This window comes from Amblyraja radiata, chromosome 20 (genome assembly GCF_010909765.2).
Source record: "Amblyraja radiata isolate CabotCenter1 chromosome 20, sAmbRad1.1.pri, whole genome shotgun sequence".
Lineage (NCBI taxonomy): Eukaryota > Metazoa > Chordata > Chondrichthyes > Rajiformes > Rajidae > Amblyraja > Amblyraja radiata.
The window spans coordinates 34,350,381-34,494,559 of record NC_045975.1 but is presented as its reverse complement, the minus strand read 5'-3'; the positions used below and the strand labels follow the sequence as shown (position 1 = coordinate 34,494,559).

At 46.2% G+C, this 144,179-nt stretch overlaps 1 protein-coding gene across 4 annotated transcripts; it reads left to right on the top strand.

Annotated features, from left to right (window-relative positions):
• Nucleotides 1-26,977: 26,977 nt before the first annotated feature.
• ldlrad3 (low density lipoprotein receptor class A domain containing 3) lies at nt 26,978-140,391 on the top strand. 4 transcript variants are annotated; one of them, XM_033039244.1, is made up of 6 exons: nt 26,978-27,341; nt 90,190-90,336; nt 96,750-96,875; nt 102,599-102,730; nt 132,041-132,407; nt 138,804-140,391. In XM_033039244.1, exons 1-6 carry the CDS (start codon nt 27,308-27,310, stop codon nt 138,985-138,987), a joined length of 990 nt encoding a protein of 329 aa, XP_032895135.1. In that variant the 5' UTR covers nt 26,978-27,307; the 3' UTR covers nt 138,988-140,391. The 4 variants fall into 4 exon arrangements, with proteins under 4 accessions (XP_032895135.1, XP_032895134.1, XP_032895133.1 ...); XM_033039243.1 differs by having other exon boundaries at nt 138,801-140,391; XM_033039242.1 differs by having other exon boundaries at nt 102,596-102,730.
• Nucleotides 140,392-144,179: the final 3,788 nt, after the last annotated feature.

Here is a 144,179-nt window from a genome sequence, read left to right as displayed (position 1 = left end):
AGGGCCTGTTTCGGTGCTGTATCTCTAAACTAATTTTATCTCTCGATAATGAAGACGGCAGGAACTGATACAACATAGTCGCTGTAGTTTTTCCACAGGCCATCTTGAATCACTCTACGTCACTTAAATTCAGACTCAGTACTTTTTTTAGTGCCTTGCTATTGCAAATATTGGCGTTCTCTTATGATGCACATAAAACCTACCTCTTGTGTCACCATGTAACCGACCTCACAAATCTGTCTTCTCTGCTATCATTTTATGAGGTCCCAAATCAATCAATTCTTGTTTGCTAGCACTCCATTGAACTGCCTTTAGATGTTTTGCTCCATGTTATATAAATACAAATGATCATCATTGATCATTTAATGTGTGTAATAGAGAGCAGGCCAAGGGGAAACTTGACTGGGGCTGATATTGAGAAGGCACACTGCATTGAGTTTGTGGGGAAGCGTGGCTGGAAGGAGTAAAGTGGAGGAGGGCTTGGAGTGAATGGAGAGTGCCCTTTAGAGATGACATAACACAGGAATGGGAAGAGGTACATTCATTTATGCACTTAATTGTTGAGATCTGTACAGATATCCTTTTAACTTGTAATTGGGACTCAGATGGTGTTAGCGTGTTTGCTAATGCCCCTGTCCCACTTAGGAAACCTGAACGGAAACCTCTGGTGACTTTGCGCCCCACCCAAGGTTTCCGTGCGGTTCCCGGAGGTTTTTGTCAGTCTCCCTAATGGTCGAAACGTGGTTGCCGGGGGTTGCAGGTAGTGGAACGTCTTACTCCAGTAACCACCTGCAACCTCCGGCAACCGCCTTCAACTAGCATCACAACCGGCTTCGACTAAAAAAAGTACCGATTTTTAATACGGCAACCTATTTTTAGTCGCTGCCGGTTTTGAATTTTTTGAAATAATCGCCAGAACATAGAAGAAGCAGAAACCACTTTCGACCATTAGGGAGACTGACAAAAACCTCCGGGGACCGCACGGAAACCTTGGGTGGGGCGCAAAGTCTCCAGAGGTTTCCGTTCAGGTTTCCTAAGTGGGACAAGGGCATTAGAATCATAGTTATAGAGTCACCCATCGGTCCAACTTGCCCAAAACGACCGACATGTCTCATCTACACTAGTCCCACTTGCTTCTTCAATGTCCCTACCTCAACCACCTCCTCTGGCAGCTCGTTCCATATACCCACCACCCTTTGCGTGAAAACTTTATCCCTCAGATTCCTATAAAAGCTTTCCCTATCATTCCCCAGCTTTCACCTATGTCCTCTGGTGCTTGATTCCCCCACTCTAGACAAGAGATTCTGTGCGTCCATCCAATCGATCCTCTCATGATTTTGTACACCTCTATAAGATCACCCCTCATCCTCCTGTGTTCAGGGGAATAGAGTCCCAGCCTACGCAACTTAGCCCCAGCCTGCTCAACCATGAATGTTCATCAAGGATGGGGTCAAATCTCATGCTCCTTGTACCATCAACATGAAGAGGTTTGTGTTAATCCTGCTATTCAGAATCAACACATCCACTGAGACATAATGTAGTTTGTAGCCAGCTATCTTCTCCCAGATTATCCATTGGTTACCCGATGGATTAATAGTTAGTGTCAACCAGGCGACCAATTTGTCACAAAAACAAACTGCTGGGAGAACTCAGCAGGTAAGGCAGCATCTATGGAGGCAAGAGGGAATGGTGATGTTTTAAGTTTAGATCCTGCATTGGGAACTAATTAATAACATACAGTTAAAGCCTCTCTCAGGATATCTCAATAGTTAAAGCAGCTGAATCCTGACCTCCGGCGCTGTCTGTGTGGAGTTGGCATGTTCTCCTTGTGACCACGTGGGTGTCTCCAGATGCTCTAGTTTCCTCCAACAACCCAAAGACATGTTGGTTCCTAGGTTAATTCGCCTCTGTCAGTTGTCCCAAGTGTGTAGGTGTGCGATGGAATCTGTTGAGGAGATGTGAGAAGAATAGGTAATGGGGATATTTGTGGTTGAATGGGAATAGTCAATGAGCTACCAAATCCTTGATAAGCTGAATGGCATTTGGAAATGTGGAATAAATATTTTCGGGATGGCATAGAGGCACAGCTGGTAGAACACCCTACTCACAACACCAGAGACCAGGGTTATATCCTGTCCTTGGGAGTTATCTAACTGGAGTTTGCACATTCACCCAGTGACAATCCCCCCCCCCCCCCCCCCCCCCCTCCATAACCTCCCCACTCCCAATACGGATCTCCTCCCAGTGCTCCAGTTTCCTCCCATGTTTGTAGGTTAACTGATCTCTGTAAATTTCCCCCAGTATGTAGTGTCTGGATGAGAAAATGGGATGACATAGAACTAGTATGAAAGGACACAAAGTGCTGGAGTAACTCAGCGGGTCAGGCAGCATCTCTGGGGATCATGGATAAATGGCATTTCAGTCTGGATCGGAAACATCACCTATCCACGTTCTCCAGAGATGTTGTCTGACCTGCTGAGTTACACCAGCACTTTGTGTCGTTTTATGTAAATCAGCAACCGCAGTTCCTTGTTTTGTTCTCCCGACGCCGGAGCTCCATCATCCGGCGAGAGGGCCTGAAACATCGGGCCTCAAATAGGCCCCGACTATGGGGTGAACAAGAGGAAAAGGACTGGACTTTGTTGCCTTCCCTCACAGTGGGAACCATTGTGGGGGGGATGTTTTTATGTTTTATGTTAAATTCTTCTTTAATGTGGTGTCTTACTTTTATTGGTGTGCTGCAAATGGCAACTTAAGTTTCACTACACCAGAAATGGTGTATGTGACAATAAATGTCCTTTGTCCTTTGTTTCTGCATAGAAGTAGTGTGAACGTGTGATTGATGGTCGACATTGTCTCTGTGGGTCGAAGGGCCTGTATCCATACTGTATCTCTCAACTAAACTAAACATTATCTAACGGGGAAGATATGAAGTAATGTTGTGAGTCAGTGGTGGGGAGGGAGCAGAACACTGACTTATTTTGCAACACTTGTGGAAAGCCCTGCAGATACTGGATGGTATCACTCCCCATCGGCCCCTGTTTGATGTTGTCAGCAATGCAAATTGTTAAAAGCTGTTCCACATCCCAAAACTGACCTCACCTACTGCAACTAACGCAGCAACTGGCAGGTCACTAATACAACTGAGTAAACGCGGAAATAGGAGGTTGTTGGAAAATCAACATCTGTTTAGTTCCAGGCAGACAAGCCTTAATGTTATTAATCTTCCACTGACGAGGTACAGCCAAGTGGTGGGAGGGGAGGGGAGGGAGGGCTTGCTTTGGGGTTCAAAGGCACTTGATCAATCTTTCCAACACACGAGGATGAAACAACATGAACAGAATCTGAAAAGGCTGGAAGAGTTGATTCTGGGCATTCTGTGTGAGTGATGACTCCAAAGCCAAAGGCTTCCTGTGTTCCACCACCAGACTATTGATCATGAAAGAGATGAGGTTTCAGGTTACTGCAGCTTTGCTATTGATCAGTCAGATCCGTGCGGATGGAATTCCGATGTGTAATTAATTCCATGCATTCCATCACCTGAATCCCCCGCCACCTGGTGCTCCCCCTGTCTGAATCCCAAAGACCGGCCCGGTCAGGAATGAACCTCCTGCATTGCAACCCCCATCAATGCTAAAGCTTGTGTTCGTGACCTTCCTTCAAACACCGTGTGCTCTACGCTGGATCAATCACTGAGTTGTGGGCAAGGCTCCCCTGAGATACCGAAGGTTATTAACTTAATGGCTTCCTGCCACGAGTCTACTGCTGAACTGAAACAGAAAACGCTGGAAACATTCAGCACAGAGAAGCAGAAATCAGATCGATGGCTCTTCCTCCCGAGCTTGTGATCTGTTTCGAACATTAATGCTTCGAAAACCCCAAGGAAAACTCAGTTGGAAGAACTGGGAATGCGACACTAAACCCTGTTGTGTCTCCTTCACCATTCGGTTAGATCTTGGTCAGTCTACATCTTAACTCCTAACTCACTTCACATATACATGGTCGGCTGCAGGAGGTGCCCCCTGGGGCACAGAGGAAAGAGATTACCTGGATCGGGAGTGCTCCATGACTTCCAACAGGTGGACTGGATACTGCACTGTCTGTGTTTTCTAGGTGTTTTTCCCTTTTTTTTTTAAACAGCACCAAATTGTTGCAACTGTGCATGTGTGGCTGTGAAAAAGAATGTCACCGTGAAGGATTGGTGTGCTTGAAGAACCATGTGGCTGGGACCGCACTGTGAAACAAAGGATGGCTTGCACAATTTTGCCTTGGAGTTCAATTGCAAAACTTTATTTTATTTGAGCATCTAGCAGTTCAAAGTCAGTTCTTATGAGAGTGCAACACAATTATAACCTTTCCATTTTGTGTCATTCTGAAAATTCATCCTGGCACTTTCGAACATGAGGTCAATCCTGTGTCTCCGATTTGATTTCCTTTCCTGGGGCTGACGAGATGTCTCGGTTTCAACGCTCCACCCCTTTTGATGAATTGAGAGGAAACCGGAACCATGTTCAGGGAGTCATCCAACATGATAAAATTCCAGCTCAATGCTGGTCATCAAACACCCACCTGCACCTTCGAGGCAGCACAGACACAGACACAGACCCAGACACTGTGCACGCTCTGTGGCTGTAGGTTAGTCAGGTTGGCTGTGAGCCATTGCCACTCCTGGGTTGATTTCCCTGCCACACTATCTCTGTTGCTGCCATTGCTTTAGGGCCAGGCTGACAGAGACAGAACCAATTAAGCGGCGATCAGTCATTGACACCAGGCATGGAGGGGAATGGGGTGGGAGTCCTTGCAGTCTCCTGCTGGAGTGGAGAAAATCATGTTCCCCATAAGGTCATAAGTCATAGGATCAGAAACAGACCATTCGGCCCATTAAGTCTATGCCATTCTATTATGGCTGATCTATCTTTCCCTCTCAACCCTATTCTCCTGCCTTCTCCCCATAACCCTGGACACCCTTATTAATCAAAATCCTGTCAATGTCCGCCTTACAAATACCCAATGACTTGGCCTCCACAGCCTTCTGTGACACAGATTCACCACCCTCTGACCACAGGAATTCCTTCTCATCTCCTATTGTAAAGATACATATTACTTTTATTCTGAGGTTACTTTTATTCTGAGGTTAACTTAATCAACAGGGGAAACAGGAATTGTTCAATCTACATTACATCCGCTCTAAAACCACTCCACTCCAACCAGATGCAGTTGCTGCAAACTACTCGACACCATACAAGACATAGCACCCCACCTACCACCATTCAGGATGCTTGCAGCAACTCCTAGCAGAGACCCCTTCGACAGCACCTTCCAAAACCCGCGACCCTCTACCAGCTAGAAGAACAAGGGCTGCAAAAGCATGGGAAAACCATCACCTTGAAGTTGCCCTCCAAGCCACACACCGTCCTGACTGGGAAATATGTTACTGTTCCTTCACCATCACTGGGACAAAACCCTGGAACTCTCTCCCTGTGAACATTGGAGTTTGAGTTGAGTTGAGTTTATTGTCACGTGTACCAAGGTGCAGTGGAAAGCTTTTGTTGCATGCTAACCAGTCAGCGGAGAGACATTACATTGTTACACTCGAGCCATCTACTGTACATACCCTCACAGCTGAGCCGTCGAACACCTCCAGCCCACCGGTATCAAAGGCTACATGTCCTTCACTGGTCTCATCGTCCATATGAGAGCCAACACGCAGGAATTCACGTTTGACTCGGAGCGACTATCCAAGAAGAAGAAGACATTTGCCAAAGAGAAAAAAACACGGAGCATACATTTCAGGTGATTATTGTATCGGTATGTCGCTGTCAGCTGGGTGTTATTTAATTTTGGAAAGGATTGTTATTTAGAAGTTCTATCCTTGTTAAATGCCTTAATAAACCGCAATGTCTATCCCTGATAACTGCCTTAAACTCCACCCACGAGTGATCCCGAGTTTAAAACGAACCAAACCCGTGGTAATCACGTAGAATTAACGTAGCGGGAACGTCGGAACTCGTAACGCTAACGGCAGGTACTCGGGAAACTTGTTAACTCGTGAAAATCTTTCAACATGATGAAAGATTTCCACGAGTCAAATTTACTCTTGAAGTAAACTTTTTTAACTTTTAAACTCGTTGTAAGAAGGTAGTGGCCCGTGAGTTTACCGTACCATGAGTTTACCGTACCGTGAGTTTACCGTACCGTGAGTTTACCGTACCGTGAGTTTACCGTGTCGTGAGTTTACCGTAGTGACTCTTGAGTCTACCGTGGGCACTCTTTAACTCAGCAGGACAGGCTGCATCTCTGGAGAGAAGGAATGGGTGACGGGATGACGTTTCCAAAATTCAACTACGTCTTTGTGTTACTCCAGCACTGTGCGTTCACTTTTTTGTCAACCAGCATCTGCCCTTCCTTGTGTATGACATTATTTGTATCCGTGGCAGTTGATTGTCGCTCCCTTCAGTTTCCCAGGGGGTCGGGACGGGACGGGACGGGAGTTGGGAGGGAAAGGTGGGGGAGTGGGGGGGAGGGGAGTGGGGGGAGGGGGGTTGGTTGGGGTGACTTAGTACAGGAGACAAGTGTAGGAGAGCTGTACTGACTGTGTGAGCAGACATTTTGGTAGTGATTGCCCATGGGGTTCACTGTCGAGGACCTCATAATGCAGAGAGCATTATAAACAGTTGCCGCAATAAAAGACTTTGTGTGGATCTGGTATATCTGGGTATTGAAGGCGCTTCTGGTCTGCAGTGTGCAATAGTCACCAAAATACACTGCATCTTTAGAAAGGAAAAATACAAAACATGTCAATCCCACTGGATAGTGGGATTGACTTAGTCATGGTGCTGTACAACACGGAAACAGGTCCTTCAGCCCAGCTTGGCCGTGCCGTCCAAGTTAGCGTCTTGGGATAGTCCTATTTGCCTGCATGTGGCCCATAGCCCTCTAAACCCTGCCCATCCATTTATCTGTCGTTAGTAACCTCAAGAAAATATTAAGTCTACATGAGCATGCTTCAGTTTCCTGGGTCCAACTCAGAGAGAAGTCTCCCCCCTTTCCAGGGTTAATCACTCCACTGTTTATAATGCTCTCTGCATTATGAAGTCCTCGACAATCAACCCCATGGGCAATCACTACCAAAGTGTCTGCCCACACAGTCAGTACACCTCTCCTACACTTGTCTCCTGTACCCCCACCCCTCCCTCCCCCCCCCCCCCCCACCCACCTTTCCCTCCCAACTCCCGTCCCGTCCCGACCCCCTGGGAAACTGAAGGGAGCGACGATCAACTGCCACGGATACAAATAATGTCATACACAAGAAAGGGCAGATGCTGGTTGACAAAAAGTGAACACACAGTGCTGGAGTAACACAAAGACGCAGCAGAATTTTGGAAACGTCATCCCTTCACCCATTCCTTCTCTCCAGAGATGCTGCCTGTCCCGCTGAGTTCCCACGGTAGACTCACAAGTCACTACGGTAAACTCACTGGGGCATCTATGGGGCAAGAGTAAATTTGACTCGTGGAAATCTTTCATCATGTTGAACGATTTTCATGAGTTAACAGGTTTCCCGAGTACCTGCCGTTAGCGTTACGAGTTCCGACGTTCCCGCTACCTTAATTCTATGTAATTACCACGAGTTTGATTTATTTTAAACTCGGGATCACTCGTGGGTGGACTCGCACCGTGAGACAGGGGTTTTACTGAACCGTAGCGCAGACAGACCTGCAGAAACTACATATTCAGCTGCTTTAAACCACAAAATGCAAAGGGCAGTGCAGTGACACAGTAGGTAGGGCTACAGCCTCAAAGCTCCAGACACCCAGCATTGAACCTTCTCTTTGGTGCTCGTCTCCCTGATCCTGTGGGTACCCCCCCATGTGCTCCATGTTACAAAGGTGTGTGGGCTGTTAATGTAAATGGCCACTGTACATTGATCCCAGTGCAGGTAAGGGGCTGGAGACTCTGGAGGAATTAATTGTTGGGCGTGAGAGACAGAATGGAGTCTGGGGAAATAAGTGGGCAAATGGATTGATGAGATTTACCTGAAAACCAGCATAGACTCGATGGGCTGAACAGTCTCCCTCTGTGTCGTACGGAAATAAGGAAATAAGAGGAGGAATGACCTCAGTAACTGTTCAAACTCCCTCAGGAACATTTTGCATTTTTACCACTCATTCGCTGCTCCTTCAATAATCATAATGATAAGAAATACATTTTGTAAGAAATATTATCCCAGCACTTGGGCTGAACATTTAATCGTTAAGCTGTAATTTGATCACTTTGCTGTTCCTACTGCAAATCTGTTTTATTGACTATTTCCAAAAGCTGCCACAAGCAGTTAGCTTCAGAGGCGCTTGGTCCTGTTTCACGGTACATGATTCAGGTGGGGCTGGAGGGCCAATGGTGCTGGGGAGTAGAAGCAGCATCATTCTTCATCACAGTGAGCTCTGGCACACTCACAGCAAGAGTTGGGGCACCTGGCAGAGAGTCACAACCAGAAGGCAAGCAAGAGCACAAAGTAGGGCCTAACTGCCAGCCGCTGTACCCCGAATATGTTTGAAAACCCAAATGGAAAATCTGCTGTACAGTACAATGGTTTAATGCACTGAGATGCAGGTTAAGCCACCAGTGATTGTGTTCTGTGTCAGACTCGATGACGGCCCTCTGTCCCAGTGACACAATGGACATGATCCAGTAACTCAGTCACCATGTAATGCACAACCGTTACCGATGCCACAACATTTTGTTGTACAATATACTGAAAAAAAACAGTGCTTAGCATAGGACCATAGGAAACTCAGTGGCCATTCAGCCCCGTGGGCCTGCTCTGTCCCTTAATAAGACCACGGCTGATTTTTTACTGTATCTCTGGCCCTTCTTCCTGCACTCATTTTATATGTCATACAATACAGAAACAGGCCCTATGGCCTAACTTGCCCCTGAAACCAAGTTGCCCCATCGGCCCAAGTCCCACTTGCCCATGTTTGGCCCACATCCTTCTATACATTTCCTATCCATGTACCTGTCCAAATGGTTTTTAAATTTTGTTATAGAACCTGCTTCAACTACCTCCTCGGGCAGCTGGTTTCATACACCCACCACCCTCTGTGTGAGAAGGTTACCCCTCAGGTTCCTATTAAATCTTTCCTCTCTCAGCTTAACCATGTCCCCTGGCTCTTGATTCCCCTATACTGGGTAAAAGGCTCTATGCATCTACCCTAGCTATTCCCCTCATGCAGAGCCAGATTTACCTATAGGCTTCGTCGGCTGAAGCCTAGAGCCTCAAAATCTAGGGGGCCTCCAGCCAAGGTGTTTTTTTCCCAGAGTAAAATAAATCCCAAGAAAAAAAAATTGGAGCGCAATCAGCGTTTCCACTTTGACGGAAATTCTGGTTCCAGCCCGCTGGACGTTTTGGGGGTAAAAATTGCGACCATCCGCGCCTGCGTAGTTGCGGGAAGCCGGTGACGCAGTAGCGATGAAAAATGATGCTGTCTCTCCGCGCAGTGGGCCTGGGCGGGTTCAGATCTCCATTTGCACTCCACACAATCACCTCGATGCCTCGTGTCTACTCTAGGTAAGTAGTGGAATATTGCGTTGCGGGAGTGCCCATTTCTCCAGGCCAGGGGGGGCTGCGGTGTCTGCGGTGCGGAGTCGGAGCCTCGCTGCGTGGGAGGGAGAGAGAGGGGGAGGGAGGGAGAGAGAGGGGGGATGTGAGAGGGGAGGGGGTAGAGACAGACGGGGGAGAGAGAGGGAGGGGAGAGGGAGAGAGAGGGAGGGGGAGAGAGAGAGAGGGGAAGGGGGGGAGTGGGAGAAAGAGATGGGGGGGATGTGAGGGGAGAGAGGGGGAGAGAGAGGGAGGGGGGGAAGGAGAGAGAGGTGGAGGGAGAGAGAGGGGGAATGGGGAGGGGGAGAGGGAAAGGGGGATTATCTTTTGTGAGATTGCAAAATTAAGGTAGGTTTTAGAGCAATTATATTTTCTCCTCCATATTAATAATATCAAACAATTGGAACTGCTTTCTTTTCCTTGATAACAATACTGAAAAATATGAATTCCATAGTTTACGACTTTCTTTTTGCATCATATTTTTAATGTGCACACATTAACACAGTCGGACAGTAAGAGGCAATCAAATCAACACACAAAACATTTTCTAAAAAAAGGTTTTATTTACTGCAAAAACTTACAGTATTTTATTTGCAGTGTTTGCATGTTCCTTTATTACATTTTACAGTACAACTTGATTATTAAAACAAGGACAACTTCAATTCTTGAATTTTAAAAATGTACACAACAAGGACCCCAATCATCCCATTCCAACCACTCATTACGCTTGACTCAACCAAAATTATTTCTGAAATATTGGTCATAAATTTGGTGGAAAAATGCTCCAAAATAAGGCATCAGAGAGCATCCAAAACCCCAGAGCTTCCAGGGCCTGCTTAAGGGCCCTGGAACCCGGCCGTAAGGGACTTTGAGCTTCGCGCTTGTGATATGCTCTGCGTGCACTTATTTCACATAAATTTGATAATCCTGCCATGCCACCCCCTTTTTGAAAAGCTTCGTACAGGCCTTATGTATAATATTTTTGACACTGTGATAGGCCTTTCTTACATATACTGTTACAACGCACTGTAGTCTCTAAACAACACTTTAGTAATTTTCCTTGGCCTCCATTTCAGAATAAAAGTATTTTAAGCTGATAACTCGACACTAGCACTGGCAATAAATAAAGAAATAAATAAATAAGTGCAGCTTTCCAGCCCTTTTCTCATTGGCCAGGCTCGGCTGCACATCGGTGTCAATCTGGTGGACTCTTCCATCTTCCTCTCGTCGTGGGGGTGGGGGATTGGGAGGGGCCTCACAAGTGGAATAGCCTAGGGCCTCACTTCATCTAAATACGGCACTGCCCTCATGAACATACATCCCTTGATTATATCCCTTCATATCTCTTGATTCAACATTCCAAAATGTGTCTATCTCTGGATGAAGTACACTCAGTGACTGAAGAATGTTGAAATGTTTTCCTTTAGTCTTGTACATTACCCTCCACTCCAACAGAAAGCTTTTTTGAGGTGAATGCAGTGAGAAAAATTGAAAGGACAATGCCGGAGCCTTGTTTGATGGTGGTTTGTTCTAAGACCAGCTCCATTGGTTAAGGTCCTAGCTTGCACCATGTCCCTAATAAATCACTTCACAGTCACCTCTCAATGAAAGCAAACACCGATGATGAAGTTCACCATCACTATCTGGGCACAGTCTTTGGCTGATGAGTAAAAGTGCATTTGAAGATCAGGATCTCAAATCCACCACAAACCTCATGGTTTATCAGCCAGCATAGATCCCAGCTCTCCTGAATGCTTCTGAGGTGTGAACTACCTACAACTGGCACCTCAAAGCACTGGGTGGGAAACCCTCACTCTGTAGCATAATTAGAGCTACAAACCATAACATGGGCAGTAACCATTTTGCTGCTGAGTGAAAAGAAACAATTAATAGCCACCGGAAGGAATATAAAGGCAGTCCTTAGCTCCAAGCAGGAGCAGCACCGCTGACAAAGTGCTGTTCCTGGCAGTGATTCAGGTAAGGATGAGTCCTTTAGCAGGATTCACTTGCTGCTTAGCAATGAGACCAAAACATGTGTTAGGGCTTTATTTAGTCTAATTGCTAAACAGCAAGTGCATCCTGCTGAAGGACCCATCCTTATCAGAGTTACTGTCAGGAACTCCGACCCATGAACCCAGCCGTGAAATCCTCACGCACGTCTCTGATGCTGCAGGCCAAGCCTCCCTCTTGCGTTCTAGGGTAGGGAGGGCTGCAGGTGCCCACCCACACCATCTCCACGGTGGTCCGAGCTCTGAGAAGGAGCAGCACTGCTGACAATGTGCAGTTATGGTCATACTACACTGAGCGATGAGCTTATACCCAGTCTCCAGTAGCAGTGGCATTGCCGCATGTAAAAGATCTATCCACTCCCATGAGGGGTGAATAAAAGTCAAACCCCCAAGTCCTGTTTGCTTTCTTCAACACCGCTATACTTTGTTCAGATGATTTAAGTTATTTGTAACAATTCCTTTCCTCCCTCCTCCTCACTTGCATCTCCCTTTTGTTTTATACTTGTATTTTCCCACATCCTGATGTCTGCCTTTTCTCTGCATTAAATAACCTCCTAATCTCTGAACCTTCATAAATCTCTCTGCAACTGATCGCTTTTTTGCTCCTTTGTCTGACCCCATCTAATCGGCTTTCATCAGCAAATCCTGAAATTATTTTTACCGTCCTTTCCCACGCTTGTTAATCTGAATCATAAACTACAGTGGCCTTTCATTACTGATCATCGCATTACAAGTAACGATCACCTTGTTGGAATGATGTAATCTGACCAGTCATCTTCTTCCCCCCTCCACATCACCCTGACTGCCACCTCTGGTTTGTAACGTAAACCTTACTGCAGGACAAATGCCTTCCTCATCAAATTGATACACACAATTTCCCTGTCAAATCCTGGTAGAAATGTCAACCTTCATCTTCCCCTTTACGGCCCTGTCATTACCCTTCTATCATGTCATAGTTTGCCATTTTATATTTTCCCAATCATATTCATCCACGTTCAATCTGATCTTTCTATTCACTCCTTTTTTTAAATCAGGCCACCACATATTTTTCATTCTAATCAGCTGATCCACTCTGTTCCCTCCCCAGTCTATCATGATGTTACTGATTCAATTGACTCTTGCAATGTTTCAATTGAACATTCTGCTGGGCTTTGTACCACACTCACTCTTCATTTATTTGACTGTCCATTTTTTTGTTGTTAGTTTTGAAATACAGCACGGAAACAAGCCCTCAGGCTCACCAAGTCCATGCTGGCCATCGATCATCCGTTCACACAAGCTCTATGTTATCCCATCCACTCTCAAAACATTAGGGACAATTTACACAAGCTGATTAACCTACAAACCTCCACATGTTTGGGACGTGGGAGGAAACCAAAGCACCCGGAGAAAACCCATGCGGTCACAGGGAGAAAGTGAATCTCCTCACAGACAGCACCCGAGGGTAAGATCGAACCTGGGTCTCTGGTACTATGAGTTGCTGAGACACTCTGCAGCCCAAATTGGACCGAAGATTATTTTTTAAATCTTAGGTCCAATATCTCTTGAAGTAAGTATTTTATTGTTCTATCTGGGACATGTGACAATAAAACACTCTTGATTCTTGACTCTTCTCTGCCAAAATACTGCAATTGTTGTCAGTGTTGACTTTCTCCCTTTTGTATCTTTCCATGAGCTCAAACATAATTTACCTTTTATTCCGATAATAACTCCCCCAGTTTCGAGGATGTTCCATCATGCCCATTACACCCTTCTATTATCTAAACAGAATGTGTTCCACCAGTGTCCTCACATTGTCATGGATGTCCCACGAAGCGAGTTCACCCAAGAAAACAATAAAACTCGGGGTAAGTACGTAGAATGTACGTAGCGGGTATGTCGGAGCTCGTGGATGTTTCGTAGCAGCTCGTAACGCTAACGGCAGATACTCGGAAAACGCGGAAACTCGTGAAGTTTTTTCAACAGTGTGAAAAATTTCCAAGAGTACAAAAAATACTCCTGGTGAGGTACCACGAGTTTGATTTTTTTTTTTAACTCGGGAGAGCTCTTGGGTGAACTCGCATCATGGGACAGGGGCTTAACACCACCGCCGACCTTACAGCCTCTCCAGTCGCTCCCTGGCCAAGGGCCATTGGTTCCGCCAATGCTCACCTTCCCCTCCAGCCGCCAGCAGGTTGGGGTCATCGACTCAGGTGTGCTCCAGGCCCACATTCCGGCTGGGGTCACCACACTGCCAGCCCCCAACTCCCAAATGGACTCTCCTGGGTCCTACTGCTCCCTTCTTCCAGCTGGGGACCTCAACACTGACACATTATGTCCTGCTGCCTTTCCCCTTATGCTAACCGTGTTAATTCTCCTCCCACTGAGCAGAGAAGAGAGGGGAGGTGCTTTGTAGGTTAATTTCTTAAAATTGGAGAATTCAGTGTTCATATTGTTAAGTTGATACTGAATGGAATAGGAGGTGCCGTTCCTCCAATTTTCATGAGGCCTCAATCTGGCAAAGGTGGACCAAGCACAGACCTGGAGACCATTTTGCCAAACAGTTACGCTGGGTCCACCAAGGCATCCTGGCTAACTCCCTTTCCCATTCCCATTCCCATACTGACCTTTCTGTCCTGGGCCTCCTCCACTGCCAGAGAGAGGCCACTCATAAACTGGAGGAACAGCACATTATATTCCACTTGGTATGAACATTGAATTCTCCAATTTTGGGGAACTCCTTACAACCCGCCCCTCCCCCTCACCTTTCTTCCCCCCACCCCCCTCCCCCCCCCCCTTTTCTTCCCTCCACAATCACCGTGCCTCCCTAGGACTCGCACCGACCTCTCCGCTCCCCCTCCACCCACATTAATTCCTCTGGCGCCAGTTCAAAATCCGCAACTCTTCAATCCTTTTGTATCACACCTTTGCTTTTAATCTCTGCCCTTTGTTCTAACCATCTTCCCATTCACCCCCCCCCGCCTCACCCCCCCCCCCCCCGCCTGTGTCTGCCTATCACTACCACATTTTGTCCTGCCTCTCCTCTCTCCCAGTTTTCATCCCCACCCCCACAATCAGTCTGAAGAAGGGTCCCAACCTGAAACATTACCTATCCAAGTACTCGACAGATGTTACCTGACCTGTTGCGTTACTCCAGCACTTTGTGTCCTTTTTTTGTACAACAGCATCTGCAGTTCCTTGTTTCTACATGCCTGCCTTTTTCCAAACATACACTGGCACTATCCCTCAACTCCTTCTCCACTACATCAATGACTGGATCGGGGCTGCCTCCTGCACCGATGCAGAACTTGTAAACATAGTATCCTCCCAGCTGGCACGGATGGCTCCCTCACCTAGCTCTCCTCTGTATTCCGTAGTTCAGGTCTTGCACCCCCTCCTCCCAAATGGAACAAAGAGTTCCTCAGGTCCTCTCATTTCACCCCACCACCCTTCACATGCAACACGTTATTCTCTGATATTTATGCCACCTTCAATGTGATCCCACTATCAGTCAAATCTTCCCATTCACACCCCTTTTAGCTTTCCAGAAAGACCACGCCTTCCACAACTCATTGGTTCACCTTCCCACCCAAGGTACTTTCCTCTGCAATCGCAGATGTTAAAAATGTCCTTCTTCTCCCTCCCCAATGCCAGCAGTCCTTCCAGTTGAGTCAGAGTTCACATGCACTTCCTCTAACTTCATCTACTGCATTCGGAGCTCCTGATGTGGCTCCTTTACGTTGGTGAGATGAAGCATAGTCTAGGTGTCTGTTCACTCGTTCCATCAAGACCTGCTGGATTGCCCAGTTGCTAACCAATTTAATTTCCCTTCCAATTCCCACAATGGCCTATCCGTTCTCAGCCTCCGTCATTGCCAGAGTGAGGCCATATGCAAACAGGAGGAACAGCATCTCATATTCACTGAAGAAGGAACATGGCCCGAAACATCACCTATCCATATTCTCCAAAAATGCTGCCTGATCCACTGAGTTACTCCAGCACTTTGTGCATTTTTTTGGTGATGTTTGTGACTTTCAAGAGACACATATTTTTAGCTCATCAAATTTAATTTTATGGGGCAGAAATTAACTAACCTATGACAGAAGAAGTTGGCAACCTCAGACATTTTTATTTGTTTTATTTGTATTTATTTTAATTTGTTTAATTCTGCTCTCCCTCTCTGAGAGAAATGCTATTTTATCTGTCCTGAAACAGAGCTTATTTGATAAATATTATAATTGTAATTAATTTATTAGCCAAGTATGTAAACATACAAGGAATTTGAATTGCTAAGTCATACAAAAAAGCAACAAGATATGTCTATCTAAATATTACTAAAACTCTCATCTTGTTTGTTATTATGTCTGTCTGTCTGTGTGTGTGTGTGTATGTGTGTGTGTCCATGTGATCCTGAAATTAAGCCAAAACGGTACATGATAGCGCTACAAAAGCGTCCACCTTACTCACCATTATCCTGTGTGTGGTGTATCAAGTTTCGTTCAAATTGATGGTAAATTTCACTAGTTATTCACATTTTAAACTTTACAAAATCCAGTTTGACAAAAATCTTTCATTTGCACTGGCCGTTAGCAGCGTATGACGTCACAATGGGATCTCATTTACATAAAGGGTGAGTGGTAGAATATTGCCTTGGGGGAACGGGTTGCGTTGGGGGAACGGGTGAGTGGTGGAATATTGAGTTGGGGGACGGGGCCCAATGGGTCCCACTTGGTCTAGTATATTGCTAAAACTCTCATCTTGTTTATTACTAGAGCCAGGATGTTTAGGCACTAAAAAACTGAAATAGGCTGGCAAAAAGGCATCATAAAATTACAAAAAAGGCACGAAAAAGGCATTTATTGACAAAAAAAAAGGCATAAAAAGGCATGTGATCCCACCACCAAAATATGGTTAAAAATGATAATATAAAGGTGTACTACATTAAATGACCAAAATTGACTGGTTTCACAAAATTACTAGCATTTTTTCAAATTATCTGGTGTTAAACTATGCCTTCTGTCAGACAGAATATGCTTCAGTTGTGAAAAACGTTCTACCTCAGCTGACGTCACTGGTGCATACCCGAAACAAGCTACAAACTCTATATTCATATCGATATCTTGTGCATTACAACTACCTTTGAGAACTTTAGCTATGTTTTGTATTTGTTCAAGATCTTTGTTAGTTAATCACTCTCTCACATTTTCCTTGTATGTCTTTACCTACCGAGCTGTACTGATAACAAATTCCACCAGCCTGGCTGTGTGGTCATTAAAATACAATACAATACAATACAATACATCGCCAGGAACTTTACAAATATCGTCAGTTACTTTGTTGAAAACCTGCAAGTTATTCACTAATGTTTTGCCACATTTCTCAAGGGAAGTGGTAACTTGTGGGAAGTTTGCAAAATTGGAAACAATAAATAGATTTTGGAGAAAACTGAACTAGCGGGCAGCGGCACAAATGAATGAACAACCGACAGTGGCGCCCCTGGTTTCGCCCCGGTGGTGGAAATGTTCTTGTAATTTCTACTATGTTAACACGTTAATAATAACATTAATATTAACGTGTTAACATAGAAAACGTTATTGTAATCACGGTACAACTAGAGAAAATAGCATGACCTTTTAGCAAAAGGCAAAAAAAGGCTGATTTAGGCGATCAATCGGGGAAAAAGGCATTATCTTGGTGAAATCGCAAAAAAGGGCATGAAAAGGCACATGGCATTCATGGCAAAATCCTGGCTCTAGTTATTATGTCTGTGAGTCTGATCCTGAAACTACGCCAAAATGGTACATTACTGATGCTATCTTACTGATAGTGCTACCTTACTTTGGCCCACTTTACTCACCATTGTCCTGTGGTGTGCTGTACCAGGTTTTGCTCAGATTGATGGTATATTTTGCAAGTTATTCACATTTTAAACTTTACAACAGCCACTGACAAAAATGTCTTCCATCTGCACTGGCCGTTGGCAGCGTTTGACGTCACAATGGGATCTCATTTACATAAAATGTCCATCAGCAGTGTTCCACCCCACAATGACATCACAATGGGATCTCATTTACATTAAAAAAACTCTGTTTTAAAAACCACAGCAGCTTCCACCTCAAAATGATGTCAAGGGGGTATGGAGGGGAGAGGGGTTATGGAGGGAGGGAAAGTGAGGGAGGGAGTGGGGGAGAGGAGGAGGAGAGGGGAAAGAAGAGGGAGGGTGGAGAGGAAGGGGAGGAAGTGCTGGGGATGAGGGGGAATGGAGGAGGATAGGGGTAGGAAGAGGGATGGCGAGACGCACTTGGGGAGGGTTGCCGTGACTCGTATCACAACGGGGATCTTTAGCATCACAACGGGAACCTGTCAGCCGCGCCTGCGCAGTTGGAGGCTATGGGTGAGTGGTGGAATATAGCGTTCGGGGACCAGCCCTCCAGTGTGACAGGGACCCAATGGGTCCCACTTGATCTAATAACCACATAAACATTAAACATAAACTTAAACAGCCACCACAGCGGTGTGTGAGAATCCCCAGGGCAAGCAGCATAAGCGGAGACCCACAGCCATCAGTTCAATGTCCGGGCCACACACACGCTCCTTCACCGTGATGTGACCAGAGTTGTACCGACCGCTGTCTCTCTCTCTGCACTCCCTGTCTGCCCGAAAAGTCAGAAAGCCGTCCACACTCGCAATAGACTCTGGGGTGCCCTCATGGAGCGATGTCCCTGCAAAACACCGAGATCACTGCACTCACGGCACTTCCACCGAGTCCTCACCAGTGCAGACAGTACATCCATCTTGATTTTTCGGTGACCTCACAATCCTCATGGCAAATAACTTATACCTTCATTCCTCCTTTTCTCCTGTGGTCGGGGCGATCGAACCATCTGCAGTCAGGGCGATCGAAGCTCCCACAGTCGATGATCGAAGCCCCCGCATTGGGGCGATCGAAGCTCCCGCCATCGGGGTGGTCGAAGCTTCTGCTGTTGGAGCTCCTGCAGTTGATCCCTAACAAAGGGACCACCAGCTCCACGATGTTAAAGCCGCAGTAGAGACAGAGATACAATGAAAAAGTTGCATCTCCATCGAGGAAAGAGATAAAAAAAGGTTCCCCCACCCCACCACATAATACAAAAACTAAAGGTACACTAAAAACATACAAGTAAACACAGTAAACACAAACCAAACCAGCAAAAGAAGAAAAAAGATGATGCGACTGCCATGTACGGCGTCAGCGCTCTTCCTATTAAATATTAAATTCAGTTCAGTACATAATTTCCTCCTGTGTGTATATGTACCACTGTCTGAGACTTAATTCGTGCTTGGATAATTTTTATGTGATTTTTAGAAAATCTATCATGACTGCTTCATGCTTCACGTCCATATTTCTGCAACGAAATCCTAACCCTTCTTATAACAGATTACCAGACCTTTGTTTGCTCTCCTTCTCCTTCCAGAACTTCAATGGTCAATGTTCAAAGGCACTTTTATTGTCGCTTGGGGGAAGTGCAAACGCACAGTGAAATTATTTTCTTACATAGTCCAGTAGAGCATTGCCACACCTAAGCACATCCTTGATTAGAAAATTGTACAGAAATAGTCTAGTTATCCCACATGCTAGAGACGCCATGTTTTGGCACAATTTTCAGACTCCACTCCACACTCCAGTCATCATGAGCAGTGCCCATTGCAGGTACTGGAGAGGCACATATGCATATGATAGGTAGAAACTGCTTTGTCCCATTGACAGCTTTCAGACCCTGGTGTATACCATGTAAAAAACAGCACTATTTTTGATCTTTTCCTGCCATATCTTAAAATTCTATGACTCGTCTATTGGGCTTATCGTGTCTGTGACAGTTATAACCAGCTACCCAACCTAATCCCACTTATAGTTTAGAGATACAGCGCGGATAAAGGCCCTTCAGCCCATCGGGTCCGCACCGACCAGCAATCACCCCGTACACCAGCACTAGCCTACCCACTATGGACAATTTACAATTTTACCAAAGCCAATTAACCTACAAACCTGTACGTCTTTGGAGTGTTGGAGGAATCCGGAGCACCCGGAGAAAACCCACGCAGTCACGTACAAACTCCATGGAGACAGCACCTGTAGTCAGGATCGAACCCGGGTCTCTGCAGCAGTAAGGCAGCAAAACTACTGCTGCACCACCGTGCCACCTACTTTGTCAGTAGCCCTGCAGGTCACAGCTCTTGAAATACAGGTCCTGTTTATATGTAGTGAGGGTTTATCCCTGTACCCACTGTTTCAGGCAGTGACTTCCAGCCCCCCCCAGCATCATGCCTTCTTGGCTTCAGTTACACTTTGCACCAAGTGTAGCAAGCGGCCCAAAATTAAGAAACTCACAGTGGCAGACTGAACCAGGTGACATGGCTGAATTCAATATCCCTGACAGCCATTAGCAGGCTGTTTTACATGCTCCTGGTTTTTATTTCCATTGACTTCAATCGGAGGGAATGTAAAAGGGTTTGCTGGCAGATTATCACCCTTTTCACATGATGGTCCAAAATCACAATCTTCCCCCCCCCCCCCCCTCCCCCTCTCTCTCCTGAATCAGGGATTTATTTTTCTGACAAAAGGATGGCTTTTAATCCAAGATTAGCACTTGCCAGCTAGACCCCTCTTCCACTCCCACAGTGCCCGAGCTCACAAAACAAAATTGATTTAAAGAAAGTGAAAAAGCTGAAAATTGGTTCATGATAACGAAAACTTACTTTTCAATCTTCTAAATCATGAAAAGAGCCAGTGGGCAAAATGAAATCTGTAAAGAGAACAGATGTGTTACATTTGGTGGGGTTATAATCTCTTAAAATGTTCAATTTTACCACACATGAATACAGCACTTCCATAGAAAGGTTAATCCCTTTGATTCAATAATGTGTGGCCAGGAACAAAAGGATATCAATTCACTCATTCGCGAAGGTCATGGTTTGTCCTTGTCTCGAAGCTATTCAAGGCAAGAAATTATTAATAGGATGTGTAGTGTTCTCAACCAAAGGCTTCATAAAACATTGATGATGGGAAGATGAGCAGATCGTATTCCTTTCTATAATATCGCATTCAGCAGGATTGTGAGTTTAACCAATAAAAAAATGCCCCTACCACTACAGTCTGCTTAGACTTGCCGACGATGAGACAATAATTTGGTTTAAAATTCTCCATTGTGCTCGAGAGGCAATAGAATTATCTTCAAAAATAAATCTGAATTTCCTATAAGGTAATTGCTAGTCGGATAGTGGAGGCTCATGCATTTCATTTTACCCAATGTGCAGATGAATGCAAAGTAAACCTACTCATGGAGTCATACATCACAGAAGCAGGCCCTTCGGCCCACCAAATCCAGGCTAACTATCAAGCATTCACTTTAATTTGAGTTTTAGTTTTAGAGATACAGCATGGAACCAGGCACTTTGGCCCACCGAGTCCACTCTGCCCATCTATCACCCGTACACTAGTTCTATCCTATACTCCAAGGGCAAATTTTACAAAAACCAATTAACCTACAAACCGGCACGTCTTTGGGATGTGGGGCACCTGGAGAAAACCCAAACGCTTACAGTGAGAATATGCAAACTCCACATAGATATCACCTGAGATCAGGATCAAACCAGGGTCTCTGGTGCTGTGAGGCAGCAGCTCTACCACTGTGCCACTGTGACCCCATCTCCAATTCCCATTTTATTCTCCCCACATTCCCATCGCCTCCCCCCATATTCCACCCCTCACATACACACTGGGGCCTTTTGGTGGCCAATTAACTAACCTACCTTCACAACTTTTTGACGTGGGAGGAAACTAGAGCATCCAGAAGAATCTCATTCAGCCATGGGGACAACGTGCAAACTCCACACAAACAGATTTGGGCGCCAGGATCCTGCTGGAATTGTACGGCGGCATCTCTACCAGCTGCACCACATGCCATCCTGTCAGGGAAAGCGGGCAGGGCAAGTAGGAGGAAGCTCACAAAGGCAGATAACCAACATTATTCTATGAGAACTTGGAGAACATTCTGGTCACAAAAAATTAATCTTTGTGTAAATATTCACATCCCCTTCATCTTCACTGTTCAAGAGTAAAGAGTCAAGAGTGTTTTATCGTCAAAGAGAGACACAAAATGCTGGAGTAAGTCAGCGGGGCCAGCAGCATCTCTGGAGAGAGGAATGGGTGACGTTTCGGGTCGAGACCCTTCTTCAGACTCTTATTGTCATATGCATCGGGAATGGAACAATGAAATTCTTACTTGGTTCAACCTTTGCAAGACAACACAATAAATATATAATAACACAGTAAACAATAATAAGTTGTACTAGGTAAACCACAGCATAATAGTGCAAGCCAAAATGCATTGTGCAACTTTTGAGGTACTAAGTTCTCGGTCGCTCAATGCTGAATTAGGGTTGTGGTTTAGATTGTGCAGGGTGGTTCAAGAACCTGATGGTTGGTGGGATGAAACTGTTCTTAATCTGGAGATGATATTTCTCAAGCTCCTGTACCTTCTTCCCGATGGTGGCAGTGGAATGAGAGCGTCACCAGAGACAGTGTGGATCTTTGATGATGTTAGCTGCCTTCTTGAGCTGGAGGGGGAAACAAAATGTAAGGTTTCCAAGTTTGCTGATGAAAGGAAAATGGGCTGAAGGACCTGTTGTGATAAGGACATTGTGGTTCTGTAACTGGGTATAGAGAGACTGAGTGAATGAATAAAAATCTGGCAAATGGAGTTCACTATAGGAAAGAGCAAGGTCATGCACTTTGATAGGAGTTAATGAATGTTCCGAGGGATCGCAGTGTTCTAGTGAATGAATCACAAATGGTTAGCATGCTGATCCAACAATGGTTGAATGGTTCAAAGGTGCTTTATTGTCACATGTGTTAAGTGCAAATATACAGCAACATTATTTTCTTACAAACAGTCCCCTAGAGTAGAACCATACCATCACCGATTAGCAATTGTACAGAATAGTCTACTGTGACCCGCATACAAGAGGTGCCATGTTTTGGCACCGTTTTCCAAATCCAGTCCATGCTCCAGTTGTTATGAGCGGTGTCCGATTAAAACAAGCCCCAAGCTGTTGGGCCTCCAATCATCATCTTCCCTTGGTCGACCAGCAAGCGACATCATCTCCTCACCTGTCCACCTTTGTTCCCCAGGGACACCTCCCACAGATGACCTTGAGGGTGCGGTGTGCCAGACCGCGGTTTCCTCTCTGCTCCTACCGGCCTCGCTCCTCTCCCGTCACGTCTGTCATCGTCTGCTCCATCCTCCCGGTCTCTGGTCTTCGGGGGGTCGAGCAGCGGTGGCACGGTGGACTATTCCAGTCCACAGTCCGCCGGGTCATCCGAGCATGGGCCGGCTCGGCGACTATCCCCTGCAGACCATGAACCCCTGGGTCTTGTGTACGGCCGCGATCCAGGCCAGGTCTAACACAGAGTTACGGCAAATTACATATTGGCCGTTATTAAGAACATATTGACATTTATAAAAAGGTTGGTTTAGTTATGGTTTATTGATGGGTGTTGGTAGGGCCATACATGGAATACAATATGTTGTATTGGTCCTCTTACCTAATGAAGAATATGGTAACATTTGAAACATTCCAGAGGAGATTCACCACAATCATTCCTGGGATGAGAAGGTTGTCCTTTTCGAGGCTAGACAGTTTGGATATCAGTATTCATTGTATTTTAAAAGAATCAGGTGCATTTATATTCAAACATAAAACATCCTAAAAGGACTTGACAAGGTTTAAGATAAACCTTTATTTTATAGAGACAGTTGTGTGGGAGTTCCTTCCAGCAAAGCACCAATCAATCTGGTGTCTCAGCAACATCCCTTATAGAATTAGTAAAAGCCTCACAAACCTTGAGCTCACTCTGACATGAAGCCTGAGATCAGAGAATAAACTCTAATCCTGGAAGAAGTGAATGTACCTCAGGGGTCTTCCATTTTAAGCTGGAGAAAACCTTGATCCACATCCCAGAATGAGACACATTGACCAAGTCCAGGGTCCTGGAATGACAGGATTGTCCTATCACGAGAGGCTAGAGGGGCTTATATAGGTTGGGTCTGTATTCTTGGGTGTTTGGAAGAATGAGTGTGATCTTACTGAAACATACAAGATGGGGGCACCACTGTGGTGCAACTGATAGAGCTGTTGCCTCACAGCACCAGAGACCCTGGATCAGACCCAACCCTGTCCAAGTGGAGTTTGCACGTTCTCCCAGTTACCATGTGGGCTTCCCTCTGGATGTTCCAGTTTCCTCCCACATCACATTTAGTTTGTAGGCTAAATGGTGTCTGTAAATTGTCTCTAGTGTGTAGATGTGAAAAGTGGAACATCATAGAACTAGTGTGAATGGTGATCAATGATTGGTGTGGACTCAGTGGGCCAAAGGTCCTGTTTCCATGCTGTATGTATCAATCATTCACGATCTTCTGGTGCATGACAGGGTAGATACCATCATGATACTTTCACTAATGGGGGAATCTCAAGCATAAATCTCAAGATAACGGGTCTGTAGAATTTTTTTGTGCCTTAAAAACAAGGTATGTAGAATTTTCCTCTTGCACTGGGTGGTAAAGCTCTGGAATTCTCTGCCTTAGGGAGTTCTGGAGGTGAAATCATTGGAGGTATTTAAAGTGGAGTAAGATTAATTTTTGAAGGATCGGTGATTGAGAGTTGTGGGGAACCAGCACAGAAGTGGAGTTGATGTCGGCAGAGATCTGTCACGATCAGAATGAATGGGGTCAGGTTTGAGGGGTTGCATGGCAGGTCCTATTTTCTTGTGGTCTTGAGAGTCAGAAACAACATAACTCTCCGGCAAGAGGGGAGGAAGACAAACCCAAACAAGGTCAATTCCCTTTCAAAAACTCGGAGCATGATCTTGTTACTTTGTAACTTTGTCAGCGACTCTTTGTATACTTGCGTATGCAAAACAAAGAATCTCACTGTGACATGTAACATGTGACAATAAAGTATCAGTCATTCATTCATAGAATTGACATCTGAGTTGGTTATAACCACAAGACATTTATAAGGTCATAATGATATTAGTAGAATTAGGCCATTACCCCATCCCGTCCTCACCACTTTCTACAGGGGCACCATAGAGAGCATTTTGACCAGCTGCATCACTGTCTGGTTTGGGGACTGCAAAGCCTCCGACTGGAAATCCATGCAGAGAGTGGTGAGGACGGCTGAAAAATCATCGGGACTTCTCTTCCTTCAATCCGGCAAGTCCAACAGCATTATAAAAGACCCCACACATCTCCATCATGGACTGTTCACTCTGCTGCCCTCGGGCAAAAGGTATCGCAGTATAAAAAGCAGAACGGCCAAGTTTTGCAGCAGCTTCTTACCCCGAGTCATCAGACTCTTGAATTCCATGTAATGTGCCGCCACTATTATCTTTTTTATCTTTTTATCTATTTTATCTTTTTATCTATTTTATCCTTTTGGTATTTTATGTTGCACGGTGAGCCAGATGCAACAAAATTTTGTTCAGATTTGCATTTGTTGGTGTATTTTTGAATGACAATAAAGTCTTTGATTGATTGAGAATTAGGCCTTTCGTTCAATCAAGTCTACACCGCCATTCAATCATGGCTGATCTATCTCTCCCTCCTAACCCTATTCTCCTGTCTTCTCCCCATAACACTTGACACCCGTACTAATCAAGAATCTATCTATCTCTGCCTTAAAAATATCCATTGACTTGACCTCCACAGCCTTGTGTGGCAAAGAATTCCACAGATTCACCACATTCTGACGAAATAAATTCCTCCTCATCTCCTTCCATAAGGAACGTCCTTTAATGCGGACAGTATAACCTTTGGTCCTAGACTCCCACTAGTGGAAACATTCTCACTACATCCACTCTATCCAAGTACACCCATGGCAATACCTCTGACTCAGGCACTGGCACCTGTTTGATTATATCATCAACCAAGCGACAAAGTGCAAGGCTTTCTGCAACAACCATCGTGTGACAGGACCAGTGACTGATGGCCTCATGATAGCCTAACCCATTATGTTACTTTCACGAATCTTGCCAAACATCAACGGAAAAATCTGCACGTTGAATTCAGTGTTGGAGCTTTCAAGGACCCCACACAGGTGGATCTTCTTAGACACGGACTCCGAGAAGGCTTTCTCCCAGCCATTAGAAGCTGCAGCATGTCCACAGTGCATGTGCCTCCCTGATTTCCAATCATAATCTTCTTTAGTACAGGTGTGAGGGGTTATGGGGAGAAGGCAGGAAAATGGGGTTCAGAGGGAGAGATAGACTAGCCATGATTGAATGACAGAGTAGACTTGATGGGCCGAATGGCCTAAATCTTCTCCTATCACTTCTGATCTTATAATCGCCATCCATGAAGATACACTTGGCTTTTTTGCCAAGGAAAACCAGAAATGATTTGATGAGAATGACCAGGTCCAGGAGGCAAGGTTTCGGGCCGAAACCCTTCTTCAGTCTGAAGTAACATTTTTGTCTACCAGGAGGCAATTTCCCTGGATTGGAAACTCTACGGTGATTCAAGGGAAAATAAACTATTCTGCAGAGCACCTGAGGGCTGGGCTGGCAGCAGTAACCCTGTGATGTACAGAGCCTTTCAAGGTTGGGAAATCAAGAACCAGTAGGAATAGGTTTATGGTAAGAGGGGAAATATTTAATAGGAACCAGAGGGCCAACTTTATCATATGGATGGTGGTGGGTATATAGAACAAGAGTATAGAGGAAGTAGTAAGCAGGTATCATAATATTTAAAATACATCCGGATGGGGTACATGGATTAGAAGGGTTTGGAGGAATATGTATCAAACACAGGCAAATGGAAGAAAGACACAAAAAGTTGGAGCAACTCAACAGGACAGGCAGCATCTCTGGAGAGAAGGGATGGGTTTTTCAGGCGAAGCGTCTCGACCCGAAACGTCACCCATTCTTTCTCTCCAGAGATGCTGCCTGTCCCGCTGAGTTACTCCAGTCTTTTGTGTCTGTCTTCGGTTTAAACCAGCATCTGCAGTTCCTTCATACACCGGCAAATGCGACCAGCCTATATGGGGCATCAATGGATGTTGGGACGAAGGGCCTGTTTCCGTGCTGTATAACTCCATAATAGATGGTGAGCCCAGAAAGCCCAGCCTTAACATGAGAAATTCCTCAGCCCACCTACCACCCCTCTCTATCGGTTGAGTGTTGTTATGCAGTGACCTGATTGTAAAATTGTCCCACATGTTTTCAAGTCCCTCCTTGTCAAAGCACCTCCCCATCTCCCTCACCACCTCCAGCGCCGCACCTCTCGGTTGTCCACTCCCCCCGAATGTGCCCCTTTGCCCACCCCCTGCTTTAATCCCCCCACCCACACTGGCATCTAGTTCCTCAGCTTCAAGCCCGCACCCCGCCGGCTGTGCTTGTGTTTGAGCTCCTGGTTGAAGAGTGCAGCGCTGCAGAGGGTATATAAATGCAGTGTGTGTGTAGGAAGCAACGTTGTTGTCTCTCCTCCCGAGGAATGTTCGGACGCTGACTCCTCGCCCCACAGCCCGGCGCTGCCCCGCTCCAGCGCCGCTCTCCCTGCCTCCCCTCCTCTCGCCGCCTGATGCTTCCTGGCAGCTGGATCGGGATCGGGATCGGGATCAGACCGCGGAGAGGGAGCGGCCGGGTGGCCGAGCCGGCGGGCAAGGACCGAGGCGCCGCTGGACCATGTGGCCGCTGTATCTGCTGGTGGCCTCCGTGGGTGAGTGCTCGGGGCCCGGGGCCGAGGACGGGACGGTGGGGCCGGGATCTGGACCGGGGGACTCTCCAACCTCCCGCTCCCTCCCTCCCTGGCACCGGCCCCGCTGCAAAGTTTGCAGAGAGTCCGGGCCTGGGAAGCTCCCGGAGCGGGACGGGCAGTGGATGCCGGGGTTTTGTGCTGGGCCTGGGGTCACTACTGGGTCGGTGTCACATCTGACAGTAGCTCCTCGCCCACCCCTCCTAGCTCAGCACAAGTGTGCATTAGGTGTACAAAGTGTGTGTGTGTATAAAGCCTCCTCTTCCCTCTCCTTCTCTCCCCCGCGTCACCGAGCTACAAGTTGAATAGTTTTTCCTCACCTGTCGGATTTACCACTAGGAGTGTTTAAAGGAGGGGAACAGTCACCCTGGATCTGTGCCTCAGTGCAAACAGGCAGGGAATGAGTGAGTGCAATGCAGGAGTTAGGTGGGATGGAGCAACTAAAAGTCTGGAGTGAGTTGTACAGCAGCTAATAACCCCCCACAGCCGTGAGCTATGTGGAAATCCACATATCGGCAGGAGAGTTTTGTTGAGACAATTGCAACAAGAGCACTGTATATGTATTAAGGCACAAAGTGCTGGAGTAACTCAGCGGGACAGGCAGCATCTCTAGAGAGAAGGAATGGGTGACGTTTCGGGTCTGACCCTTCTTCAGTCTGAAACGTCACCCATTCCTTCTCTCCAGAGATGCTGCCTGTCCCGCTGAGTTACTCCAGCATTTTGTGTCTATCTTCGGTTTAAACCAGCATCTGCAGTTCATTCTAACACACTGTATGTATTGAGAATGATAGTTACAGGAGAATCAAATCTATAATCACAGATTGTAACAGGTTATGCAGGATAACAGGTTTGCTACTTAAAATCGATCCTCCTTAACAGCTTTTTGGTCAATGAGTCTTAATATCTGTTTGTGTTAAATTTAGTGTGGAAATGTGCAGTACCTGCAGGCATATTCTGCGAATAAGGTGCCAAATGAGTCTTGATCTTTATTTTAAATTTCACATGGCTCCTAGCAAGGTCCCATGACTACGTATGCAAACACTTGGTTGTGACCAAAAAGAAAGTGAATGCTGTTGAACAATTTTGGTCAGATTCATCAATTACATTAATGTCTGCTGTTCTGTTTTACTGTTGACTAGTATGGTGGTTGGGATTCAGACTTGCAAAAAGTTATTTAAAAGAAAATACCAAGAAGTGAAAAGTTTACCACTTGGTTTTGAGAATGACAGCTCCTTTACAATTTCTAGCAGTGTTCAATGTTGAATATAATTTGTGGAAGAAAATATTTACATGCTTTATTTAAAGAAATATAATTTTACACACACCAGTTTTTAAGCCGCTCAACAATCAGGTTATTTCTTTCTGAAATATTCGCTGATAGCAGATCACAAGACATACCTCATGATCACTGTACTTCATTGTTCATGAAGGCACGACCATTACGTAGATGGATTATAGACATGCAGTTATTAGTTAAATGGTTGCTACTCTACAGTGAGAAGTTACAAAGAATACCAAGTAATTTGTAAGAGGTTATGTAAAGAATTATGAATATGCTGCAATTAATTGTAATAGAATACATTTATTAGATTGCAATGAACGAAATAATAAATTATCGTAATGAGAAATTACAGGTGGAGAGTCCCATTTTTCAATGTGATTTTTGCATCAAATATCTGAGAGCATTTTGAAATTTAAAAGCTGAGGCAGTAGAGAAGTTGGAGAAATCTAACTATTACATGGAGATTAAATATGCCTTTGGGAATAATGCAAAATGGGTCAAAACGGATGCAAAGTTATTAGCGATCTCAATCCCTAATTTGCAGAATAGTTTAGTTGAAAGTTGAGGATTTCACATTCCCCTCAATGAACTTTGTCTGCTACGATAGACAATAGGTGCAGGAGTAGGCCATTCGGCTCCTCGAGTCAGCACCGCCATTCAATGTGATCATGGCTGATCATCCCCGTTCCTGCCTTCTCCCCATATCTTTAAGAGCCATATCTAGCTCTCTCGAAAGCATCCAGAGAACCTGCCTCCACCTCCCTCTGAGGCAGAGAATTCCACACTCTCCACTCTCTGTGAGAAAAAGTGTATCCTCGTCTCCGTTCTAAATGGCTTACTCCTTATTCTTAAACTGTGGCCCCTGGTTCTGGACTCCCTCAACATTGGGAACATGTTTCCTGCCTCTAGCGTGTCCAAGCCCTTAACAATCTTATATAAGATTGTTTCAATGAGAAATTCCCTCTCATCCTTCTAAACTCCAGAGTGTACAAGCCCAGCTGCTTCATTCTCTCAGCATATGACAGTCCCGCCATCCCGGCAATTAACCTTGTCAACCTACGTTGCACTCCCTCAATAGCAAGAATGTCCTTCCTCAAATTAGGGGACCAAAACTGCACACAATACTCCAGGTGTGGTCTCACTAGGGTTCTGTACAACTGCATCTTTGCTCCTATATTCGATCCCTCTTGTTATAAAGGCCAACATGTCATTCGCTTTCTTCACTGCCTGCTGTACCTGCATGCTTAGTTTCATAGACTGATGAACAAGGACCCCCAGATACCGTTGTACTTCCCCTTTTCCCAATTTGATGCCATTTAGATAGTAATCTGCCTTCCTGTTTTTGCTACCAAAGTGGATAACCTCACATTTATCTGCATTAAACTTTATCTGCCATGCATCTGCCCACTCCCCCAACCTGTCCAAGTCACCCTGCATTCTCATAGCATCCTCCTCACAGTTCACACTGACACCCAGCTTTGTGTCATCTGCAAATTTGCTAATGTTACTTTGAATCCCTTCATCCAAATCATTGATGTATATTGTAAATAGCTGCGGTCCCAGCACCAAGCCTTGCGTACTTACCCTACTAGTCACTGCCTGCCATTCTGAAAGGGACCCATTAATCCCTACTCTTTGTTTCCTGTCTGCCAACCACTTCTCTATCTATGTCAGCACTCTACCCCCAATACCATGTGCCCTAATTTTGCGCACTAATCTCCTATATGGGACCTTATCAAATGCTTTCTGAAAGTCCAGGTACACTACATCCACTGGCTCTCCCTCGTCCATTATCCTAGTTACATCTTCAAAAAATTCCAGAAGATTTGTCAAGCATGATTTCCCCTTCGTAAATCCATGCTGACTTGGACCGATCCTGTTACTGCTATCCAAATGTTCGGCTATTTCATCTTTTATAATTGACTCCAGCATCTTCCCCACCACCGATGTCAGGCTAACTGGTCTATAATTCCCTGTTTTCTCTCTCCCGCCTTTCTTAAAAAGTGGGATAAGATTAGCTACCCTCCAATCCACAAGAACTGATCCTGAGTCTATAGAACATTGGAAAATTATCACCAATGCATCCACGATTTCTAGAGCCACTTACGTACCCTGGGATGCCGACCATCAGGCCCTGGGGATTTATCAGTCTTCAGTCCCATCAGTCTACCCAACACCATTTCCTGCCTAATGTGGATTTCCTTCAGTTCCTCCGTCACCCCAGATCCTCTGGCCACTACTATATCAGGAAGATTGTTTGTGTCCTCCTTAGTGAATACAGATCCAAAGTACCTGTTCAACTCATCTGCCATTTCCTTGTTCCCCATTATAAATTCACCTTATTCGGTCTTCAAGGGTCCAACTTTGGTCTTAACTAATTTTTTCCTCTTCACATACCTAAAGAAGCTTTTACTATCCTGCTTTATATTCTTGGCTAGCTTACCTTCGTACCTCATCTTTTCTCCACGTATTGTCTTTTTGGTTATCTTCTGTTGTTCTTTAAACATTACCCAATCCTCTTGCTTCCCGCTCATCTTTGCTACGTTGTACTTCTTTGCTTTAATTTTGATACTGTCTCTGACGTCCCTTGTCAGCCATGGTCGCCCCTTTCTCCCCTTGGAATCTTTCTTCCTCCTAGGAATGAACTGATCCTGCACCTTCTCTATTATTCCTAGAAATACCTGCCATTTTTGTTCCCCTGTCATCCCTGCTAGTGTATCTTTCCAGTCAACTTTGGCCAGCTCCTCCCTCATGGCCCCATAGTCCCCTTTATTCAACTGTAACACTGACACCTCCGATCTATCAGAGTTACCCACTTGCAAAATCTCTCATTGCCCCTTTAGAATTATGTAATTTAATATGCAATCTAACTTGACATCATCGGAATAACTGGATAACTAAAATGTTATGATCAACAGTCTGTTTTGGCAGAGAGACAATATATTACCTGATGGCAGCAGCAGTCTGATTATAGTGGTGAATGGGGCACCAGTCAAGTGGTTGCCGTGAAGCTTGGCATTGCACATTGTGCAGTATTCCATCACAATCCTGAGTTGACCCTTTTAGCTACCGGGGTTTCATGATGTAAGGCACTGACCAGAGAATAGGTAGTCATCGATTTGCTCTGTTTCAGTTTAGTTTAGTTTGGAGATACAGCACAGAAACAGGTCCTTTGGCCCACTGAGTGATCCCTGTACACTTGCACTATCCTACACACTAGACACAATTTACAATCTTTACCGAAGCCAATTCACCGTTCAAACCTGTACATCTTTGGAGAGTGTGGGAGGAAACCAGAGCTCCCAGGGAAAACCCATGTGGTTGGTCACAGGGAGAATGTACAAACACCATACAGACAGCACCCATAGTCAGGAACTAACCTGGGTCTCTAGAGTTGTAAGGCAACAACTCCCTATGACTATGCCAGTTTCCTCCCAAACTCCAAAGACGTACAGGTTTGTAGATTAATTGGGTTCTATAAATAGTAAATTGTCCCTAGCGTGTAGGATAGTGCTAGTGTACAAGATGATCGCTGGTTAGCTTGGACTCGGTGGGATGAAGGGTTTGTTTCCATGCTAAAGTCTAAAATTAAACCTGGACTCAAGTAGTTCTGGCAAAACCCAAAATGGGCATCGGCTGGGTTATTAGTGAATGTGCCAAGTAATAACTCTGCAGGTGTGATCTTGCTGATTGCAAATTGGGTTGTAATTAACTGGATTGGATTGGTCTTACACTTTGCAAATAGGACGTAACTGGGTGATTTTGACCTACAACATTGGGTAGATGTAATTGTAATTGTGCTGGAGTCAATTGGCTAGAATGTAACTGGTGCTTAAACTAGTCTTCAATACAATAACCCAAATGATATCTAGTCCCATTACATCCTGTGTGCTCAGCTGTTTCCTGACAATGTAAATGGTTGCTTGATGGTTGGTGGGGACTTGTTGGGCTGATGGTCCTGTTTCTGTGCTGGATGGCTCGGATTCTTGTCTGCTGTTGCAGTTTCAGTCGGTTAACACTTCATTTTTGTGACAGCCAGTGTTGCTCCCAGCATCTTCAATGGAGGCATTGATTTTTTCCGGCTCGATGGTGGAATGAAGCCAGGTCTTGAGATGACGATTACCGCTGTTGCTGATGGTGCACAATGCCTCATGGATGCCCAGTTAACTGCTCTGTCTGGAGCCTGTACCACAGCTATGATGCCTTACAGCACAAACAAGCTCATCAAACCGCTTCTTTTGTCTTCCCATTTCGACCAGAGCTATCATGGACAATTGAATCCGTCACAGGTAGATTGGCAAGGAAGAGGTTAATGGACTTGTCTCTTGTGGTGGTTCTCTCGCTACCCACTGCTGACCCAGATTGGCAGCTATTGCCCTTCAGAACTCAGCCAGCTTGTCAGTGGTGGTCGTACCAGGCCACTCTTGACTTGAACATTGGTGCCCACCCAGGTTGCATTCTGTACCTTTGCTCGTCTTAGGGCTTCTATTGCTCAACATGGAGGAAGCAGAGATTCGTCAGCCGAGGGAGGCAAGCACATGGTAATCAGGAGGAGGTTTCCTCAGCCATGTTTGGCCTGATGCTATGAGAGTGCATGAGGTTTAGAATCAGTGATGAGCACTCCCAGGGGTATTCCCTTCCATCTGTGTTGCCCCCTCTGGCACATTGTTAGGAAGTCATGATTCTCTGAGTATAAACATGTCGTGTTGTTGCTTGATCAATCTGTGGGATGGTTTTCCCATTTTAGACATCCGTCCTCAGATAGTTGTAAAGAGGACTTTGCAGTGCTGATTAAGTTGAAAGCGGCTTTGCGCTGTGAAATGTTGGCACAAAGTCTGTCTGGTTATATAGTTTTTCTACTGTCACCCAGCAATTATGTCACATCTAAGTAGCTTGCCAATGTATTTCAGAGGGAAATGAAGAGAATCACATCGTGGTGGATCTGGAGTCGCACATGGACAGTACTGGGCAAGGATGTCAGATTCCTTTCCCTGAAGGACATTAGTGAATCAGATCCAGTAGTTTTATGATCTATACATTACGCAGAAACAAGGCTAACTTCACATCATATAATGAAAATTATATGTTCTGTGATGGCTGGATTATATGTTTTTGCTATAACTTTGTTATTCTTCATAGCATTTTGGAGTAGAGTTTCTTGTTATATATAGAAATATTTTATTTTGTGTAGATCAGGAGGGATATATCAAGCACTGTAACATTATTGAGGTTCCTTGCATGCACTGACTGCACTAATTGACAGTATATAGCTTATGTTATTTATTGCATGGTGCTAGATGGTAAAATGGTGTACGGTGGCTTTGAACCTGGGCTTTTTATACACTGCTGTATACACTAGCTGTATACACACAGTTTTAGATGCTGTCCTGTTTTACGCACAAGAATGGGTCAATTATTTAATGCAGTGTATTAAGTGATTAAGTTATGAATGGTGTAGTAACTAATTTTTGTATATGCAGTATTGTAACCAGGTTATTCTAATCATTGTATAATGATTTGACTGTGTTATATTGCCAATGCTGACTGGGTTGTACAGTTTTATATAATGTACTGTAGCTGGGCTATTATGTACTGCAAAGATCTGGATGAAAAAAGACAGCATAAAGAGGCTGAGTTACGTTACACGCTTTTATCTGTATCACGGTTGATTTAAGTACCATCTGGCTGGTTTATTTTATACACTGGAGACGACAGGTTAGAAAATATAATATAACTGGATTTGCATACTTTATGGAGCTTGGTTTATTTTATATTTTGAAATGTGACAGGGTTTATTAACTCTGCATTATAGCTGGCATTTTATACATTTGTATCATGGCTGGTTTATTTTGTATGCAATATAAAAGTTAGATTTGTTTCCTTCAACAACATTTTGTTTATTTTAGTTTACTTTAGCAGCTTCTTAACACAAGTTCTAAAACTGGTCTTTACACATTTAATTAATAAGTTATATGTGGTTAGTTTATTTTACACTCTGCAAAATATTCTGGTTGTTTTAGTTACTGTATTTATTTGGTCATTGTGTACACCTCATAGTGTATATATACTGGATAGTCTAATTCAGTGGTTCTCAAATGGGGGTACACGTACCCCTGGGGGTACGTGAAGGCACTCCAGGGGGTACGTGAGATTTTAAAATATAGGCCTACATATATGTAGGCCTATATTTTTTGCGCTGGTTAGGGGGTACTTGGCTGAAAAAATATTTCACAGGGGGTACATCACTGAAAAAAGGTTGAGAACCACTGGTCTAATTCACAGACTATTTCAAGGCTAGGTCATTTAATAGAGTACATGGTACTTTAATTTAAGCATGCAATGACTGACTTAATTTAGCATACTATTTAGAGAATGAATTATTACAAATATTAATGGACTGGTTGATTAACAAATTGTACACTACACTGTGCTATTTCATCTATGCTGGTTTACTCTACACCATGGAGGTGAGTTATTTCACACACTTTGTAATAGCTGTCTTATCTTGTTCTTTATGATGACTGAGTTATTCTGTATAACATGCATTGAAATAATAATTCTGTATAGTGTCTGCTTTATTTTATATTTCATATGTAATGTAACGACAGTCTCAAAGTCTATTATATAGGTCAGTCAGTGTAAGTTTAAATTTAATACGGGATATTGTTAATGAACCCAGCCACTAAATAATCTATACATTAAACCAGCATCTAGATATTGAATGCTATAACTCACTGGCTGGGTTTTTTGCATTGTGTACTGGCTGGTTTCTCAAATTTATGCTGATTGAGATATATTTTACTGGACTAAGTGGGACCCGTTGGGTCCCAGCTTCACACAGGAGGGCTGGTCCCCAACGCAATATTACACCTCTGCACCAATTCCACTATTGGTGGCCAGTGGGGGGGGGGGGGGGGGGGTTCTGGAGCGCTAGTATGGATGTTGTGGGCTTCTGGTATCCAGAGGGTTAGTATGGGCATTGTGGGACGAATGGATTCTTGGGCTGGCGGCTCAGTCACTCAAGCCTGGTGTGCTGGCAGCTCACTCACTCACTCACTCACTCAAGGCTGGTGGGCTGGCAGTTGATTCATGGCTATTCCTTGAAATGCCACTTTAAGCAGGATGCAAGGCCACCAAATTAGAGTGCAGTTTCTTACCACTTCAAGCAGGGAGCAAGGCCACCAAATTCGAGTGCAGTTTCCTACCATTTCAAGCAGGGTGCAAGGCCACCAAATTCAAATGCAGTTTCATAGATACATAGAAAATAGGTGCAGGAGTAGGCCATTCGGCCCTTCGAGCCTGCACCGCCATTCAATATGATCATGGCTGATCATCCAACTCAGTATCCCGTACCTGCCTTCGCTCCATACCCCCTGATCCCTTTAGCCCCAAGGGCCACATCTAACTCCCTCTTAAATATAGGCAATGAACTGGCCTCGACTACCTTCTGTGGCAGAGAGTTCCAGAGATTCACCAGTCTCTGTGTGAAAAATGATTTTCTCATCTCGGTCCTAAAGGATTTCCCCTCTATCCTTAAGCTGTGACCCCTTGTCCTGGACTTCCCCAACATCGGGAACAATCTTCCTGCATCTAGCCTGTCCAACCCCTTAAGAATGTTGTAAGTTTCTATAAGATCCCCCCTCAATCTCCTAAATTGAGTACAAGCCGAGTCTATCCAGTCTTTCTTCATATAAAAGTCTTGACATCCCAGGAATCAGTCTGGTGAACCTTCTCTGCACTCCCTCTATGGCAATAATGTCCTTCCTCAGATTTGGAGACCAAAACAGTACGCAACACTCCAGGTATGGTCTCACCAAGACCCTGTACAATTGCAGTAGAACCTCCCTGCTCCTATACTCAAATCCTTTTGCTATGAATGCTAACATACCATTCGCTTTCTTCACTGCCTGCTGCACCTGCATGCCTACTTTCAATGACTAGTGTACCATGACACCTAGGTCTCGTTGCATCTCCCCTTTTCCTGATCGGCCACCATTTAGATAATAGTCTGCATTCCTGTTTTTGCCACCAAAGTGGATAACCTCACATTTATCCACATTATACTGCATCTGCCATGCATTTGCCCACTCACCCAACCTATCCAAGTCACCTTGCAGCCTCCTAGCATCCTCCTCACAGCTAACACTGCCCCCCAGCTTCATGTCATCCGCAAACTCGGAGATGTTGCATTCAATTCCCTCATCCAGATTATTAGGACCCGTTTACTCCTACTCTTTGCTTCCTGTTTGCCAGCCAGTTCTCTATCCACATCAAAACTGAACCTCCAATACTGTGCTTTAAGTTTGTATACTAATCGCTTATGTGGGGCCTTGTCGAAAGCCTTCTAAAAGTCCAGATATAACACATCCACTGGTTCTCCCCTATCCACTCTACTAGTTACATCCTCGAAAAATTCTATAAGATTCGTCAGACATGATTTACCTTTCGTAAATCCATGCTGACTTTGTCCAATGATTTCACCACTTTCCAAATGTGCTGCTATCCCATCTTTAATAACTGACTCCAGCAGTTTCCCCACTACCAATGTTAGACTAACTGGTCTGTAATACCCTGTTTTCTCTCTCCCTCCCTTTTAAAAAAAGTGGGGTTACATTAGCTACCCTCCAATCCTCAGGAACTATTCCTTTCATACCATTTCAAGCAGGATGCAAGGCCACTAAAGACAGAGAGTCGTGACCTCTCCCTCCCCCTTCTTGCAGAGACTGAGCCACGCCCACACTTCCAGGTTTTATAGTCCCTCCACCAGAAGGGGCATGGCCTTCATGGCGTGATTGGGAGAGAGAATCTCAACATTTAAAAAACATTAATAACTGTCATTTTTCATCCATGGGAAAAATCCTCGGGACCAGATGAGCGGGGGGGGGGCACTCTGAGTAAGATGGCCAAAAATCACAGCCGTACGTAGTAGCGTTTTTTCTAAAATCAATATACAGCGCAAACAGGAAGTGGGCAAGATTAGACTTTTAATTATATAAGCGGCAAGGCAACTTTTGCATTTTCAAACGAACTTTTCAATAAGGCAAGGCAACTTTTGCATTCTCAAACCAACTTTTGAATTAGGCAAGGCAACTTTAGCATTCTCAAACCAACTTTTTAATTAGGCAAGGCATTCTGAAACCAACTTTTCAATTAGGCAAGGCATTCTCAAACCAACTTTTCAATTAGGCAACGCATTCTCAAATCAACTTTTCAATTAGGAAAGGCAACTTTAGCATTCCCAAACCAACTTTTCAATTAGGCAAGGCAACTTTAGCATTCTCAAACCAACTTTTCAATTAGGCAAGGCAACTTTAGCATTCTCAAACCAACTTTTCAATTAGGCAAGGCAACTTTAGCATTCTCAAACCAACTTTTCAATTAAACAAGGCAACTTTTGCATTATCAAACAAAAAACACTTTTGCATTTTCAAACCAAAAAACACTTTTGCATATTCATACTACATTTTCAAACCACATTAAGGGCACTGACAGGTCAGTAAAACCACTCACAGTTTATTAGACATGTGTTCAGTGTATTCACAGCTCAGACTGAGAATTGCAACCTCTCACTCCCCTTATCCCCCCCCCCACCCTATTTTTCATCGATGGGAAAAAATTCCCTTGTCCTGACCAGCGGAGGGGGACTAAGATGGCCAAAAATCACAGCCGTAAGTGGCAGTGTTTTTTCTAAAATCAATATACAGTGCAACAGGAAGTGATCAAGATGAGACTTTTAGTAATATAGATTACATTTGTTTTTCGTGACCTGACTATCATTGGCAAGGCCTGTATTTACTGCCCACCCCTCATTGCTCAAAGACTGAGTGGCTTGTTAGAGCACCTAAGTGTTAATCACAATGACAATTTATTTTGGAGAGAAAGCAGAAAATCCTCAGCAGGTCAGGTGGCATCTGTAGTAGGAAAAGCAGAGTTAACGTTGCAATTTGGTCCTTTGTCCGATTTGGGAAAGAGCAAATTTAATTTTCAGTTGCATAGAGAATCGGATGAGAAAAACTGAACCAATGACACATAGGATGAATTGTAGCAAAATGGCCTGATCTAATAGAAACAGACAAGGTGAGTTGGCCAAAGTTGCAGGATTCAGTATTGAGTTTTGGATGCCTGCAGTGTGGTCAGGCAGATGATGAGGTGCTGTCGCACAAGTATCAGTTTCTCAAGATCTTTCACCTTCACATAATCCACCGCTGACTTTATTCTATCTTTTCTGGAGCTCCTTTTTTCCTTCTCAGGCCAGTAACAAATATCAATTACAAGCCCAAAGGCTCCCACAATTATCTCCACTGTACTTCCTACCACCTTGACTCCTGTAAGGACTCCATTCCGTTGCCTCAACTCCTCCTTCACTATCATAGTCCCTGTGATGACAAGACCTTCCACGTAGGTGCCTCTGAGATGTCTTCTTCCTGAACCCTGGCTTCCCCTCTACCCCAGTTGGCTTGCCTCCCTCCAAACCATGAACCCGTCACCAAACATTAGGCCATTGGCTGCCAGACAATCTTATTTCCTTGGGAGATTTTCCCTTCAAATTTTTCAAATGTCTGGTTCCCTCATCCTGCACATCCTCTCCCTACTCCTTGCTCAAGATCTACAAATAGGACTGCACAGGCTGACCTATCGTGTCAGCTCTTACAACACCGAATTTAGTTAAGAGATGCTGCCTGAAAAATTTAGTTAAGAGATGCTACCTGGATGTAGGTCCTTCGGACCATTGAATCTGCGCTGACCAGCGATCCCCGTACGCTTGCACTATCCTACACACACGGGACAATTTACAATTCTTACTGAAGCCAAATAACCTACAAACCTGTGTGGGAGGAAATAGGAGCACACGGGGAAAACCTACACGGCCATGGGTAGAATGTGCAAACTCCGTACAGACAGAGTCAGGATTGAACCTGGGTCTCTGACGCTGTTAAGCAGCAACTCTACAGCTACGCCACCGTGCCACCCCAGGGATCTGTTTCTATTAGATTCCTAACTTGATTCCACCCTTTCTACCCTGGTCAAGTACCTTCCCACTTGCATCTCTAATGCTTTGCCGTAGGGACAATGCTTTCAACACACATAATGCTTGAGATATTCTTGGTACTATGTAGTGGTTTGGTTGATTGATGTGCAGTGTGGAGCTTGTGTTGTTTTATGTATTGCAGCTTGCCCAGGCTGCTTTACACACTACATGGGCTCATGGTTAATTAACATAGAATAAAGACTTCATTATTTTGAACTATCTTGTGGCTCTGCTAATGCATTAACTGGATAAATCTATCCAATGTGCAGTGATTTGGTCACTTTATTTATGCACAATATAATGGCTGATATTTATACACAGTATAATGGCTGGGTTAAGTAATGTAATATAGCGACGAGGTCAGTTTAAATAAGCGAGTTCGGTATTCCGAAAGACGTAAGGAATCATGGGATATGTCAAAGGTCATTTGTAATAAAGAAAAAGCGAACGAAGCGCCGGCTGTATAAACTGTTTATAAATTGTTAACGATTCTACCAATGAATTAATCTAGAATTCTGTCAACTCAGTAGCTTGCTTTCTTGTTCTGCTGGTCACACACTACTTACACAGTCCCAGTTCTAGCTCAATTCATTAATAATCAAAAAATGCTGGAGTAATTCAGTGAGACAGGCAACATATTTAGAGAAAAGGAATGGATGAAGTTTTGGGTCGAGACCCTTCTCCAGAGATGTTGCCTGACCCGCTGAGTTACTCCAGCATTTTGTGTGTATTCCCGTTGATGACTGGTGCTCGGCTTTCGCCGGCACCGAGAGGGTCAACCGACAGCCACTGGATAAGGCGAGAGGTGCAGCTGACGGTCCCCGGCCCGTCGGGGAACGGGTTCATCGGGAGTTGGAGCAGACGTGAGCTGGAGTTAGCGCTTCTTCTCTGTGCTGGCTGTAAGCCTGGGGCTGCCACAGCTCCGGGCCGGTGTCCCGTCTGTCCAGGGTCACCCGGACATCTCCGGCCGCCCCCGGACAGGGATGGGACACTCGGGAGGGGACAGGGACAGTAGTGAGACCCCGCTCACAAATCTGCCTCCTGGGGTCATGCAGGAGTGGGGTGCGTGGTTCGACACTGTATAATAACCCTGTATAACCCGGGAGGGCAGCCCGAGTGAGAATGGAACCCATACAGCCAGGCTGAGGGGGACCGGACCATGATTCATTAGATTGTCACTGCTGAGATTTCTGCATTGACCAGTGGAGAAGGGAGAACTAGTGTCACCAACTCCTGCAGCAATTCAACAGCGCTTGCAGTGCCGAAGACCCGGTTCGATCCTGACTACGTATCAAACGCAGGTCTGTACACACGCAGCAGCTCAGCTGCCGAGAATGATTTTCTCGAGTGACCTATGACCTGGGCATGTGCAATCGGAATACCGAACTCGCTTATACAGTGTGGAGTGTATCTTGAAGTGCATGGGTTATTTTATTTAAAGTCTGATAATACATGTCATTATGGTGTATATCGTACAATATTTATACCTGGCAATTCTAATGTATAATGCCATAGATTAGCAAACATTCAGCAGCCATGAATAACATCATGTTGCTGTGGATATAAGATTGGGCAGGATATATCCGAGTCTGAGTTTTCTTTGTGCCCTGATGTTATTCCTGCAACAGAAGATTGCTTTTGGAATGTGGGGGAGGAATTTTCACCGGGTTGCCTTGGGAGCAGTTGGAATTGGGCACAAGATAATTGTGGATACCTGCCAGGTGAATCTTTGTCTTTATCTATATCCGTTTGGCTACATCCCTTCACTACACTAAATACCCTTTATGTCCCCAAATCCCCCATCCCGGCCCACCGCGCTGACGTTTAATATTTTGCTGCTTGCCAGTTTCACAAGGCATCAAATGCAATTAATCTCTTGGCAAACACGATTGCCGGGACAACACAGGACAGAGCTCATCTAGAGGAACATGCAATGCTTATAAATATTCTCCATAATTAACAGCCAGCCTCGTCCGTACACGGATTGGCAGAGAGTAAATCAGAGGATAATGAAGACATAGTGTTCAAGGTAGCATATCAATCTGTGTTGAACCAGCTGTGCACATGGGTTTGCAGCAGGGCTAACCTATGATCTAAACCAGTAGCGATGCTGCTCCCAACTACCATAGTCCACCTCGCCCATAGGGCCAACGTTGTTCAGCTCATCATATGATGACTGTGGTACTCTTGGGGCTGTGTAAAGACTTTAGTATAGTTCAGAGATACAACACAGAAATAAGCCCTTCGGTCCACTAAGTCCGCGCCGACCAGTGATCCCCGCACACTAACGCTATCTCTACTAGGGACAATTTAAAATGTACAATTTTACGAAGCAAATTAACCTACAGACCTATACGTGTTTGTGAGTGTGGGAGGAGACGAGATCCCGGAGAAAACCCACGCAGGTCACGGCGAACGTACAAACTCCGTACAGACAGCACCCATAGTCGGGATCGAACCCGGTTCTCTGGCGCTGTAAGGCAGCAACTCTATCGCTGCGCCACCAAGCCGCCCACTGCAGTGGGTGCACACTACATTGTAAATCCATTGCTTATTTCATATACTGTAGAGTGATTGTTATATATATATATATATATACTGCAGAGGCTTCATGATTTACACAGTGTGATGGCTGGGATAGACACAAAAAGTTGGAGTAACTCAGTGGGACAGGCAGCATATCTATAGAGAAGAAATGGGTGACGTTTCGGGTCAAGACCCTTCTATTTTACACACTATGACTTTATATTTATAGTGACTAGAATTTATGCACTATTTTCACTGGTTATACACTGTTCGGCTACTAAAACACCGTGTTAGCTAATCTATTGTGTAATTGCTGGGTGATACAAGTCCTTTGGTTGCTTGCCTTTTTAACATATTCTACCGAAATGGGTCTTTTTTTTGAACTGTGTAATGATTGGGTTCTTAAGGTATAGTTTAGTTGAAGTTTAGTTAATTTTACAATTAGTGCATTTTAATACAAAGGTGCCTGGGTTCTTATATACATCATGGTGAATGAATTATTTTAAAGTATTGAATGACTTGATTATTTTTTACACTGTTTGATGGCCAGCTTATTTCAGACATCGACCAGATGACTTTGTATGTTGGATTGTGGCAGGCAATATTAAATAGACTGCTGTGACTGTTATTTTAAACACTACTCTGGATAGGTTATTTCGTAGTGGCAGAATTGTAATATGACTTGATTGGGACGAACTTAATTAATGTATTAGATGGTGACAGAATTATGTTGAATATAGTGGATGGATTATCTAACGCTACAGCAAACGGTCGCAATAACGGACCATGGGGGAGGAGGATGGTGTTTGTTATTGCCGATTGTCTGCTGTAGTTTCACCTCGGGCCGGGTGGGAAGAAACGCAGCTGGGGGGGGGGGGGGGGGGGGGGATTTAGGTTGAAACCGTGAATTCACAGGCCGAGGAGACGGAGAGCAAAAGGCCGCCTCCACGTGCGGTGATCCCGGGACTGGCCCGGTTCTCACGACGCCTTTGTGTTGCTCTCTCTCTCTCCGCTCCCCATCCTTGAAGTACGTCACGTGGCGCCTTCTCAATGGGTGACTGGCGTCAGTGGGGGGGTGGTGCAACGGGAGTCTCGGTCCGCTATAACTGAAATCCACTTTAGAGAGGTCCGTTATTGCGAGGGTTTAACTATGTTTAGATGATGACTCAGTTTAACTGCTTAGGTTTGAGGCTGGTCTTTTGTTAGGCATTATATAGTGACTAAACTAATTAACACACTTTATGGAGACCGCATTATTTCATATACCCTCCAGTTACTGTGTTATTTAACCCCAGTAAGTGGCTGGGTTCATTAACACTCCATGAAGAGAATGAATTACGTTGTACCTTGAATAGTAGTTGATTTATCTTACACATAATGTGTTGGGTAATTCATGTAAATGCTGGGCCGGTATTACTTTGTGTTGTTGGATATACTATGTGTGGCACTGTGGCGCTGTAGACCTTCCTGTACCGATGACCCAGGTTCGATCCTGACTTCCATCGGTATGGAGTTATATGTGATTTCCCTCTAACCGTATGGTTTTCCCATGGATGCCGGTAGGTTACTTGGCCGCTGTAAATTGTCCTTCGTGTGTGGGTGAGTGGTAGAATGGGGATGGCGTTGATGGGAATGTGAGAGAGAATAGATTTTAGTTCAATAAGTGGGGGAAACAGAATTGATTTTAGAACCTGCACAGACTAGATGGGCTGAACGGCCTACCTTATCAATAGGGAATATAAGAACTACAAAAATTAAACTGGAGCCACCATTTTATGTGCGCTACAGTGATGACTTAATCCTTGTTATGACACACAATGGACAGCATGTTAGAACTGTGGAGGGAGGAACTGCACATATTGGTTTAAACCAAAGATAGACAAAAAAAATTGGAGTAACTCACCAGGACAGGCAGCATCTCTGGAGAAAAGGAATAGGTGACGTTTCAGTTCGAGACCCTTCTTCAGACTGGGAGTCGGGAGAAAGGGAAACTAGAGATATTGGACAAATTAATAGAAGATATGCATAAAGCAATGATAATCAAGGAAGGGTGGAGCCCACAATGGTCCATTGTTGGCTGTGGGATAGGTGATAACAAGTTATGCAGACACTGAAATTTAACAGGACGATGGTGAAACTAGTACGACGATTAGGATGGGGGAGGGACATAGAGAGAGGGAATGCAATGGTTACTTGAAGTTAGAGAAGTCAAGATTCATACCGCTGGGTTGTAAGCTGCCCAAGCAAAATATGAGGTGCTGTTCCTCCAATTTGTGCTGGGCCACACTGTGACAATGGAGGAGGCCCAGGACAGAAAGGTCAGTGTGGGAATGGGAGTGGGAGTTAAAGTGTTTGGCAACCGGGAGATCGCGTAGCACGGGGCGGACTGAGCGAATGTGTTCAGCGAAACGATCGCCGAGTCTGCACTTGGTCTCACTGATATATAGCAATCCACACCTGGAACAGCGGATACAACAGATGAGGTTGGAGGGCATGTGATCCAACAATCCTTTAGGTGAGGCAGAGGTTCACACTTCCTTGTTTATCGTTGTTTGTTGCATATCTGTCATTCATTTGTCGTATATCTCTCGTTTCCCTTTCCCCTGACTCTCAGTCTGAAGAAGGGTCGCGGCCCGAAATGTCACCTATTCCATTTTACCGGAGATGCTGCCTGACTCGCTGAGTTACTCCAGCTTTCCGTGTCTGTCTTCAGCGCTTTGAACTGATTGTCTTTGGCCTTTAATTCATTTGCGTGGTGCCTGTGTGCAAACGAGTCACTGGTTACAGGATTAGCAAATTGTCCCTCACTGTGTACACAGTAAGATGAAGCGATGAGGAGTTATGACATGAGGCCCTGTGGCACTCATAACGTATTGGCATACCTTGTAATTATGGAAGAGTTCAATGGGCATGTTTAAATTAAACAGCCCGCCTTCCCTGCCACATTGGTCCGCATCAATGTACCTAACACCCACAGTGTGAGATACACACAGGAAATGAAGGTTGAACACTGAGCACCGTACTCCATGTCTGTTTACAGGCATCCTTAATGACTTGCAGGTTTGCCGGAGAAGATCAAACTAGCTGCAGCTGAGCTGAGCTCTGTGAATGTGCAAAGACTGCAGGGATTTCATTCTCAGGAGCTTGGGAGGGGAGGTTGCTTGTCCACAAATATCTGATGGCTAACAAAGCGTCCGGTGAAACGAATGGGATCCAGAGGTTTTATAAAGCGAGTCACGGAATCTAGGGAGTAGCTTCTGTAAAGAAGTTAAGTCTGACACACTTGTAACTTTACTTATTATTTAATGAGCACTCAGGTTAAACACATTCCAGCACTGACTACTAGTAGTCTATGACCGTGCTGGAACCAAGAGAGAGTGAGAGAGATAGAGAGAGAGTTATTATACTTGATAACTAAGGCGTGGTTAGTGGTACTGAGGTAGCTATATTATTGGTTGCATGCATGGACCATCTACATCCTTCCCCTTAGAAATCAAAACAGAATTGCCGTGGCAATGTAACAGCACAGGGCATGCGAGTTTAAGCAAAGTCGCTGTAGCGAACAGGCGGCTTGACAATGCGACCCGAACGCGTGCGTACAACACCTCCCCCCCCCCCATCGGAAAGAAGAGAGGGCGTAGCGGAGGCAGGCGAGAAAGTTAAAGCAGGATCAAGCGCAGTCGAAGCTGGAAAGGCAGGAGGGGGAGGTGAACGCAGAGGAGGTGAAGGGACCCGGCCAAAACCAGGCGGCTGAGGAGGAGGAAAATGCAAAGGAGGAGGAGACCGCAGCAGCGGAGGGGTAAGCGGCATGCGGGGAACAGCAGGGAGATCGGCAGTGGCAGGCTGGAATGGCAGCGGAAGAGCATAAGGACCCGCAGGTGCAGGCTTCGGCTCGTTCACGGCCAGTAGGTGTTGACGGCTCCGGCGATAGACAGTCTCTTCATAGTCCACCAGGTAAGATCTTGGGGAGTCAGCCATACCAACCACGGTTGCGAGGCGGGAATAGCCGGTGGTAGAGTGCATCCGAACGACTTGGCCTGGCAGTAGAGGGGACAGGGGGCGGCTGGACTTGTCGTGGGAACGCCGTTGGCTTTCATGCTTTTGGTCAATTCGCTGTTGGACAGTGGCAGGCTCGAGCACTTTGGGTAGCAGGGCCTGTTGGGCGATTGGCATGGGTGGTCTTGTCATCCTCGACATCAGACGCTGGGCAGGGGAACCCATGGCTGGGTCCCGGGAGATGTTTCGTAGGTTGAGTAAGCCCAGGTAGAAATCGCAATTGGACAGGCGCGACTGCTCCAGCAGAGCCTTAGCACTCCGCACAGCCCGTTCGGCCAGGCCATTACTCTGAGGATACTCAGGGCTGCTGGTGTAGTGATGAAAGTTCCACCTGGCAGCGAAAGCCTTGAATTCGGCGCTAGTGAATTGCCGGCCGTTGTCGGTCTGCAGGCGTACAGGGGCACCGAAAGTTGCGAAGTGCTTGCGCAGCTTGCTGATGACCATCTCGGAGGTGATGGAGGGAAGTATGTCCACCTCGAACCAGTTGGAGTACGAGTCGACCAGGACGAGGAACTGCTTGCCCCGCCATTCGAATATGTCGGCAGCCAGCGATGTCCAGGGCATGGTAGGCGCCGGCTGCTGCAAAAGAGGCTGGCGCTGCTGGTGTGGGGCAAGGTTGTTGCAGGAGGGACAGGAGGACACTTTATCCCTGATGTATTTGGCCATACCGGGCCAATAAAATTGTCCTTGGGCATGAGAAATGGTAGCATCGACCCCGGGATGACCACTGTGGGCAGCATTGAAGTACAGATCGTAGAGGGAGGCTGGGACCACGACCTTGTGGCCCTTGACGATGACACCGTCTTGGATAACCAGTTCATCACGGACGAGGAAGAATGGGTGGGCACCCGACGGCAGAGTGGTGCGCCTGTCGGGCCACCCGCGCTTGATAACGGCTGCGAGCTGCTGCAACGCAGGGTCAGCGGCGGTGTGCTCGATCAGGCACTGTAGCTGCTTGGTTGGGACAAAGTTGACGTTCAGTACCAGCAGGTCCTCCTGCTCGTAGGGGTGGCGGTCGCAGGAGGCTAGTGGGGCACGAGACAGGGTGTCTGCCACATGCATCTCAGTGCCCTTCTTGTAAACGATGTTGAAATCAAAACGCTGGAGCTGCAGCATCATGCGCTGAAGCCTGGCGGGGGCAATATGTATCGGTTTGTTGAGGATAGTCACCAATGGCTGGTGGTCCGTTTCGACTGTGAATTTGCTGCCGAAGAGGAAGTCTTTGAACTTGGAGCAGGCGAACACCACCGCCAGAAGCTCTTTCTCGAATACCGTTGCTCCGTGTCGGTCATGGTCCGAGAGGCATACGAGACCGGTAACAGTGATCCGTCGTCATAGAGCTGCAGGCAGGCAGCACCTAGTCCAAAACGAGAGGCATCGCAGGTAACAACAATGGGACGGTGCAGGTCGAAGAATTTCAAGGTCGGGGTGCAGGTCAACTTGGACTTCAGCCATTCAAAAGCCTGCTGGTGTTGTGGAAACCAGGACCAGGCAGTGTCCTTTTTTGTTAGCTGTCTCAGGGACGAGCTCAGTTCACTGAGATTTGGGATGAACTTCCCCAGATAGTTGACCATGCCCAGGTATCGCTGCAAGCTGAGGACGTCGGTGGGGGCTGACATCTGGGAGATTGCATTTGTCTTTTGCGGGTCTGGCTTCAGACCGTTAGAAGTGAAGATGTGCCTGACGTAAGGCACTTCGGATATGCGGAATCTGCATTTTTTTTCGTTCAGTTTCAAATTGATCTGTCGGGCCCGGTCCAGGACCCGGCGGAGGTTCTTGTCATGTTCAGCAGTATTCTTCCCGTAGACTAGGATATCATCCACGATGATGGCACACGGCATGCCAGCAAACAGCTGTTCCATGGACCGCTGAAACACCTCGCTGGCGGAGCTAATACCAAATGGCATCCGTAAGAACTTGAATCTGCCATATGGAGTGGCAAACGTTGTCAGGTCGGAGGAGCGTTTGTCGAGAGGTATTTGCCAGAAAGAGCTCTTGGCATCAAGGACAGAGAAGACCATGGCCTGGCCGACTTGAGCTGCAACGTCTTCCACGGTTCTCATAGGGTAGTGTGGTCGCCTTATCGCGAGGTTCAGGTCCTTCGGATTGATGCACACCCGTATCTCGTTCTTGTCCTTTTTTAGGGTGGCGACCATAGTGGAGACCCAGTCGGTGGGTTCGCTGACCGCTTCCAGCACTCCCATCGCAACCATGCTTTTCAGCATAGACTCAACTTTCTCCTTCATAGCGAGGGATATTCTGTGTGGTGCACGGACCACGGGCACCACTTTCGGGTCGGTGGCGATTTTGTAAACGAGCGGTAGCTTGCCCAGCTCGATGTCGAACAGGTCCGGGTATTCAGACACCTGCACTTCGTTGACGGTGCGGTCGAAGGACACCAGTCCTAGGTCCTGGCATGCCTGGTTGCCCAACAGAGTCACACAGTCATAGTCGAGAACATAGAACAGGAGCGGCCGCGATAACTTCTGCAGTACACAATTGAAAGTGGCCCTCCCCACAGGTTTCAGCACCTCACCCCCATAAGCATGTAAAGTCGAACGGTCTGCAGTCAGCAGCTCATTAAGTCTAATCTTCTTGAACAGGCTTGTTGACATAACATTGACTTTTGCCCCAGTATCGAGCTTAGCCGAGAAAGAATGATTGTTGACAGTAACGAGGACCGATGGATCAGGGAGTAAAACAGGTGCGTGTAGGAGTGTGAATACACTGGCATCTCCTTGAGAACTAATTGGCTCAGAGTCGTGGGCAGTGTCGAGAGATGACTGGGAACCAAACTCGTTATCGACTTGTACCAGGTTGTTTAATACTTGTCTAGAAGCTGGGGGAAGTTTCCCACGGGACCGGCAGGCAGCAGAGAAATGGTTAAACTTCTTGCAGAAATTGCAGGATTTACCATAAGCCGGGCACTGCGACTGCATAGAATGCACATAATTGCAATTGGGGCACTTTTTAACAACGTGAGCGCCGGGGGGGTAGCTCGTCCGCGGCACAGGTCTATTGTAGTCTATTTTGGGACGCGGTCTGTTGAGAAACGTTAGATTGATAGCTCGGCTATCGGACTCCCGCTGTCCAAACTGCGGGTCAACAACTTCGGCCAACCTGCATGGCCTCGGTCAGAGTAAGATCTGGCTTTCTCAGTAGCTCCAATCGCAACTTCTGATCCAGCATCCCCATTACTAAAATGTCCCTAGTAAGCTGGTCAGTCATATTTTCAAATCGGCACCTCTGGGCGAGATAGCACAGATCAGCAATAAAACACTCAACTGGTTCATCAGGCTGTTGTTTCCGCGTAAAGAACTTGGCTCGCTCTAAAATGCGGTTAGAGGGCAAGTCACAAATTTCAGCAAACTTCCGTAGCAAACATACCGGATCGTTGGCAGACTCCGCAGGCACTAGGACCTGATTGTTTTCTTCCTGGACCGCAGGATTGTAGGCAAAAGCAAGTGCTCCCCTCATGGCATCAGGACCGGCAAGGTTCAGCAGGAGAGATGCTTTGACAGCGTCGGGATCGTTACGGTGAACGATATTCATGTAGTGTGTGAAATCCAACTCAAAAGTCGCCCAGCGCTCCGCTATGTCGGCATCAAAGACAAGGGGCGAGGGCTTGCGGCACGAGGAGGCCATAGTGGTAGAGGGGTACGAGAAAAAACTCCGATAAAGCAACACTTATAAAGAAATAAAACCCGATGAACAGGAGGCGTGCGTTTTAACTATCTGACACCATGTAAAGAAGTTAAGTCTGACACACTTGTAACTTTACTTATTGTTTAATGATCACTCAGGTTAAACACATCCTGGGCATGCCAGATTATCAGAGTTTTGCTGTACTGCAATGTCTGGATCATTTTACATAGTAAGTTGTGGCTGGATTATTTTCCACTACATTGTCACCCAGTTATTTTACACACTGCAGTGACTTAATTATTTCACGTATAAGGCATAATAACTGCTAACTCATTGTTAGACACAGAGGAGGTGTCAGAAGACTGGATGGTGACTAATGTTGTACTTTAATTTAAGCAGGGCGGCAAAGAAAAACCTGAGAACTGTATAGACCAGCAAGTCTAACATCTATGGTAGGAAAGTTACTGGAGAGGACCTCTGTGGAATATGACATACCTGCATTTGGAAAGACAGGGATTGATTAGGGGTAGTCAGCATGGTTTTGTACATGGGAAATTGTGTCGGGCGAATTTGAGTTTTGTGAAGAAGTAACAAAGGAGGTGGAGGGCAGAGATATAGATGTAGTCTATATAGACTTCAGTCTTTGATAAGGTTTTGCATGATAGGCTGCTCTGGAAGATTACATCCCATGGGAACCAGTGAGAGTTAACTAACTGAATATAGAATTGACTGCATGATAGGAAGCAGCGGGTGGTGGTGGAAGGTTGCTCTTTTGGACTGGAGGCCTGTGACGAGTAATTTGCCTCTGGGATTGTTGCTGGACTCATTGCTGTTTGTTATCCATATCAACGATTTGGATGCGAATGTGCAAGGCTTGGTTAGTAAGTTTACAGCTGACACTCAAGTATAGTAAACTGTGAAATTGGTTATCAAGATTTGCAGTAGGAATTTGATCAGCAGGTCAAATGGGCCGAGGAATGGCTGATGGAGTTTAAATGAGTGGTGTTGGCTTTTGGAATGCCAAACCAAGGCAGGACGCTCACAGAGAAAACCGTAAGGCCTCGGAATGTTGTGGAGCAGAGATCTTGGACTGCAAGTATACAGTTCCCTGAAAGTGGTGATGCAGGTAAATAGGAGGGTGAAGAAAGCTTTTGTCACGCTAGCCTTCATCGGTCAAGGAATTGTGTGTAGAAATTGGTTCAAAACACAACCTACTGGAGGAACTCAGCAGACGTTGGGACGTAATGTTACAGTTGTCCGAGACGTTGATGAGGCTGCATGTGGAGTATTGTGTTCAGTTTTGGTCACCCTGCTTTAGAAAGGATGTCATTAACCTGGAAGTTAGCAGAGAAGATTTACAAGGATGTTGCCTTGTAAATCTGAGGGCTTGAACTATAGGGAGAGGGTGGGCAGGTAAGGACATTATTTCTTGTAGTACAGAAGGCTAAGGGGTAATCTTATAGAGGTGTATAAAATCATGAAGGGGATAGGTTGAACGCAGTCTTTTACCCAGGTTAGGGACTCAAGATCTACATGGTATAGGTTTAAGATGAGAGGGAAAGATATAATGGGATCTCGAGGGGCAATCTTTTCACACAAGAGTTCGGTGGGTGTGTGGAACAAGCTGCCAGATAAAGTTGTTGAGGCAGGTACCATAGCAACATTTCAAAGACGTTTGGATATGTAGAAAGGAAAGATTTAGAGCAATTATGGACCAAATGTGGGTCAATAGGACTAGTTTGGATGGGGCATCTTGGTCGGCATGTACGAGATGGGCCAAAGGGCCTGTTTCCGTGCTGTATGACTATTTGCCATTTTACAATATTTATTTTACTTTTTGTATGGTAATTGGGTTGGTTTATATTATAATGACTGGTGAATTTTATGTATTGCATTGTTAAGGCTTATTTTCCACATTGTTTAGTGGCTTAGTGTCTTTATATATAATAGATTATTGTAGTAAATAATGGCTGAGCTGACTTTATTTAATGCTCTCTCTTGGGTACAAACCTAAGAGTTGTTTGTACACATCACCTCTAGTGCAACTGGTTTAATTGCTGCTCAGGATTTATTAGTTTCTGTAAAGAGCTCTGATGAGTATCTGAGTGGACACTTTCAGAGCCATGTTTGTACCTTGTTCAGCTGTGCGTTCGTCACTTTGCCTCGACTGACCTTGTAGTAATGATTGCGCGTGTGGATTATTTTGAGAAAAATACTGCATTATTGTCTGCAACAGTTTACCTATTGGATGTACCAGGATAGTGGTTAGATTATGAAACTGGAAACCAGAGTTTTGGACCATTAATCCTGGACTTGAATCTAAATCCCACTATGACACTCTGGAATTTAAACAGTAGAGCTAGTCTCAAACTGTAATCCATATTTAGTTTAGTTTATTTAGTTCAGAGATACAGCGCGGAAACAGGCCCTTCAGCCCACCGAGTTCACCAACGATCCCCGCACACTAACACTATCCTACACACACCAGGGCCAATTTACAATGATTCCAAGCCAGTTAACCTACAAACCCGCACGTCTCTGGAATATCAGAGAAAAACAAAGATCTTGGAGAAAACCCGTGCAGGTGATGGGATAGAATGTACAAACTCCATACAGACAACACCCGTAGTCAGGATCGAACCCAGGACTCTGATGATGTAAGGCAATAGCTCTACCGCTACGCCATTACCAGATTGTTATAAAAACCTATCTGGTTTATTAATGTTCCTCAAGGAAAGAGAATTTACTGTCCGTGCCAATGCAAGCCTTATTCTGACTCCAGACCAACCAATGCAGTTGACTCTTGACTGCCTCCTCCATTCAATTAGTTTCTGGCATTACCAGTGACGTCCATATCCCAGAAACAACGATATAACCAAGCAAATGCAAGCAAATGCAAAAATGAGGGGCAGAGGAGCACAGATAGTGGTTGGAGAAGGAATATTCTATCTAATCCTCAAGGGGTGGTCAGTCAATTGGAGTAATACATCTTGGCACGTTTCAAGATGGCGGCAGTAGAAGGTGAAGGGGAAGGTGGGTAGTGGTGGACGGTCCACGAACTCGGCTAAAGTTTTGTGATCAGTTTATGATGTGGTACATGGCGACCTCGGTGCGTGGAAGGGGAAGGGCGGCTGCTGCAGGTGATGGATGGTGGTTCATTTGCGGTGGTTGCAGGCTTCTACTTCCTTACAAGGCTTAGGAAGTTTGGCATGTCCCCTACAACTCTCACCAACTAATACAGATGCACCATTGAACGTATTTTATCAGGATGCATCACAGCTTGGTTTGGGAACAGCTCCATCCAAGACCGCAGGAAATTGCAGCGAATTGTGGACGCATCCCTGACCATCACACAAACCAACCTCCCTTCTATTGACTCCATTTATATCTCACGCTGCCTCGGCAAGGCCAGCAGCATAATCAAGGACGAGTCACACCCCAGCCACTCCCTCTTCTCCCCTCTCCCATCAGGCAAAAGAAAACGCACACCACCAGATTCAGGGACAGTTTCTTCCCAGCTGTTATCAGGCAACTGAATCATCCCTACCACAACCAGAGAGCAGTGCTGAACTATTATCTACCTCTTTGGTGACCTTCGGGCTATCCTGATCAGACTTGCTGGCTTCACCTTGTACTAAATGTTATTCCCTTATCATGTATCTATACACTGTAAATGGATCGATTGTATACATGTATTGCCTTTCTGCTGACTGGTTAGCACTCAACAAAAAAGCTTTTCACTCTACACTTGACAATAAACTAAACTGAACTGAACTGGCGGTGGCTGCTGCAAGAGGCCCTACAGCAGCTGGTTGAGTGAGTGAATCGACTGTAGCCTGTGGCGACTGCATCTAGCGGCATTGGAATGAGCAGGCTGACCCTTATTTCATCGATCCAGAGCCGCCAGGACACCAGGCCTCAAAGTGGGAATAAAAGTTTGAAGAAGGATCTCGACCCGAACCATCACCCATTCCTTCTCTCCAGAGATGCTGCCTATCCCGCTGAGTTACTCCAGATTTCTGTGTCTATCTTCAGTTTAAACATGCAGTTCCTTCCCATACATAAGAAATTGCATCTCTTCTTTGGTCAAGATCAGACTCTGCAGAGACTTAGAAATTGCAAGATGGGCCAGAACCTGGCGACTCTCTATGTGCTTTTCCCGAAGAGGGTCTATTGTATTTGTGTACAGCATGATTTGGCTGGATAGCATGCGGAACAAGCATTTCACTGTGCCTCTGTACATGTGACGATAAATGAACTAACTTACCAACGAAAAGGAAAAAAGGGAGGAAAGGATTGGTTAAGCAGTCCTTGGCTGAGACATTTCTACGGACGAATTGTTTTAGACGGTTTTCTAAGTGAGAGAAACAACATTGAGGCAATAAATGCGAAGAGTGGAGGAGGGGCTTTAACATTCCACATACAGAAATGGACTAGCAAACAGTAGGTTGTAAAAGGTAATGTTATAGAAGTACATTAAGGATTTGATGAAATAGCAATTCGGCTCATCCACAAGCTACAAAAATAAAGACTGAACATTTTCCTCAAGGCAGCAAAAAGCAATAGATAGGCTGAACAATATTTCAAAAAAATGGATCACACAATGAGCATAAAATCTATTTGGGAATTAGCCTCCTGGGTGTAATTGATTAAGTATTTGTCAGACTTTGGTAATAAAATTGCAAATAAAGAGTTCATTACTTCCTTGGTGGAATGGTTGAACTATAACTGAGGCAAAGTCCACCAATCTGTTTACCCTCAGGGAACCGCCTTGCAAATGTGATGAGAAGAACTAATTACTGGCAGAGTCCTTCCTTAAACAAGGATTTATTAATGTCTGAGAAACCAGGTCTTGGAGGATAGTGCAAAATTGTGTTCTGAATTTAAAAGTAATCGTAAGCCTTCACTGCGACGGCATTTTCAAAAATCTGAAACCGTGTTCACTATGTGGTATAAAACGGATTTAAATCAATGAAGACAGGAGAGAAGAATTAGTTGAAATTCATGCTATCACTTGCATGTATTATTGGATAATTAGCTGTAATTTGAAGGATCTGTATAGTTGGCACAAACATAGAGGTTAAATGAAGGAGGCATTCCCGAAGTAAATAGTGTGGTGATTGCCAGTCATACTCCTCAAAATTGTAACGCTACCCAAAGTCTGGCGATATTTCATTAAGCAAAGGATGTGACCTAAATTTGAGCATGACTAGGTGAAAGAAAACATACGTGTGGCCAGTTCATGCCATCCGGACGCAAGGTCCCCAGGCGGAATATGAGATGCTGTTCCTCCAATTTCCGCTGTTGCTCACTCTGGCAATGGAGGAGACCCAGGACAGAGAGGTCGGATTGGGAATGGGAGGGGGAGTTGAAGTGCTGAGCCACCGGGAGGTCAGGTTGGTTATTGCGGACTGAGCGGAGGTGTTCGGCGAAACGATCGCCCAACCTTCGCTTAGTCTCCCCGATGTAAATCAGCTGACATCTAGAGCAGCGGATGCAGTAGATGAGGTTGGAGGAGATACAGGTGAACCTTTGTCGCACCTGGAACGACTGCTTGGGTCCTTGAATGGAGTCGAGGGGGGAGGTGAAGGGACAGGTGTTGCATTTCTTGCGGTTGCAACGGAAAGTGCCAGGGGAGGGGGTGGTGCGGGAGGGAAGGGAAGAATTGACGAGGGAGTTGCGGAGGGAGCGGTCTTTGCGGAAGGCAGACATGGGGGGAGATGGGAAGATGTGGCGAGTGGTGGGGTCACGTTGGAGGTGGCGGAAATGGCGGAGGATTATGTGTTGTATTTGTCGGCTGGTGGGGTGAAAGGTGAGGACCAGAGGGACTCTGCCCTTGTTGCGAGTGCGGGGATGGGGAGAGAGAGCAGTGTTACGGGGTATGGATGAGACCCTGGTGTGAGCTTCATCTATGGTGGCGGAGGGGAATCCCCGTTCCCTGAAGAACGAGGACATTTCCGATGCCCTGGTATGGAATGTCTCATCCTGGGAACAGATGCGGCGTAGGCGGAGGAATTGAGAGTAGAGGATGGAGTCTTTACAGGGGGCAGGGTGGGAAGACGTGTAGTCCAGATAGCCATGTGAGTCAGTGGGTTTGTAATGTATGTCGGTCAGGAATCTGTCCCCTGCTATGGAGATGGTGAGTTCAAGGAATGGTCCAGGTGTATTGGAGTGCCGGATGGAAGTTGGTGGTGAAATGGATGAAGTCAGTCAGTTGTGTGTAGGTGCAGGAGGTGGCCCCAAAGCAGTCGTCAATGTAACGGAGATAGAGGTCGGGGATGGGGCCCTGGTACGTATTGAACAAGGATTGTTCAACGTATCCGACAAAGAGGCAGGCGTAGCTGGGGCCCATGCGTGTGCCCATAGCTACGCCTTGTGTTTGGAGGAAATGGGAGGAGTCAAATGTAAAGTTGTTGAGGGGAGAGTGTCAGTGACTGGGTATAGGTTGCTCCTCTGGTCGAGGAAGAACCGGAGGGCTCCGAGGCCATCCTGGTGGGGGATGGAGGTGTAGTGTGACTGGACATCCATGGTGAAGATGAGGGGGTGAGGGCCTAGAGAGTGGAATGCGCGGAGGCGGCGGAGAGTGTCTGAGGTGTCTAGAACATAGGTGGGAAGGGATTTGACCAAGGGGGATAGTATGGAGTCAAGGTATGTGGAGATGAGTTCGGTGGGGCACGAACACGCAGAGACAATGGGTCTGCTGGGAGAGCCGGGTTTGTGGATTTTGGGGAGAAGGTAAAAACGGGCCGTGCGGGGCTGGGGAACGATGAGGTTGGAAGCTTGGTCAGGCGGGGCGTGGGAATGGATGAAGTCGGTGATGGTGCTAGATATGGTGGCCTGGTGCTCGTCAGTGGGGTCATGGTCCAAGGGTAAGTAGGAGGAGGTGTCCGAGAGTTGGCGAGAGGTGTCCGAGTAGTGGGAGAAATAGTTTCCTTCTGAGGGACAAATGCGCTGAAAGTCCTCTTCCCGAGTTGAATGATTCCAGTCATCGAGCAGACACCTTTGGCCACTGATGAATGATTTTGGAATAAGGGAGCTGCAGTATTCTGAGGGAACTACCCCTGGCTGTTGATCAAAGTTGAAATGTGAGTAGATCTTCTTTGTAAACAAAACTTAACATCGGCACAAAGGACCCGACCTGAAACATCACTTATTCGTGTTCTCCAGAGATACTGCCTGACCCGCTGAATTTGTCTATCTTTGGTATAAACCAGCATCTGCAGTTCCTTCCTACACATCCTGTTTTTAATTGTTTGTCCTGTTGTTTCGCCATAATTGGATGGCAGAATAGACTCGATGGGCAAAATGGCCTAATTCTGCTCCTCTGTTTTATGGTCTTCATGGATTATAGTTTTGCAAGAATTGGTCAGAAAATGTTTGCGTGTGTCATATATCATGGCATTGAACAGCACAGAAATGGGCTCTTGTGGCCCACTTTGTCCATGCCTTCTTTGAATTCTATCTATCTTAATCACATTAGTCTGCATTAAGCATTTATCTCTCTACCAGAAAGTCTCCCGACGGGCCGCGGCTGTGGACTGGGAATGTGGCTGGAGGCCTTTATCGAGGTGCCGCGGTCTCCATGCCTCCCGGATCGCCGCGTAGAAACCTGGATCTACCCCGTGGGTAGAAGCCCGGGTCGGGTGAAGCGGCCGACGGAGCCCGCGGCTGGAGCCCGGTTCGGCACCACGGAGGCGTGAAGTGGGGCATCGACAGCGGTGAAGCCTCGCGACGATGGGGCCTCGACGATAGCGAAGCTTCGCAGCGGCGGCGTTGCCTCGCGGATTGACCCACGGTCGATGAGAGCATGGAGGGCCACCCTGAGGGGGGAGGGGAAGAACAATGGAGGATCCGGCGTGGGGAGACCGCCATGAGGGGGGTGGGGGGAGAACAATGGACAATGTCGGGGTGCTCAACTGCGTGGGGGAACTATTGGGGGGGGGGACAAAACGGGGAGCCGTCGCTTTGTAACATTGTCAACGTCGGAGGGTGATGCCATTTGTATACATTGTGTATGCAAGCAAAGAATCTCACTGTGCCTAGTCACATGTGACAATAAAATATTCTTATTCCTATTCATATTCCTCATGGCAGTTTGTTCCAGATAACCACCTTCTCTGTACGAAACCTAACCAAATCTCTTATGAATGTTCCCTCTCTCACCTCAAAACTGAGCCCTCTAGTTCTGGACTCCCCGGACCTGGGAAAAGGGCTGACTCTCTCTCTGATCTGCCATGGGATACATTTATAAAACTCTGTACAGTCAGTCATGCTTCAATCTCCTACATCCCAGGGAGAATTATCCCAGGCTCCCCAACCTCTCCTTTATCACGACAGCACACTATTCCAGGCAACATCCTGGTGAATCTCTTCTGCACTCTCTCTATTGCCTACCTGTCCTTCCTGTATAGTGGCAACCAGAACTGTTAGCCTTTGTGCAAAAGTAGATAAAATGTTTTGTAAAATTATAAACTTTGCAAAAACAAAAGGTAACATTTGTTTGAGAAATCAATGTTTTCACACAGCTGCCAGGCCACTGTCAGCATTGACTGGTATACTTATTAAACATCATCTACTTTGTGGCAAGATCAGATCAAACCTATTTGAATTTAGATGAGCAAAGTCTAGCTGGGATGGATACAGGACAGGTGGGAGATATATTGTCTGAGGTTGTGCATTAGATCTCATTTCAATTATCTTCAATATTAAAATGGCTCTCTTGCCAATGTGCACAGCTCCCTTTTCCCACCTCACGCTGTGCATCGTGAAATGCTGCACACTTATGCATTCAAGTCACACAACCGTTTCCAAGACTCGCACATCTGGGAGTCTTGCAAAATCGGAACTAGTCTGTGCCACTTCCAGATGTTTGCTAAAGGTAGACACAAAATGCTGGAATAACTCAGCGGGGCAGGCAGCATCTCTGGAGAGAAGGAATGGGTGACATTTCTTCAGACTGATGTCAGGGAAGAGGGAAAATATATAGATAAGGAAGTGTAAGGTGTGAAAACAGGACAAAGGAAGTGCAGATCAAGGAAACTATAGAGTAGATTGTTATTAGGTGGGTGAAGGTAACAACAAAGTAAACAGATAAAATTTAGTTGGAGACATAGGACTGGTTCAAGAACTGTGAAGGGGGAGGATGTAAAGAGGGAAAGCAAGGATTACTATCGGATTTATGTTTGCTAAAGGTCTTGGAATTGAAGCACAATAAATTAAAGGAGACTTGGAGAGGGGAGGAGAGGTGATGTTTAACAATAGAAAAAGGGAGTCAGATGTTCTTGGCATAAATTGGGCTGAATCCATCCTAAAACTAGAATGGAAACACGGGTGGGATGGTCACATTGGGCATTAGCGACAGAAGAAGACAAGCAGAACATAACGTCAGAGTCCTGGGCATAGAATCGTACTGCATAGGAGCAAGCCATTCGGCCCATCTCATCATTGCTGACCAGTGGACACTATTCCATATCAATCCCATCTCCCAGCACTTTGCCCACAGCCTTCTACACCTGGCTGATTCAAGTATTCATCTGCACCGTTCGTAAATGCTGTCAGCAGCCCAGTATTCAACCCAACTGCTGCAGTGCATTCATAATTGTTACCACTCTCTAGGTGTAGAAGGTTTCCCCTCATAGCAGGAGCTGGCTCGAAGGGCCGAATGGCCTACTCCTGCACCTATTTTCTATATCCCCTCTAAATCTCTTCCCTGTTACCCTAACGCAGTGTCCTCTAGTTTTATCTACGTTTGATATATGGGGAACAGTTTCCTACAGGACAGCATCTGTCCCTTGGCTGTCCAGTGCTAAAACTCATGCCAGCAAGCAGTGTGGATGTGAATGCATTTGCGGGTGTGAATTCAAAGAGCCACTTGGATCCTCATTTGCACATGAAACATCAAGCATAGGCATAAATAGACATAGGGGGCGCTGTCCTGTGCATGGCTGCCCAGCCAGCAGCTGTCTGTCTTTTCATCTTTTTATTTTAATTTTAAGTTAGTTAAAGTGTTTTGTTTAGAGGTCTAGACTTTTTTATGTGGGGGGGGGGAAGGGGGGAAGGGGGAAACTACCTTTCAGGGTCCCTACCTGGTCGGAGAGGCAGCTTTTCTCCGGGCTGCAGCTTCGACCCGTCCTCGCGGCCTACCAGCGGGCCTTGAGCGGCGTTACCTGTCTGGGACCGCCCAGAACCTCGGCTTCGGCGGCAGCACAGCACTGGAGCGCTATCGCGGAGCGGGCGTTGCCTTGCCCGGGTCGCCGCGCTGGAGCTCCGGTGAGCTGAAGATCGCTGAGGAAAACATCGCGGAGCTGCGGGACTGTGGAGTGACCAGCTGCGGGCGGCGGCGCTGAACTTTACACCGGGAGCCTGGGATCTCTAGATGAGATCGCCAGTTGTGGAGCTCCAACCGGCGCGGCCTTGTTGGCTTCGGAAGCCGCGGCCTCCAGTACGGAAGCGGCCGTTACAGGGTTCCCAAGCCGCTGAGAGGACTCTCCCGACGCCGGAGCAACATCACCCGGCGAGAACGGCCTGGAACATCGGGCCTCCATAGAGGCAACTGTGGAGGCCTCAATAGGCCCGACTATGGGTGAACTGGGGATGGGGACTGGACTTTGTGTCTTCCCTCATAATGGGAACCATTGTGTGGGGATGTTCTTTATGTTTAAAACTCTTATTAATGTTATTTCTGTATTCCTTCTTTATGTGCTGCAAAATGGCAAGAAGCATTTCACTTCACTACACCTAGGTGTATGTGAATGTGACCAATACAATACCTTTGATACCTTTGAAATGTTTGCGAAAGGAATGTTACCAACGTGACAGGAAGGTGATGCACATCGAATATCGAAACCTCACTTTCATGGTTGTGTTGATAATCCCTCTTCAATGGCTTAGTAAGTTTTCCAGTCAATGATTTGAGCTCTCAGATAACGCAAATCTCAGCTCTAATTCTATCTGATGTCAGAAACTGGTTGGAATGATCATGGATCTGTAGCTGTTGAAATCGCAGCTCATAGTGAAGGTTCCCAAATGAGTGGTTCAGGAACGAATCCTGCATTTCATTTTGTGCCGGAATATCATGAGGGTGAAAAACCAAATGGCATGTGATGCGGCAGTGCTGTGGTGAAGGGTTTTAGATGCTGGTTTGATGTGGCCTCAATCACTCTGTGCTATAATTATAGAAACGAGTCAGTCTGTGGAAATGTGATATTGGAGGAGCCTGCTTTCAGATGCGATAGGGTGAGGGGCGTGGGCGATCTGGCCAGATTGCTCCAGTTACTTGACGTACAATGGCCATGACCTGGTGATGATCTGCAATACTCCACCCTTCCTCAGAGCCAAGTTAAAGAGCGTTTGGAATGATTACTTTGTATTTCTGCTTCCCTGGAGCCCTTGAGTCATTAACACAGCCCGGAACAAAACCGAGATAACAATATTTAACCACCTAGAAAATGGTTGAGAGAACAGATCTTGCATGTTGATGACTTTAAACCTATGTTGCTCGGACCAGAGAAATTATTGTCCCTGATGACTTTGGTGTTTGTTCAAAGACACTGTCTAACCAAGTATCGCTTTTAATTCTCTTTCTATGTGCAGCTTGGTGGTAATGCATCAAGGAAAGACATGGAGAGAAGGGAGGGAGGGAGAAAGCCTGGAGAGAGAATGTCCTTAAGAATTGGTTTCCTTTAAAAGTTTGCAATGTGACCTGGCAGGTATTCACTACATTAAGGGAGGTAAATAAATATGAGTCTTGATTGTTGTTGACCCAGCAACCAAATCTGATGAGGCAACAGTAGTTGCCGTATTTCACCACAATATGGAAGGAGCCCATTCAGAATACCGTGTCTATGCTAGTTCTCACATTAATCTCTCCCCCCCCTCCTCACAACCCACCCATTTTCCCAGCGACATTTACTCCCCATGGGCAGGCCATGGTCTTCAGGAACATTGGATGAATAGGTTTCTCTTGGCCAGCATTGTCTCGGACAATTGGAATGGCACAATGGCACAGTTGGTAGAAGTGCAGCCTCGTAGCACCAGAGGCGCAGGTTCAATCCTGACCTCTGGTGCTGTCGGAGTGGAGTTTGCATGTTCTCCCTGCAACTGCACGGGTGCTTTGGAGGATCCCAAAGATGAGTGGGTTAATAGGTTAATTGGCTCCCAGTGTTAGTATCTGGGGGGCACTGATAGGAATGTGGGGAGAATAAAACAGAGGATTAGTATAAGATTAAAGTAAATGTTGACGCTTGCTGTTCAGCACCAACTCAATGGGCGAAGGGCCTGATTCGGTGCTGCATGACCCTGATTCTTTCTGTGACTCTATATCGGTCTGAGTGGATTTTGCACGTGCACCTCCTGCTTCACAATAACGTTTAAAACATGAGCAGGGTCCAGGGTGCATTGTCCCTGTAGATTTGAAGCAGATCGGACGGAGAAGTTGGTAGAGCTGCTGCCAGAGACCCGGGTACAGTCCTAATCTATGGTGCTGTCTGTGTGGAGATGGCATGATCTCCTTGGAATTCTTCTTCAGCAGGTGAAGAGGGATGTCAGGAAAGCCTGGTTTGGATTGAAGCAAATACCGGATCCATAATTGAGCTGCTCAAACCTTTATGAAAGCCATGAGCACGGTATTCACGTCTAGACGCAAATTGGGAAGTTGTTTAATGACCAGCCTGTTCAAAGTAGAAAAATCCATTGTTTCCAGATTGATGCCCCTCAGATGTAACTCAAAGTATACAGTGTATAATTGTATCATCAGCTTTCCCCAGTTAATGTCATCTTACTTGAAACCATACGTTTTACTGCCAAAACAACCTCTGCCTGTAATGCAGCTTCCTGACAGATGAACAAGTTATTGTCCTTTAAATGGATTCAAATCCTTCACTGCTTCCACATGAGAAATGGGCCTTAAACACAGGTAAAGAATCTGGCTCCATCAACTCCTGATCTGTAAACTCCATCTGTGAAGAATGCTTAGTAATCTCAGGAAGCGATATAGGAATTCTATTGCAGCTCAGGATTTAATCAAACCTGTTTCTTTTTCTCTTTTATTTTATTTTGTTTTTAATGTTATCTCTGAGTACTGTGTTATGCTGACCTGTTATGCTGCTGCGAGTAAGAATTTCATGGTTCCATTTTCGGGACAAATGACAATTGAACACTCTCGACCCTCGACTCAGCTCTCAAATCAGGCAGCAGCATCACATGCAGGTGCTAGACTGTCTTTTTGGTGGAAGAAGCCCTCCGCAAGGTTTCACACCTGCGACAGGTGTGAACGTGGGACACAAGGGCACGCTGAACCTGAAGCTGACTCTCATCCTTCAAATTAAGGGCACACCACCTCCCTGTATTCTCTCCACTGCTTAAGGCACCTCACTTCCTTAAACAAGTTGCTTTGTAGTACAACAGAGTTCCTAAGAGTCGGGGAGTAGAATATAAGAAAGGCAGGAATCGAGGCACCGGGTAAATATTATCATGATAGGCTTTGAATGCAGCTCCATGCAGACAAGATTTGAAGGCAGGTCGAAATATCCACTTGCTGTGGTGGCAAGGGGGATGGAGGGTTGAGGGGCAGATACTTCTTGCAAGAAAACAAGTGTTGGAGGTAACTCAATGTCTCAAGCAGCATCTTTGTGAGAAAATGGTCAGATTAAGTTTAAGGTTGGGCCCCTCTTTCAGCCTTGAAGAAGGGCCCCAACGTCTGAAGAAGGGTCTCGACCCGAAACGTCACCCATTCCGTCTCTCCAGGGATGCTGCCTGCCCCGCTGAGTTACTCCAGCTTTTTGTGTCTATCGCCGACCCGAAATGTCGTCTGCCCAATTTACCACCACGGACACTGCCTGGCCCACTGAGTTCCTCCAGCCGTCTCTGTTCTGCTCAAGATTGCAGCACCTGCAGTCTCTTGTGTCTCTGCTATTTTCACCTTGACTGGCAGGGCCTGGTCAATAATGGTGACCCCTGGCACGGACCGAATGTGAAGATAAAAGAGATTGCTCATGCTGGAATCTGGAACAAAGTACTGATATTAATGTGGGTGAAATCCCTTGCCTTCCCACACCCATCTTATTGGATTGCTGTTACCGTCTGGAGCCCGTGAAACTTGGAAAGGAACGGGGCATCTATCCGACATCCAGAATCCAATCAGGCCACTTATTGAAATTCATCTGTAGTGTCCCCGCTGACCTGACAGTTTAAACTGCTTCCTGCAGAATTTCTGATTTGACCTGTGGCAGGCTTTAAAATCCTGAAGCATAATATAGATCCCCAAAAGGCTAGCTCTCTTCCAGAAGTGTTATTGCTACTGGGAGCACGCAACAGAATAAACGATAGAGAGATGTGGGCTGGGAACTGTGATGGGGTTGCCCCACTTTACATGTCCGTGTGGTGCTCAGCTATATTCCATTCAACTTTTACACTCAGTGGCTGCTTTTGCTCTTTTGGGAGTCATTCCCTGCATTTGCAATTTCTAAGGAAACAATAATGTTATTTGAATGGTCCCCGTGAACTAGTTCCAAGCTGTGTAAATGCTTGATTTGCTTCTTCGATGCTTCAGAAAACACAGGTTTGAAGCACGTTGAATGCATGATATATATTAGACCTTGGTCCATTAATAAATCTGAGTTGAGTTGATGGCATGGATCAGATTTTATTTACTATCTTTATTCTCCTGTAAACCCAACCCGTTCAAAGACGAAGCTGGGGAAATTGAACCATTTCTTCAGAGATGGGGTTAAAACGAAGTATTGACGAGTTAACAGAACATTAGCAGAAGATTGTAGGTAGATAAAAAATGCTGGAGAAACTCGGGGTGAGGCAGCATCTATGGAGAGAAGGAATAGGCGACGTTTCGGGTCAAGACCCTTCTTCAGGAGGAGAACTTCTTCAAAGTAGACATACCTTGAGGAGATTTTGCAGTGGAGTAGACGAAATGTTTAAGTAACTGCTGATGCTGGAAAAATCTAAAAACCATAAACGTTGCCTATTCCTTCTCTCCATAGATGCTGCCTCACCCGCTGAGTTTCTCCAGCATTTTTTGTCTACCTTTGATTTTTCCAGCATCTGCAGTTCTTTCTTAAACATTAGCAGGAGTTTGGGCGTTGTCTGTAACTGATATATTGAGCCAAGAGTAAACTGTACTTTATTTCACCTCGGCCCACATCTCTCTAAGTAAAGGGGAAGACGTGAAGTGGCTACAGACGTTTTAAAGTGCCACTTATACATTCCTCACTCTTTGGAGGCTGTTGGGGAAAGAGACCGATCCCACTAATCAAGACATTGCTGAGCGTGGAGAGCCAGTGCCCAGGCTGTTATGCATTCATTGCATGCAAAATGCCTGATCTTTTAAAATGATCCTAATTTACATCAACACAGCTGCCAAATCCCAGAGCAGCCGAGGATTAAAAAAGAAGAAAAGTCAAATGAACGATGAAAGAAACTTCAATTCTAATTTAATTCTACACGTGGAGTAACCCGTACCCTGATAAGTGACTGAGGGCTTCACACCGCGTGTAAAGATACCCAGTAGCATGAATAGAAGCGAGAGACAGAATATCGCCACCTGAACCACTAGTAATTCAGAAGTGGGTAAAACCTATCGTGCTGCGTTAAGCAAAATTCCACAGTAGGTAGCTGCGGATTCCTGGTTTTAATTGGCTCATAAGACATTGGTACGGCATTTTACTTTACTAACCAAAAGTTCACGCAGTCCAAAGTAGATAATATATTTAGGCACAGTTTGTCATTGAGAACCCACGAGATCTTTTCCGATACAATCACTTGATTGTGTTTAGGGTGTTCAGCTAAGTTTGGATGCTTTCCCTGTTGTTAGACAGATGCTGGGGAAAGTAGGGACTTTTGTTTCTGATGGGATAAGTGTGGTGTTCCAGGATGAAATTTCTGTTTATTCAGTAATGATTGGTGAATAATTTTAGAGGTAGTGGAGGTTGCCATGGTGGATGGACACAAAAAGTTGGAGTATCTCAGCGGGACTGGCAGGGACCTTCAATAGAGAAGGAATGCATGACATTTTGGGTCGAGACCCTTCTTCAGACTGCCCAGTCACGGTGGAGTTAGAGGCTGGCTGTACACATTTGGAAACCTTTGCTTGTGTTTGTGGTTGATAGTGTTGAGGGACAGCACATGGGTTAGAAATATCAGAATTATAAGATTATTCGACATCTGGCATATTGCTCAAGAGTTACTTTCACAAGAATTACAAGACCATGTTTCAATTTGTCACCCTGAGATTATTATGTTTAACTCTGGCTCTTGGAAGACTGAAAAGATCAGTGGGCATGCAGGCACTAACACCTGGGCCTCCGCATCATCAGATATTGTTTTATTGTCTAAAACCCTTCTCTTAGACGGTGACCAGTTCCTACATCGCTGGTCACGACCTTCCTTTCCTGCAGACTCAATGTGTTGAAGGGCTTCTGTGACTCTGAAGCCCCTGTCCCACTTTCACGACCTAATTGGCGACCTCTGCCGAGTTTGCCCTTGACTCATACTCGCAGCATGGTCGCCACGAGGTCGTAGGAGGTCTTTGTAACTCTTCCTCATGCTCGTGAGTGGTCTCCGTGGACTCGTGGCCTCAAGTAGGTTGTGGCGTTTTTTCCAGCCTGATAAAAAATGTCCACGAGTAAATAAAAGGCTGGCATGGAAAAAATGGATACTTTTTACTCGTAGGTAGGTCGTACTAGGTCGTGATGGTAGTCTTAGGTCGGTAACTGGCCTGAGAAAAAAAATGCAAACTTGACGTAATTTTATCATGTGATCATTTTCCACTTGTAGCTAGTCGTAGTTGGTCTTGGGTGTGGAAGACTGAGGTCGAGGGGGGTGTAGGAGGTCGTAGACATAGTCGTAGGAGTCGTAGACATAGTCGTAGGAGGCGTAGACATAGTTGTAGACATAGTCGTAGGAGGTCTTTTACTTCGGCGAGTCAACACGACCTTGACATTTTTTTCAACTCGTCTAGGGTCTTCTAAACTCGTGGATTGGGTCGTCCAAGTGGGACAGGCCCTTAAGGCACTTTAGCCTGACTTAAAGATTTGCTTTCCGTTGAGGTTAATTCATTATTGTCACAAGTGCAGTGAAAATATTTTTGCTGTCTTTTATTCCTGATTGGTGTTTCCTGCATTAGCCAGTTGCCTTGCTTACAGTAAAAAGATACAAAAAGAGAAAATGTATACACCACCTAAAAGCCCTCGGAAGACACAGTACGCCCTGCAGAGGCACACGGGGAAGGGAATTGTAAAGAGGTAGCATGATTCATTTTGGTAGAAGGTTCACTGTTCAGAGAGGAGCTGGGCAGTCATCAACCAAGCGAACAGGAGCAAGTGCTGCTGACAAATGAGGTGGATGGTGCATTTTATTAGCGCGCAAGCCTTTAGTATCATTAATTGGGCACTAACCATCACTCCCATCAGTTAAGTGTGAACAGGTAGTAGCACCCCTGCAGAGGAAGGCAGTTTGCAAACCGGTACCTTGACTCTAATTTATGTTCTGCAATCTGCTGCCTTAATAGTTGGTGATTAATGTGTGATAGATGGCTGAGCAGTAACCTAGATGCCAAATAATTGAGGAAACTGCATTTGGAGCAGATATGATATGCTCATTATCGACCCGGAGAACAGTGACTGTAGCCAGTAATGAGTAGAGGGGGGTCTGGGCCTGCCCATCAATGCCACACACGGGCACAGTCTATCCAATGCACGATTCTACTAATTGGACAATCACAGAGTGGAGCACGGTTTTTGGGATGTTTTCAGCTGTGTGTAGAGGATGTGGCAGATGGGCGAAGAGTTGTGCTTAGCAAGGCTCTTATTCCTCTACATCCTTTAGAGCTAAACTTGTATTTCCCTGGTGGTTTGCTGAGTGTACTCCCAGAGGAGCTGATGGAAGCAGTGCTATAGTAAGTGCAGGCAAGTTAACCCAGGCTACCTGTGCCAGTCTAACGTAGAGAATGGGAGCTGGAGGAGGCCATTTGGCCCCTGGATCCTGGTCTACCATCCGGTCAGGGGTAGGCAGGGGAATGGGGTTGAGAGGGAAAGATAGATCAGCCATGATTGATTGAATGGTGGAGTAGACTTGATGGGCCGATTGGCCTAATTCTGCTCTTATAACATATGACCATCCAGGTGGAGAATCTGTTCCAACTTTCTCCGATGTCCCTGGATCCATCCAGCCCTAAGACAACGTTGAACTTCTTGAATAGATTTAATGATTTGTTGCTTTTTATTCGTATGGCAAATCAAATTCCTCGTATGTTGCAAAATATACTTGGCTAATAAAGTATGATTATGATTATGATGATTTGGCTTCAATTACTTTCTGTGAAGAAATTACTCCTCGTTTCCTTCACCCTTCCATGGATTACTCCACATCCTTGGACTGTGATGCTGTGAGAGTGCATATTCTGAAGACAGCTATTCCGCAGCAGTGTGGAATGGCGGCAGTGAGAATTAGCAGCCGGCTGTTCACTATGTCACATTTAATTTCTCTTTTGGACTAATTTCTCTAGCGATTTACAGATTGTTACATCCAATTCCATTCACTGTAATTGTCCATGGTTGGCAAGGGGGAGCACTGGGGAAGTCTCTTGCTTTGAATCCCTCAGTGGCTGCGCTTAATGAGACTAAGGAAACTTGCCATGTCCCCATTGGCACCAATTTCTACCAGTTGCAACGTGGAAAGCATCCTATCCGAACGCATCACAACCTGGTACGGGGAATGCTCTGCCCAAGACAGCGAGAAGTTGTGGAGGCTGCCCAGTCCATCACATGGACTAAACTCTGACCCCCCCACCCCATCATTCCAGCCCCAGCGACTCCATCTGCACTTCAGGTTCTGAGGATTTGCAGTCCAAGCTTCAAGGCCGAGAATGAGCCGCATAGAGGCAGCGGGCCGTGGAGAGGCGGTCGCTGAGAACAAACCCGTCGGGACCCGACAGCGGGTGGGTTTGGGGGGGCATTGAGAGCAAAGAGGGACCATTGGGACTCTAATGAGTACTTTTGTAACGTTGTCAGTGCCAGATACATGATGACTCTTGGTGTACTGTATGCAAAACAAAGAATTTCACTGTACTTAAGTCATCTCAGGAAGATGCCAACATAATCAAGGTTTAGATTTACTGTATGTACTGGCCAAACTAAATAAGATTTAGTTTAGTTTAGAGATACAGCGCGGAAACAGGCCCTTCGGCCCACCGGGTCCGCGCCGACCAGCAATCCCGCGCATTAACACTATCCTACACACACTAAGGACTTTTTTTTACATTTACCAAGCCAATTTACCTGCAAACCTGTACGTGTTTGAAGTGTGGGAAGTAACTGAAGATCTCGGAGAAAACCCACGCAGGTCACGGGGAGAATGTACAAACTCCGTACAGACAGCACCCTTAGTCAAGATGGAACCCAGGTCTCCGGAGCTGCAAGTGATGTAAGGCAGCAACTCTACCGCTACACCACCGTGCCATCCTCCCCTCTCCCATCAGGCAGCATTTAAAAAAGCTTCCAAGTGCCTACCACCAGATTCAAGAACAGCTTCTTCCCTGTTCTTGACCGGTCCTCTCGTATGCTTAGGATGAAATCCCAATCTCCCAACCCAACTCATTGCAGCCCTTTCACTTTATCTGCTTTTTCTCTGTAGTTTCAACACTATATTCTACACTGTTTTAATTCCCATTTTGCACTTGTTTGACCTGATTTGCCAGGAGAGCATGTCGGACAGTTTTTCATATCTCAGTACACATGGCAATATAAACCAATACCATATTTTTGGTTGATTGTTTATTACCGAGAGAGAGAGAGAGAGGGAGAGAGAGAAGAAAACTTTTATTTGGGTGCTATCCGATCAATTAATCCGATTTATAAGTGCAATATAGCTATGCACAAGTACAACATAATGCAAAGGGGGAAAAAATACCATCGTTTAGAATATAGTGTGATAGCATTACAATTACAGAGAAAATATTCAAGATCCACAATCCGGTTGATTGGAAGATCAGGACTAGACCCTAGCTTAATGGAGGACCATTCAGCAGCCTGATAACAGCGGGGAATAAACAGTTCCTGAAATCTGGCGGTATGTGCTTTCACGCTTTCTTATCTGTTGTCCGATGGGAGAGGGGAGAAGAGGGAATGGACAAGGTGAAAAAGGTCCTTAATTATGTTGGTTGCTTTCCTGAAGCAGTGGGAAATGAAGATAAAATTGTTGGTGGGGTGGCTGGTCTGCGATGAACTGAGCTATATCCACAACTCTCTGCAATTTCTTACCGTCATGGGCTGACCAACCTGTGCTGCATACCAACAGGTAGACAAAAATGCTGGAGAAACTCAGCGGGTGAGGCAGCATCTATGGAGCGAAGGAAATGGGCAACGTTTCGGGTCGAAACCCTTCTTCAGGGTTTCAAATAGTATGCTTTCTGTAGTGCATCAGTAAGAGCCGTTGGACACATGCCGAACTTCTTTAGTGACTTCCTTAAGGGCCTGTCCCACTTTCCTGAGCTGCTCACGAGTTTTCCCCTTGATTCAAACTCGGAGCATGTTCGTAACGGGTCCGTAGGAGTCCGTAGATATATCGTAGCGGTTCGTTATGTCAGCTGAAGGTACTCGGGGCATTAAATGTTGCCATTTTTCTTCTCCCGACTATCTTTTTACTCGTGGACATTTTTTGACATGCTTGAAAAAACGTCCTGACTTACCTGATGCCCCGAGTACCTACGGCTGACATAACGAGCTACTACGATATATCTACGGAATCTTACAAACCCATTACGAACATTCTCCGAGTTTAAATCAAGGGGAAAACTCAGGGGAATTTGTGAACAGCTCGGGAAAGTGGGACAGGCCCTTTAGTCTTCTGGTGAAGTGGAAGCATATTCACTAAAAGACTATGACTCAGTGTACATAGTTCTTTCAGCATTTACCTCACTTGTCCAGAGACTTCAACATTGTCAACATATGTTGATGGAACTACCATCTTGTGTCCTTGCAGAGAATCTGTGGTATCTGGGAACAGATTAAACAGTGGGGAGGCTCTTAAACCAAACTGAGGTATTCATGTTGAGGCATATAGACTGCAAGCTATAAGGTGAAACACAGGGAATATAAATGCCATTTAATTCATTACATAGAAAACAAGATAAATATTGGGGCATTAAGATAGGATCAAAGAAGATATATGAGAGAAAAACAGGATAGTATATATATTTTTTAAATTCTGGAGTACTAATTTTCTGAGGAGATGAGCCTCTATGTCGTAAAATTAATATTTCAGGGCTCAAGACTTTGCTTTGTAATTATATTATTCCCATTAAAATCTCCTGCAGGCACCAGCCCTGACCCTTTCAGAAGCTTTTCATGTAGGATCAGGAGGACAGCAGGCTTTTGCTGACCTTCGAATTAATTGAAATACTCCAGGAAATAATTTTCTCAGCGGGCATTTCTGGGAACTAGTGATTTCTTGTCAGTGAGGTAGATCCACCCCATTCCTTAACTTTATCTTTGAAGTGCGATGTTCTCATCCCTAGCTGCTTTGATACAAAACAGGGACGTAAAGCCTGGTGAACAAGCTAGGCTTAGCCTTGAAAGCAGGAGATTGAGGTGGAGGAGCAAAGCAATTTGTGTTTGTAATTGCAGTGAGAGGTGAGGGTGGCAGGTAAGGCTGCCAGTTACAGGATGGGGAGGACTGGTTGAGTAGGGTGAGGGCTGGAATAGTTGTAGAGAGTTCTCGGAGGAGGGTCTGAGAGCAGTGGATGTTATACAAGGAAGTAGTAGGAGCCATGGCTACTCTGCCTCATGCCTCGCCTCCACTTCTGCGCCAATTCCATCTATCCTTCAATTCTTTCCAAAATTATCTATCTCCTTTTTCAAAACCTCCAGTGATCCAGCCTCCACAACCTCCTTGGGTGGAGAATTCCATAGCTTTGCCATCCAGTGCAAGAGGTTCCCACTCACCTTGGTTTTAAATGGTCATTGCCTAATCCTTTTCGAAACAAGTGGAAACATCACATCTACCTTGCACATATCAGTAAGATAGCAGGTACACAAAAATGCTGGAGAAACTCAGCGGGTGCAGCAGCATCTATGGAGCGAAGGAAATAGGCGACGTTTCGGGCCGAAACCCTTCTTCAGGCTGATGGGGGGTGGGGGGGAGAAGGAAGGAAAAAGGGAGGAGGAGGAGCCCGAGGGCGGGGGGATGGGAGGAGACAGCTCAAGGGTTAAGGAAGGGGAGGAGACAGCAAGGGCTAGCAAAACTGGGAGAATTCAACGTTCATGCCATCCGGACGCAAGCAACCCAGGCGGAATATGAGGTGCTGTTCCTCCAATTTCCGGTGTTGCTCACTCTGGCAATGGAGGAGACCCAGGACAGAGAGGTCGGATTGGGAATGGGAGGGGGAGTTGAAGTGCTGAGCCACCGGGAGTTCAGGTAGGTTATTGCGGACTGAGCGGAGGTGTTCGGCGAAACGATCGCCCAACCTCCGCTTAGTCTCCCCGATGTAAATCAGCTGACATCTAGAGCAGCGGATGCAGTAGATGAGGTTGGAGGAGATACAGGTGAATCTTTGTCGCACCTGGAACGACTGCTTGGGTCCTTGAATGGAGTCGAGGGGAGAGGTGAAGGGACAGGTGTTGCATTTCTTGCGGTTGCAACAGAAAGTGCCCGGGGAGGGGGTGGTACAGGAGGGAAGGGAAGAATTGACAAGGGAGTTGCGGAGGGAGCGGTCTTTGCGGAAGGCAGACATAGGGGGAGATGGGAAGATGTGGCGAGTGGTGGGGTCACGTTGGAGGTGGCGGAAATGGCGGAGGATTATTTGTTGTATTTGCCGGCTGGTGGGGTGAAAGGTGAGGACTAGGGGGACTCTGCCCTTGTTGCGAGTGCGGGGATGGGGAGAGAGAGCAGTGTTGCGGGGTATGGATGAGACCCTGGTGCGAGCCTCATCTATGGTGGCGGAGGGGAATCCCCGTTCCCTGAAGAACGAGGACATTTCCGATGCCCTGGTGTGGAACGTCTCATCCTGGGAGCAAATGCGGCGTAGGCGGAATTGGGAGTAGGGGATGTAGTCTTTACAGGAGGCACGGTGGGAGGACGTGTAGTCCAGATAGCCATGTGAGTCAGTTGGTTTGTAGTGTATGTCGGTCAGAAGTCTGTCCCCTGCGATGGAGATGGTGAGGTCAAGGAATGGTAGGGAAGTGTCGGAAATGGTCCAGGTGTATTGGAGTGCCGGATGGAAGTTGGTGGTGAAGTGGATGAAGTCAGTCAGTTGTGTGTGGGTGCAGGAGGTGGCCCCAAAGCAGTCGTCAATGTAATGGAGGTAGAGGACGGGGATGGGGCCCTGGTACGTATTGAACAAGGATTGTTCAACGTAAGATAGCTCCTCATCCTTCAAGACTCCAAAGAATACAGATCTGAATGTTTTTGCTGCTCATGGTTGGACAATTTTCGTATCCCAGAAATTAGCCTAGTGAATCTCATCTGGACTGCCTTCAATGCTAGTATATCTTTCTTAAATACGTGGACCAAAGGTCAGGATTGACGCCAGGGCCAGTGAGACTGCAAGGCAGCAGCATCAGGGTTACTCTTTTAGCTTGGCGTAGTTTAGTTTAGAGATACAGCATGGAAACCTGCCCTTTGGCCCACCGAGTCCACGCTGACCATCGATCACCCATTCACTTTAGTTCTTGTTATCCTACTTTCGCATCCGCTCCCTACATACTATGGGCAATTTATAGAGGCCAATGAACCTACAAACCAGCATGTCATTGAAACGTGAGAGGAAACTCACGTGGTCACAGGGAGAATGTTTAAACTCTGCATAAACTGCATCTGAGGTCGGGATCAAACCCGGGTCTCTTGAGCTGTAAGGCAGCAGCTCTACCAGCTGCACCACTGTGCTGCCCTTTACTTCAGGAACACCTGCCCTGTTTCATGCAATCCCTTTAAAATATTGTGAAAAATATCTGTCACAGTGCTTCAAAGTCGTTTGTGCTCCACAAATTGTTAGATGATACAGCCACTTCAGCAGACTAATCTTCTATTGAGTTACTTTCATTCTCCCTGGCAAGGGACAAGAGGGTGATGATGTGACTGAGAAAGGAGCAATTTTGCCGGGTACTTTGAAGTTAAGATCTGACACTTGCAAAGGCATTGAAGGAACTGTGTATGGAAAGCAACAGGCTTTCTCTTCCCTTTAGAGAAACCTGATCACAGGAAGGTCAGTTTCTTGAAATGAATGTGGCGGTATTGGTGGGGCTGGAGAGTGTGGTGTACGTGAGTGGGTAGGAATCCAGGAGAAAATCAGGGGTATTTCGATCAAATTACATGGGATTTATTGTAAATGGATGCTTGATGACCAGTGTTTGAGCAGCATAGTGGCGCAGCTGGTAGAGCCACTGCCTCAGAGCGCTCGGGACCCTGGTTCAATCCTGACCTCGGGTGCTGTCGATGTGAAGTTTGCACGTTCTCCTTGTTGTGGTCTGGTTTCCTCCACACGCCAAAGACAGGTTCATTTGGCCTTTATATATTGCCATAGTGTGTAGGGAATGGATGTGAAAGTGGGATATCTAGTAGAACTAGTGTGACCGGGTGATCGATGGCTGGCTGGACTGAGTGGGCCGAAGGGCCTGTTTCAAGCTGTATCGTTCAATCAAGACATTAAATGGGATTAACGTAGGATTAGTCCAATTGGTAGCTGATGATCAATTCGGTCTCGCTACTTCCATGTCTCTCAAATTCCATGACACTTTAACATGTTCCAGACACTGTTCCTTACCACAGTGAATCTTCCCACGATTTAAAACAAAACAAAATAAGATTCTCCTTGTCTGACAATCCACTGAGCTCCTTAGGTATGTTATTTACCCATTCTCTGAAAAATCGTCTTGCTAAGAGTGGAGTTGGGCAACCTCAGCTTGTGCCTTACCCAATCACCAGACTTGAACAAGGTGAGCATGTTTCTTCAGTGTGCAGAGAACAAGAATCAAAGGTGGGAACATGCAACATCCGTTCTGAAATCGCAGGGTCTAACAAAGACAGGGGAAGGTTTTAAATGTGTAGGAAGGAACTGCAGATGCTGGTTTAAACCGAAGATGGACACAAAATGCTGGAGTAACTCAGCGGGACAGGCAGCATCTCTGGAGAGAAGGAATAGGTGACGTTTTGGGTCGAGACCCTTCTTTTCTGAGAATCGGGGGAGAGGGATGAAGAAAGGTCTCGACCTAAATCGTTACCCATTCCTTCTCTTCCGAAACGTCACCCATTGCTTCTTCTCTCCTGTCCCGCTGAGTCACTCCAAATCCCCCTCCCCCGCCCCGCCCCGCCACTTTGCGCAGTGTTTGAACTCTGCACCTTCTAACACAGAAGCATGCAATTTACCACAAAGCCTAAGGCTTGCTCAAATTATACATTCTGTCGTCAGAGAATCATTCTTCACAGAAGGCGGCTAGTTAGCTCAGTGCATGTGCCAGATCTTTGAAACTCTAGCCCCAAAGCCCAATAAATATTTCTTCTTCAAGTACAGATCCAGCTACCTTTTGAAAATTAATCATCAAAATGCATTTGCCACCCTTTCCGGCAGTACATTCCAGATCATAGTCATTTGCTGTGTTAAAAATATTTTCATCTCTTCCCTCGTACTTTTGCCAATTACATTATGTCTGTTGAATATCAGCACTCCTGCTTGTAGAAGCATTTTCACCTAATTTAATCATCCAGATCCTTTATGACTTTTGAATGACTGTTATTATGGCATGATTATATTTTCTGTACTGAATTCTTGGATATGCAGCGTGACAGTTTGGCAAAATAAGCAGGGAGCAAAATACACATTGTACAGGATTACGTTGCGGAGTCAAGGGATATGGGGAGAGGGCAGTAACAGGGTACTGATTGTAGATGATCAGCCATGATCACATTGAATGGTGGTGCTGACTCAAAGGGCCAAATGGCCTACTCCTGCACCTATTGTCTATTGAAACAATAATTTTAGCAGATGCCCTCTAAGCTTTTTCTTATTCATTTTTCAAGATGTGGTTGCCACGAACAAGGTCAACATTTACTCTCCAACCCTAGTTGCCCCAGAGAAGATGGGGGTGAGCCACCTGGTTTCACAGTTTAAGCCTCGTCAACTGAAGAGACAAAAGTGTTTAATTAACATGGGCAGTGAAATTGACATTGGAACAATACCATTCTTATTGGCAGCAGCATCACAGGCCTGTAGCCACAATACCCATAGATAATAATAAGTAATAAACAAAAATTCAATAAATTGATAAGCCAATACAAGTGCAAGAGAAACCCTAAAGTCCTAGTGCACCATGGCGGTTCATAGTTGAAGTTAGCATTGTGTAGCATTCATGAGCCTGATGGTTATTGGGAAGAAACTATTATTGAAGTTCAAGAAGGAACTGCAGATGCTGGAAAATCAAAGGTAGACAAAAATGCTGGATAAACTCAGCGGGTGCGGCAGCATCTATGGAGCGAAGGAAATAGGCAACGTTTTGGGCCGAAACTCTTCCTCAGACTGATGCAGGGTGGAGGGAGGGGGGGGGGGGGGCGGGGAAAAGAAAGGAAAAAGGAGGAGGAGGAGCCCGAGGGCTGAGGGAGAGCTGAGAAGCGGAGGAGACAGCAAGGGCTACCGAAAATTGGAGAAGTCAATGTTCAAGCCACTGGGGTGCAGACTGCCCAAGCGGAATATGAGGTGCTGCTCCTCCAATTTCCGGTGGTGCTCACTCTGGCCATGGAGGAGGCCCAGGACAGGTGGTCACGGTTTTCAGATTCCTATATCTTCCCGATGGTAGGAGTGAGATGAGTGCGTGGCCAGGGTGGTGTGGGTCTTAGGTAGTATTGTCTGCCTCTTTGAGGAGGGAGTGAGGAGGGGAGGGAGGGAGAGGAGGGGAGGGGGGAGGTCCCCTGCGCTTCGGGATCGCGCCTTTCCCCGTGGCAGCATTGACAGGGTTGAGAGATGCAGTTGAAGCCTACTTGTTTTTGTGCTCTTTGAAGTGAAACTCCTCAACTCAGCTGAAAATGTTGGCAAAGCCAGACATCAAAGACTCCTCTCATCACAGCCTTCCATTCAGAGCACGCACACAGGCTCAGTTTCCTGCTGCTCAACGTTTATCCAATCCGCTGCAGTATGTCCGTACCCACTATAATCATTTTATGAGGCACGATATCAAAAGCCTTCAAGCGATCCCTTCAGCGTTCTACGCTCACGACTTATGTTTTATAAATCCATGAAACTGTTACGAATTGGTATATTTTTCTGGCGATTTTTTTCTACCACTGTAACGCCTGACCAGGACAAATCCCCTTTATGCTTTTCAAATGGAGAGCTGGTGGCTCTTTGAAGACGGATAAGGATCGATAATTGATTGCAAAATTCTCCCTGATGCTGACGGTGAGGTTGGTTGGGCAGGTGACTGAATCCACAGAACCCATTATTAATAATGTGGCACAAGTGGGGAAGGACTTTTGTCTGGGAATGTTTTTAGGTATCATTTCCCAAAAAATGAAAGAGTTGGCAAGATCGGCTGCAGATCCACATCCCCCACCATTTCACTGCTGACATGAAGTGTCTCAGCCCCTTTCATGTTAACTCTTTCCCTGAACCTGCCCCTATTTGCTACCTTCACCCTCCTGCAGTTTAACAACTATTTTTTTAGAACCATGATTGCAGTTAACTATCTTCAGCCTATCATTTGTGCTGTATGTAGTTTAGTTTAGAGAAACAGCCTGGAAGGAGGCCCTTCGGCCCACCGGGTCGGCACTGACCAGCGATCCCAGCACATTAACACTATCCTACACGAGGGATATTTTTTACATTTATACCAAGACAATTAACCTACGAACCTGTGCGTCTTTGGAGAGTGGGAGGAAACCGAAGATCTCAGAGAAAACCAACGCAGGTCACGGGGAGAACGTACAAACTCCGTACAGACAGCAACCGTGGTCAGGATCGAACCCGGGTCTCTAGCGCTGTAAGGCAGCAACACTACCGCTGCACCACCATGCCACCCAATCTGTGCACATTGGGGTCTGTTAATATTATAGACTAGACCAAGTGCAGTCCTGTTGAGTCTGCTCCCCCAACACAAGATTCCACCACTCACCCATTCCCCCAACGCAAGCCGCTCCTCCTCTTCACCCTCCCTCATCAATCTCTAGAGAAGGGGTAGAGATGGAGGGGGGGTAGATAGGGAGGGGGCAGAGAGGGAGGGGGGCAGAGAGGGAGGGGAGGGGGTAGGGGTAGAGAGGGAGAGGGGCAGAGAGGGAGGGGGGTAGAGTGGTGGGAGGTAGGTAGAGGGGGGGGTAGAGAGGGAGGGGTAGAGAGGGAGGGTAGAGAGGGAGGGGTTAGAGAGGGAGGGGTTAGAGAGGGAAGGGGTAGAGAGGGTGGGAGTGAGGGAAGATAGGGAGGGGGCATCTCCCTCCTCCACAACCCCCCCATCTCCCTCTTCTACCCCACTCCCCACCCCATCTCTCTCCTCCTCATTTCCCTCATCCTTCTCCCCTCATCCCATTCCCTACCCAGGTCGTAGAGCAGCAGCAGGGCCTGGAACTCGGCCTGGTTCTCATACTCGGCCTGGCCCTGGCTGTAGACTGTATCCGTCAGCTCGGCCACCACCTGGGCTATAGTGCAGGCTACGACTTCATCTCTGGGCTCGTCCCTGACCACGGATCCAGGCTCATCCGCTTTGGTTCCAGCGGCGGCTTCTTTTTCGGCCCCAGTCACAGCCCCATCCCAAGCCCCGGGCTCGGCCCTCACTCCAGCTCCAGCACCACCCTCTCCGTTTGGCGTTGGGTGCTGGCAGCCGCTGCCACCGCGAGCGCTGGAGTGTCCCTCCCTCCCGTGCGAGTGCATGGTGACGTCACTCGAGTTTTTTTTTCTGAAATGGTTTGAGTATTCAGGCTGTTTTTAAAACTTTAAACGATTATTAAGTTTGGAAATATAGGTGGGAATGCGACGGGAAGATGTTTATCGCCTCGATGGGGAAAATATGAGTAGAATGTGTGAAAATGGGAAGGCTGTGGCCTAGCGTTTGGAAGAAGATGGGAAAAGTAGATTGACATATCGTTGGCACAAACACAAACACAAACATTAGGAAGAGTTTTAGTATTATAGAGATGGAGGAGCTGGTGGGGTCTTTAGTTAGTAACAGTGGAAGACCTGGGATCTGTAATCAGCGTCAATGGCAAGGCGAGAGTCTGTAATCACTATCGATGGAGGAGCTTGTGTTTGTGGTTAGCATTGGTGAAGGGAGGGGCTGGGTCTGTGTTTAGGATCGATAGAGAGGGTGGGGTGGGAGATTGCAACCTTCACGTGGTCCGCCCTGTTTCGACGAATGCAAACAACCTGGCGTGCACAATCAAATAAGATCAAATAGAGCCAGTTGTCCTACAACTTTAGGCTGTGCACGCCATACGCAAGAAGAAGAAGATGCTGGGGTCTGTAATTGGTATTAATGGAGCGGCTGGATCTATAATTAGCATTGATGAAACGACTGGGTCTATAATTAGTATTGATGAAGGGGATGGGATCTATAATTAGTATTGATGAAGAGGATGGGATCTGTAATTCGTATTGATGAGCTGCTGGGTCTGTAATTTGTATTGATGGAGGAGCTTGGGTCTGTAATTCGTATTGATGGCAGGGAGGGGGGTCTGTATTAGTATCGATGGAGCGGCTGGGGTCTGGAATTACTAACGGTGGAGGGGGTGGCTCTGTAATTACTAATGGTGGAGGGGCTGGGGTTTGTAATATCAATGGTGGAGGGGCTGGGGTTTGTAATATCAATGGTGGAGGGGCTGGGGTTTGTAATATCAATGGTGGAGGGGCTGGGGTTTGTAATATCAATGGTGGAGGGGCTGGGGTTTGTAATATCAATGGTGGGGAGGGGATCTGTAATAAGTCTGGATGGCGGGGAGGGGGTCTGTAATTAGAATTGATGGAATAGAATAGTCTGTAATGACTAATGATGGAGGAGCTGGGTCTGTAACTAAGTGTAGATGAGGCATTTATAGCTTGTAATTAAACTAATGGAACTAGATTCTGTAATTTGAATAATTAGGGAGGCTGTAACTTGTAATTAGTATAGGAGTTGCGTTTTCAATGTAAATGGTGATTACCGAAGGCTGGAATTTTGGGTTTCCATTGTTAAGAAACATAGGACAGCGATCGGTAATTTGATTGTGGCTGAGGTTAGTAATGTGGTGGGAACAGCCAGTTACTCTTCCAAATGAGACTGTCCTTCCTGTGACAAGTGAGTGAGTGGTCGCTCAATAATTCATACCTGTTGCAGAGAAGCTGAATTATGAATTCAATCTAATTGACGGATTCCGGGTTCTCGGTCCTTGGTCTGCCCAAAACCTGCCGGCTTCCCGGCAATGCAACATGTCCATCAGGGAATGTTGCCGACTGGCCCGTTCCAGACTGCAGGACAAGAGTTTTTCACTGTACTTCGGTACGCGTAACTGAACTAAAGGGCCTGTCCCACCTTTGGGCGTCATTTGCACGTCACGCAGGTGGCGCGCGTAGATTTTGTGAATCCCAAAATCCTGGGGCACCGTGCATCACTGCCTACGCCACCACACCTCACCACGTGCGCATAATGCACGCCATGCGCACATCATAAATGACGCGCAAATGACGCCCAAGTGGGACAGGCCCTTAAGGAGTATGTGCTGAGGGACGTACTGAATGTTGCTGCAGACAACACCAAGCCTCTGTTTTTTTTACCCCAAAAATAATTTTAATCTACCTTTTACAATAATTATATTTACAGTACAAAAATACAAACAAATCCACCACCATAATGCAAAGAAATCAAATATTCTTATATATTGAATATTAAATCTCTATTTCCCCATCCTTATTGTGGATACATTCCGCGCCCTGCGGTGCCCAACGGTCCCGGAAATCCCCCAGGGCACACAATGGACAGCGCGCACCAAGGCTCTGTGGGGGAAGACCACAGTCTAGGGTCCTTCTGCTGCTGGACATTGAAGGGCAGAGTCCAGTGGGAACACCCCTCAAATGAAAGAGATATCACAGCTCGGTTTACAGATAGCTATGAACACTGCTGCATATGACACTAATAAATATGTACAAGCTAAGGATGTCTGAAGAGTGTATGCATTGTAATTGTTTTGTGTGTTTTTTTAATTCTGAATAAAGATTATTTTTGGAAACAAAGGTTATCCAGAATAATTGGCTGGAAACTCTCAGCAGGTCAGACTGCATCTGCGGGAAAAGAAGCTGTCAATATTTAAGTGGGAGATCAACACAAAATGCTGGCACAGGCAGCATCATCCTTTGTTGGAGCTGAAGAGAAGAGAAAATAAACTTGTAAAACTGCAGGGAGGGTGGCGGAGGGGTTTGTCTCTGATATTGTAAAAGCAGTAATCGGGAGGCAGTCTGTTAGTGTTGATATGTTCTCTGCAACACATGCCGACAGCCTGGCTTATGTTTCTGTTGAGACATCTGATCCTGGAATGTAATGTCAGCCAAGGTGTAGATGGCTTACGCTGTGTTTCCACCAACAGAGCTGAAGCCCCTCTAGATGCCATGTCTATCTTTGTATGTTCCGCTGTTATGTTTTTCATGGAGGCTTGGATGATTCTACAGTGTACTCCACAATTTGAGATTTGCAATGTAAAACTCACATGTGGTTAACGTGCACATTGTCTGATCCCCCCCTTCCAATTTCAGGGTACCATAATGTTTGGGACACAGCAATGTCAAGTAAATGAAAGTAGTCATGTTTCGGATTTTGTTGCATATCCTTTGCATGCAATGACTGCTTGAAGTCTGTGATTCATAGACATCACCAGTTGCAGAGTGTCTTATCTGGTAATGCTCTGCCAGGCCTGTATTGTAGCCATCTTTAGCTTATGCTTGTTTTGGGGGCTAGTCCCCTTCAGTTTTCTCTTCAGCATATAAAAAGGCATGCTCAATTGGTTCAGATCGGGTGATTGACTTGGCCACTCAAGAATTTACTATTTTTTAGCTTTGAAAAACTCCTTTATTGCTTTAGCAGTATGTTTGGGATCATAGTCTTGCTGTAGAATGAACAGTCGGCCAATGAGTTTTGAAGCATTTGTTTGAACTTGAGCAGATAGGATGTGTCTATACACTTCAGAATTCATTATGCTACTATCATCAGCAGTTGTATCATCAATGAAGATAAGTGAGCCAGTTCCTTCAGCAGTTATACATGCCCAGGCCATAACACCCCCACCACCGTATTTCATAGATGAGGTGGTATGCTTTGGATCTTGGGCAGTTCCTTCTCTCCTCCATACTTTGCTCTTGCCATCACTCTGGTATATTAATCTTCATCTCATCTGTACACAAGACCTTTTTCCAGAACTGTGGCTGCTCTTTTAAGTAATTCTTGGCAAACTGTAACCTGGCCATCCTATTTATGCTGCTAACCAATAGTTTGTATCTTGCAATGTAGCCACTGTATTTCTGTTCATGAAGTCTTCTGGGGATAGTGGTCATTGACAAATCCACACATGACTCATGAAGAGTGTTTCTGATCTGTCAAACAGGTGTTTGGGTTTTTTTCTTTTTTATAGAGATAATTCTTCTGTCATCAGCTGTGGAGGTCTTCCTTGGCTTGCCAGTCCCTTTGCGATTAGTAAGCTCACCAGTGCTCTCTTTCTTCTTAATGCTGTTTCAAACAGTTGATTTTGGTAAGCCTGGGGATGGGCTGAAGTCTCTCACAGTTTTATTTTTGTTTCTCAGTCTCATAATGACTTATTTGACTTTCATTGGCACAACTTTGGTTCTCATGTTGATAAACAGCAATAAAAGTTTCCAAAGGTGATGGAAAGACTGGAGGAAAGACTCGGTGCTGAGAGCTCTCTTATACCTGCATTAAGGAGGCAATTAAACACACCTGAGCAATAACAAACACTTGTGAAGCCATGTGTCCTAAACATTATGGTGCCCTGAATTGGTGGAACAATGTATAAACACTGCTGTAATTTCTACATGGTGAAACCAAAAGTATAAAAATACCCTCTAATAAAATCTGACAATGTGCACTTTAACCGCATGTGTTTTTTTTCTATTACAAATCTCAAATTGTACAGAGTACAGAGGCAAATAAATAAAGGATGGGTCTTTGTCCCAAACATTATGGAGGGCACTTAGCTCTTTCTGTGTTAGCACATCTGCTTTTGGAGAGAAAATATGTTCACAAAAGACACTATTCCCACCATTGAAAGCATCTGCATGAGGCTCTGCCTCAAGAAGGTGACATCTATCATCAAGGGTTCGGCCCACTGAGTCCACACCGACCAACGATCCCACTCACACTATCCTACACGCACTCGGGACAATTTACAATTTTTACCAAGCCAATTAACCTACAAGCCTGTATGTCTTTGGAGTGTGGGAAGAAACCGGAGCTCCTGGAGAAAACCCACGCAGGTCATGGGGAGAACGAACAAACTCTGTACAGACAGCACCCGTAGTCAGGATCGAACCCGGGTCTCTGGTGCTGGAAGGCAGCAACTCCACCTCTGTTTTTTTGTGTTGCTTGAAGCTAGTTAAAGTTGCTTTGATACCTTTCATGATGTATTTTACTGTGATTTTGTTTTTCATGTTAAATTTCACGAATCCACATTGAAAAACTTGGAATTGGATTGACCATGTTGCTTGAATATGGATAAGGTCAATTGAAGGCATTAGTATTAGATGTACGTAGATCTTTAAAACTCGGGAGAGGTTTAGCTCAGAGTCCAAGCAAAACCATTTTCTATTAAACTGATATCTGATCACAACAATGCAAGTAAAAGTACTTCTTCAATAGTGAAGCTCTTGAGGTTAGTGAAAAAGGATAAATATAGCCACGTTATACAATACAATACAATACCTTTTATTTGTCATTTGAACCTCACATGAGGTTCAAACGAAATTTGGTTTCTGCAGCCATACAAAAAAAGAACCAAGACACACACCAACACAATTCAATTCACATAAACATCCATCACAGTGAGTCCTCCTCACTGTGATGGAAGGCAAAACTTAAACATATCTCTCCCCTGCACTCCCCTCTCCCCCCCATGTCAGAGTCAAAGCTCCCGGCGGGCGATGTTAAATGTCCCGCAGCCATTAAAGCCACGCCGGGTGGTCACGCACCGGGTCTTGGTGTTGGAGCCCCGGCGGGCGCTCACAATGTCCCGCAGCCATTCCAAGCCGCGTGGGGCGGTGATGTAGGCCCCGCTCCAGGTAATCTTCAACCCCGCAACTCGGGCGGGAGAAGTCGCCGTTGCGGAAGCCCCGAAAAGCATCCTCCCACCAGGGACCCGCGGGCTCCCGGTATTACTGTCCACAGACCTGCGATAGGAGCTTCCGAATCTCCGGGTGTCGGGTCACAGCAGCGTCCACCACAGCTACACCCGCTCCGGACTCGGCCAGCTCCGTGATGGTGAGTAAATCCGCAGCTCCGCGACTGGAGCCCCAGGTCATTCCTGTTGGAGGCCGCTCCACGTTGCAGCCCCAACGACAACGGAGACCCGACAAAGAAAAGGTCGGGTCTCCCGTGCAGGGGAAATACCTTAAAGTTCCCCCACCCCATCCCACCCCCACACACATGCCCCGACAAAAAAAACAATAAAAACTACATAGAAACAAGACAGAAAACAATAAAAAGACAGACAGACTGCAGAGGCCGCTGCTGACAAGAGTCGCGCCGCCCACTATTGTGGTATGATTGAAATTTGTGTCGTGTACCAAGAACTCTAAAGATGATAGGTACACAAAAATGCTGGAGAAACTCAGCGGGTGCAGCAGCATCTATGGAGCGAAGGAAATAGGTAACGTCTCGGGCCAAAACCCTTCTTCAGACTGATAGGGGGTGGCGGGGAGAAGGAAGGAAAAAGGAGGAGGAGGAGCCCGAGGGCGGGGGGATGGGAGGAGACAGCTCGAGGGCTAAGGAAGGGGAGGAGACAGCAAGGGCTAACAAAATTGGGAGAATTCAATGTTCATGCCCGCCGGTGCAGGCTCCCCAAGCGGAATATGACGTGCTGTTCCTCCAATTTCCGGTGTTGCTCAAGATGATTCTGTTTTCATGTGGAACTTTGTGGTAACCGCTAGTTTGTTTTGCTTGTTTACTGTTCACTGCAACTGCTTACAGCTAGTAGAGCTACTCCAGCTTCCTGGGTTTAATCCTGAATTCAGGTGCTATTTGTGTGGAGTTTGCAAGCTCTCCCTGTGGCTGTCTTGGTTACCTCTGGGTGTTCTGGTTTACCCCACATTCCAAAGACACGTGAGTTAATAGGATCATAAATGGCTTGATGTGGAGGCGTGCAATAGAATTCGATAGAGTTGAGTTGAATGTGGGGGGAATAAAATGGGGTTAACGTAAATGGGTCAGTACAGACTCAGTGGGATGAAGGGCCTATTTCTTTACTGCACGATTCTACGCTAGGAAGCAGACTCCCCTTCAATAAAAATTTCTATCAGTTGCACACCTTGATTACAGTGACTCATTCAGTTACTGAGTGGCTGTTAGATGAAAAGGTGAAAGACAGGCATAAATATTGTGAGCACACAAATTATTTGTGATTATTTGCAGCATCAGGGGAATCGTGCAAACCGCCTTCGCACGACCTGGCCACATCTAAAAAAACAGTGATCAGCTAGCGTTTTGTCCAAACAGGCTTGGATATAGTGGATGTGGAGCAGATGTCTCCACTAGTGGAGAGTCTAGGACCAGAGGGCACAGATTCAGAATAAAAGGACATTACTTTCGGAAGGAGATGAGGAATCATTTCTCTAGTCAGAGGGTGATGAATCTGTGGAATTAATTGCCAAAGAAGGCTGTGGAGGCCAAGTCAATTAATATTTAAGGCGGAGATAGATAGATTCTTGATTAGTACGGGTGTCAGGGGTTGTGGGGAGAAGGCAGGAGAATGGGGTTGAGAGGGAAAGACAGATCAGCCATGATTGAATGGCGGAGCACACTTGATGGGCCGAATGGCCTAATTCTGCTCCTATCACTTATGATGTTATGACCTTACGCTGATCACGCTGAGGCTCTGTGAGGAAGGACCACATTATAGGGCCCTTCTGCTGCTGCACATTGGGAGGTAGGGTGTGGTGGAGTTGCCGTATATCCGTGGAGAATGTCGGAGGAATTTTGCACAGTTCTTGGCCTGTGCATATTTTTTATTCTGAATAAAGTTTATTTTTAATAGTTAAAGAAAAACGCATGTACTTGTTGAACATATCTTCTTGATTTTCCTCTGATTTCAAAAGCTTGCTTGTCCTGCAATCAAACCATGACAGTACTTCCTGCATTCCCAATGTGAAGGGCATGGAAAATGAAGTCCACCCAACGTCATGAATAAACCTCGTAGCAAACTATTCCAAACTCAACGTAATTACAGGGAATCCAAGAACTTCTGAAGTCTTTTATTGTGAAAGCCTTGCCAAGGTTTGAAATGTGGAATTAAAATATAAAAATGGAGGAAATACACAGTAATCGGATCACCATACATAGAAAAATATATGTGTTGTTGTGACCCTGTGGTACTCTAAACGTAATAGACCTTTTCACAGGAGCCTAAACTAAACCAGCACAATCTGTTCCAAGGAGATGTAGAAACAAGAAGCTACAGATGGTGGTTTAGCAAAATAAGATGCAGTGCTGGATTAACTTAGTGGGTCAGGCAGCATCCCTGAAGAATATGGAGAAGGTAACGTTTCGGGTTGGCAGAAGTCTGCAGAAGGATCCTGGCCCAAAACGTCCCCTCTCTATGTTCTCTCCAGGGATGCTGCCTGACCTGCTGAGTTACCCCAGCATTTTGTGTCTACCTTTGATTTAAACCAGCACCTGCAGTTCTTTCCTACACATGGAGTTACTGTAGTGAGCATATGAATGGGGGGTGGGTGGGTGACAGGTAACATTTATGTGAAAAACATCTATTAATAAATCCACTTTAATGTGTGCTTCCTACCCTTTCTACCGAAGACCACCTACTAGCACATACAGCTGTATTCTGCATTCATCAGCTTTCCCGATCTGTGCAGAATAAGAGTTGTTAGCTGTTTAAGAAGGAACTGCAGATGCTGGAAAATCGAAGGTAGACAAAAGTGCTGGAGAAACTCAGCGGGTGCAGCAGCATCTATGGAGCGAAGGAAATAGGCAACGTTTCGGGCCGAAACCCTTCTTCAGTCTGATGAAGGGTTTTGGCCCAAAACGTTGCCTATTTCCTTCGCTCCATAGATGCTGTTGCACCCGCTGAGTTTCTCCAGCAAGAGTTGCTAGCACAGCTCTGAGTGTAGAAACAAGAAACTGCAGATGCTGGTTTACAAAAGAGCGCAGAGTTCTGGATCAGGGAGCATCTCTGGGTCAGGGAGCCTCTCTGGAGAACATTGATAGGTGACATTTCAGGTCGGGACCCTTCTTCAAACTCTACATATAGTCTTTTTGTACTCAATTCGTCAAGTTTTCTGAAGAAGGGTCCCGACCTGAAACGTCGCCTATCCATATTCTCCTGACACACTGCCTGATCCGCTGAGCTACTCCATTACTCTGTGTCTTGTTTCATCACCGAGTATCTTACTGCAACAGTTCTGTAGCCGGAAAGTGTGTGAGCTCCGGTAATTATGGACTAAAGATTGAAGCCTGGAGGGATAATAATTGAATGGAGCGGTGAGCAGAGCCCCTTGGCTACCTGAAGCTCCCTCTCCTCACAATAAAATGACTGCTTCAAAATGACTTGGGTTCTGAATCCTTGTCACATTTACATTGTGGTAGTATATTCTCTTTATAGCTGTTGTTCCACATGCTTGTGTGCCAGATTCGGCGGATTTGAAATTTTCACATGACCTGTGGCCAGAAGAATGGGTTTGTGTTTGATACCGTGCCTGAGGTCTGCTAAATTCTGTGACACGTCACCTGTAGCCCTGCTGCAATCCCTGCCTGCCTGACACACACCATGACAGCAAGCTTTATTTAACATTTTCATAAGGTCATAAGTGATAGGAGGAGAATTAGGCCATTCGGCCCAGCAAGCCTACTCTGCCATTCAATCATGGCTGATCTATCTCTCCAAACTCCATTCTCCTTCCTTCTCCCCATAACCTCTGACACCTGTACTAATCAAAAATCTATCTATCTCTGCCTTAAAAAAATTCCACTGACTTGGCCTCTACAGCCTTCTGTGGCAAAGTATTCCACAGATTAAAGAATTATTCCTCTGACTAAAGAAATGTCTCCTCATCTCCTTCCTAAAAGAACGTCCTTTAATTCTGAGGCTATGACCTCTGGTCCTGGACTCTCCCACTAGTGGAAACATCCTCTCCACATCCATTCTAACCAAGCCTTTCACTATTCTGTATGTTTCATTCTTCTAAAATGAGGTCCCACCTCATTCTTCTATTTTGCTGATATTTTGATAAAAAGACAACAACAACAAATGTACAGAAAAGCATCTGTATCACTACATAAATGTTGTGATAATGGCCTAGATTAAAGAAGATTAGTAATATCAACACACACACAGATTCACATGCACCTGGAGAATCTCACACAGATGCATGCATAGATTTAACATGTACACAGACATGTACAAACCCACATTGTAACACACATGCACATATTCAGATTCATACATCACCCGGCACGGCTTCATGGCCGTGGGACATTCCAGCGCCCGCCGGGGGCTCCAACTTCGAGACTTCTAGACCGGGAGCGGGGCCGTAAATCGCCCGGCACGGCCTAAAATGGCCGTGGGACTTATCATCGCCCGCCTGGGGCTTCAACATCGGGAGAGTCATGGAGAACAGGGGAGAGAAAAGACTTTGCCTTCCATCACAGTGGGTCCACTGTGATGGATGTTTGTGTGAACTAAATTGTGTGTATGTCTAGGAATTGTCTTTGTTTGTATGGCTGTGGAAACAGAATTTCGTTTGAGCCTCACTGAGGCTCAAATGACAATAAATTGTATCTATCTATCTATTTATAAATAGCAAAGAATAGATATATAAATACAAGCATAGCGTCAGGACAATAAATGAAACTTCATTTCAACCTTGTCATAGCGTCATGCAGCATGAATCAACTTGCCCACGCTGAACAAGATGCCACATCTGCACTAGTTCCACCTGCCTGCAGTTGGCCCATATCCTTCTCAACCTATCTTATCCATGTACCTGTCCAAATGTTGTGATAGTACCCGCCTTGACTACCTCCTCTGGTAACTCGTTACATATACCCCTCAGGTTCCTATTAAATATTTCCCTTCTCACCTTAAACTCACATCTTCTAGTTCTTGATTCCTCTACTCCGGGTAAAAGACTGTGCATTTATCCTATCCCCCTCATGATTTTATACACCTCCATAAGATCACCCCTTATCCTCCTACACTCCAAGGAATAACTTCCAAGCCTATTCAACCTCTCTCTATAGCTCAGGCCCTCGAGTCCTGGCAAAGAAGTTGAATAGGCTAGGTTTTCCACCTTAACGACATCTATAACTATGTGATCAAAACTGAACACAATAGTTGTACCAGCACCTGGTCCATAGCATTCTATGCCTTGGCAATTCAAGATATAGTGACTCCTCTTTCATGCCTCCATCACCTTCTTGGGTATTACGTTCCAGATTCCAGCCACCTTACCCATTCCTCTAACTCTCGTTCTCTAGCTTTAGGCACCTCTATGGCGGTGAAAGGGTTTTTGGTATTTGCAGATTTGCACATGGGCAGGAACATAAATGGATAACATCAAACAGGAAAGCAGATGATGCAAACTAATATTGGCAGAGATAGTTGAAGAGCAAATACAAGTATGAACAAATGTGCTATACTCAGCACCAGGTTGTAAGGTCTCCTACAAACTGAATCCTGCTTGATGTGTACACAAGTGGAGGCACGGTGGCACAGCGGTAGAGTTGCTACCTTACAGCGGCAGAGATCCGGGTTCAATCCTGACTGTGGGTGCTGTCTATATGGAGTTTATATACGTTCTCCCTGTCTCCCTTATCTCCAGCTGCTCCGGTTTCCCCCACACTCCATAGACAGAGAGGTTTGTAGATTAATTGGCTTTGGTAAAGATTGTAAATTGTCCCTAGTGTGTAGGATTGTGTTAGTGTGTTGGGATCGCTGGTCTGTGCGGTCTCGGTGGGCCAAAGGGCCTGCTTCCACTCTGTTTCTCTAGACTAAACTAAACTGAAGTGCATTTATTCTGTCGTGATGTTACTGAATGATCCTGTCTAACGCTGTTGTTGATTGGGCTTCTCTCTTGTGATTTGTCTTTTAAACAGAAAGCCAACTATTGCCTGGGAATAACTTCACCAACGAGTGCAACATTCCCGGGAACTTTATGTGCAGCGATGGCAAGTGTATTCGCGGGGCCTGGCAGTGTGATGGCCAGCCAGACTGCTTTGACAAGAGCGATGAAAAGGAGTGCCGTGAGTGATGGCTTTGTGTTTATCGTAGACAGCTCCTGTTCCAATACTTTCCACGGGTGATTTAATGCCCAGGCTCTCTCTCTCTCTCACTCTCTCCCTCTCTCGGGCACATAGTCATCTGTGTTGGACGATAATCAGTCACACATCAACTGAAAGCTGGAAGCAGATTGACAATAAATTATGAAACATCCAAATATTTTACTGTCAGAAATAAAATGTGATGAATTGCATAAAAAGAATATATGTAGTGTGCATGGCTATTTACCAGCCTATGCTGTCTTTACATATCCATGTGTGACAGATTTGCCTTTCATCTGCTTTTATGGTCCTACATTACAGCAGTAACATCAAAAGTCAAAAGCAGCAGTAAAACGGTTTAATAATAGCCCAAGGCATGAAATGTATTAGATAAATGCAAGTGTTTTTTCCCTTTCTTGGTTAGCTTCACTTCTGTGAAAGACACATCTTCTAGATGTGCTGGGACGCATCCTCAGTGATGTGACCTGGGGTCATCGGGTGTTTCGGGTCTCACAACATCAGACACCCTCGCCCAGGCGACCCAGCCGGAGTTGGTCAGGCCCCGACGCGTCCCAGCAGCAACCGCCCATGGATCAGCCCTCTTAATCCAAAGCCACCTAGTGGCTTTCTCTATGGCTTCGCTTGCGCATTGAATGGCCCGCTTCTTTGCCAGCCCCGTAATGCCCAACTGGTTGAGGACTATGCAGAGTGAGCGTCCTGCAAAGCCTCTACAGCCCACCTCTATGGGTTCATAGTATGTCTTCCAGCCTCTGTCCTGGCACATCTCCACCAGTTCCTGGTACTTTGCGCATTTCCTCTCGGTAGCCTCTTCAATACGCTCTTCCCAGGGCACTGTCAGCTCCAGAATGATCAGCTGTTTTGTCACCGGAGGTGATGATCATGTCTGGCCGGAGTGATGTTGCTGTGATGTGCTGTGGAAATTTCAGCTCTTTGCCCAGATCGAGCTGCAGCTGCCAGCCAGTGCCTGTGTAGAGGAGGCCCGTCCTTGTTTTTGGTTGTGGTCGGGGCTTCTCTCCAGCTTTGACAAAAGTGATTGATTTCTCTGGGGCCTGGTGGTGTTTGCTGTTACCGATGGCAGTGGCCATGCTCTCAGCAACCACTTTGAGCACCTGGTCATGGCGCCACCGATAGCGACCTTCCCCAAGAAACTTTGGGCAGCAGCTGAGGAGATGTTCCAATGATCCTCTTCCAGAGAAAAGTGGGCAGGAAGGTGTCTCGCTCTTGCCCCAGACGTGGAGGTTTGCTGGGCTTGGTAGGGCATCGTAGACAGCTTGGACAAGGAACCAGACACGCTGGAGGTCTGCCTGCATGATGTTTGACCAGGTAATCCTGCGCTGTGGTATGCTCCCCCACCTTGTCCATGCTCCCTGCTGCCTGAGCCCCAGCGTCCTGCTCACACGCACTTCCTCCACACCTGCTCGGACCTCTTCCTGGATTAGATGGTGTCTCTCCTTGCCCCGGGCCTTGCTAACCGGTGTCTTAGGGAAGTATCCCAAACCCGCTCTGCCAGTTGCTATGACTCCCACCAATGCTTTTTGCCTTAGCCGTGACTCTGCCACCTCCACTGCTTTCTCCGCCCTCCATTTCCTCCCTGTTCTCACCTCGATGCCATCCGATGACACCTTCTGGTCCCTGGAGTCCCTGTACTGCAGAGCTTCTCTTCTTCGCACCAACATAAACTCTTCTGTGAGGCCACTGAATGGGAGCTGCAAGATGTTACTGGTCCCATACAGTGCTGCACTGTTGAGGCTGCGGGAAAGGCCAAGCCACCTGCGGAGAAAGCCGCTGATCTTCCTTTCGAGGGACTCAACTGTGGTCAATGGAACAGCGTAAACCAGCAGAGGCCACAGGACACGGGGCAGGATGGAATGCTGATAGATCCAGGCCTTGAATCTGCCAGGCAGACCTGACTTGTCGACTTTGGTAAGCCAGGCTTCAAGGTATTCGATGGACTTTTGAATGGCGGCAGAGTCTTTCTGAATAACATAGAAGATGTTTATAACAACCACCCTTCGCCTTCCTCCACCATGTTTCTCAAACATACAAATATGCCACAACGATTCCAGCTGTATTTCATTATGGATTATACAACGGCAGCCTCATCTCCTCCTGGGTACAGGGGAAACTAATGTAACACTCTAGTTTATAAAAGGGTGTAAGGATATGCCAGGAAGTGAAGTCCATCAGCTTAACCTTGTATGTGGGGAAGCTTTTAAAAGATAATAAACAGGGGAAACATTAACCACTTTGAGAGGTTTGGATTAAGAGCCAGACCAGATTTATTAACCGAAGATAGACACAAAAAGCTGGAGTACCTCAGCAGGACAAGCAGCATCTCTGGAGAAAAGGAATTGGTGATGTTTCAGGTCGAGACCCTTCTTCAGACTGGTTAGGGGTAAGGGAAACGAGAGATATAGACGGTGGTGTTCAGAGACAAGGAACAATGAATGAAAGATATGCCAAAACGTAACGATGATAAAGGAAGCAGGCCATCGTTACCTGTTTGTTGGGTGAAAACAAGAAGCTAGTGCGACTTGGGTGGGGCAGGGATAGAGAGAGAGGGAATGACGGTGCTACCTGAAGTGAGAGAAATTAATATTCATACCACTGGGCTGTAAGCTGCCCAAGCGAAATATGAGCTGCTGTTCCTCTAAATTGCATTTAGCCTCACTCTGACAATGGAGGAGGCCTAGGAGAGAAAGGACTGTGCAGGAATGGGAAGGAGAATTAAAGTGTCCGGCAACCGGGAGATCAGGTAGTGTTCAGGCAAGCTGAGCGAAGGTGTTTCGCGAAATCATTAACCATTTATTACTGACTCTGACTGATTATTTTTTGATGAAGTGAGAGGGCCGTGATCGCAGGAGGTGTAATTAACCTCGGCGGGAGTAGCTAGGATGTATGCAGAAGGAAGCCGATCCCACCATCAGATTGTTTCAGAACCAGATACACAAATGTACAATTTGGGGGGAAAAGGGTAGAATGAGCAACGTGATGGACAGCCCTTTTCACTCGGGGAGTTTGGTAATGATTTGTAACTTGCTATGTGTTGGGATGTTAAAAATAGAATCAGCAGATGCTTTAAATGGAAATTGGATAGGTGCTCAAGAGAGAATAATTTTCAGGGCAATGGAACTTGGAGCTTCACACTACTAGTTCAAGTTCAAGTTTGCATTTATTGTCAGTTAACCAAGTAAGGTACAGTGACATTTGAGTTGTCATACAGCCATGCTAAGTGAAAATAACACACATAAAATAAAGTTTAACATAAACATCCACCACATTGGAATCAACATTCCGCACTGTGATGGAAGGCAATACAGTTCAGTCATCTTCCTCCTTTGTTCACACTGGTCGGGGCTTTTGAACCCTCCGCAATTCGCCGGTACAGATGGTCCGATGTTCAGGCCCTCTCGTCGGGATGATCGAAACTCCGACGTGGGACGGATCGGAACACTACTCGGTATGGAGTTCCCGAGTCGGCCGCTTCTTACTGGAGACCGCGGCTTCACGGTGTTAAAAGTCCACAGGCCCGGCGGTCGGAACACTTGTTCTGGCGATCCTCGGCAAAGGATCGCAGCTCCGTGATGTTAAAGTCCGCGCCTGCGGCTTGAAGCTCCGGGCCGGTTTCCAGGAAAGGCCGCACCACTCCAGTTGTTAGGCCGCGGGGAGGGGGGGGAGGGGGGAGATGAGACACTGAGAAAGTCGCATCTCCGTCGAGGCAAGTGACTGAAAAAAGTTTCTCCCTACTACCCCGTCTCACATAAACTAACCAAGAAACATTGAAACACATATTTAAAACATACTTAAAATAATAAAAACAGAGAAGGGACGTGACAGACTGCTGGCAAGGCAGCCATTGCTGGCACCACCCGGTGTGTATCTAGGAGCCAGAATGGAGTTGATGGACCAAATGGCCTCCTCTGCCAAATTGATTCAGCGATTGCTTAACAGCTAAGGAGATGTGTGAGAGTTACCCGAGAACCAGGAGAATATGACCTTCAATTCATCCTCCCTCTGACTCTTTCAGCCATAAACCTTAGCAGGCAGCTGGGAGATGAAGTCTCAGAGTTCCCCTCTGCGACTGGGCTTTGTCAGATCTCACCAATGGTAGTGGGTGTAGGAATGCTCTTGCATCTTGTTTCGTTGGTAAGATAGTCGTACAACAACTTTGTTGTTGTTGTAAACCAGCATCTGGAGTTCCTTGTGTCTCCATTTACACTAACTCTGTGCTCACCCCATTTTGCAATCTTTCCACATTCTCATCAATTATCCCACCCCCATCCCCACTGATGATACCACTCACCTACACGCATGGGGACATTTACAATGGCCATTCAAGCCTTTGGGATGCGAGAGGAAACCGGAGAATTCAATTTAAACCCACTCGGTCACAGAGGGAGCATGCTGACTCCACACATGCAGCACGGGAAGTCGGTATTGAACCAGGGTTACTGGAGCTGGGAGGCCACATCTCTATTGTTGTTTAATTGATCGTTCACAAGTTATAGGAGTAGAATTGGGTCATTCAGCCCATCAAGTCTTCTCCGCCATTCAATCATGGCTGACCTCTGCCACCTAATCCCATTTTCCCGCCTTCTTCCCATAACCCTCGACATCCGTTCTAATCAAGAAGTTGTCTATCTCTGTCTTAAAAATATCCACTGACTTAGCCTCCACAGCCCACTGTGGCAATGAGTACCACAGATTAACTACCCTCTGACTAAAGAAGTTCCTGCTCACCTCCTTACTAAAAGAGCACCCTCTAATTCTGAGGCTGTGACCTCTGGTCCTAGACTGTCCCACCAGTGGAAACATCCTTTCCACATCCACTCTATCTATGTCTCTCTATCGTTGCGTGTACAGAATATATTTTAATACATCAAGAAATTCCAAAATCTTCAAAATCCAATTCATTTTGTTGTTCACGGAAGATAGACTTGGCCATCGATGCCAGCATTTATTCCCCATCCCTAATCAAGTAGGAAATGTCGCTGCCTATTTATACAAAGCAAGATCCCATTCACAGAAATGTAGCCAGATACTCAGAAATGTAGACCAGATACACTTCTTTAGTTTTTGCTTGTGGTTAGGTGGAGGCCAGCATGCCAGGGATATTTAAAGTAATACCGTGAGATTGCCATGGTGATAAGCAAGATGGCGACCAGGCCAGGCAACTCTCAGCATGTTGGCCCCAGAGGCGGATCTGGAATCATTCCAGTAACAACCTGAGTTACAATCACTCCACTCTTTTAAACCTCTACTCCAACAGCAGATCACCTTTATCCTGTATTGGTGCAGTGTGGATGGCATGAGTGTAATCATGTACATTCCACTGACTGGATAGCTTGCAACAACAAAGCCTTTCACTGTACCTCGGTAACGTGACAATAAACTAAACAATTTAGCACATTGAATTTAGAGTGCAGGAAGCACTTAACGCCTCATCCCATGGACAGCATATCCAACCGTGCAGCCTTTTCTCATAGCAGCGGTCTTGTGATAAGTCAAGTCATATTTATTTATATAGCACATTTAAAAAACAACTCTCGTTGACCAAAGTGTTTTACATTTGTTATAAGAATAGTATAAACAAACAAACTACATACATATATACATATAGTCCTCTCTCAGAGGATGTCAAGAAAGGCTTGGGAGTTCAGATAAGTTTTTAGTTTGGACTTAAAGGAGTCAATGGAGGGGGCAGTCCTGATGGGAAGGGGGATGCTGTACCACAGTCTAGGAGCTGCAACCGCAAAGGCGCGGTCGCCCCTGAGCGTATGCCTAGACCGCGGGATATTCAGCAACCCCAAGTCGGCCGATCTGAGGGACCTGGAGGTGGTGTGGTGGGTGAGAAGACTTTTAATGTAGGTGGGTGCAAGCCCATTGAGGGCTTTGTAGACATAGTGGAGGGTCTTGGAATTTATACGGACTTCTGTGCTGTCTGTCCTGGAACTGACTACAGTTTTGCTCTTACTTCTAAACTTCAATTTACCTAAGCTACTGCAGTTATTTTGCAGAGATGGATTTGCAATGAGTGGGCAGTTGGCAGGTAAAGTGTTAAATCCTGGCTGGCAGAACCGTCCCTTCCCCCGCGGCCATCCGATGAAAAAGACAGAAGGAAGTCTGAGATATCGGCTGACAGGCCAGGACACCTTTTCCACTACAAAGGCAGCTGTTGATTTAAAACTGACTGAATTTCCTCATCGTGGGTCAGTGGGCGGAGCCGGCCCGGATTTCACGGGCCTTCACTGCCTCCGGGCACATTGCCTCCGGACACAAATCATTTGTTTCCCACCTTTAGATACATTGGGGGTTTTTTCTTAACTCTTTGCTTTGGTTTTCTCTCTCATTTCTCTGTTTTGATTTTCCCACAGCAAGAGTCAAATCCAAATGTGCTCCAACCTTTTTCCCCTGCTCCAGCGGTGTGCATTGTATCATCGGGCGTTTCCGATGTAACGGGTTCGAGGATTGCCCGGACGGCAGTGATGAGGAAAACTGCAGTAAGTGTCTTTATTACCCGTGCCGGATTAATCGATAATTCCCGAAAGGAAGAGATTAAACCTGGTAGCCCTCAATTAGGCATAGTTCTTATCGGATTATAATTCAAAAGCCTAACTGTTGGAGAGGTGTCCTCTTGATTTGAATTTATTCCTGGATGGTTCATTGGATAATGTTCTCCCTCCAGAAGTCTGCCTCAGTGATGTTTTCCTTCCCTGTGCATTGTTACCGATGTAAATAAAATAAAAGTCATCTGAAATTATAGTTCAATGTAATAACTGATTTTACCGGAGATTAATTTCAGAGAATAATCCTTGAATTCCTGGAGAACTAGAGATGAATTTAGACATTGGGAAATGCTAAACCTTGCCTCAGTTCTGACTTGAATGAACCTGCTCATTGCCTTTCCATTGCCTTTTGTTATTTATAACCTCGTGCAATCTCAACTGTTCATGCAGTCACACAGCACTCCCTGGTCGCTCATTTGACCTGCGTGTATTTGCAGAGACCAGAATAACTCTGTGTCTCTTTCCTTTGCCAGTTTGGATCCTTTTCGAAAGGGTCCACCTATCTGGTCCTGTGTCATCCTCTAATCCTGAAGGGTGATTGCCAGTAACAAGTTGCCCACTTTCAGTGACGATGATATCACCACAGGTGCTGCAGTAACATATTGCAATGCATTGTGACACAATATGTCTGGACGTGGATAGAGTAGATGTGGAGAGGATATTTCCTCTAGTGGCAGAGTCTAGGACCATAGGCCATAGCCTCAGAACGAAAGGACGTACCTTTAGAAAGGAGACGAGGAGGAATTTCGTTCGTCTGAGGGTGGTGAATCTGTGGTATTAATTGCCTCAGATGGCTGTGGAGGCCAGGCCAATGGATATTTGTAAGGCGGAGATTGACAGATCCTTGATTAGTTAGAGTGTCAGGGGTTATGGGGAGAAGGGAGGAGAATGCGATTGAGAGGGAAAGATAGATCAGCCATGATTGAATGACGGAGTAGACTTGATGGGCCGAATGGCATTCTGTTCCTAGAACATATGAACACGAATATAAAGAAATGCAGATATCCGCAGGTGGAGAGGTAAAGCAGTCCCCTTTGAGTTCACCCTGACAGAACATTTCATACTGCCCGCGTGCGGAATGTTGTTACATGTCACCGTTGTGGGTCACAACCACCAACACAAGCTTGCAACGGGGATTTGCTTCAGAATTTAACATGCTGGTTTGCCTCCTTGTAGAAATATTTCACACTTGACCACTTCACCCGGACAGCACGTTTGAAGACTGTAGAAAGAACCTTATGGCCATGGTTCACTAGATCAAAACACGTAGACAAAGAGTTAACAGGAATTCCTGGACAGTGGTTTTCAATAGAAATGACTTCAATGGTTATCTTCACCCTCAACCTTCCTTACTAACCTCAGGGCATTACTGTTTGCTCATCCGGCTAAAGGTTAAAGCTATAAAATCACTGCATCTAATTGAATTTGACAGTCAGCAATCATCTGTCCGTGACCCCATATGATGGAGTACTCTGGCAATGGTGTGTTAATTCGACTCCCTTGTTCTTTCACGAGGGAGCATGAAAAACAGCTTCAAGACTTTGATGTTGCGATTTTGTTGAGGTGAAGTCATTCGAGTGCCTCTGACCCTCCTGACCCCTGGAGGTCACGACCCCTTGATGCCTTCTGTTGACAACCCCGCCATGGGGGGGTGGGGAGAGTGTAGAGTGGGGGGAGTGAAACCTTTGCACCGGTTGGCAAAGTGTCGTTAGGATGGATGATCTGAGACACAATGATTCCCGGTGGCGAGGAAGAGCATTGAGAAACTACAAGGCAGGGCACGGCAGGTGGTTCCACATCAAACTACGGAAAGATACAGCACCAAATTGAGCCTGTGATGGTTCTTCAGTGGAGTTATACCATTGTCTAACTTCAAGTAACCTTGCTTTCCCTCTCTCCCTCCATCCCTCCCCCATCCTAGTTCTCCGACTAGCTTCACCGTCCTCCTGATTACATTTTACTGATTGAATGCCTCGTTGTCAACTTCCCTCAGTTAACAATGATCCATTCCACATTCCTTTATCTTCGTCCCCTTTGATCTCTCGTTTCAGACAATAGACAATAGGCGCAGGAGCAGGCCATTCGGCCCTTCGAGCCAGCACCGCCATTCAATATGATCATGGCTGATCATCCCCAATCAGTACCCAGTTCCTGCCTTCTCCCCATATCCCCTGACTCTGCTATTTTTAAGAGCCCTATCTAGATCGCTCTTGAAAGCATCCAGAGAACCTGCCTCCACCGCCCTCTGAGGCAGAGAATTCCACAGACTCACCACTCTCTGTGAGCAAAAGTGTTTCCTCGTCTCCGTTCTAAATGGCTTACTCCTTATTCTTAAACTATGGCCCCTGGTTCTGGACTCCCCCAACATAGGGAACATGTTTCCTGCCTCTAGCGTGTCCAAACCCTTAACAATCCTATATGCTTCAATGAGATCCCCTCTCATCCTTCGAAACCCCAGAGTGTACAAGCCCAGCGCTCCATTCTCTCAGCACATGACAGTCCCGCCATCCCAGGAATTAACCTTGTGAACCTACGCTGCACTACCTCAATAGCAAGAATGTCGTTCCTCAAATTAGGGGACCAAAACTGCACACAATACTCCAGGTGTGGTCTCACTAGAGCTCTGTACAACTGCAGAAGGACCTCTTTGGTCCTATATGTTTTCACACCTTATTCTTCCATATCTCTATGCCTCCCTCTCCTCTGACTCTCACTGAGGAAGGGTCTTGACCCAAAACGTCACCCGTTCCCTCTCTCCAGAGATGCTGCCTCCATCCCACTGAGTTACTCCAGTATTTTGTGTCTGTCTTCGAGCGATACCATTAGTTTCACTTCCCTGCTCTCTCCCAATGCAAATATAACTATTAATTCAGTTTCACCTGCAATTTTTTATTGAATCTGCTTCAGGCAGTACAAACCAAACCATAGCAACAAGCTGTGTGTATGTAAAAAAAAGAATCACTGCACACCTCTGGTTCTTCCTTGCGGCCAATTGTATTTATTCTGGTGAGTTACATCCCTGCAGCAGACACAGTCTCCTCAGGTGAACTCTAAGAGAAGCCTTAAACTTTTGGAATTAATCATCAGTGTTTCAGGTGAGAGCAGGACACAGTTATACAGAGGGGCAGGAAGTCCAGGTGATATTGACTCACAATCGTACTGTCGGAGAAAGGGTGGAGTTTATTGGAAGATGAGCTGTGAATTTGCGTACTGTGATTGGAACACCACCAAGTTGTTGTAAACTTGTGGCCACTGGTGCAAGTAAGGGAATCGCAAGGTCGGCCCGTTGGAGTAGAGATGGTGTTAGTCGTATCTCTAAAGTTGCACAGTCTGTCCCAGGCTGATGATGGCTCCAGTTACACTAGGCCTTTGCAGAGATTCCTGGCTTAGTGCTGAAAGGTTATGTTCATAAGACATAAGAGCAGAATTAGACTATTCGGCTCATCGAGACTGCCCTGCCATTCAATCATAGCTGATCTATCTTTCCATCTCAATCCCATTCTCCAGCTTTCTCCCCATAACCTGTGACCCCCCCACCCCTTACTAATCAAGAACCTATCAATCTCTGCTTTAAAAATACCCAATGACTTGGCCTCCACAACCATCTGTAGGGAGAGGGTGCCCTGGTGAAGGAAGGTGAGGATTGGGGTCGGGGTGTTGTCCAACAGCTCTCAAATCTTTGGCCTCCTGGATCAAACCCCTGCACCCCAGGAGAAGTCCATCCCATAAAACAGGACAGCCCTAATTGTCATGATGAATTTGCCACTGGACAGTAACCTGCCAACTCACTAACAAATGGAAGCTGACTGTGAAGTGAAATCATCCCCCCCCCCCCCCCGTGGCCCTCCAACCCTGCTGGTATTGAGAGAAACCGCTGGAGCTACTCGGCAGGTTTGGAGCTTCAGTGGAGAAAGAAACAGATAACGTTTCGAGTCAATTACTTTTCATCATCTTCGACTATTTCTCTCTCCACAGATGACATGCTGAATGTTTCTAGCATTGTCTGAGTTTACTTGATTTCCAGCATTTTTTGCATGTAAAGTCTGCTGGTATGTTTGATGCTCTTCCACCCCCCCCCCCCCCACTCCAGCCCCCATTGCCAGCCATGCCCATCCTCAACAGCCCTCACCTCACCTCTTTTTCCACTCAACAATCAACTCCATTCCCCTCCTCTCCAACCACCATCAGTAAGGGTACTTTGCCTGGCCATCAGCTCATGACATTTACTTCCCTCTTTTCCAAATCCAATAATCCATGTGATCCTTTCTCCCACATCCAGCCATTTGGAAAAGACTTGCTGCTCCCTCCAACCCACTGGGATCACGTCTCCAACTCTTGTGATCTCCACCACTCCATTGATTACTATGAACTCATATGTCCCTCACATCCCACAGGATATTCCAGCATCCCGACACTGGTTCACAAGTTATAGGAGTAGAATTAGGCCATTCGGCCCATCTAGTCTACTGCGCCATTCAATCATGGCTGATCTCTGCCTCCTAATCATATTTTCCTGCCTTCTCCCCATAACCCTTGACATCCATTCTAATCAAGAATTTGTCTGTCTCTGCCTTAAAAATATCCACTGACAGCCTCCACAGCCCTCTGTGGCAATGAGTTCCACAGATTAACTACCCACTGACTAAAGAAGTTCCTCCTCACCTCCTTTCTAAAAGAGCGCCCTTTAATGCTGAGGCTATGACCTCTGGTCCTAGACTCTCCCACCAGTGGAAATATCCTTTCCACATCCACTTCATCTATGCCTTTCATTATTGCGTAAGTTTAAATGAGGTCCCCCCTCAACTTTCTAAACTCCAGCGAGTAGAGGCCAAGTGCTGTCACATGCTCATCACATGCTAACCCACTCATTGCATTATTGCTCCCCAAAGCTGTCAATGAATGCAGTAAGGGTGCTCTGAATGTGCATTCTCTGCCAGTGATACTGAAAGAGGCCTGAAAGCATGTTTGGACAACTGGATAGCAGTCCCTTTACTAGCTCACTAGTTGCAACGCAGTCCCCTGAAGTTTCCATAGTGACCAGTTCACGATCTACCTCCGAGCATGGGAGAACATGATTATGCAAGAGTCACTGTCAATCGCTAAACAGAGCCAAAGGTCCTTTTGGTCTTCAGTTTATCGGCTAATCCATGCGTGAGTCTGAACGAGCTCCATAACACGGGGACAGGAGGGCATTTAAAACCTCTACAATATTAACAACGGAAGAATGTTTGCTTAGTGATATGTTGTCCCAGGACTATGCTTCTGTGTGTGCATGTGTGTGTTGAATTACTTGATTTAGAGATCTTCACCAAAGCCTTCGTTAATGTTTGACATACAGTATCATATCCATCTCTATACGACAAACAATGTCCGTGTCAGTCTCTACAAAACCCATGTTGGTCCTGTCAGCCTCTGTGTAACACATGGCTGCTCTGTCGGTCCCAGTACAATACTGTGCCCCATAACTCAACGGATCAGGCAGCATCCCTAGAGAACATGGATAGGTGATGTTTCAGGTCGGGACCCTTCTTCAGAATTTGCCGTGAGATTAATTTCAAGCAACAAGTTGACACTGTGTTAATCTGCACGTAACAAATAGTTCTGACTTCAGTCACTGTCGGGCGGTCCCTAATGCTGCTTTCTCTACTTTATAGCAGCAAACCCACTGTTGTGCTCGACGGCCCGTTTCCACTGTAAGAATGGGAGGTGCATCGACAAGAGCTTTGTCTGTGATGGAGTGAATAACTGCCAGGACAACAGTGATGAAGACGACTGCGACATCTCACCGGGTAAGGCCAGGCATTCAGCGATATTCAGATTCACAAAATATTCCACAGCAGTCAACCTGGCTGAGGTGGAGCAAGGCAGAAGTTTCACTTCTAGTTTTGCTCGTGTTGAAAAGCTTCTTACTTTCCATCTGATGACTCCATTGTTAATCTCTTCATTTCCCATCCCTCAATATATTAACTCCATCCAGTCTGGAGCATGTACAACCTGCGTAGTCTGTACAGTATAAAATCTCCAGACTGAATAAAAAGCCTATGCAGACCCGTGCAATCTATATGCAGACCTTGTGCATGTGTAGATTAGTTTAGTTTACAGAAACAGCACGGAAACAGGCCCTTCGGCTCATCGAGTCCGCACCGACCCTACACACAGTAGGGACAATTTTACATTTCTACCAAGCCAATTAACCTACATACCTGTACGTCTTTGGAGTGTGTGATGAAACCGAAGAAATCTTGGAGAAAACCTCACGGGGAGAAAGTACAAACTCCTTACAGAGAGCACCCGTAGTAAGGATCGAACCCGAGTCTCCAGCACTGTAAGGCAGTGGCACTACCGCTACGCCACCGTGCCGCCATGTTGAGCCCTTGTGGTTAACAGGCGGGGAGCCCATGCAGTCTGCGTATAAAGTCCGTACGGTCTATATGTACAGAGACCATGCCGTCTGACTACAGAATTGCTGCATGGTGCTTAATTAGTCTTGTGCTGTAAGGATTTATCATAACGATGAATTCTGTGTTTGTGTCTGCATGCTGAGTGAAAATGTATCTTTTGATCAGATTAGTGCAGCTTGCCACAACCTGCCGGCCAGTCCCCTTTTGGCTTGATATTTCCTTTCTTGCCTGTTAGATAATCAACAGGAACAAGCCTGATAAATACCAGAAATGAATTGCCTGGGTGGCTTTGCCAATGTTTAACAATGTTGATTGATTTCAACACAGTCGCAGCACTTAATTTTAACCCTGACATCAGCAGATTTGTGAGTGTCCTGGTAAATCCTCTGGTTCGCGATCTCACGCACGGCTGCCTTTAGCCGGCCTTGTTCTGCACATGGCCAGTTCAAAGAAAAAAATCTCATAATTTCTGCGTTCCGGGCATTGAGCTTGACTCCACAGTTGAGCCTCTGTTTCCACCGTTGTAGATTTATGGAGCAATTAAAATCATGCCCGAGACCATGGCTGCATTCCTCATTTGTGCGGTCATTTTAACAACATAATTACACAGCTCTTCCCTCTCTCCTGTTGTTGATGAATATTTCATTGATGCACTGTCCCTTTTACATTAGGCAACAGCTACTTCCATTTCAAGTTTAAAATCTCAGGGTGTTTCACAAGTTATCAAATAAAATTAGACACCGGCCACATAAAGTGATGTTAAAAATGCTGATGGATGGTTGGTGAAAGGTGGCGCATTTTCTGAGTTCCCTGAAGGAGAGGTATTTGCATGGAGAGCAGATGGGCCAGGTGCTCAATGAGGGAAGTTTTAGTACAGAGATCTTGTAGACTTGCAAGCGTGAAGGAGATTACAGAGATAGAGAGGATAAAACCATGGAGAGATTTAACAAAAGGATGAGAGCTTCAGTGTTAATCCAGTCGACCACCATGAGTAACAAGTAACAAAGCAGATTAGCGTACCAAAGCCTTGCACCACAGCATTCCCATTTATCAGCCGCTCCGTCTGTCGGGATGCCAGTGGGTAGTGGAAAGTCAACTCGCCTCAATGAAGGTTGCGGATCACACGTTTTAGTGGTTGGGTATTTGTATTTGTGTGGTGCCTTGCAATAAGCTGGGGAAAGCCTTTGACCACAGTAGCAAACCACAACGTGTAGGGCGGCACAGTGGTGCAGCAGTAGAGTTGCTGCATAACAGCGGCAGGAACCCAGATTCAGTCCTGACCACGGGTGCTGTCTGTATGGAGTTTGTACGTTCTCCCCATGACCACGTGAGAGTCTCTGGGAGCCCTGGTTTCCTCCAACACTCCAGAGACCTAGAGGTTTGTTGGCTAATTGGCTTGGTCAAATTGTAAATTGTCCCTAGCGTGCGTAGGATAGTGACAGGGATTGCTGGTCGGCATGAACTCAGTGGGCTGAAGGGCCTGTTTCCACACTGAATCTTTCAATTAAACTAAAGCTGAAAATTACTTTGACTTGATCATCTGCGTGCCATTAATTTATTTAGACCTTGCTATCATATCAATGTACTTTAAATGGCTCTGCTGCATAGTTTCGTTCAGGCCCGGGTCTGGCTGCCTGCTTCTTTAAGGATCTTTGCTTTAATTGTGCATAGGTCAGGCTTGCAGCAGCCAAGCGATGTTAGTTGTCCACACAATGAAACCTATTTTGGTGCTGAGTTACAGTGCCGGTTAATCTGCTGAGAGAACAGAAATCCTTTCTGGCATCGAGTTACGCTTAGGAGGTATTAATCAGGTTGTTGCCGTGGCAACCGCTGTTTAGCTGTCCTGGGCCTCTGCGCGCTTCCCAGCCCCAAGGACCCCAGCGTTGCTTCATTAAAGCTGCCTGATTGGGTCAGCACAGACCCCAGGCATAGTGAGGGAGCGCTGCCCAGCCAGTGATCGGCCGGGGCTGTCTGTGACACTCGCTCAACCTGGAGATGCCCGCATGCTGCCCAGAGCCATCAGTCGGAGTTGTTCATCGTGAAAGGCCACCTAAGGTGATGGGTCCCCAGCCCCCAACACAACTCCAACAAAATTGCATTTCAGAAGACTGCTTGACTTTCGTAATAGACTTCAGCCTGAGGTTAGCTGACTCACAAAGGACGGCAGAAGGCACAAGTCTGATAATAATGAAATTTAAAACCCCCCTGACTTGCAGGTAATTATGATCAGCATCATCTGAGGTCTGCCTGAGGTCTATAAATAGCTCAATACAGACATCAGGTTTGCTGCAGTGCTGTGTGTACTCAAGAAGACAATCTCCTCGATTCGTACCAGCTATTTTGCCCAGGGTTCACAAATATCGCCAAAGAAGAGAAGCAGACAGTTTTTACTCATATTTCAGGATGTGGGCAAATCTGCCAAGGCCAGCATTTATCACCCATCACTAATCCACTTTGTAAAGGTGGGAGTGAGCTGCCTTCCTGAACCACTGCATTGCTTCTCGCAAAATCATGCAGCATCTAAACGAGTCCATTCGGCCCACCCCGGATCCCTCCGCGCCATTATGCTCCACTATCCCTCTTCAGGCTAATCCAAATCGCCTGCATTAGGCCTGTATCCCTCCACGCCATTCCGATCGGGTGAAGGTGCTCTTACCATCCCGTATCCCACCACATCATTCCCCCTATCTCCGGAAGGCACCCTTCAGTTGGGCTGGAAGTTCGGGGGTTTAGACATAGATAATAAAGGAAGACTAACATGGGTACAAGCAACTTGGAGGAAAGTTGCAGGAGGTGGTGGTCATGTTCTCATAAGGTCATAAGAGATAGGAGCAGAATTAGGCCACTCTGTCAAGTCTACTCTGCCATTCAATCATGGCTGATCTATCTCTCCCTCCTAAACCCATTCTCCTGCCTTCTCCCCTTAACCTTTGACACCCGTACTAATCAATAAAATCTCCATAGTGGTCAAGGTCAGAGTTTGGAAGGTGCTGTGGGAGATGATTAACTCTCTGTGCATTTTGTATGCAGGCACCAATTAAATACTGGTATGGGTTCACTATTATCATCTGTATTGGGATAGAGTGGAAAAAACTTTATTTTGTACACTATCCAGGTGAATCATACCATACAAGGTAATGAAAGGGAGAAAAAGAAATGGAATTGACTTGACACCATGCTTCTAAGCTCAATACCTCCTTCCTGTACACTGTCTCATCGTTGTTTGAGAGCTAGTCCACTAGTAAATCATCCCACTAGGCTAAATTGTCCCAGGTGACATTGAACTTCAGTTCAGTTTAGTTTATTGTCACGTGTACCGAGGAACAGTGAAAAGCTTTTGTTACGTGCTAACCAGCCAGCGGAAAGACAATACATGGTTACATTCTCAGTGTACAGATACATGATAAGGGAATAACGTTTAGTGCAAGGTAAAGCCGGTAAAGTCCAATCAAAGATTGTCCGAGGGTCCCCGATGAGGTAGATAGTAGTTCAGAACTTCTTGGGAGTTGGAACTGCACTCATTCAGGCAAGTGGTGGGTATTCCATTGGTCTCCTGACTTGTGCCTTGTGGAAAGGCTTTTGATTGTCAGGAAGCAGATCATTTTCTGCAGGATATATATATGTCCAATATTTAAGCCCAATATTTATGAATTTCTAATCAGTGGTGGACCAAAGCATGTTAATGGTAAGATGTTCAACGTTGAACCGCAGTATTTCTCTCTTATTGGAGAATTAGGCCATTTGGCCCATTGAGTCTATTCCGTCATTCAATTATGGCTGATCTATCTTTCCCTCTCCAACCCCATTCTCCTGCTGTCTCCCTGTAACCTTTGACACACTTACTAATCACGAACCTGCCGATCTCCACTTTCAAAATACTCTTGTTTAAAAAAGGATGTGTGCAACAGAGGTTTCGATGAACTTGCGTAAAGAAATATGTAGAAGGGACTGGGGAGCAATAGGGCGATGTTTTGCAATTGGAAACTGAGGGGCTTAGTGTGTAATGATGTGAGGCTATTTGAGGGTTGAATAAATTGAAATATATCTCCGACAGTAGAGGGGATTTTGAGGCAAGGAATGGAGAGACATCCACAGTAGTTTTTGTTTCTTTACAGCATCGCCTTCAGTTTGGTTTAGAGATAGAGCGTGGAAACAGGAAACGTGCCGACCAGCGATCCTGATACACTAGCACTATCCTGCATACACCAGGAACAATTTACAATCTTTACCAAGGCCAATTAACCTACAAACCTGTACGTCTTTGTAATGTGGGAGGAAACTAGAGCAGCCAGTGTAAACCCAGGCGGTCACGGGGAGAACGTACAAACTCCGTACAGACAGCACCCGTAGTCAGGATCGAACCCGGGTCTCTGGCGCGGTAAAGCAGCAACTCTACTGCTGAGAAACCATGTCATCATGGAAGAGGAAGAACAGTCATTGGTTGAGTTGCTTAGGCTACAGTCAAATAAGTATGAATGGGTCTGGGTGAGAATAGTCACACTGAACAAGAGAACATATGACCTACTTGTCATAATATGAAGGAAAAATGGACCAAGAACTGGTAAAGCCTGGTGCTAACGTGATGAATTTTGCCTGCTATTTTGTCTGCCTGAATGGATAACCCAGCCTGACATGCAAACTCTGGTCCGATATTATCTGCCTTGTCTTTAATATTTCTTCATCAATTAGATAGGAAGGAAGGTTGAGTATGCGTGTGCTATTACTCAGTGCTCTCTGTTCAGTGTTCCTTCATGTACTTGGCCCAAGTGTAGCTGCTTTGCTGGAAAGTAAAGACCAAAGCCGCTGCTTAATCGGTTTATGTAGGTGTAACGTTCAAATGTTTAAGCGCTCTTTTCTCCCAGCGATGGTTCGCATATTCTCCGGGGCATACATCTCCTCGGAGACTAAGCTCTGCAAGCATTTCTGGAAGCCCACTGATCTCCACGCAGGTATTCTCCCGGCCACAAGGTTAATCTGTTTGCAGATTTATTACGTTTTTTTTAATTTTCCCAGTACTTTTCTCTGGAGAGCGAGAATGAACCTGGGTGTGGCGGGGTATGGAGGAATCAGCACGCTTATCTACTTGTTCACAATCAGGCTGCAGCCTAACAATGGGCTGCAGAACCCACCAGCCCCTTCCACACAAACTCTCACATAAAGTTCAATGCAGCTGACCAGGGGTTAAGCTTGCAAGGTTTGTGCGTTTACCCAAATCACATTGCATTCTTAGCTGGCACCATGGATACAATGCTACTAAATCTTGTAAGATTAAAACCTCTGGGAATTATCGTATCAGGATTGTAAATAGGTAGTGAGTTAGTGATAAATTTGCTACCATAAAGCAGGAATACGTTTGACTAGACACCTATGTAAAATGAGTAATTCTAGACCTGCCTGTTGTTGCAGTTTTTAATGTGTAGATAATGGTAATAATGCCCACTTGAACACTGTGCCAAGACCCGAATGACACCTAATGTACTTTATAAAGCACTTACTGCCAAACAGACTGGTGAACCCATTCACAGATTGGGGTAATTTTGACAGTAATTAAAATGGCAGCTCCATTTTGTGCCGGTTTTTCTTTGGTTGTTGGTGTGTTGTACACAGCATGTGCAGAAACTCAAAGTGATCAACTCTTTAACAGAGTGGTGGGATTTTTACTGTCATGAACGGTATTGTTACCAGGAGTGAATAACCCACCCAGTGACGAATCCGTCTGGTTTTTGAGAGGGGAAAGTTGACCGGTTCAGAATTTAATAAAGCAGATTTTTATTTTCCAAAAAAATACTTTATTCATACTACCCACAGTAAATACAAGTGAAGCACCTTGCCTCGTTCATTGTACCAAGCAATTTGTGTGTTTCCTTCTGATACAAAGGCTGTTATACAGGACCCACCCCATCAGTGTCTAGTGGTGCAGGACCTTAGATTGTGGGCCTTCCTGACATTAGACTGTGTTTGCAGTGCATGCACCAAGCTCCAGTGCATTCCTCAGCATGTACTCCTGCGCCTTAAGCCAGCAAAGTTCTCCTCTTTATTACCGACCTGCTGTGTGATGTTCAGCCAGCTGTATCATGCCCAGAAGTGGTCACTCTCCACAGCTCTGTGTAGCTTCCAATGCAGGCGGATAAATCTAGTTAAACATGGCCGAGTTAGTGACTGTGCCTTGCTGTTCCCCAGCCTCATCGTTATTCCGATCTGGTGGTTGTTTTCTCATCAGTAGGGCCCACTTCACAGGATTTACTGAAAAGGTATCATTGTTCCTTAAGATAAAGAGAAAAGGCATGCTGCCCATTGAGAGCAGACTCTTCATCATCAGTGGGAGGCACCTCTGGGTACAGGAATACACCATCACATCAGACTGTTTCAGGGGTCTTAGACAAAATGTGTATGATAATGAAATTGTCCAGAATGTTAAAATGGTTGCTAGCATTAACTATTTGCCTATTGGTACTTGTATTTTGTACTCCAGCCATTGATTTGTGCATCTATTATAATATACTCTATTATTAATCTAGAATTGATGGTTGACTTTGTTCAATAACATCATGTCTCGTGCAAATACTCCCTTTGAACCCACCATTGCAAATTCCATGCTTATAAATCCCAGCCAACCTTAACCCCAAATAAATTAGAACCATTAATCTGCGCATAACTGATCCCAGCCTTCCGAACTAGCAACCACCCTCTCAGTACTAAGCATGGCTGCTCAACATCATCTTTCAAACAAACTCTCAAATATAACCCTTGTCTATGTGCAGAAAGGCAAAGTGAATTTGGACAAAATAAATGAGATCACGTGCAAGATCCAAGTGGTAGTTAGCACATTGTGAGGTTAATAATCTCGGCTGGTGAGAAGACCAAACACTGGAGGAATAACTGTTCTGCTACCCACTAACTAATACCCGAACCTTAACTCTTATCCTCCAGCCGGCACTGGGCGGCATGGTGGTGCAGTGGTCGAGTTGCTGCCTTACAGCGCCAGAAACCTGGGTTCGATCCTGATTATGAGTGCTTGTTTGTACGGAGTTTGTATGTTCTCCCCGTGGCCTGTGTGGGTTTTCTATGAAATCTTCGGTTTCCTCCCACACTCCAAAGACGTACAGGTTTGTAGGTTAATTGACTTGGTGTAAATGTAAACATAATTGTCTGAAGAAGGATCTCGACCCGAAACGTCGCCTATTCCTTCTCTCCATAGATGCTGCCTGACCCGCTGAGTTTCTCCAGCATTTTTGCCTACCTATAATTGTCCCTTGTGTGTGTGTGTAGTGTAGTGTTAATGTGCGGGGATCGCTGGTCGGTGTGGATTCGGTAGGCCGAAGGGCTGTTTCCGCACTGTATATTTAAACTAAACAAAACTAAACTAAACACACAAATGGAAGTGTTCAAAAGGGAACTGCAGATGCTGGAATATCGAAGGTACACAAAATTGCTGGGGAAACTCAGCGGGTGCAGCAGCATCTATGGAGCGAAGGAAATAGGCGACGTTTCGGGCCGAAACCCTTCTTCAGACACAAATGGAAGTGATCAGTTGCAGAGAAGGGGTGACATGCCGGAGATCATAACAGAAGATCGCCCGGCATAGTCAGTGACTCCTCCACTGAGCCAGGAACTTGGGCCAGTGGGTGGTAGCGGTGGGTATAATCCCATCTTGACCCCGTGCTAGAAGAATGAGAGTAATCCATCTGGTATATGCTCTGGCTTTGTGCATCACAGCTGATGCACAGTGGGAACAGCTCCATCCCAGACCGCAAAGAAAATTGCAGCGAATTGTGGATGCAGCCCAGACCATCACACCAACCAACCTCCCTTCTTTTGAGTCCATTTATACCTCACGCTGCCTCTGCAAGGCCAGCAGCATAATCAAGGATGAGTTGCACCCTGGCCACTACCTCTTCTCCCCTCTACCCTCTCCCATCAGGCAAAAGGTAAAGAAATGTGAAAACGCACACATTCAGGAACAGTTTCTTCCCAGCTGTTATCAGGCAACTGAATCATCCTACCACCACTACAGAGCGGTCCTGAGCTATTATCTACCTCAATGGAGACCCTCAGACTATCTTTGATCATACTTTACTGGATTTGCCTTGCACCACACTGTAAATGGCTCGATTGCAATCATGTATTGTTTTTTCGCTGACTGGTTATCACATAAAAAAAGCTTTTCACTGTACCTCGGTACACATGACAAGAAACTGAACTGAACTGAATAGCTCCTGAACCAGATGTCATCATTCCACAGCACAGTCGAAAACAGCCCTCTTAAAGCAGGTGTGAGAAATACTGAGTGCCCACTAAGTAAGGCATTTCAGGGGATTGTTCTGAGAGCTGGCATAGACTCAATGGGCTGAATGGCCTCCTTCTCTGTTGTTAAGAAGTATGAAAGAGATACATGCCCTTGGTCAGGAACAATGATCTTCTTCTTGATCAAATTCAAATGGTTTTGCCTCTAACAGGCTGAGCCAGTTTACGTGTGCAGGAAGGTCAGCAGACTCCGGATCTGCCGGGACGTGAGGCAGGATGTGTGGAGTTTTCCTGTTTAGGCAGCAAGACGGAAAGGGTTAGAACAAAACGTGAATACAGATGGAAGCGGTTGCATGTCTTTGCTTTAGTCGGCATCACTTTTCAGATTGACTGATCGAGGTTCTACTTGTGCAGGCTAAGGCACACAGCTGGGCAGCAGATGAGGGGAATTAGAGCAAGGGAGAGGTCAAGGTGGGTTCACAGGAGAACCTGTATCTTATCAACTGAATCAGCTAGTCATAGTTGCACGCTGGAAATGATCCTTTGATGCTGTTACCCTGAGCCTCCAGACTTACCTTGTTAATTATGCCACACGTTGGGTGAGGTTTGAAACCGAGACGCCACTTGTTTTTTCTTTCATTTAGGGTGGGTATAGAAAAAGCTATTGCATTTCACGACAAACATAATGTTTTGGCCAACATTCCAGTTGTGACGATTCAAAAGTAACTTGTTGCTGTCCACTACTTTGGCACATCCTGCGGTTGTCAAAGTTGCTTTACTAATAAAAGTTTATTCTTTGTTCACACACCCGTATAGCTGCAGGATTAAACCTGATTAATGAGCACGTTAACTTGCAATAGGCTTGGTGGTAAATGCAAGGAATATTTCTCCAGATTATCAAATTACTGAGATGGCATCCCTAAATCAGTGGATGTGCCCTCAGCCTTTGTCGACACCTTCAGGCAAGGATGAGAGATAAACGTAAGAGTTTGGAGCAGGAGTAGGCCACTCGGCCCCTGAAGCTTGTTCCACCACTCAATAAAATCATGGCTCATCTGATTGTAACCTTGGTTCTACATTCTCGCCTAACCCAGGTGACCTTTAACCCCACATTGCGTTTTAAGGAATCTATCTTCCTCTCCCTTAAAAAAAAAGCAAAGATTCTGCTCCCACCTTACTTCTGCGGAAGAGAGTTCAGTAAACTCAGGATCTTCTGAAAGAAGTAGAAGATGTTATACCTGTGTCTTAATTGGGCAACCTCGTGATTTTAAAACCGCGATCTCGAGCACTAGATTCTCCAGCAAGAGGAAGCATCCTCTCCATATTCACCTCATTGAGAGTGACCCACCTCCACAACTGAGGAAGGAACAAGTGTTAGAATAGCAGGAGTATATGCAGGAGTATATCATCATAGTTTTAAGGAATCTATCTACCTCTCCCTTAAAAAAAGATTCAGATTCTGCTCCCACCTTACTTCTGAGGACGAGAGTTTAATTTAGTTTAGAGATACAACGTGGAAACAGCATGGAAACAGCCTCTTCGGCCCACCAAGTCCGCACCGACCAGTGATCCCTGCACATCAACACTATCCTACACACACTAGGGACTATTTACACTTATACCAAGCCAATTATCCTACAAACCTGTTCATTTTTGGAGTTTAGGAGAAAAACTGAGCATGTCAGAGAAAACTAACAGGGAGAACATACAAACTCGGTACAGACCGCACCCGTAGTCAGGATCGAACTGTGGACACCGGTGCTATAAGGCAGCAACTCTACCGCTGCGCCACCGTGCCGCCCTCAGTTAACTCATGATCTTCTGAAAGACATAAAGGATGTCATACCTGTTTCTTAATTGGGCAACCTGTTAATTTTAAAGCCGTGGTCTCTAGCACTAGATTCTCCGACAAGAGGAATTATACTCTCCATATTCACCTCGCTAAGAGTGACCTACCTCCACAACAGAGAAAGGAACAAGCTTTAGAATAGCAGAATATATGCAGGAGTATATCATCATAGTTTTTGCCTGTATTTCTGCTCTCCTCTTGGACAGTGTTACTTATTGTGCTATAAATAAAGGTAGCTGACATTTCACAAAGGCACAGCACAGAAACAGGCCATTCGGCCCAAACGGTCTGTACTGTTGCTCCATACAAACCCTCACTCACTATATCTAATGGTAAAGCTTTTTATTCCCTTCTAATTGGTGTTCTTATTAAACTATAGCCAGTTTGGATCAAACTGAGCTTGTTTACTTATAATTTTATCCATCTTTGTCCTGCATTGTAAATATAACAATCTCAAACATCTATTGGTCCATTGAGGATGAAGCACCTCAGGACTGACTAGGCCAGATAGTACCAAGTAAATCATCGTAACATGAGTAAACTACTATGTAACCCAACCTGTACACCTAACGTTTTGTTAGGACATACATTCACCCTCTGAGCAGCACAGTGATGTAGCAAGTAGAGCTGATGCCTCACAGTTCCAGCGATCTGGGCTTTCTTCGGGTGCTTCAGTTTCCTCCCACATTCCAAAGACGTAGAGAGGTTTGTAGGTTAATTGGCTTGGTATAATTGTAAATTGGCCCTAAAGTGTGTGTGGGATAGTGTTAATGTACAGGGGTTGCTGGTCGGCACGTATTCGGTGGGCCGAAGGGCCTGTTTCCACGTTGTATTCCACTAAATATGTTGCTGATTGGGGCAGATCCAATATTGTTCCCCCATTGGAAGAGGACCCCATCATTCACCTCAAAGAGCAATGATGTTTTTGTACTTTTTTAATGACATTGAATATGGTTTAGTTTAATTTTAGTTTAGCGTAAAAGAATGGACAGCACAGTGGCACAGCGATCGAGCTGCTGCCTCACAGCGACAGAGACCCGGGATCGCTCCTGATCTTGGCTCCTGTCTGTGGGGTGTTTGCACGCTCTCTCGTGACCGCGTGGGTTTTCTCCGGGTGTTCCGCTTTCCTCCCTCATCCCAAAGACGTGTGGGTTAATTGGCTTCTGTAAATTGCCCCAAGTGTGTGGGGAGTGATCGATGGTCGGCGTGGACTTGGTGGGCTGAAGGGTCTGTTTCCATGCTGTATCTCTAAACTAAAATCTAATGCCACGTGTTGGCATGGCAGCAGGGCGGTGATGAGGAGCGACAGGCACAGTATGCTCTCTGTCTGTCTATCGTGGTGTCTGTGCTCAATCTGCCTGTGCAGACTTGCCCTGCCCCTCTTGTTCACCTTTGGGCGCTGTACAGCGCAGCGCAAAAGGAAGTATTCAGACAACAGTCTTGTGCAGAGCACCACACAGAGAGGCTCTGTGAAAGTCCACGGTACAGGAAATCCACGGTCACTTTTGAAAAATAAGAATGACCTTCATCCCCACAAACACTGTGTCAGGACAACCTCATCTGGTTAATCCTTTATCTATGTGCCATTATTACAAGCACCTGGTGGCTTTGGCTGAGTTGCCCGATTTCAGTGAGTTTTGGACCACCAAGAGCATTGGAAGTTTCTGTGTTTCCTTAGGACATAGCAAGAGGCTCTGCAGTCCATTGAGCCTGTGCGGGCTCACACAACAGTCCCATTCCCACACTGATCTCTTTCCCTGTAACCTACTTTCACATTTTTCCTATCATCACCTCCCAGATTCTACCACAAGGGTCAATTCCCGGTGGGCAATTAACCTACCCACCCGCACGTCTTTGGGAGATGAGAGGAAGCTGCATATTCCTATGAGGGAATCTATGTGTTGGAAGGAACTGCAGATGCTGGTTTACATCAAAGATGACACAAAATGCTGGAGTAACTCAGAGGGACAGGCAGCATCTCTGGATAGAGGGAATGAATGGGTGATGCTTTGCATCGAGAAGGGTCTCAAGAAGGGTCTCGATCCAAAACGTCACCTATTCCTTTTATCCAGAGATGCTGCCTGTCCCGCTGAGTTACTCCAGCATTTTGTGTCTATCTATGAGGGAATCTATAGAGCCACAGGGAGAACGTGCAAATTCCACACAGGCAGCATTAGAAATCAGGGTGGAATCCAAGTTAATGGAAGTGTGAGGCAGCAGCACTACCTGCAGCATCGCTGTACCGTCCCAGGCAAGGTTTATCATTGTACATGGCTGAATTCCAGTGAGACCTACAGGCCTGTAGCCAGGTGCTGGGAGACACGGCCATTTGTTGCTCCTCAAAGCTAGTCGCTAAAAGATCCTCAGGCTGGCTGCAGCAACGAGACAGGTAATAATTTATTGAGCGGTCAGTGAAGCCCTGCGCGGCCCAGATTACATTATGCAACTGCGTTTGATCCAGTTGCCATGGTTCTGGTGTCTGCGCATCTCTGATCATTGACAGCACATGCATGAAAGTTCACTGATTAAAGAAAGACCATTTGATTACATGCTGTCAGCTCCACTCTTTTACCACAAAAATACACTCGCTTCGTAAAATATAAGGTTACACAAAGGCATGGTATTATTTTTATTTGCCATACTACCCTTATCTTTACATTTGTTTAAAACATGGCAACGAAGCTCATCTCCAAACCTGTCAATGGCAGTATCTTTGGAGGACTTTAAAAATACCCCATTGGCCCAGTGTACAGCAGCAGGGGGAGCCTAGTCTGTGGTCTTTCCCCCTGGAATGCTGGATTAAGCTTCCCTCAGCACCTCTTCCTGATGTCAGAGGTTATGGGGAGAAGGCAGGAGAATGGGGTTAGGAGGGAGAGATAGATCAGCCATGATTGAATGGCGGAGAAAACATGATAGGCCGAATGGCCTAATTCTACTCCTATCACTTACGACCTTGGAGCGGACCAGAGTGCAGCATTTGGTTGTGAACAGCTCACTTTACTGGAAGTCTGAGTTTCAGGCAGATCAAAGAGCATCTTTCACCGAGTTGATCTCTCTGCATCAATCAATGTTTGCCTCAGTGCATATCCCTGGGAGCGATCGGTAGAGTCCTGGGTGACACAGCTTCTCGACAAAGACTACTCTCGATATCCTCAGATTATTTTATTGTCACGGATAGCGAGGTACAAAAAGTTTTTGTTACGTGTTTAATCAGTCAGCAGAAAGACAATACGTGATTACAATCGAGCCACTTACAGTGTATAGATACATGATAGGAGAATTACATTTAGTGCAAGATAAAGCCAGCAAAGTCCGATCAAGGATAGTCCGAAGGTTACAAAAGAAGTAGATAGTAGTTCAGGACTGCTCTCTGGTTGTGGTAGGATGGTTCAGTTGCCTGATAACAGCTGGGAAGAAACTGTCCCTGAATCTGGTGGTGTGTGTTTCCACACTTCTATACCTTTTGCCTGATGGGAGAGGGGAGAAGAGGGAATGGCCAGGGTGCGACTCGTCATTGACCTCAGCCACCATGCAGTCCAGAAGGAAGTAGATGACGTTCTCATCCACTCCGCACGCACCTTGAGGGTGACCGGCAGTGTGTTAGACACTGTTCACACGTAGGATTTGATGGGGAGAGCTTTTCTCATCATCAGCCAAGCCAGGTCTTGGTGCGTGTTTGAGAGCCTCTATTAATGAGGCTTGCTGCTGAAAAGCATTCGCCGAGAATTGTCAGACAGAATCCGCTATCTTCTCCTCTGCGCCTCTGTGGTGTTCTGTGCGGACCACTGCCTGATAGAATTGTGACCTCTGCTGTAATTGAGAGTATACCTGGATAGAAATGACTCAGGATCGCCGGTCATGGTGGCCCAGCGGTAGAGTTGCTGCCTTACAGTGAATGCAGCGCCGGAGACCCGGGTTCGATCCCGACTACGGGTTCTGTCTGTATGGAGTTTATACGTTCTCCCCGTGAACTGCGTGGGTTTTCTCCGAGATCTTCGGTTTCCTCCCACACTCCAAAGACGTACAGGTTTGTAGGTTAATTGGCTTGGTAAATATAAAAACTGTCCCTAGTGGGTGTAGGATGGTGTTAATGTGCGCGGATCGCTGGTCGGCACGGACCCAGTGGGCCGAAGGGACTGCTTCCGCGCTGTATCTCTGAACTAAATAAACTAAACTAAATTCACAAAGTGTCACAACTATTTCCTGTCCTGTGCTTTAAAGAAGAGCTGGTCTTTTCAATGGTAAAACACGGTGAACACAATACCCACTCAACACTCTGCTCGCCCGTCGCTCAGTCCATTCCCTTCCTCCTGCTTGCCCCTCAGCCCATCTTCTGCTGCCCACCCTCCTCCGCCCCACTTGCTCATCCCTCAGCCAGCCCCTCCCTCAGTTTCTTTCCCCTCCATCCGCCCCCCCTCCCTGCGCTTGCCCCTCTGCCCATCCCTCCCTCAGCCCCCTCCCCCTTAGCTTGCACCTCCCTCAGCTCCCTGTCCCTCTGCCCATCCCTTCCTCAGCCGTGGACACAACACAAGGTAACTCCGCTCACTTGAGTCACCAGCCAATACCAAATTCTCAACTCAATCTCCAATAAAGTCCGAAATACTTCAGGCTATATGGCGCTCGCAGGATCTAGCTGCTCGCCCTTTGGCAGTCCGTCAGGTTTGAGTATTACTTGCCTTCACCCCAGTTCTGAAGAGCAGAGGCTGTAGGTGTGCGAATCCTTGTGGTGTGCAAGGTAGTTGCACACCAGCTATCGCATGGTTGTGACAGAGTGTGGTCTTGGTCCAATGACCGGAGACAAGGCTTTGCTGCACAGACACGAGCTCAGGGGACATGTACACCGTGACAGACAGGCATACACATAGCCTTATCCCCCCCCCCCTCCTTCCAGCTCTCCTTCCACTCCTTCATTCTCCCATCATTTCAGTCATCATTCACCTGGTTCCTGCAACTCTCTCCTCATCCCTCAAAACAACGTTCTGTCTTCCCCCTTCTAGAAGCACGCTGTCAGGTTTCATCAGTTTGAAAACAGCTCTGCCTAAGACCACAAGAAATTGCAGCCAGTTGTAGATGAAACCCCGTCCATCACATTGACCAGACTTCCCACCATTGCCTCCTACACTTCACGCTGCCTCGGAAAGGCAGCCAACATAATCAAAGACTTGTATTTGGCACTCTGCATCTTCCCCTTTAATCTATGTATTGGACTTTACTTTCATAAGTTCATAAGTGATAGGAGCAGAATTAGGCCATTCGGCCCATAAAGTCTACCCCACCATTCAATCATGGCTGATATATCTTTCCCGATCCTAACCCCGTTCTCCTGCCCTCTCCCCGTAACCCCAGACCCCTGCACTAATCAAGAATCTATCTCTCTCTGCCTTAAAAATATCCATTGGCTTGGCTTCCAGCCTTCTGTGGCAATGAATTCCACAGATTCACCACCCTCTGACTAAAGTAACTCCTCCTCAGCTCCTTTATTGACATGTGTAATATATCATAAGATCATAAGATCATAAGTGATAGGATTAGAATTAGGTCATTCGGCCCATCAAGTCTACTCTGCCATTCAATCATGGCGGATCTTTCTCTACCTCCTAAACCCATTCTCCTGCCCATTACCTCAGATACCCCGTTGGGAGAAGAAGCAAAGCAACGCTTTTCACTGTACTTCAGTACATGTGCCAATAATACACATAAACTTTTCCATTCTACTACTGAGCTCTCTCTCATCCACCCACCTTGGGTTTCCCCATGCCCATCCACAGCACATTGGGTGACTGCAACCTGCCCACATTTGGTAGCGGCAGGGATGGCTAGTGATGCTCCCAGTGACTTCAGTATTGTGGAGTTGAGGATTATGGAGGAGCTGGCACAGAAGAGTTGAGGCCGCTAGTCTTTAACATTTCGACCCTGGGTAAAAGGTTCTGACGGTGTGCCTCATCTATGCCTCTCATACATTTAAATACTTTGATCAGATCTTCCCTCAACCTCCTCATTTCTAGAAAATACAATCAAAGTTTGTCCAACCTGCCCTTGTAGCTAACACTCTGTAATTCAGGCAGCATTCCTAGTAAACCTCTTCTGCACACTCTCTTTTGAAGTTCAGTTCCCTCGGAATGGATCAGTGCACCCTGTGAAGTGCTTTAGAAAAGTTAAATGAATTCACGGTGCTAAAAATATATCTATGTAATATAGAGTGAGTGGAAACAGTACATTTGAGGATTAATGGGAAATGGCATAATCTGATGGTAATTCTAGTGGTGACTGATTCTTAATAATCCGCAGGGCAATGCTGTATTAGGAAAGGCTGTTTTGCGGAAACGTGCTCATAAGAATGAGTTGTGTTTTGAATGTTTTGCCAGAACAAGTCTATCCGCTCTCTTAAGAATTTTCTTCTCTGGAGAATTGCCAGATAAGTAAGATAGAGCAACTGAGGATTGCAGTCAAGTGCCGTCCGTGTGATTACCGAGCCCATCGAAGTGCTCAGGGTGAATCGCCAGGAATGAGATTACCAGTGGGATCACCTGTAAATGGGGTCATTGCAGCACGTTATGCGGAGAGACGGGTTGCTGATCGCACTGCTGTGCTGGGAAGCTGGAGCGTTACCTCTGACTCCACCGTAATCAATCAGCCACAGTGGCACGGTGGCGCAGCGGAAGAGTTTGTGCTTACAGCACCTGCAGCGCCAGAGACGCAGGTTCGATCCTGACTACGGGTGCTGTCTGTACGGAGTTTGTACGTTCTCCCCATGACTGCGTGGGTTTTCTCCGAGATCGTCGGCTTCCTCCCACACTCCAGAGATGTACAGGTTTGTAGGTTAAATGGCTTGGTATACGTGTAAAATTGTCCCTAGTGTGTGTTAATGCGCGGGATTCGCTCGGCGTAGACTCAGCGGGCCGAAGGGCCTGTTTCCGCGCTGTATCTCTAAACTAAACTAAATAACACAGCTTGGTGAGGAGGTGCCGTCTGTGAGGGCTGGTGTGGGAGGAGGCAGAGGTGAAGTGTGCAACCTCTCAGTGTTGAGATGTGGAGCTCAGGCCAGGTCCAATGAGTGTGGTCAGGCACAGAACTCGCTGTCAAAATATGGAGGGGACCGGGGGACAGGGGGGACACAATTTTTTGGCGGGCCACGCGCGCATGCGCACACTCACAAACACATGCGCGAGACTCAATCCAGCGCTAAATGCAGCTCAACTCTGCCTGTCTCGCCGGGTTCACCTACAAGCCCTGACTGGACTGACGGGATACCAGCGCTGCTTCTCCGCGCTGGCCATATTTCCCGCAAGCCCAGGCAGATTAACCTGGCAGGACAGGCAAAGTTGAGCTAGGTTTAGCGCTGCTTCTCTGCGCTGGCTGTGGGCCTGGGGGTACAGCTCCCGTCTGACTCCCGACCTCTCTGGCCATCCATGGGGGGGACACTCGGGTGGGGACGGAACAGCGCCGGAGAATCGGCCGGGATCCTGGCTGCGGATGAGGCACAGGTCTGTGCCGAGAGTGTTTTGGCACGTCTCCCTCCTCCAATCACCATCCTCAATCACACCCCCCCACTCCTCCCTCCTCCAATCATCGCGCTGAATCATCATGTCCCGCCCCCATTGCCTGCTGACCGACGTCTCTCTCGTCCAATCGGCGCCCTCGATCAGCAGTCCCAGCTCCACTGTCTCGCGGAAAGCGGGGATTTTAAAATCCGGATGACAAAAACTTGTGGGGGGGGGAGATGTCCCCCACATCTCAAAACAGTGGGGGACTTAGTCCCTGTCCCCTCTGCCCCCCCCCCCCCCCCCCGGGTTTTCCGCCCCTGGGTGTGGTCACACGTTGGGGATTGGCAGCACCTTGTTGACAGGCTGCTCGGATTCAGCATTCCCTCGTATCTCATGCTGCCGAATATGATGGAAGCCACCATTTCCCCACATCTTCCTTCTCTCTAGGTTATCAGTGCAGCAGCTCTCAGCAGTAGAGAGGGTGGGAGTTAGTGTAAAGCTCCCTGGGCAGCAGAGTGCAGCCCATGTGGGAGTCTGTTTTAAAGTATGAGGGCAGACGTGCCTGTGAGTGTTTGATCGCAAGAACAAAGCCCTGTAACAAGTCAGCAGTGCACAAGCAGGGAGACATCTCCTGTACGGACTCCTCCTCCACACCCTACACTTCCTCACCCTTGTCCAGGGTTACGCCCATGCCCAGGTGTCCCTCGAAAGGAAACACGCTATGTCCACCATGGGGGATTTCCGGGACCTCTGGGGGTCAACTGTATCCTGGATCAGTTATTTAGTATTAAGAATATTTGGTAATTTTTGTATTTGGTAGTCGGTGTCTTACTGTTTGTTTTGTAAATATTATTATTGTTAATAATTGAATACATTTATTTTCATAATTAAAAATGGTGCACATGCAGCTCAGCAGAATGCCAGTGTTGCACACCAACTGGTGTTGGGAAGACCCTCACTATGCCTGCACCCGTTCTGTACTTAACCTGAGTTTGTGATGCCGCAGGGTAAAGGTGGGCGATAAAAAATGGAGTGTTTGCTCTTGAAGAAGCTCTCCAGGTCCCACATTTCCTTCAATGCCAAGAGCCGACTAAATCCGGCCCCCGGCCACTCCCTCCTCTCCCCTCTCCCATCAGGCAAAAGGTATAGAAGGGTGAAAACGCACACCTCCAGATTCAGGAGCAGTTTCTTCCCAGCTGTTATCAAGCAACTGAACCATCCTACACAACCTAAGAGCAGTCCTGAACTACTATCCACCTCATTGGAGATCCTCGGACTATCTCTGATCGGACTTTACTGGCTTGATCTTGCACTAAACGTTATTCACATTATTCCCTTCATCGTGTACCAAACTGTGGATGGCTCAATTATAATCATGTATAGTCCTTCAGCTGACTGGTTAGCATGCAACAAAACTGTACCTCGGTACACGTGACGATAATCTAAACTCAGCTCAACTCCCATAAACCCAGCCCTTGATGGTAAAGCAACAGTCAACCTCCCCACTGCCCTACCCAGCAGAGTTCTCCTGCACCCCCCTGACCTTACAGATAGATTGTTTCCTCATATCTTGTCATCACCAGCCAACCTGTCAACAAAACATTATTTAAACTGGAGATTAAATATATATGTGGCCCCAGAGCTGCTTGATATTCAAGACATGTAGTAAGGATGGACAGTTGTGCTGCATTTGACTCAAGAGAATGTTCAATACTGACACCACGTATGCTTTTCATTCACTTTCGTTAACATTCCTAGCTACTTGGCAAAGGCAAAATTCACTGCCAAGGCGTTACGATGACAATATGTAGTCCTTAGGAGAAAGAAGACTGAAATCCACATCCTGGTAGAGTTGCTGCCTTATAGCGCCGGAAACCCAGGTTCGATCCTGACTGGGGGGTGCAGTGTGTAAGGAGTTTGTATGTTCTCACCATGACCTGAGTGGGTTTTCTCCGGGTGCTCCAGTTTGCTCCCAAATTCTAAAGAAGTACAGGTTTGTGCTTCGGTAAAGATTGTAAATTGTCCCTAATGTGTAGGATAGTGCTAGTGTGTGCGGATCACTGGTTGGGGCGGACTCAGTGAGCTGTATCTCTAGAACTATAAACTAAAAACTAAAGCTAGATGCTGCCTGACCCACTGAGTTATCTGCTCATCTGCATCAAAAGCTTGTGGCATGCTTAACTTTTGCACGCATTAGCCCTCCTTCACTGGAGAGAAGGAATGGGTGACGTTTTGGGTCTTCTGTGTCTGAAGAAGGGTCTCGACCCAAAACATCACCCATTCCTTCGCTCTAAAGATCCCGCCTGTGCCGCTGAGTTCCTCCAGCATTTTGTGTCCATGGTGTAAACCAACATCTGCAGTTCCTTCATATACAGATTTGGTCAGATCTCCGTCTGTAAATAAATCGAGTGGAGACAGCAGAGTAGCCGCGAGGTGTTTGCGACTGATGTAATTGTTTGATCTCAGCACTGGTTCCGAATCAGGTTGAAGAGACAACAGTTGCAAACGGAATGCTTTCCCACTCCTAGTTTCCAACTTTTTTTCTGAGGTGGCTGAATTAGAAGGGTAAGGAAACCCCAGAGCTGTAACATCAACCGTATGTTCTCATTCAAAGGAACTTTTATTAACCTTACAAGCGCACTTCCCCACGGATAGCCCAGGTTGCGCTGGGGACTCGATTGTGAATTTTATCACTGATATCGTCACTTTGGCTCCCGGGAAAGGGAAATGTCCAATTTTTGCCAGGTCTCACCGTGAACTATTCTAGTTGGTGTGTCGTATCGTACAGCAGGATAGAGAACCGTTAATGTTTAGTGTAACGCTCACCTCTCAGATGTTCAATGAATAAGTCGCTCATGGAACATGAAGCTCAACCTCCAGATGCATTGACTGAGGTTGAACAATGGAGGTCCCACTCCACCTGGTGAAGGTGAAGTGAGACTGGAAAATGATGCAGCCTTGTTCAATTGGGGTTGGCGCAGTTGTTAACCCGTTGACCAACGCCACAGCTTGCGTGGCACGATGAAACAAACACAAGATGGGGAAGAATTTCTTTGGGCAGCTGAGCTGGAGGAGAATGCTCCAAAGCCCCTCCTGATTGATGGAAAGTAGCGCTGAGATGAACAGGCACGAGGAGCATCTATTTTGACTTCCTATTGAAGTGAACAGCAATTAGAGAGAAAGGGATCCGTTTGGCTGGAGAAATATGGATCTGCAATTCGATTTTGCTGCAGATCAATGTAACATTTTGTGGGCCGTTCAGAAATAGTAAATGCCACAGAGCGTGAGAAAATCGTAATTAATCTCATGATAAAGGAGGGGAAGAAAATCAGACAGCAGTTACTTAATAAATCTGAGCCAAATATAGCTTAAGTACCTGGTCAATGAGGCTAAAGTGTAAAGCAAGCATCATCGTGAGGCTTATCAAATATTGGGTCTACTGTACATCAATCTTTGACATTAATCATTCCAACTAATAGATCACTAATGATACAAGATACAAGATACAAGATAGATTTATTCACCACATGTGCCAGATGACACAGTGAAATGAAATTCCCATACAGCCATACAATAACAAAAGGGACACAACACACTATAGGGTTTGACATAAAACATCCCCACACAGCAGAATCAAAGTTTCCCACTGTGTGGGAAGGCACCAAAGTCAGTCTCTTCCTCCATTGTTCCCCGTGGTCAGGGCCTCCCCGTGCCCTCCGCAGTTGCCGCTACGGGTGGCCCGATGTTCAGGACCGCTCGCCGGGGTGTTGCAAGTCCAACGTCGGGGCTGCGGGACGTCCTCAGCGGCGTGGACACCAGAGTCAGCCCCCTCCTACCGGAGTCGGCGGCTTCCAAAGTCCGCAGGCCGCGCCGGGTGGAGACTGCTGCTGGAGACCCTCTGCAAGGCGCCCCAGGACTCCACGATGACGGTCAGCACCGCCCGCGTTGGAAGCTCTCCGCACCAGAGCTCCACGATGTTGGAGCAGCGGCCCAACGCTCCGGAGCTCCAAACGGCGACCCAGGTAGGCATCGCCCGCTCCGCGGTGACTCCAGCGCTGCGCCGCCGCTGTAGCAGCCCTGGTCCGGTTCCCGGTCCCCGGCAGGAAAGGCCGCTCCGATCCAGCTGGTAAGCCGCGAGGTGGGGGGCGAGGACGCGACTCGGGGAAATAGTCGCGTCCCCGCCAGGAAGAGACTGGGAGACGTTTTCCCCCTTACCCTGCCCCCCTCCCCCACATAGAAAAGTTAAAGTTTCCCCCTAAAACAGACTTTAGACTAACTGGAAATTTAAAAAAAGATAGAAATGACAGACAGGCTGTAGGTAGAGGCTGCTGCCAGTGCAGCGTCCCTAGGTCCCAAGTCCTTAAACACAAGTTAAGGACATGGGACAGAGGGAAAAATAGATGTAAACTGCAGTGATTAACTTATTTTCTTTCCAGCAGAATTGGACTGGCTGAATCCGGTTCCTGATCTGAGAGATGCAGTGATTTTGAAATGAGATGCAGTTTTGGACAAATACTATGAGGATAGATTTAAAGTGAACACAAGTGCTTTTTCAATGGTAGACAAAAATGCTGGAGAAACGCAGCGGGTGAGGCAGCATCTATGGAGCGAAGGAATAGGTGATGTTTCGGGTCGAGACAGGGCGATTAACTCAACCTTTGAACAGAGTTCCCACACGGCGGAAGATGCCGGCAGCCCCGCGAAGCAGCTGGCAAATCCATCCCACAAATCCATCCCGCAAATCCATCCCGCAAATCCATCCCACCCTTCTCCCAAACGATCATTTGTGTCTGTGAGTTGTACATAAGTCGGGCAGTCGTTACCTGGGGAAGATCTGTATCTGGAACCTTGCAAGCCAGTTTTAGACAAAGGGCGTGAATGAACACATTTGACATGTTATCTGATTCTTGCTGTGTTGCTAAGCCTCAAGGGCAACAGGACAATCACTAGCCAACACAGGACTAGACAGATGTTGCATTTGGCTTGATCACCTTTTACTGACAGAGGCTGCTGGAATACCTCAGGGAGTCAGGCAGCATCTCTGGAGGACATGGATAGGCAGCGTTTACCGTCAAGACTATTCTTCATGTCCTCCAGAGATGCTGCATGACCAGCTGAGTTACTCCAATACTTTGTGTCTTTTTTGTGTCAAGCAGCATCTGCAGTTCCTTGCATCTACACCTAACACCGAGTTTTCTTACATACTGATTAAATGACAAGCCGTGCCAATGGAGGTGTAAGTAAGTAAGTAAGTAAGTAAATTTTATTTATATAGCACTTTTAAATCAAATCACGTTGAAGCCAAAGTGCTTTACAGAGAAAAAAATTAGATTACCATGCATCCATATAAAATAAAATATATGGATGCATGGTAAAGACACAATACACTGTAGGATTCAACATGAACGTCCCCCCACTTTCCACTGTGAGGGAAGGCACCAATAACCTCCTTCTCCTCCTAGTGTAGATTATGCCTGTAATTTAGCAGGTAGGCTAAGATGAATTTCCTTCCATTTTTATGTTTTTAACTAGACTAAGTGGGACCCGTTGGGTTCCAGCCACACGGGAGGCCTGGTCCCCCCAATGCAACCCATTCCCCAATGCAATATTTCACCACTCACATGTTCCCCCAATGCAACCCGTTCCCCCAATGCATTATTCCACCACTCATCCATAGCCCTTAACTACGCAGGCGCAGCTGACGGGTTCCCGTATTGACGCTCCTGATCTCCCCTCCTCCCCCGGGTGTGGGGTGCGTGGGATGGGGGGGAAGGGTTTGTGGGGGCGAGGGGAGTGTGGGCAGGGGGGGGATGTGGGTGGGGGGATGGGGTGTTGGTGGGGTGTGGGCGGGGGGTGTTGGGGCGGGGGATAGAGAGTTTGGACAAAATACGGGGGTTGTGGGGGGTATCACGGGGGAGGAGCCAGCAAGAGGGACCAGAGGGGAAGGGGCTGGAGCGGACTCACAGCTGGACCGCTGGTCTGCTGTTTGCTGTCCTCCGCCGAGATCAGATTCTCCGCTTTCCGTTTGGCGACATTTCCCGTGCCGGGCTGGGTCGTTTCCAGTCCCTCCGAAAATTGTGAAATCCTCCGCCGGCCATCCACCGCTCCAGTAATAAAGACACGATGGCGCAGGAAGGGGCGGACCATCCCGCAGAGTGACAGGAGAAATGTTGCGGTACTGAATGGCAGTAGAGATCGATCTGCGCACGCGCGGTTTTTAAGATGTTTAAACCTGGCTAAAGTTTACATTAGACGACCGATCGGAACGAAACTTGGTCCAATCGCAGCGCAGGAGAACGGCGAGTAAGCTGGCAAAAAATCGTAGCGCTATCGCGTAACGTTTTTGCGCAAATAGAATGACCGTGCAACCGGAAGTTAACAAGATCAGAGCTTTAGTTATGTATAGATAGATAGCTTATGTTTTAGAATAGTTAATGTAATAGAAGTATTGAACAAATATTTTTCATGAATGTCATCTTGTCAAATGCAGAAAAAATCCTAAAGCAATCCTCCAAATGTCATCAAAAGCATTCTGTTCATCATCTCGGGTATTATAGGCAGTTGATGCAATTCTTTTTGATTATATAATAACGCTTCTCTGAGCCAGGCAGTCTTTTGAAAGTCTAAATTATTTCGGTATCATGCAGGTAAAATAAATTAAAGGAGTATTGTGGAGCCAAGGTTTAAAAAAATTACCAATTTGATTTTGAAAAGAAATAGCTCTGCTTAATCAAAAGAACATGGAATTTTGTCTGGCGTCTCCATTCAAAGATATTTAAATTTTTAAATTAACACAAGAAACACGTGAATGAGGGAGAGGTCAAGGCCTGGACTGCTAATCTGGAGCAGGATTTGATTGGTATTCATTTCCCCACCGCACTGGGTTGATTTGCCTCCCCAATTAAATTGTAGGGAACAGAGGAGAGGAGAAAAAGAACTGTGAAGATCAGAACATCATTCTCTGTTACGGTAGGAGGGGGACTGGGGGAAGGGGTTAGGGGATGGAGGACCTAAAGGTGTGGGGAGGACTAGTGTAGGGAAGGGAGAGAGCAAGAGGGCACAGGTAACAATGATGTGTGTGTGTGTTAGTGTGCGGGTGATCAGAGAATCTCTGTGAGTGTATGTGTATTTGTTCAGGATATGCCTACACACACTTAGTGTAGAGCCAAGATAAGAATGTGCGTGGGTCAGGATACTTCTGAGTTTAGTGTGTGTGTGTGTGCATTCGAGATACAGAATGTATGTATGGTCAGGAGTGTGTGTACATGTGCGTGTGTTTTAAATCTCTGTGTGCTCACCTATATACGAAGAGTCTCGGCCCGAAACGTCACCCTTTCCTTCTCTTCAGAGGTGCTGCCTGTCCCACTGAGTTACTCCAGTGCTTTGTGTCTTCAGTTTAAACCAGCATCTGAAGTTCCTTCCTGCACACCTATATACGCATGTCCCCTGCATCAATGCCACTGTTCCTAATCTCCAAATGTCTTGGAGCTCCTCGGTGATGGACCAGGATGTCAAGCTGTCCGGACCTTGCAGCGGCTGGTCCACAGCAGCTTCTCACATGCAGGCATCCTCCATTCCTCACATCTGCTGTGGAGGCAAGCCAGCCTCAACCCCCAGGGACTGCTGCAGGAGAAGACAGTGTCATCTTCAGTGAGGCTATGGGAGATGTGCAGAAGTAAATGTCCTGAAAGGCCAGGACTAGTTTAGTATAGTTTAGTTTAGCAATACAGTGCGGAAACAGGCCCTTCGGTCCACCGAGTCCATGCCGACCAGCGATCACTCCGTACACTAACACTATTAGGGACAATTTTACAATGTTACCACAGCCTAGTAACCTACGAATCTGTACATTTTTGGAGTGTGGGAGGAAACCGGAGCACCCGGAGACAACCCACGCGGTCACAATCTCCGTACAGTCAGCAACAGTAGTCAGGATCAAACCCGATCTCTGGCACGGTAAGGCAGCAACTCTACCGTTGCGCCACCGTGCTGGCCAACACCATACTTGCCAGACAAATAGCCATGGTTAACAAAAGAGCTGCAAGATGAATAAATCTGAAGGAAAATACACACAAGAGTACAATGAATCTTGTAGATCCAGGGGAAGAGGGGAGATGTGAGGAAAAGCAAAAGAGTAATGACTGCAAAAAATGTCAGGGTTATGAAAATAAACACAGCTTTTTTACGATTATTGTTGCAAGGAAATCTCAGGAAGTAATGGGTGGAGTACATTGGGAATATGAATGACAGAAAAGAAACTCTGTTCCATATCAAAAATAAGAAGTGAGATTGCAAATGAGAGGAGGGAAGTGGCAAATGTATTGAACAGATACAGGAGACAGTGTCAGTTGTCATATCAGACGCTCCAGGGAAACGGATAATGAATCCACGATTGGCACTCACTAAAGTTAACGAGAACAACCAAATGGTATTAGAATGTATGGTGGTAATCAAAACCAACTGATCTTTCTATCCCCTGGGTTTTGAAGGGGACTATTAAGGAAATTGCCTGCAATTGCAATTCTGCAAAGTTCTCTTGATTCAGGAATTATTCCATCAGACAAGAAAATGGCAAATTTTACTCCAGTGCTTAAGAAAGGGAGGCCGGGGGGAGGGAGGGAGGGAGGGAGGGTGGGGGGAATGGAATGTCAGGAAATTGCCTCCTGGTTTAATATTTGTTATGGAGAGATGAGTACAATATATAAGTGGAGAGAAAGCAACTTGAGCGTTTTGAGAAGTTGAAAATAACCCAGGTGGATTTTCAAAGGATAGGCTGTATGTAACAGACAAGACAATAGTGTGAGGAGGTGACTAGAGTAACAAAGTGGGAACATGTAAGATGTAGAGGCATCCCGTTTGGTGTGTACTTCCCATAAAAGCTTATTGATCTGAAACTTTTTCTGACCTGCGGAGTGTTTTCTGAAATTATTTCATTTTCCTTGCACCAGTAGACTGTTAGAGCTGATAGATATTGCACTATATTTGTCCTGCTCCTACACCTGCACCTGCAGTTCCTTGCATCTCCTTTTCAGTGCTCCACTGTGAAATCCCTCTCAAGGTATGTCTGCTCTGAAGAGGTTCTCCTCCACTCTCCCACGGGAGTTCTCTGAGACCCTCTCGCGCTGCCCCTCCTCCTCTGTGCCACCTATGTCTCGCCGGGCTTTGTCCTGCCCCCACCACACTTCCCGCTACCCCACACTCATTCTGAAGAAGGGTCTCGACCCGAAATGTCACCCATTCCTTCTCTCCAGGGATGCTGCCTGACCCGCTGTGTTACTCCAGCATTTTGTGTCTATGTTGCTCCAGTGCTTTGTTTTTTGTTGTTGTTGTAAACCAGCATCTGCAGTTCCTTGCATCTCAGTATTACACACATCTATTTACAGTTTCTCCAGCATTTATGTAATGTGTTAAATCATTTCAATCAGTATGGCTCCTCATATGTCATTGTTCATCACCCTATTCAAGCTGTTTACGAACCTGTATCTTGTTGCCCCTTCACAGTTATACCATGCTAATGTAAGAGTTAATTCTGACCCAGAAACAGGACATCTTATGCATAGCTCATTATTTTCATGTGTCTATTAGCTAGGCATTTCCTGTTTTTGTTTAGAATAAATTCCAAGTGAATGATTTTATGAGCCGTTCTAAAGGTTTAACAACGGGCTTCTCTCATTGCAATTCAGTGATCGAAACACGACACATAATGAGCAATTACTTCAAAGTTGACAAAGACAGAGGGGTTTGAATATCTGTATAATCAAACTCCCAAAAATGAGGGTGTAGTTACAATCCTGAAGAGACAATGAGCTCTCATAGCTACACCACAATGTACAAGTGTAGGAAACATAGAGACTCTTTTGGCAAACCTCCCCAACTAATTGGTTGTTGGACTACAGTTAGTCTAACAACAATTCAATAGATGTTTGAGCGTCACAAGAGAATTCCAGGGTCCACAGCAGAGGTCTGTTGGCCCAGGACACTTCCTCTCGATGCTGTGAACTGTGATGATCTTGAGTCCTGTCATGGGAATGTCCAAGTCCTCTTACAGTAGGGCCTTTGTTTAGCCGCAAGTGCCTTGTGTTCAGCTGCAGAGCAGGGCCACATGCTACATCATTCCTAACATGCACGCCGCCAGGATTGTGCCTTTGGATCTTAGCAAGTCAGCCGTGTGCTGTGGATCTGACCAGCCCTGAGCTATTGGGAATGAATGGTGCTCCAGGAACATGTGGCCCAGTCCTCAAATGTGGTGGCATGGAGGCGCAGCGGTAAAGTTCCTGCCTTGCCGCGCCAGAGACCCGGGTTCGATCCTGACTATGGGTGCTGTCTGTACGGAGTTTGTACATTCTCCCTGTGACCACATGTGTTTCAGGTGCTTCAGTTTCCTCACACACTTCACAGACCTACAGATTTGGTAAAATTATCCCTAGTGTGTAGGATAGTGTTAGTGTACGGGGGGACCACTGGTCGGCACGGACTCAGTGGGCCGAAGGGTCGGTTTCCGTGCTGTATCTCTGAAGTCTAAAACATAAAGTGGAAAAAAGCACGTCATGTGATTTATGTGAGCAATGTTATGGCACGAGTCAACTTGCATTAAAATGATCTGTTTATGCCAGTCATGTACTAATATCCTGCCACTTTGTTTTAGAAGGAGATGGCAGTGGTTGGTGGGTGGTCTCGGTATGGGTCAGTTTCCCGGCACAAGTAACTCTATGACTGCCTGGAATCCCCCATTGTGCTGTCTAACTCCTGGCTCTTACCTCCATTAGTCAGAGGGTGGTGAATCTGTGGAGTTCATTGCCACAGACGGCTGAGGAGGCCAAGTCAATGGGTATTTTGAAGGCGGAGATTGAATGATTCTTGATTTGTACGGTCGTCGGGGGTTATGGGGAGAAGTCAGGAGAATGGGGATGAGAGGGAAAGATAGATCAGCCATGATTGAATGGCGGAGTGGACTTGATGGGCCGAGTGGCCTAATTCTGCTCCTATCACTTATGAACTTATGAAAGTAAAGTAGAATAGATACAGTAGATTAAAGGGGAAGATGAGGAGTGTCAAATTCAATTGACGGGCCGAATGGCTTAATTTTGCTCCCATGGCCTAATTTTGACTTCTGAACTCCAGACAGCAGCCTGGGCGGAGGTCACGACTACGTGACATCGGACATCCGGATGTTCCCCTACTATCCCAGCGTCATCTTTGCCATCATCGGCAGCTCAGTGGTGTTCGTGCTGCTGATGGCGCTCCTGGCCATGGTGCTCCACCACCACCGCAAACGCAACAACCTGATCGGCCACGTGACTCCGCCGCTGCAGCGCCTGCAGCACCCGCTGCTGCTCTCCCGCCTGGTCATCCTGGACCGTGCCCACCACTGCAGCGTCACCTACAACGCCGGCAACAGCATCCAGCTCACCGCCAGCTCCCACTGCCACCACCCCCTCACCCCACAAGAGGTGCCCCCCTCCTACTCTGAGGCCATGCTGGGACAGAGGTAAGCAACAATCTGCCACACTGCGACTGTCTGAAGAAGGGTCTCGACCCGAAACGTCACCCATTCCTTCTCTCCAGAGACGCTGCCTGTCCCGCTGAGTTACCCCAGCATTTTGTGTCTATCTTCGGTTTAAACCAGCGTCTGCAGTTTCTTCCCACACACTGCTACTGTTCACGACTTGTTTGACTATAAAATGGTTTGTAACAATGAGGTTAATTATGGGCACGTCTAGTGTTTAGATTATTGCTTTTAGTTTAGAGATACAGCGCAGAAACATGCCCTACGGCCCACCGAGTCTGTGCCGACTAGCGATCACCCTAGGGACAATTTTACAATTATATCAAGCCAGTTAACATGGACATCTTTGTAGTGTGGGAGAAAGCCCACGCAGGTCATGGGGAGAATGTACAGACTCCGTACAGACAGTGCCTGAAGTCAGGATTGAACCCGGGTCTCTGACAATGTAAGGCAGCAACTCTACCGCTGCGCCACCGTTCTGTCCGCTGTTCTGGAGACGGGCAACATAGAATCAGGGCATCTAGCATGTTCCAACCATCAAGCACCTATTTATGTTCATCCATTTTATTCACTCACACATTCCCATCCGCTCCCCCCAGATTCTACTGCTCGCCAGCACGTCATGGGCAAATACCGTGGCCATTTAGTCAAGTCAAGATTAGTGTTGTATGGACAAGTACAGTGCGGTACAGGTAGAATGAAACATCAGTCATGGAACGGTACAGACACAGGCCCTTCGGCCCATCGTGTCAGTGCCGAACATGATGCCAGGATAACCTAATCTCATCCGCCTGTACGTGATCCATATTCCTCCATTCTTTGCATATCCATGTGCCTATGTAAAAGTCTCATAAACACCACTATCCTATCTGTCTTCACCACCTCTTCTGGCAGCATGTTTCAGGCATCCGCTGCTCTCTAAAAAACTTGCCTCAGACATCTCCTTTAAATTGTGCCCATCTCACCTCAAGGTCTGCAGGAAGGAACTGCAGATGCTTGTTTACATCGAAGATAGACACAAAATGTTGGAGTAGCTCAGCTTCTTCACTCTGAAGAAGGATTTCGACCCGAAATGTCACCTATTCCTTTTCTCCAGCGATGCTGCCTGACCTGCTGAGTCACGCCAGCATTTTGCGGCAATCTTCACCTTAGGTTCTGCCCTCTAGTCTTTGGCATTTCCACCATGGGGAAAAAAGTTTTGACTGTCTACCCTATCTATCCCACTGATATGTTTATATATTTTATTTACATCATTCCATTTGATTCATTCACACATTCCCATCCACTCCCCGTGGATTGCACCATTCACCTGCACACCAGAGACAATTTATAGTGTCAAGTCAAATATATTGTCATGTACATAAGTAACGTGAGATACGGGTGCAATAAACAATCCGTTAACCTCCCAACCCGCACATCCTTGGGATGAGGGAGGAAACCGGAGCACCAGGGGGATACCCACTTGGTCACAGGGGGAATATGCAAAGCAGTGCAAATGTGCACGGGGGAATCCGAAGTCAGGATTGAACCCGGGTAACTGGAGCTGTGAGGCAGCGGCTCTACCCGCTGCAGCTGCACTACCCGCTGCACCACTGCGCATCCCAGATGTTGCTTCTTTAGATTTAGGTTCAGAGGTGCAGTGCGGAAACAAGCCCTCTGTCCATCGAGTCCACACTGACCAGTGCCCCCTGTACACTAGCACTATCCTGCACACTAGGGACAATTTACAATTTTACCAAAGCCAATTAACCTACAAACCTGGACGTCTTTATAGTGTGGGAGGAAACCGGAGCACCTGGAGAAATCCCTCGTACAAACTCCACACAGACAGCACCCATAGTCAGGATCAAATAGTTGCTTCTATTGGATTGTCTTTGGTGCCAATATAGTCTCCTTGATCATCACCCCATCCACCACCTGAGAGATCTTTCTCATATCACGGGCACACTCTGGCTCCCTGGTGATGCCCTCCATACTCACATTCACTACCAGCCAGAGGGCAAAGGCAGCAGGAGCACTGGAATACTGATCCCTCAAACTATCCGTCCACGTCACAAGACATCCTGACTTACGCTGTCCTTTTCAGCCCTATTTGGTTGAATACCTGGAATCCCCTCCCCTATGGTAGCACTGAAGTGATTCACGGCATCAGCTCCGACACCTTTCCAAGGGCAATTAGCAATGGGCAATAAATGCTGAAGATAGACACAAAATGCTGGAGTAACTCAGCGGGACTGGCAGCGTCTGTGGATAGAAGGAATGGGAGACTTTTTGGGTCGAGACCGTTTTCTTCAGACTGGCCTGACCTGTCAAATAAATGTGTGCCTGGGCAGTGATGTACACACCACAAGAAAGAAATGATAGTTTGAGGATAATTGAGTCTCTGTTGAATCTTATCTGTCATGGAACAGAAGTATTGGAATCCTTAATTTGTGACCAAATCCAGAAAGCTTGCAGTGTCTTGGAGCTGCCAGTAGCCATCAAACGAAACAAAAGCTTATTGATAAAATGTCCAGTGTTAATGTGGATTTCTGCTTGTGATGGATCATTCCCATCTCAGCCTGACCTCATGCACTCAACTATTTGGAATCCGTAATTTCAAGGCATTGGGACTTGAGTGATCTGCAGCAGCTGCAGTGGACCTCTCGTTTAGAAGGTGCATGCCTGTTATAAGAACAGGGCAGACTATCTTTAACTGAAGTTAACCACTCATGATATTGCTACTGACAGTGAGGTTAATCTAGGCTGGTTACCACCACATTTAGCTGGAAACGGGAACATCACACACTGCCCGCGTTCTATTCACTAGACCAGGGTTATTCTCATTTTGTCATCCACACACTTATCAAACTCGCCTCTGGTAGGTTTGATGGGGTCGTCTTGGTGAAACTCCCAATATTAAAAGGGTTCCATTAGTGTTCTTGCCTGCCTCAATGGATCCAGATCACAAAACATTCTCTTTCATGGGACTTGGATGGTAAAATGCGGCCGCAATAGCAAGAGTCCTTTTCCTTCGTTATCTGGGACAATATTTAATGCTCCTTTTTAATTGTGCTTGGGAAGTAATGGTGAGCTGCCTTCTTGAAAGACTGCAGTTCACTAAAGACTCTCCTGCAGTGGTGTTGGGCAAAGGGAGCAGCTGCAATGGCAGTAGGTTTGCAGGTCCCGGTGGTGTGTGGCTTGGCTGTGTGATGTCCCTGTTCTGGCCGCTGCCCGTTTCTTTGTAGACCAGTGGAGGTTGCATCATTGTTTTCTAGGCATTGGAAAAGCAACTGGCCATATCCAGAATAAATTATTGAAAGGTGATGGATGAGGGAGCAGTCTAATCGGCCTGAATGTGGTTGAGCTATTGATACTGTCCAATTAATGGCTGCCTTTTAAATCAAACTGATTCCTTAATGAGACAATGATTGTGAAACTCTCTTTAGTGGGTGCTAGTGAGACTCAGTTTGATAGGACTATCAAAGTGAGCATATTTTTTTAATGGGGACCTGATTATGAAGAGCAGTTAAATAAGTGGCCTCAAAGTTCAGTCACATATTTCAGTTTTTCTTTCTAGTCGAGCACAATTAAAAATTCACCAGCGCAAACCTGGTAATGACTATTCGTTAGACTTCTAAACTTTTTAGACTTTTAGAGATACAGCGCGGAAACTGGCTCTTCTGCCCACAGAGTCAGCGCCAACCAGCGATCACCCCGTACACTAACACCATCCTACACACTAGGGACAATTTTACAATGTTACCAAAGCCAATTATGCTGCAAACACATACGTGTGGGAGGAAACCGGAGGACCCGGAGAAATCCCACGCGGTCACACGGATAATGTACATACTCCGTACAGGCAGCACTTGGGGTCAGAACCCGGGTCACTGGCGTTGTGATTTAGTAACTCTACCGTTGTGCCGACCTAGGTCCCGGATCACTTTGTATCACTCCCGGAGTTCCACCAGGCCATTCTCAGTGCAATGTAATTGACATGACAGTCACTAACAGGATGTTGCCTTTCAAATGTCACTGGGCATGCCCTACACAACTGAGTTTCACTCACTCGGTTGGAACCCCTGTGAAGTTGTGTCTCGTGCACCTTTTAGGCACACGTACACTCAACCTACCATTCTCTCCCCCTTTGACGCTCTTAACCCCTGATCCCAGGGCCAGATCCTTGGACACACGTTTCCCCTCCCCCTCACCCCCTTCTAAGTGTCCCTCTCTATACAGCTTTACATCCACTCCTTCTTTCCTTTTCTGACTGCCTCTAGTCTTTGACACTTATCCCACCGCCATCTGCCAATCAACCCCCCTTCTGACCTGCATCCACTTATCACTTGTGTAGGAAGGAACTGCAGGTGCTGGTGTACACCGAAGATAGACACAAAATGTTGCACTTTTTCATACCTCTAGTTTCCCTCTCCCCTGACTCTCAGTCTGAAGTAGAGTCTCGACCCAAAATGTTACCCATTCCTTTGCTCCAGAGATGCTGCCTGACCCGCTGAGTTACTGCAGCATTGTATGTCTATCTCCACATCACTTGCCATGGTGTGTTCCACCCTCACCTCTCTTTTCTAGTTCCTCCCCCCCCCCCCAATAATAGCAGTCTGAAGAAAAGTCCCAACCCAAAAACGTCACCTGTCCATTCCCTTCACAGATGTTTAGTCTGAAGAAGGGTCTCGACCCGAAATGTCACCCATTCCTTCTCTCCAGAGATGCTGCCTGTCCTGCTGAGCTACTCCAGCTTGTTGTGTCTACCCTCCACAGATGTTGCCTGACCCACCGAGTTCCCCCAGTTCCTTGCGTTTTAGTTTAGTTCAGAAATATGGAAACAGGATCTTCGCCAACGTTGGAGGAAACCAGAGCACCCGAAGATAACCCACGGGAGAGCATACAAACTCCATACAGACAGCACCCATAGTCAGGATTGAACCTGGATCCATGGTGCTGTAAGGCAGTAACTCTACCACTGTGCCATTGTGTGGGCCTTTGCTCAAGACTCCAACAACTGCAGTTCCTAGTGTCTCCTTGGCCACTTTATTATTACAGAACACTGGTTTATCACACTATGGTTCTAGTTATTACTACTTCTAACACTAGTTATCACACTATGGTTCTGATCTCATCAAATATTTAAGAACAATTAGTAACAAGAATATTCACATTATTAAAGTAAACACCGACCTCAGTCTCATTCTGCTGGTTGGGCCAACCACATGTGTACGTACACCTCACCAATCCTTGACACTAATCCCCCAAATCTATAGTTTGAGGCAAAAATCCCATCCTTCTATGCACAGAATCAAACAACTAGTTTACTGCAACTTCCTCGACGTTACGGGATATTAGGCAGTTGTGGGAAACGAGCAACAATCAAATATGGCCTTTTTTCTCTCAATCTGAATTTTCCATTACACTGAAAAGTTGTTAGTATTTTTCACATCAAAGGTATTCTTCAAATCAAATGCCTGCCCTACATGTTTCATGTCTGAATGACATGGCATGTTTCTCCGAATGTGAAGGTGAAAATCAAGAAAAGAATAGTAACGTTTCAAAGAGATGCATGTCTCTGTATAAATCCCGTCCAGATTATCACTTTCCCCTTCACTAAATAATATTGCACTCTATCAAGTCCTATCACGTCGCGATTTTAACGCTCCATAATAATCCCTTTCTGAACCTTGGGAACTGGGTGTAACAGAGGATGTTTCTTTCCAATGGGAGGTTGCTTTGTTCAGAATTCACTGCAATGTCCACCTAACGTGTTGAATCCTTTACCCAAACCCCTTTCAATCTATAGAAGTTCTCTGTATAAACCCAATATGATCATATCCTCCCTCATTGTACTAAACACCATTCTTGATTAGTAAGGGCGTCAGGGGTTATGGGGAAAAGACAGGAGAATGGGGTTGAGAGGGAAAGATAGATCAGCCATGGTTGAATGGTGGGGTAGACTTGATGGGCCGAATGGCCTAATTCTGCTTCTAGAACTTATGAACATGAATCCTCTCATTATTTCAATTTACAATTTCTCCCCCACTGTACCAAACCTCCTACAATTGTTACAAGCCCCCCCCCCCACACACACACACGCACACACACACACCAACCATCCCTCCACCTATGCAGTGATCACACAAGGAAAAATAGAGAGGTTTCCTTTATCCCAGAAACTCTTTGGTTTCAACAGAGGCAACGCTGTATGTTATCAATGCTGAATGCAATCATGAGTAGAAATGTATTTAATTGTAGAGTCCAGTTTAACCTGGGTTGGTCAGAAGGTTAATAGGTGGTCATTTGAAACCCTCTTGTACTTTAATTAGTGTAGATGTATTCCTTAATGCTCAGTATTTGTAAAGACTTGTTGTTTTTTCTCATCACCAGCAGACCACCATGGTTCGACCTGCCGCCACCTCCGTACCTGTCGGGCATGGAGAACAGCCAGCCTGAACTGCCCCCTTACCGCTCCAGGGCAGGGAGCACCTTGAGTTTGGAGCATCCCGGCAGCTTACAGGAGGGCACTGAAATCAGAGACTGCCTGCTCAGCAACAGATCAGAGGAGGAGCTGTGAGCTCGCGCCGCAGTGTGGTGGAGCAGCATCTGTGTTCTTGCACGAACTGACACCCACTCAAGGCGCATTTGCCGAAGGTTTTGATCTGAGAAGTAAAAACAAGACTTTAAATCGTGTTGACTTCTTGCATCCCTTCCTCCGTGAAGGAACGACTGTGGCATCTGGATGAGTGGCGAAATCCAGCTGCTGTGCAGATGTTTGCCCCTGGAGACCTGTTCATCAGGGATGAGCAAGAGAACGATCTTGGACACAGGCAGCCGATTGGGCTCCAGGGCCGAATTCATTGTCAAGTAACGCAAAGCCTGCATTGGAAACCTAATCAATTAGCGTAAGACGGTGGCGTTTTGAGATGCACGCTTGTCAACTGGGCTCCACTGCAGATACTAGGTGCCTGCTCACAGCAACCAAGCGCTAGACACTAACAGATGTCAGAATCACTGGAGAGCTTCAAGCAGTGTAGCTGGGCAGAAAGGATATGAGCAGCACTGTGCTGACGCCAATTTCTGGATGCTTGTTCCATTGCATTTCAAAATCTAAAAACAAACATTTTACTACTTTCTGACAGATCTGCTCTCAGTATTCAACTTATAGTGACTGCATGGCAATAGTCGACTGTTCCTTTGGGGTGTGATTCTCTTCCCCCATCTCCATCCTCAAGCTGTAGTGTGGCTCACTGTGTCTGGGAGGCTCTCCACAGTGGAGTCCCGAGATGACGTGTGCAAGAATGGCAGATCACCTCAGTTGTCCTTCTTCCCACCTTGCAGCGGGGCTCTAACTGGGAACGCATCATTCCCGGGGCACAAGTCTCTGTATCTGGGTGTCCCTGCCCCCTTGGGATGGCTCTCAGTCAAGGTTTGGAGCTCTGTCACAGATGACAACTGGCTGATGATACCCTCTGTGAGGTTTCCATGGATTCTGAGTCTGGGACACGTGTTGGGCCAACAACTATCAAATACGTCGAGCATTTCCACACCCAAGCTCATCTGACAAGGGATTGCACTCAAAACCGTCATTTCGCTGTCCAAGCACTGGCTTGTATTTCAGGCTATTTTAGTTTATAATCTGAGATTTGCTTCCTCTTTCAAAACTGATGGTGCTGTCTTTTCAAGAGAAACTAATTGCCCTCCGATACCTTGCAATTCAATGTGCTGGATTTACTGTTGTGTGTGATCATTGTATTCAAACTTTAATGATTTCTAAGGCTGATTGTTCTGTCACGAGTCAACAAAGATTTAACGAGGATGTCCCAATAGGGGTTTATTTGCAATACTATCTAATCTCTGCCCAATCAAACCCACACAATAGGTTTATGGTGAAGGGGAAAAGATTGAATAGGAATCTGAGGGGTAGCTTTTTCACACAAAGGGTGGTGAGTGTATGGAACAAGGTGCCAGAGGAGGTCGTCGAGGCAGGGACTATCGCAACAATTAAGAAACAGTTAGGCATATACATGGATAGGACAGGTTTGGAGGGATTTGGACCAAACGCAGACAGGTGGGACAATAGACAATAGGTGCAGGAGTAGGCCATTCAGCCCTTCGAACCATTCAATGTGTCCATGGCTGATCATCACCAATCAGTACCCTGTTCCTAGGTACACAAAATTGCTGGGGAAACTCAGCGGGTGCAGCAGCATCTATGGAGCGAAGGAAATAGGCGACGTTTCGGGCCGAAACCCTTCTTCAGACCGGGCAGTACCCTGTTCCTGCCTTCTCCTCATATAATAGACAATATGTGCAGGACTAGTTAAGCTGGGACATGTTGATCGGTGTGGGCAAGTTGGGCAGAAGGGCCTATTTCCACACTGTATCACTCTATGACTATGGCACAACACAGGCATACGCATAATATAAAGAGTGGCAAACGAACAATTTTTGTTTTTTTCAAATCCATTCTACCAAACTCACTCCGATTATTTAGGGTCGTAGAGTCATACAGCGTGGAAACAATCCCTTCGGATCCACTTGCCCACTCCGACCAACATATCCCATCTACACTAGTCCCACCTGCCTGCATTTGGCCCATATCTCTCTAAACCTATCCTATCCTTGTACCTGTCTAAATATTTCTTAAACATTGCAATAGTCCCAGCCTCAACTACCTTCTCCGGAAGCTCGTTCCATACACCCACCACCCTTTATAGAAAAAAGTTGCCCTTCAGGTTCTTATTAAACCTTTCTCCCGTCACCTTAAATGTAAGTCCTTTGGTTCTCAATTCCCTTATTCATACGGTCATACTGTGTGGAAACAGGCCCTTCAGCCCAACTTGCCCACGCCGACCAACATGTCCCATCTGCCCTCTGGTTCTCAATTCCCCCACTCTCACCAAGAGTGTGTTTACCTGATCTATTCCTCTCATGATTTTATACATCTCTATGATTCTCATGTGCTCCAAGGAATAGAGTCCTAGTCTGTTCAACCTCTCCCTATAGCTCAGACTCTCGAGTCCTGGCAACATCCTCGTAAATATTTTCTGTACCTCTCCAGCTTGACAATATCTTTCCTATAACATGATACCCAAAACTAAACACAATACTCTAAATGTGGCCTCATAACGGCTTATATAACAGCAACAGAACATCTATACTTAATACTCTGACTGATAAAGGCCAATGTGCCAAAAGTCTTGTTGACCACCCTATTTACCTGTGGCACCACTTTCAAGGAACTATGTACCTACACTCCTGGATCCCACTGCCATTCACTATGTAGGTCCTGCCCAAAATTCAACACATCACATTTATCTGAATTAAATTCCAACAGCCATTCCTCAGTCCGCCTGCCCTACCGATCAAGGTCCTGGTGCAATTCTTGACTTCCTCACTATCTACAATACCACCCACTTTTGTGTCATCTGCGAACTTGCAAATCATCCAAACCATAGGTATAAATGACAAACAGCAATGGGCCCAGCACCAAACCCTGAGGCACACCACTAGTCACAGGCCTCCAGTCTGAAGAGCAACCTTCCACCATCACCCTCTGTTTCCTTCCATGAAGCCAATGTTCTATCCATTCAGCTATCTCTCCTTGCGATCTAACCTTCCAGAGCAGCCTTCCAAGCAGAATCTAGTTGAATGTCTTGCTGAAGTCCATATATACAATGTCTACAACTTTGCCCTCAACAATGTTTTTGTCACATCTTCAAGAAACAATCAGATTTGTGAGACATGACCTCCCATGTACATAATCATGGTGACTATCCCAAACCAGTCCATGTCCATCTAAATACATGTACATCCTATCCCTCAGAATATTCTCTAGTAACGTTCTGTCCCCAGATGTAGGCTCACTAGCCCAAGCTTTTCCCTGCAGGCCTCTACGACCGTTGAAAATTCCATAATGCCAACTGACAGGTAACAGATCCTTTATAGCTCATTATATAAAACCAAACGTGTACAAAACAACAGCAGATGTTGGTTTGCACCAAAGATAGATACAAAATGTTGGCGTAACTCAATGGATCAGGCAGCATCTCTGCATAGAAGGAATGGGTGGGGATTTTGGTTGAGACCCTCCTTCAGACTAAACCAAACTCTACGTTAAATCCCTCCCAACTATGGAAAGCCGCCAGAATAAATGGCAACGTTGCAAGGAGATGTACGTCACTGTAAATCACTTACAGATTATTGTAAGGCCCCTGTCCCACTTAAGAAACCTGAACGGAAACCTCTGGAGATTTTGCGCCCCACCCAAGGTTTCCGTGCGGTTCCCGGAGGTTGCAGGTGGTTGCTGGAGGCTGCAGGTAGTGGAAGCTGGTAGGGAGACTGACAAAAACCTCCGGGAACCTCGGGGAACTGGGTGGGGTGCAACGTCTCCAGAGGTTTCCGTTCAGGTTTCCTAAGTGGGACAGGGGCATTAGGCATCTTATCACTTTCCACCACATTAAATAAGATTGCACTATATCAAGTTCCACTACATGTCACATGATGTTACTACACCATAACAATCCCATTCTGAACATTGGGAACTGGGTGTAACAGAGGATGTTTCTTTACCATGGGAGGTTCCGTGGTTTAGATTTCACTGCAATGTCTACCTAATGTGTTGAATCCTTTACCAAGCCCCTTTCGATCTATAGAATTTCTCTGTACAAACCCAATATGATCGTATCCACCCTCACTTTGCTGAACCCCCTCCCATTAAACACAATATCGCCCCCACTATTCCAAATCCCCTTCGTTTGATACAATCCCCTAGTACCAACCACTTTGATCCTCTTCCATTGTACGAATTCTTGATCATATTTTCCTTCGCGTTCAGTCGGGATTATAACTCCACAGTGTTCATTTTCTCTTTCTCCACATTGAATAAATTTTCATTCAAATACATTGGTTTTGCTGACAGCCTTTAAAGTAGTTTGCTGGCGGTGCATGTTATGCAATCATTTGGAGACAGTTATTCAAAGAGATAAAATAAATTAGGGGGGGGGGGGGTCTAAATAGCCTGTACAGGGAAATTGAGTGAGCTCCCAAGTCATCACATGAATACTCTTGCCTCGATATGCTGGTTACAATTTATGTTTGGGAACAAGAGTCTCTTATAAGCCTCAGCAGCTCCTGGCACCAATTATTCAGGCTGCTAACAAACCAAGCTGCCGCAACGCTACTGAATTATTTCTTGCTCTTTGTGCTCTGACTCCATGTGCTTGGCGACTCGCGACACTGTGTTAAAAGTGCCTGCTTGGATAATTGAATTATAAAACCAGCAAGCCCGATATTCAGCGGCTAAGAACCTAAATCCACATCAATCTCTGTCCCAAATCGTACCAAGCCCCCTCTTCCACGCCATCTGAGAAAGGATAAGCTTGTCAAAGATCAGAAAAAACCGTGTCTTGTAATGTTTTGACTGGATTGTGATGTCATGCAGCCGGACGGAGTTCTTGCTTCAGAGATGGTGTCTACCGTGTGCCTATTTAAAGATTAACAGCCCTTTTGTTAGAAGCTGCGAGTTTATCTATAAAGTTGTTCACTGTAATAACTTTGACGTGACTATTTAATGAGAGATTTATTCCATGTATGATACGCAGGGTTATGTACAATTTTACATTTTTTGCAAAATTAAATATTTGAAAAAGAATGTGAGACATTGTTGAATATTTGGAGGATGAAAAGCTCTGGCCCCAATTTCAAGAAAAACACCCCCAGAATAGAGATTATGGTCATTTATGAAAATTCTCTTGTTTAAGAAAG

Bases quoted from the DNA above. Each gene is read 5' to 3' on its own strand.
- ldlrad3 (XM_033039241.1), top strand. From the start codon at position 27,308: ATGTGGCCGCTGTATCTGCTGGTGGCCTCCGTGG. The intron at 27,342-90,189 runs GTGAGTGCTCGG...TCTTTTAAACAG, and splicing joins TCTGCTGGTGGCCTCCGTGG to AAAGCCAACTATTGCCTGGG. The intron at 96,876-102,595 runs GTAAGTGTCTTT...TCTACTTTATAG, and splicing joins CAGTGATGAGGAAAACTGCA to CAGCAAACCCACTGTTGTGC.